The following is a 105,444-nucleotide window of genomic DNA, read 5'->3' on the forward strand; positions in this document are numbered from 1 at the left end:
TGAAAGAGCTGCAAAACCTGGACCCGTATAAATCAGCTGGGCTTGACAATCTGGACCCTCTATTTCTGAAACTACCCGCCGCCATTGTCGCAACCCCTATTACCAGCCTGTTCAACCTCTCTTTCATATCATCTGAGATCCCCAAGGATTGGAAAGCTGCCGCAGTCATCCCCCTCTTCAAAGGGGGAGACACCCTGGACCCAAACTGTTACAGACCTATATCCATTCTGCCCTGCCTATCTAAGGTCTTCGAAAGCCAAGTCAACAAACAGGTCACTGACCATCTCGAATCCCACCGTACCTTCTCCGCTATGCAATCTGGTTTCCGAGCCGGTCACGGGTGCACCTCAGCCACACTCAAGGTACTAAACGACATCATAACCGCCATCGATAAAAGACAGTACTGTGCAGCCGTCTTCATCGACCTTGCCAAGGCTTTCGACTCTGTCAATCACCAGATTCTTATCGGTAGACTCAGTAGCCTCGGTTTTTCGGATGACTGCCTTGCCTGGTTCACCAATTACTTTGCAGACAGAGTTCAGTGTGTCAAATCGGAGGGCATGCTGTCCGGTCCTCTGGCAGTCTCTATGGGGGTGCCACAGGGTTCAATTCTCGGGCCGACTCTTTTCTCTGTATATATCAATGATGTTGGTCTTGCTGCGGGCGATTCCCTGATCCACCTCTACGCAGACGACACCATTCTATATACTTTCGGCCCGTCATCGGACACTGTGCTATCTGACCTCCAAACGAGCTTCAATGCCATACAACACTCCTTCCGTGGCCTCCAACTGCTCTTAAACGCTAGTAAAACCAAATGCATGCTTTTCAACCGATCGCTGCCTGCACCCGCATGCCCGACTAGCATCACCATACTGGATGGTTCCGACCTTGAATATGTGGACATCTATAAGTACCTAGGTGTCTGGCTAGACTGCAAACTCTCCTTCCAGACCCATATCAAACATCTCCAATCGAAAATCAAATCAAGAGTCGGCTTTCTATTCCGCAACAAAGCCTCCTTCACTCACGCTGCCAAGCTTACCCTAGTAAAACTGACTATCCTACCGATCCCCGACTTCGGCGATGTCATCTACAAAATCGCTTCCAACACTCTACTCAGCAAACTGGATGCAGTTTATCACAGTGCCATCCGTTTTGTCACTAAAGCACCTTATGCTACTCACCACTGCGACTTGTATGCTCTAGTCGGCTGGCCCTCGCTACATATTAGTCGCCAGACCCACTGGCTCCAGGTCATCTACAAGGCCATGCTAGGTAAAGCTCCGCCTTATCTCAGTTCACTGGTCACGATGGCAACACCCATCCGTAGCACATGCTCCAGCAGGTGTATCTCACTGATCATCCTAAAGCCAACACCTCATTCGGCCGCCTTTCGTTCCAGTACTCTGCTGCCTGTGACTGGAACGAATTGCAAAAATTGCTGAAGTTGGAGACTTTTATCTCCCTCACCAACTTCAAACATCAGCTATCTGAGCAGCTAACCGATCGCTGCAGCTGTACATAATCTATTGGTAAATAGCCCACCCATTTTCACCTACCTCATCCCCACAGTTTTTATTTATTTACTTTTCTGCTCTTTCCAATATCTCTACTTGTACATGATCATCTGATCATTTATCACTCCAGTGTTAATCTGCAATATTGTAATTATTCGCCTACCTCCTCATGCCTTTTGCACACATTGTATATAGACTCCCCTTTTTTTCTACTGTGTTATTGACTTGTTAATTGTTTACTCCATGTGTAACTCTGTGTTGTCTGTTCACACTGCTATGCTTTATCTTGGCCAGGTCGCAGTTGCAAATGAGAACTTGTTCTCAACTAGCCTAACTGGTTAAATAAAGGTGAAATAAAAATTTTTTTAAAACTTTGTAACTACTAAGCATGTTAGCTAATCAAATCAAAATCAAATCAAATGTATTTATATAGCCCTTCGTACATCAGCTGATATCTCAAAGTGCTGTACAGAAACCCAGCTTAAAACCCCAAACAGCAAGCAATGCTGGTGTAGATGCACGGTGGCTAGGAAAAACCCCCTAGAAAGGCCAAAACTTAGGAAGAAACCTAGAGAGGAACCAGGCTATGTGGGGTGGCCAGTCCTCTTCTGGCTGTGCCGGGTGGAGATTATAACAGAACATGGCCAAGATGTTCAAATGTTCATAAATCACCAGCATGGTCGAATAATAATAAGGTAGAACAGTTGAAACTGGAGCAGCAGCACAGTCAGGTGGACTGGGGACAGCAAGGAGTCATCATGTCAGGTAGTCCTGGGGCACGGTCCTAGGGCTCAAGTCCTCCGAGAGAGAGAAAGAAAGAGAGAATTAGAGAGAGCATATGTGGGGTGGCCAGTCCTCTTCTGGCTGTGCCGGGTGGAGATTATAACAGAACATGGCCAATATGTTCAAATGTTCATAAATGACCAGCATGGTCGAATAATAATAAGGCAGAACAGTTGAAACTGGAGCAGCAGCATGGCCAGGTGGACTGGGGACAGCAAGGAGTCATCATGTCAGGTAGTCCTGGGGCATGGTCCTAGGGCTCAGGTCAGTTGAAACTGGAGCAGCAGCATGGCCAGGTGGACTGGGGACAGCAAGGAGTCATCATGTCAGGTAGTCCTGGGGCATGGTCCTAGGGCTCAGGTCCTCCGAGAGAGAGAAAGAAAGAAGGAGAGAATTAGAGAATGCACACTTAGATTCACACAGGACACCGAATAGGACAGGAGAAGTACTCCAGATATAACAAACTGACCCTAGCCACCCGACACAAACCTCTGCAGCATAAATACTGGAGGCTGAGACGGGAGGGGTCAGGAGACACTGTGGCCCCATCCGAGGACACCCCCGGACAGGGCCAAACAGGAAGGATATAACCCCACCCACTTTGCCAAAGCACAGCCCCCACACCACTAGAGGGCTATCTTCAACCACCAACTTACCATCCTGAGCTAGCTAACCCTTCCCCTAACTCCTAAACTTAACCATAACTTTAACCCCTAACCCTAACCAACGTTAGCCAGCTAGCTAAAATTCGTAACATATATGTTTTCCAAATTCGTAACATATAGTACATTTTGCACATTCATATCATATGAAATGAGTGATGAACATCCGCAAATGAATACATACCAGACGAAAAACAACATACAAAATGGAGTGTCACGGATTTACATACAGAATAATTCGAAATGCTCTGAGACCATTGTACATTTTGTTCATTCAAAACATATAATACGAATTGTAATTTGTAACATATTATTTTAAAAATGGTTGATGGACAACCACAAATTAATACATACCAATAAGAAACGCAACATATAAATTATGGATCTCTGATTTATGTACAGAATGATAGGAAATGCTCTGAGACCAGTGTTGTGCAGAGATAACGTTCGCTAAATGCGTAGTTGAGGGATGATGTGTCGATACTGATAGGATCGAAAGAAAGGAAACTGTGGACTCAGCTTTCTCCTTTCAAAATGTACTTAACATTAGAATTATTCCACAATACTGACGGCGAATCAGCGCCTACCTAGAGAGATATTATCACCTATGGCTGCAAATATTGTGACAGCTTATTCTATTGCTTATTCTATAATAATACACTAAATCGAGGTTTAGCACATCATTGCGCCGACTTTTTCCACTCTATACAAGCTTGGCTCTGTCAAACCCAAGACGACCCCACACAATTAATCTTCTCCTTTCCCCCTTCCTGAGACCAGGTTCGCATCTCTGCATCTGGCAGACATATCAGTGTGGATGAGGATCACCACCCTCAAGTCTCTCGGCAAGACGGAGCTGCTCTTCCTCCCGGGGAAGGACTGCCCGTTCCATCCATCACGGTCGACAACTCCATTGTGTCCTCCTCCCAGAGCGCCAAGAACCTTGGCGTGATCCTGGACAACACCCTGTCGTTCTCAACTAACATCAAGCAATATCGTTTTTTGGTGGCTACAGCAAAGATGCAGATGTCATTTGGTTAGCTAGCAAGAAATGTAAATCATTTTGATAGCTAGCTATGCTGAACTTCGATCGACTATCCACAGTTAGCGTATTTCTTAGTTGTCAATCAAATGCATTTGGCATCGATTAAATGGCTGTTCAGGCAGGCAAGTTCCTACTCCGTTGTCAAAACCTGGGTTGGGAAAAACATGCATTGACATGCAAGCTGCAGAAGAGTGAACAGGCTACTAATTCCCCATCGTCTATCTGTGCAATTTTGACAGCTGACTTCAAACTGAAAAAGTTTGAGAGGGTTTATCTACTGTTCCCTCGTTAGATTACTGTGGTCAAGCCACCCACTATGACGTTTACTTATGAATTTTATTTATTTTCTTTCTTTCTTTTTCTTTTCTGAATTTAGTGAGCGAATACACAACACCTTATTGTATCGCGTGTTTTCTGGTAGGGAAACTGAGTCAGATGCACGCAGAAATAGAGTAGAGAAGACAGCTACAAATAATTCGAAGCAAACAGTTTGAATCACACTTATTCAATAATCCATAATAAAAAGTATACCAAAACGTTTATTTCAGCCTAACGGGTGTGCCTTTCAGCAAATGTTAAATTGTTAAAGCAAGATGTAAATGCAGTCATGACCTACAAACAGCACACAAAGTAGATTTGTTTAATACTACGAAAAAACACTGTGTGATCCTGATTTAGCCCACTGCAGTAAAAAGGTAATGGATTTAATTGTCATTGTTTGTCAACACTCTACACTTCAAAAATCTTCAAACTCTGTCAAATTGAGGAGGGATGTCTTGGGGGATGTCTTTCGGATGTGAAGTTAAATGGGTTTCCTGACTCTGTGGTCGCTAAAGATCCCATGTCACTTATTGTAAGAATAGAGATGTTAACCTTGGTGTCCTGGCTAAATTCCTAATCTGTCCCTCATACCATCATGGCCACCTAATCATCCCCAGCTTCCAATTGGCTCATTCATCATTGTAACTATTCCACAGGTCATTGCTATGAATTAGATTGTGCTCTCAGTCAATTTACCTGGTAAAACAAATGGTTGTTGTTCATGGCTAGACAACCATTTTCAAGTCTTGCATAGATTTTCAAGCAAATTTAAGTCAAAACTGTAACTCGGCCACCACTATGCTTGAAAATTTGTTGTATTTGATTTGCCCCAAACATAACACTTGTATCAGGACAAAAGTGAATTGCTTTGCCACAGTTATTTGCAGTATTATTATCAATCACATTTATTTACATCAGCCGATGTCACAAAGTGCTGTATAGAAACCCAGCATAAAACCCCAAACAACAAGCAATGCAGAAGTAGAAACACAGTGGATAAGAAAAACTCCCAAGAAAGGCTGAAACCTAGGAAGAAACCTAGAGAAGAACCAGGCTCTGAGGGGTGGCCAGTCCTCTCTGGCTGTGCCAGGTTGATATTATAACAGTACATGGCCAGGATGTTCAAACGTTCATCGATAACCAGCAGGGTCACATAATAATAATGATCCCAGTGGTTGTAGAGGGTGCAACAGGTCAGTACCTCAGGAGTAAATGTCCATTGGTTTTTCATAGCCAAGCATTCAGAGTTAGAGACAGCAGGTGCGGTAGAGAGAGAGTTTGCCTTGTTGCAAACAGGATGCATGTTTTGTCATATTTTTATTCTGTACAGGCTTCCTTCTTTTCACTCTGTCAATTAGGTTAGTATTGTGGAGTAACTACAATGTTGTTGATCCATCCTCAGTTTTCTTCTATCACAGACATCAATCTCTGTAACTGTTTTAAAGTCACCATTGGTCTCATGGTGAAATCCCTGAGCAGTTTCCTTCCTCTCCAGCAACTGAGTTAGGAAGGATGCCTGTATCTTTGTTGTGACTGGGTGTATTTGTACACCATCCAACGTGAAATTAATAACTTCACCATGCTCAAAGGGATATTCATTGTCTGCTTTTTTATTTTTACCCATCTACCAATATGTTCCCTTCTTTGCATGGCATTGGAAAACCACACTGGTCTTTGTAGTCGAATCTGTGTTTGAAATTCACTGTTCAACTGAGGGACCTTACAGATAATTGTATGTGTTGGGTACAGAGACGAGGTAGTCATTAAAAAATCATGTTAATAAACGCTATTATTGCACAGAGTGTGAGTTCCTGCAACTTATGTGACTTGTTAAGCACATTTTTACTCCTGAACTTACATTTACATTTAAGTCATTTAGCAGACGCTCTTAACTTACCATAAGGGGTTGAATACTTATTGACTCAAGACGTTTCAGCTTTTTTTTTTTTTTTATAATAAAAAATTATAATAAAACATAATTCCACTTTTATATTATGGGATATTGTGTGTATAGGCCAGTGACAAAAAATATAAATGTAATGGATTTTAATACAGATTTAACACAGTAAAATAGGATGGTAAACACTCCCACTAGTACATCACAGTGAACTTTGAGTGATTTTAATTAAGGTATTCATTCATGTAGACGTGATGTTAACCATCCAATTTTACTGTGTTAAAATTAAAATGATAGTCCATCAAATAGCACTGTAATATAAAGTAAACTAGTGTTTTTCCTATTTTGTAGCTGGCATGTGGATTAGTGACAATGGATTAGTGATCTACTAGTGGCAAACGTGTGACCAATTGTTTAACATCCATTTTTACTGTTTTAAAATTAAATTATGTTCCCTCAAAGTTCACTGTAATATACTGTAAACAAGTGTTTGTCCAATGTTGAAGCTGTCCTAGTATGGGAATGTTATACTGAATCAATAAGGCAGGAGGAGGTGTGATATATGGCCAATATACCAAGGCCAAGGGCTGTTCTTATTCACGACGCAATTCGGAGTGCCTGAACGCAGCACTTAGCCGTGGCATATTGACCACATATCACAAACCCCCAAGGTGCCTTATTGCTATTCTAAATTGTTGTAATTAGATCAGTAAAAACAAATGTTTTTTCACACCCATGGTATACGGTCAGAAATACCATGACTGTCAGCCAATCAGCATTCAGGGCTCGAACCATCCAGTTTATAAATTGCAATGTTAAGGACAATGGATTAGAGATGATCTAGTGGCAGACGTGACAAAATGTTTACCATCCATTTGTACTGTTTTCGAATGTAATTGAAATCACTGAAAGTTCATTATAATATACAGTAAACTAGTGTTTTTCCAATGTTTTAGCTGGCACAATATGGGCATGTTATGCTTTGCATATAAAATGACAATGGAATAGTGATCTACTGTGGCAGACACAGGGATTTGGAACCAAAATTATTTTCCAATCGTTTAGTTCTAAACAGAACCATTATTGTTTTTGTTCCATTCCACTCTTCCAGCAAAATAATGTTCTGAACCGGTTCGAAACCCCCCAAAAGTATCAGTTTCTATTGTTCCTTTCTGTTCCTTTTTAAACCTCTGAAATATATTCTTTGACATTTAGCTCAATATTAAATTACTTCACCAATCAGTGCAGATAGAGTAGCTTGCTGTGGAGTGGGTAACCAATTTAATCTGTATAGGAAAGTCATTAAGAACAAATTGTATTTTGCAGTAACTGCAACAATTTTGAGGGTGAGGAGAGAGCGAGTGAGAATGGGGGAAGCTTGAGTTGAAGTACTGGACATCTTGTTATGACATGCATTATTTGAATTAGGCCCCAAAAATTATACCTACGGAGGAGCAGCTTCTATGGAGGAACATTTAACGTCTATGAACTTCCGAGTTGGTTTAACGTTGGACTAGAGAAAACGTTAGCTAGCTAGCGAGCTAACAAGCTTGTGTGTTCAGAGTAGCGCTAGAAAAAAAAGCTGTCTTACTAATAAATCCAATGTGAACCGTGATAACTATAGGATCCTTAACTTGCATTGAAAAAGTAAATCCATTCTTCTGTAATCTCTTCCTTTTATCTTAGTGGGAAAGGGCAATGTGGAGTGCAATTGAGATTGTGTCATCTATGGATCTGTTGGGTTGGTGTGCTAACTGGGGGGGGGGGTCCAGTATGTCTGGGAAGATTGTGCTGTGAGCCATGACCAGCCTTTCAAAGCTTTTCATGGCTACAAATGTGAGTGCAAGGGGGCGATAGTCATTTAGACAGGTTATCATGGCGTTCTCGGGCACAGGGGCTATGGTGGCCTGCTTGAAACATGTAGGTATTACAGACTGGGTCAGAGAGATGTTGAAAATGTCAGTGAAGACACTTGACAGCTGATCACCCCATGCTCTGAGTACGCTTCCTGGTAATCAGTTTTACACTGCAGCCTTTTGAATGTTACTTGTTTAAAGGTCTTACGTCGGCTATGGAGAGTGTGATCACACAGTCATCCGGAACAGCTGGTGAACTCATGCATAGTTCACCAGCTGAACTATGAAGGTATTCAATCAATCAAATGTATTTGTAAAGCCCTTTTTACATCAGCAGATGTCAAAGTGTTATACAGAAGCCCAGCCTAAAACACCAAACAATGCAGATGTAGAAGCACGGTGGCTAGGAAAATGTCCCCAGGAAGGTAGGAACCTAGGAAAAAACCTAGAGAGGAACCAGTCTTATTCTGTCTGTGCCAGATGGAGATTATAAGAGTACATGGCCATTTAAGGCCAAATTGTTCTTTAAGATGTTCAATTGTTCTTAGCTGACCAGCAGGGTCAAATAACAATCAGTTGTTGTAGAGGGTGCAACAGATCAGTACCTCAGGAGTAAATGTCAGTTGGCTTTCCATGGCCAAGCATTCAGAGGTCGAGACAACAGGTGCGGGAGAGAGAAAGAGTCAAAAACAGCAGGTCCGGAACAAGATAGCACATCCGGTGAAGAGGTGAGGATTCCATAGCCACAGGCAGAACAGTTAAACTGGAGCAGCAGCACGACCAGGTGGACTGGGGACAGCCAGGAGTCATCAGTCCAGGTAGTCCTGAGGCATGATCCTAGGGCCCAGGTCCTCCGGGAAGGAGGGAGAGCGGGAGAGCGAGAGAATTAGAGGGAGCATACTTAAATTTACACAGGACACCAGATAAGACAGGACAATTACACCAGTTAACAGATTTTTAGCTCATCTGGTAGGCTCCCGTCATTGGACAGATCACAGCTGGTTTTCCCTTTGAAATCCGTAATAGTTTGCAAGCCCTGCCACATCCGACGAGCATCAGAGCCGGTGTAGTAGGATTTGATCTTTGTCCTGTATTGACCAGGTCTAACCTTTAGCTCAGTGTGGATGTTACCTGTAATCCATGGCTTCTGGTTGGGATATGTACATATGGTCATTGTAGGGACAATGTCATCGATGCACTTATTAATGAAGCCGATGACTGATGTGATAAACTCCTCAATGCCATCGGATGTATTCTGGAACATATTCCAGTCTGTGCTAGCAAAACGGTCCAGTAGCTTAGCATCTGATTCTTGAGCACGTCACTGGTACTTCCTGATAGAGTTTTTGCTTGGAAGCAGGAATCAAGAGGATAACGTTATGGTCAGATTTGCCAAATGGAGGGCGAGGGCGTGATTTTTATGCGTCTCTGTGTGTGGAGTAAAAGTGATCTAGAGTTTTTTTGGCCTCTAGTTCACAGGTGTCATGCTGGTAGAAATGAGGTTAAACATTTCAGTTTTCCTGCATTAAAGTCACCGGCCAAAAGTCACCTGTTGGTTATCATTTTCTTGTTTACTAATGGCCCTATCACAGCTATGTGAGTGCAGTCTTAGTGCCAGCATCGGTTTGTGGTGGTAAATGGACAGCTACAAAAAATATAAACTCTCTTGGTAAAGAGTGTGGTTTCAACTTATGAGGTATTCTAACTCAGGCGAGAAAACCTCAAGACTTCGTAATATTAGAGATTGCGCACCAGTTGTTGTTAACAAAGAGACACACACCACCTCTGAGCTTCTCCGATGCAGCCGTTCTGTCCTGTTGATATATAGGAAAACCATCTAAATGTACATTTACCATGTCCTTGTTCAGCCACGACTCTGAGAAACATAGGATATTACAGTTCATCACATCGATAGGATAGTCTCAAACCGAGCTCATGCAGTTTATTCTCCAGTGGTTGCACAGGTGACATGCCAATAGATCGAAGCGTAGAGGCAATTTATCCACTCTTCAACATGGTCTTTTCAGGTATCCCGCACACCAGCCTCTATAGGCCCGTCTCATCCATCCTTCATCGAGTGTCGGGATTTGGGCCTGGTCTACAATAATCAATATGTCTCCGACTCATTGAATTAGAACTCTTTGTCCAAATTGAGGTCAGTGATAGCTGTTCTGATGTCCAGAACTATTTTCAGTCATAGGAAACGATGGCAGAAACATTATGTAGAAACAGGAAAAAGTCTCTGCACACTTCCAGTCAGATGCAAATGTTTTTAATTATAGCTGAGCTTTCGGTCAGTCGACCTTCATCAGAGCATATCTCCACAAACAATAGCGGGACAGATAAGGCCACACAGTGAGCCAGAAGTAATTGCAGACACCTGTGGTAATCTAAAGTACCCAAAAGGGCCACAAGGTGTCATAATATCAGATACAGGATAAAATATAACTTGTTATAGATCTATTTCTACTAGAACAAAAACACATGTACACAGGGAATGTGGTTAGTATAATTAATCCATACTCTCAAAGATAGCAATAAAGGTGAAAAACGACATAAAAAATAAAGAAAAGGAAAACATATACAGCACTATATACATATGCAGAACCAGGTGAAATCTAGAAAACAACCAGATAAAGGTAAAGGTAACCTGTCAGGGAAGTATCGGGCCCCAAGGGCTGTCATGAATACAGGACATCCTAATAGCAGGGAGTGTGTTAAGCTAAGATGATGTAAAGATTATGTACAAAAAAGTTAAGATCAGCCCAATACAAAAACACAGAAAGCAGGCCCTGATCATGTGCAAGTTAGTAAATGTACATACACAAGCCCACCCCCTTACCAAGATGAACAGACATTGGTCTATTATAATCAAATGTTGTGGGCCAATAGTTCCATCCCAACTGAAATTCCCTGTGCACTGCCTCTTTCAGGTATTCAACTTGGGTCTCCCAGTCCACAGGCAGACTTGCGAACCAATGTGACTAGAATTACGTTTTAAGTAACATTACATTTTTCAGGACATAGACATGTCTTATATGGGCAGAAAGCCTAAATTCTGAAGTGTCCAATTTACAGTAGCTATTTCAGTGAAAAAATACCATGCTTTTGTTTGTGCATAACAACAAAAACATTTATCATGGCTGGTTTGATACATTCACCTCTGAAAGTAAATAATGTACTTACATTCAGTGATCTTGCTCTGATTTGTCACCCTGAGGGTCCCTGAGATAAAATGTAGCATAGTTTTGTTTGATAAAATCAATTTTTATATTCAAATGTAGGAACTGGATTCTACAGTTTGAACCCCTGCTGTGTAGATTTGGGTGTCATTTTAGTCGAAAATTGAAAAAATGGTCCGATCCTTATTAACCCACTTAGGGGATATGGTAAGGGTGACCCAAGGGTCTTTACAATACCAATGTGGCTCCCAGGCGTTGTGACTGTGAGATCATCTGCGCAACTCGAGCCTACTATAAAAAGATGTCCAGGAAGCGGCCAAATTAACATTTGAACTCAAAATGACTGCAGCTCCGACCACACAGGACAGACTGGAACGCGCCCATTCTCAGATTTGCGCAGTCGCAATGATGAAAGCATTCGAGAAACACCGCCATTATTGCGTAGCAAGTCTGACTATTGCATTGTGTTAGCGACCTAAACACAAATTACCTGCAATAATGAGGGCAATTGTGAAATTTTGTGGGAGTAAGCCCATATAGTGCGCGCCGTTTGCATGAGGTGCCGTTGACCAGCTCAAGATGTCTGCAGAGATGCTCAGGTAACAAACATATCGATCGTTCAGCAAGCTACTGTAGCTAGTAGGGCAAGCCGTAGATGGCTAACCGTAACTAGCTAGCTTATTTGCTGCCTGCTAGCTTCCTAAAGTACTCAGTCCTCACATGCAAGCTACTAGTCCGACTTGAACTTCTGACATTTACGTCATTAGTACATACATCAAGATAAACCTAGATATGTTTGCCCAACGTTATTGTATGATATTTATCTAGCTAGGGAACAAACTTTACTGCTAGCTAACTAGCTATACATTAGTTGAATGACGTACATTAACGTTAGCTAACGAGCTAGATAGCTAATTGGTTTGTCAATGATCTGAGCGCGGTTTCCCAAAAGCATCTTAGGGCTAAGTTCAACGTTAGGAAAATATGGTGAATTTAGTCTTAAGATACCTTTGGGAAAACAGGCCCTGTTTTTTTAGGGTATCTCTCGGAAAGAACCTTTAGGGTTTAAATGCAATTTCAAATATAAGTTACAGTTCATATAAGGAAATCCGAATGGTGAGTTAAATTTATTAGGCCCTGAATTTCACAGGGCAGGGATGGAAGTCATGGGCTGGCGTGGTTGCACGTTGTCTGAGGTTGAGTCTGGGTGGATGTACTGCCACATTCTCTAAAATTAAGTTGGAGGTGGCATATGGTAGAGAACTTATATATTCACTTTGTATGTTGTCTACCTCACTTGCTTTGGCAATGTTAACACATGTTTCCCATGCCAATAAAGCCCTTGAATTGAATTGAACCTAACATTCAAATCTCTAGCAACAGTTCTGTTGGACATTCCTGCAGTCAGCATGCCAATTGCACGCTCCCTCAAAGCATGGGGCGTATGTGGCGTTGTGACAACTGCACATTTTAGTGTCCTTTTAGTCCCCAGCACAAGGTGCACCAGTGTATTGATTATGTTTAATCAGCTATTTGATACACCTGTTAGATGGATGGATTATCTTGGCAGAGGAGAAATGCAACCTAGCAGGAATGTAAACTAATTTGTGCACAAAATCTGAAAGAAATAAGCTGTGTATTGAACATTTCTGGGATCTTTTATTTCAGCAGATAAAACATGGGACCAACACTTTACATGTTTTATTTTTGTTCAGTATACAGTTCTGACACTGTTTTAACGTTTAGAGAAGCCAATCATCGCTTGCAAAACGATTTTTGAAAATGCACAATAGCCCTTTCATATCAGCCAGAAAGAAACTTTCAAATAAAAATATACACTTACCGTTGCAGATTTGTACAGATCATATGCTGTGTGCCTCCAGTTGTAAAACTACACTTCCTCCCCAGTAACTTACACACAGGTGTTCGAGCAGATAGCTAATTGGCACAGGTGATCGCCTCTGTGTACCTTCTGTAATCAAGGGCTGTAACATGGACATTAGTCTGGTTAATCAGGCTGTAATACACAATTAATTGGTATATCGCCTGAAGCTAATGCTTGCAACATCATGTAACTGTTCCTTACCAGCCAGAATGATTAATAAAATGAAATTCAAACTTAACCTGTTGTGCATGCTCAGACATGTCACCCACTGAGCATGTTTGGGATGCTCTGGATCTAATAGTACGGCAGCGTGTTCAATATCCAGCAACTTTGCACAACCATTGAAGAGGAGTGGGACAACATTACACAATCAACAGCCTGATCAACTCTATGCGAAGGAGATGTCGCTCTGAGGCAAATGGTGGTCATACCAGATACTGACTGGTTTTCTGATCCACTCCCCTACCTTTGATTTTAAGGTATCTATTCCCAGTCATGTGAAATCTGTAGATTAGGGCCTAAAGAATTCATTTAAATTGACTAGTTTCCTTATAGGAACTGTAAACAGTAACAGTAAAATCACAGAAATTTTTGCATGTTGTGTTGATATTTTTGCTCAGCGTAATTAAAATGATATAAATATCAAAGCAAAAATTCAACCAATGCTAAGGCACCAGGCTCTGCCACATTGATACATTGTCGGTTAAATAGCCTAAATGAGCGCATGGAACTCTGAGATGGCCAATGCAGCTGTTGGCCTATGACTTCCATTGTCAACTAATTAAAATGGATAAAGCCAACAAATAAAACAGAAAATATATGGATGAAAATTCCAGTTCTTTCATTCACCTCTACTCAGCATGTTGGCCTTCCTTTCACTAATAAAGTGCAACATTTGTATCGACTGGGTCTTGCATGAAGTTGTCTCTGAACTTGCAACATTGTCTCAACTAGCCTATTCCAGGCACTCAGCTTCCTACACCAGCGAGCTTGGGTCAGAAAGCTGTTTTTGTGCAAGGGAAAGGTATTTTCTGACGTTTCAACTGGATATATCCAGTCATTGGCTGATATTTTGCTCTTTCACACCAGGCTTGGTGATTATGGAGGGGGAGAGATTATTGGAAAGATTCTTTCAGATAGGCCTACTGTGAGGAACTATAATTTGCAATGGAGCTTAAATAAAAGACCCCCCCCCAAAAAAAATGTTTCTCCAAATGCACAAAAAGCTTATTTCTCTAAAAATGTTGTTCACATATTTGTTTACATCCCTGTTAGTGAGCATTTCTCCTTTGCCAAAATAATACATCCACCTTACAAGTGTGGTATATCAAAAGCTGATTAAACAGTATGATCATTACACAGGTACACCTTGTGCTGGGGACAATAAAAGGCCACTCGAATGTGGACTTCTGTCACACAACGCCACGGATGTCTCGTGTTTTGAGGGAGCATGCAATTGGGATGCTGACTGTAGGAATGTCCATCAGAGCTGTTGCCAGATAATTGAATGTTAATTTCTATACCATAAGCCTCCGTTGTTTTAGAGAATTTTACAGTACTTCCAACCGGCCTCAAAACTGAAGACTGTGTAACCATGCCAGCTCAGGACCTCCACATCCGACTTCTTCACCTGCAGGATTGTCTGAGACCAGCCACCCGGACATTTGATGAAACTGAGGAGTAATTTCGGTCTTTTAATAAAGCCCTTTCGTGGGGAATAACTCATTCTGATCGGCTGGTCCTGGCTACCCAGTGGGTGGGCCCATGTCCTCCCAAGCCCACCCATGGCTGCGTCCTGCCCAGTCATGTGAAATCCATAGATCAGTGCCCAATTTATTTATTTAAATTGACTGATTTCCTTATGAACTGTAACTCAGTAAAATCGTTAATTATTTGTTAATTATAAATGTGATTTCTGTCATTCTGATCACCGTGGGTGGACACCCTAATGGGTTACACACCCAATGCGTAAATGTATGGTAAATTTCTCAAATGACCGGTAAATTTAAATCTTCCTGGTCACGTTTTCCGCTGCCACGTTTTCCTACCAGAAATCCTGGTAAATGGAGATAAACAGTTGAAGTTGGAAGTTTACATACACTCAGGTTGGAGTAATTAAAACTAGTTTTTTTTAACCACTCCACAAATTTCTTGTTAACAAACTATAGTTTTGGCAAGTCCGTTAGTACATCTACTTTGCATGACACAAGTAAATTTTCCAACAATTGTTTACAGGCAGATTATTTCACTTATAATTCACTGTATCACAATTCCAGTGGGTCAGAAGTTTACATAAACTAAGTTGACTGTGCCTTTAAACAGCTTGGAACATTCCAGAAAATAATGTCATGGCTTTAGAAGCTTCTGATAGGCTAATTGACATAATTTGAGTCAATTTGGAGGTGTACCTGTGGATGTATTTCAAGACATACCTTCAAACTCAGTGCCTCTTGCTTGACGTCATGGGAAAATCAAAAGAAATCAACCAAGACCTCAGAAAAAAAATTGTAGACCTCCACAAGTCTGGTTCATCCTTGGGAGCAATTTCCAAACGCCTGAAGGTACCACATTCATCTGGACAAACAATAGTACGCAAATATAAACACCATGGGACCACGTAGCCGGCATACTGCTCAAGAAAGAAATGCGTTCCTTCTGAATTTGTGGTGATTTGTGTACAGCACTGCTGCCCTTTTGACGTGGACTTAAGTTTGAAGAACAGGTGAAGTTTTCTTCTTTCAAAGTGAAATCCAAAGTGCAACTTAAAATGCCTGGACCAGCATCAAGTGCAATTAATGTCGATGCAGGGAGCCGATTCCCCCAGCAAGACAGCAGCCCCCCGCGCAGCAGGATCCACAGTCCGACAGAGGAAAGCAACGAGCAGTGGCACACGCTGTGGTCCTGCCTGCACTGCGTCAGCGGGCGGCACAGGGGGCATGTGGCGCTTCTACACTGAGGACACACCAGGACTCAAAGTAGGTCCAGTACCAGTGCTGGTGATGAGTTTGCTGTTCATCGCGTCGGTCTTCATGCTGCACATCTGGGGGAAGTACACCCGCTCCTAAACCCCGCCCCATGACCCTTCACCCTCAATCCCTGATCCTGCGGCGCAGCTTCTTAACACATCAGACCTGGCCCAAACAACCAACCAACCTAAATCCCCAACAACACTACTCGCCTGTCCCGGCGGGTGGTACAGCCCCAATCTGTCTGGTGTTCTTAGAGCAGGGCAACAGTCTAGTGTCCAACTCAAACTGAAATGCAGATCACCAGTGTGTTGACATTGAGCACAGATCATCTAGGACTGAATCCTGACATGAGACTCATCTCCTACTGGCTGCTGTAGGTCCTGTTAATGACAATGGGTGATTCCTCTCCAGTAAGGATCAGGCACCTAGTCCCCTCATCAGGACGTCAGTAAGCATCTATATATTTCAGCCTGAATTGGAACCTGTAGATGTTTTGTTAACATCATTTGGACATTTTTATTGTGATATTGTACAGTAAATGGACTCTAAACATGGACTCAAAACATGTCTCCTAGAGATTAACGTACTTTGTTGTGAAAAGGGTAAATCAATCCCAGAACAACAGCAAAGGACCTTGTACCTAATTCCTCCAGCATCTTCACAAAAGTATCTATATCCACAGTAAAACGAGTCCTATATTGACAACCTGAAAGGCCACTCAGCAAGGAAGAAGCCACTGCTCCAAAACCGCCATAAAAAAGCCAGACTACGGTTTGCAACTGCACATGGGGACAAAGATTGTACTTTTTAGAGAAATTTCCTCTGGTCTGATGAAGCAAAAATAGAACTGGTTGGCCATCGTTATGTTTGGAGGCAAAAGGGGGAGGCTTGCAAGCCAAGAACACCATCCCAACCGTGAAACACAGGGGTGGAAGCATCATGTTGTGGGGGTGCTTTGCTGCAGGAGGGACTGGCGCACATCACAAAATAGATGGCATCATGAGGGAGGGAAATTATGTGGATATATTTAAGCAGCATCTCAGACATCAGTCAGGAAGTTAAAGCTTGGTCCAAATGGATCTTCCAAATGGACAATGACCCCAAGCATGCTTCTAAAGTTGTGTCAAAATGGCTTAAAGACAACAAAATCAAGGTATTGGAGTGGCCATCACAAAGCCCTGACCTCAATCCTATAGAAAATGTGTGGTCAGAACTGAAAGTGTGTGCGAGCAAGTAGGCCTACAAACCTGGCTCGGTTACAGCAGTTCTGTCAGGAGGAATGGGCCAAAATTCACCCAACTTATTGTGGGGAAGCTTGTGGAAGGCTACACAAAGTTTGACCCAAGTTAAACATTTTAAAGGCAATGCTACCAAATACTAATTAAGTGTATGTAAACTTCTGACCCACTGGGAATGTGATGAAAGCAATAAAAGCTGAAATAAATCACTCTACTATTATTCTGACATTTTAAATTCTTAAAATGAAGTGGTGATCCTAAAACAGGGATTTTTTTTTTACTAGGATTAAATGTCAGGAATTGTGAAACTGAGTTTAAATGTATTTGGCTAAGGTGTATGTAAACTTCCGACTTCAACTGTATGGCTTTGTGGAAATGCTAACCCTATAAAGGTGCTACACACAGGATGTATTTTAATGTTTGCATTTTTATTTCAGAATTTACATAATATATCTGGCTGATAATAGTGGAATGATAGTGTTTCACCCACAATATTTGTGATATTCGCCTATTGATTTCTCCCGCCGGAGCGGCATCTGTTGTCAAACTGGGAAAGCAGTTTTGACTTTGGCTGTGTTTTCTAGTGAAAATCTAAATTTTCTGGTTTCTAAAATTCTTCGCTGTTAGTTCAATTTCAGTTAGAGAACAAGCACTGGGTAATATAGGGAATCCTTATCTAAATTGTTGTGAAATACACTACATGACCAAAAGTATGTGGACACCTGCTCGTCAAACATCTCACTCTAAAATCATGGGCATCAAGTTCATATTTATATAAGAAAAATCTCAGTATACATTGGCGCGTTACGTTCACTTGTTCCAAAAACATTCAGTGATATTGCAGAGAGCCACATCATTTTACAGAATATTATAAATGTTGATAAATACAATTGTTAGACATGGAAATGTAGATATACCTTTCCTTAATGCAACCACTGTGTCAGATTTCCAAAACTATACAGAAAAAGCAAACCATGCAATAATCTGGGACGGCACTCAGAAAAAAGAAATAAATTATCCGCCATGTTGGAGTCAACAGAAATCACATTATCAAAAGTAAGGGACTATTTATCATCTTCATCAGAATACACTCCCAGGAATCCTAGTTCCACAATAAAAGCGTGATTTTGTTCGATAATGTCCATTATTTATGTCCAAGTAGCTACTTTTGTTAGCGCGTTTAGTACACAAATCCAAACGCTCGTGCAGGTCCATCCGAACGTCGGGCGAAAACTTCAAAAAGTTATATTACAGATCGAAGAAACTTGTCAAACTAAGTATAGAATTAATCTTTATGATGTCATAAATCTTCAATAACGTTCCAACCGGAGAATTCCTACGTCTGTAGCATTCCTATGTCCAAGTGAAATGCGCATGACCAGGACCTGGCGCTCTGCCAGACCACTGATTCAAACGGCTCCCATCCGGCTCCACAACGCAGTAGAAGCCTCAGTCAAGTTTCTACAGAAGGTTGACATATCCCACTGTGTATTCAATAGGGGCTGGGTTGAAAATCGACCAACCTCAGATTTCCCACATCCTGTTTGGATTTCTTCTTTGGTTTTTGCCTGCCACATGAGTTCTGTTATACTCAGACATCATTCAAACAGTTTTAGAAAGTGTTTTCTACTCCATACTAATAATATGCATATATTAGCAACTGGGACTGAGGAGCAGGCTGTTTATTCTGGGCACCTTTCATCCAAGCTACTCAATACTGCCCCTGCAGCCATAAGAAGATAGCCTTCCCAGAAGACTTGAGGCTGTTTTCTACTAGATGTTGGAAAATTGCTGTGGGGACTTGCTTCCATTCAGCCACGGGCGTTAGTGAGGTCTGGCAATGATGTTGGGCAATTAGGTGTGGCTTGTCAGTGTTCCAATTCATCCCAAAGGTTTTTGAAGGGGTTGAGGTCAGGGCTCTGTGCAGGCCAATCAAGTTCTTCCACCGATTTTCGTCAAACCATTTCTGTATGGACCTATCTTTGTGCACGGGGGCATTGTCATGCTGAAACAGGAAAGGGCCTTCCCCAAACTGTAGCCCGTGCAAGCACATGCTTCTAGAATGTCATTGTATGATGTAGCATTTCCCTTCACTGGAACTACGGGGCTTAGCCCGAACCATGAAACAGCCCCAGTCCATTATTCCTCCTCCACTTTACATTTGGCACTATGCATTGGTGCAGGTAGCGTTCTCCTTGCGTCCGCAAAACCCAGATTTTTTCCGTGCAAGATAAAGACGCCAGATGGTGAAGCTTGTTTTTGTCACACCAGGGAACACGTTTCTACTGCTCCAGAGTCCAATGGCGGCAAGCTTTACACCACTCCAGCCGACGCTTGGCATTGCACAAGGTGATCTTAGGCTTGTGTGCAGCTGCTCGGCCATGTTCTTGTGCTGACGTTGCTTCCAGAGGTAGTTTGGAACTCCGTAGTGAGGGTTGCAACTGAGGACAGGCGATTTTTTTTTTACGTGCTGTGCGTTTCAGCACTCGGTGGTCCCATTCTGTAAGGGACCTACCACTTTGCAGCTGAACCGTTGTTGCTCCTTGACATTTACACTTCACAATAACATCACAGCCTTGTATGGCATCTGACCGTAAGGCGCTACAGAGGGTAGTGTGAACGGCCCAGTACATCACTAGGGCCAAGCTTCCTGCCATCCAGGACAAATATAATAGGCGGTGTCAGAAGAAAGCCCATAAAATTGTCAGACTCCAGTCACCCAAGTTAGACTTTTCTCTGCTACCGCACGGCATGCAAGACCGGAGCGCCGAGTCTAGGACAAATGCTCCTCAACAGCGTCTACCCCCAATCCATTAGACTGCTGAACAATTAATACAAATCACAACAGGGCAATTTACATGGACCCCCCCTCCCTTTTGTACACTGCTGCTACTTGCTGTTTGTTTGTTTTACCTATGAATAGTCACTTTGCCCCAACCAACATGTACAGATTACCTCAACTAGCCTGGACACTGACTCTGTACTGGTCCCCCTGTATATAGCCTCGTTATTCTTATTGTGTTACTTTATTACTTTTTTTATCCTACTTGGTAAATATTTTCTTCTTGAACTGCACTGTTGTTTAAGGGTTTGTAAGTAAGAATTTCACGGTAAAGTCTACACTTGTTGTATTCGGCACGTGACAGTATGATTTGACAAACTGACTTGTTGGAAAGGTGGCATACTATGGCGGCGCTAAGCTCATCAGTGAGGCCAATCTACTGCGAATGTATGTCTATGGAATTTGCATGGCTATGTGCTCAGCAGCGGGCTTGGCTGAAATGGCCAACTCCACTTATTTGAAGGGGTGTCCAGATGCTTTTGTATATACAGTTTATTCGGAAAGTGTTCATACCCTTCGACGTTTTCCACATTTTGTTATGTATGTTACTGCATTTACATTTACATTTAAGTCATTTAGCAGATGCTCTTATCCAGAGCGACTTACAAATTGGTGCATTCACCTTATGACATCCAGTGGAACAGCCACTTTACAATAGTGCATCTAAATATTTTAAGGGGGAGGGGGGGGGTGAGAAGGATTACTTTATCCTATCCTAGGTATTCCTTAAAGAGGTGGGGTTTCAGGTGTCTCTAGAAGGTGGTGATTGACTCCGCTGTCCTGGCGTCGTGAGGGAGTTTGTTCCACCATTGGGGAGCCAGAGCAGCGAACAGTTTTGACTGGGCTGAGCGGGAACTGTACTTCCTCAGTGGTAGGGAGGCGAGCAGGCCAGAGGTGGATGAACGCAGTGCCCTTATTTGGGTGTAGGGCCTGATCAGAGCCTGGAGGTACTGAGGTGCCGTTCCCCTCACAGCTCCGTAGGCAAGCACCATGGTCTTGTAGCGGATGCGAGCTTCAACTGGAAGCCAGTGGAGAGAGCGGAGGAGCGGGGTGACGTGAGAGAACTTGGGAAGGTTGAACACTAGACGGGCTGCGGCGTTCTGGATGAGTTGTAGGGGTTTAATGGCACAGGCAGGGAGCCCAGCCAACAGCGAGTTGCAGTAATCAAATCAAATCAAATTTATTTATATAGCCCTTCGTACATCAGCTGATATCTCAAAGTGCTGTACAGAAACCCAGCCTAAAACCCCAAACAGCAAACAATGCAGATGTAAAAGCACGGTGGCTAGGAAAAACTCCCTAGAAAGGCCAAAACCTAGGAAGAAACCTAGAGAGGAACCGGGCTATGTGGGGTGGCCAGTCCTCTTCTGGCTGTGCCGGGTAGAGATTATAACAGAACATGACCAAGATGTTCAAATGTTCATAAATGACCAGCATGGTCAAATAATAAGGCAGAACAGTTGAAACTGGAGCAGCAGCACAGTCAGGTGGACTGGGGACAGCAAGGAGCCATCATGTCAGGTAGTCCTGGGGCACGGTCCTAGGGCTCAGGTCCTCTGAGAGAGAGAAAGAAAGAGAGAATTAGAGAGAGCATATGTGGGGTGGCCAGTCCTCTTCTGGCTGTGCCGGGTGGAGATTATAACAGAACGTGGCCAAGATGTTCAAATGTTCATAAATGACCAGCATGGTTGAATAATAGTAAGGCAGAACAGTTGAAACTGGAGCAGGAGCATGGCCAGGTGGACTGGGGACAGCAAGGAGTCCTCATGTCAGGTAGTCCTGGGACATGGTCCTAGGGCCCAGGCCAGTTGAAACTGGAGCAGCAGCATGGCCAGGTGGACTGGGGACAGCAAGGAGTCATCATGTCAGGTAGTCCTGGGGCATGGTCCTAGGGCTCAGGTCCTCCGAGAGAGCGAAAGAAAGAGAGAAGGAGAGAATTAGAGAACGCACACTTAGATTCACACAGGACACCGAATAGGACAGAAGTACTCCAGATAAACAAACTGACCCTAGCCCCCCCGACACAAACTACTGCAGCATAAATACTGGAGGCTGAGACAGGAGGGGTCAGGAGACACCGTGGCCCCATCCGAGGACACCCCCGGACAGGGCCAAACAGGAAGGATATAACCCCACCCACTTTGCCAAAGCACAGCCCCCACACCACTAGAGGGAAATCTTCAACCACCAACTTACCATCCTGAGACAAGGCCGAGTATAGCCCACAAAGATCTCCGACACGGTACAACCCAAAGGGGGGGGGGGGGGGGGACCCAGACAGGCCGACCACAACAGTGAATCAACCCACCCAGGTGACGCACCCCCCCACAGGGATGGCACGAGAGAGCCTCAGCAAGCCAGTGACTCAGCCCCCGTAACAGGGTTAGAGGCAGAGAATCCCAGTGGAAAGAGGGGAACCGGCCAGGCAGAGACAACAGCAAGGGCGGATAGTTGCTCCAGAGCCTTTCCGTTCACCTTCCCACTCCTGGGCCAGACTACACTCAATCATATGACCCACTGAAGAGATGAGTCTTCAGTAAAGACTTAAAGGTTGAGACCGAGTTTGCGTCTCTGACATGGGTAGGCAGACCGTTCCATAAAAATGGAGCTCTATAGGAGAAAGACCTGCCTCCAGCTGTTTGCTTAGAAATTCTAGGGACAATTAGGAGGCCTGCGTCTTGTGACCGTAGCGTACGTGTAGGTATGTACGGCAGGACCAAATCAGAGAGGTAGGTAGGAGCAAGCCCATGTAATGCTTTGTAGGTTAGCAGTAAAACCTTGAAATCAGCCCTTGCTTTGACAGGAAGCCAGTGTAGAGAGGCTAGCACTGGAGTAATATGATCAAATTTTTTGGTTCTAGTCAGGATTCTAGCAGCCGTATTTAGCACTAACTGAAGTTTATTTGGTGCTTTATCCGGGTAGCCGGAAAATAGAGCATTGCAGTAGTCTAACCTAGAAGTGACAAAAGCATGGATTAATTTTTCTGCATGTTATCCAGACGGGAGATGACAAGTGCCTGGATTAGGACCTGCACCGCTTCCTGTGTGAGGCAGGGTCGTACTCTGCGGATGTTGTAGAGCATGAACCTACAGGAACGGGCCACCGCCTTGATGTTAGTTGAGAACGACAGGGTGTTGTCCAGGATCACGCCAAGGTTCTTAGCGCTCTGGGAGGAGGACACAATGGAGTTGTCAACCGTGATGGCGATCATGGAACGGGCAGTCCTTCCCCGGGAGGAAGAGCAGCTCCGTCTTGCCGAAGTTCAGCTTGAGGTGGTGATCCGTCATCCACACTGATATGTCTGCCAGACATGCAGAGATGCGATTCGCCACCTGGTCATCAGAAGGGGGAAAGGAGAAGATTAATTGTGTCGTCGTCTGCATAGCAATGATAGGAGAGACCATGTGAGGTTATGACAGAGCCAAGTGAGTTGGTGTATAGCGAGAATAGGAGAGGGCCTAGAACAGAGCCCTGGGGGACACCAGTGGTGAGTATTACTGTATGGTGCATCTTATCAATAACAAACTATCGTTTTTACAGCTGGTGGAAACCGGAAAGCAACCAGCATCAAACAGCTGTAAAACTTTTTGTTTTGTTGTTTGTTAGATATTTCACAGCGCTTTATTGGTACAATGATTCACTACACTATTCAGTGCTTGTTTACGCACAAACTGAAATTTAGTAGACTATGTAGAATTTTACCAACCAAGAAATGACAGAGCGATTTCCACTAGATAACGAGGCCACAAAGTCAAAACAGCTTTCCATTTTGACAATAGTTGCTGTTCCGGCGGGAGAAATCATTCGACGAATATCACAACACGTGATTGAAGTAATCCTTTGAAACACTAGCGCAAGATATATTTAGACATATTCTGAAATTACAATGCCTAAAGGCAAACTAATCCTACTGTATGTGTTGCATCTTCTAAAAAATATATTTCTCGCTGATATAAAATGTTTTCCTTATGTTTCCAAAACAAAACATGTATTGCTTGCGGTTCGGTTAATGTTTGGAGAAAGCGTTGGATCGGTTAACAAAATTCTTCCAGCAAGAAGATGCCTTCATCAATAGGCGCTTAAAGTAGTCAACATCTATGAATGGGCTAGCATTAGGGTAAAATAGCTAGCTAGCCTATTGAATCGTGATAACTGTTTCTGAAGTAAAGGGACAGAGAAGGACAAGGACGGAAATGTTCACATCATACTATGGCATATCCACATACTTCGGAATTTAAACAAAGTTGTATAGCTTTCTAGAAAGAAACTTGTGAGGTTTGCTGGATTTTTATTAATTTGGCTGTCATTCCTCTTAGCATTCCTCTTGGCACGAGCAAGCTCAATGTGTTGGTGACCAAACTGCATGGGTTCTTGGCTCATGCTCCAGAGGAAGATGACGACACACTGGTGACTGAAAGTCCTGAGGGTGAGAACTGTAATAAGTGCACCTTTAACTCAGTAGGTATAGCGGTGTTGTCTGGCCATTATTGTCTGCTGATTTTAATTCACAGGTATAATGACCAAGGACTGTGTGGAGCCACACTCAACAGACCGAACCTCCCTTGAGGTATTGACATGAAAAATATCCGTATTGGCTGTTCTAGACCAAAGAGTATTTAGTATTGTTGCAGATCTAGAAGATGTAGTTATTACATATTTCTTGTTGAATACAGAGCTCAACAGATGCCTTGAAGCAGTCCAGATGTGGTTCCAGGAGGTGGGCTTTCTTCTGATATTTTGAAATATGTGATAGTTTATGTACATGTTGTTTATGGACAAGAAACGCATAAAAACATTATCCTCTAATGCAGAGGTTTTCAAACTTTTCGACTGGGACCCCAAGCCATTCCATATATTTGAACTATTCCTGAGTTAGCATGCCCAATTCAACTTGTCAAGTAATTACACACCCTTAATGAGGTCAATCAGGTGAGCTAGTTTAGGGCTCCAACGAAGTTGTGAGATGTCTGGGGGGTCACTGAGGTTTGAAAAACCACTGCTCTAATCGATGTCACTTGTTGTATTACAGAAAACCTTCCGTTGTGATTAAACACAGTGGACTGGATGAATCTGGTGCTTCAAATGAAAGTGATGATGACTGCTTGATCGTCAATTCAAACGGTTATCCTGATGTAACAAGATTGCCTAAAGGTTTGTTTTTCTGCTACTTTCAATACTGTAAGGAGATATTAACACTGGAAATACATAATGTATGAATGACTGGATTATAAACAGAAAATTCCTTTGTTTCCATGCGTTTGTTTTTACATGTCTTATGCACAAAGGTACTGCACTGGTGAGGCCTGAGCCGGTGGAACATGTCAGAGATGACTTCCGAGGTACAGAATTCCATTGTGGAAAATCTGGTCATCTGAGGAGAGTTTTTCCCAGGAGACGTGGAGGTGAGCTTTCATGAATTTATATGGATATGCATATCCATTACCCTAAAAGTGTGCCGCAGAATGACAATGAATTCATGTTTGTAATCAATCAAATCAAATTTGTACATGAGCAAATGTCACAAAGTGCTATACAGAGACCCAGCCTAAAACGGCAAGCAATGCAGATGTAGAAGCACGGTGGCTAGGAAAACTCCCTATGAAGGCAGGAACCTGGGAAGGCAGGAAACTAGGGGAAAACCTAGAGGAACCAGGCTCTGAGGGGTGGTTATCTTCTGGCTGTTCCAGGTGGAGATTATAAGAGTACATGGCCATTAAGGCCAGATTGTTCATCGGTGACCAGCAGGGTCAAATAATAATCAGTGGTTGTAGAGGGTGCAACAGGTCGGTACCTCAGGAGTAAATGTCAGTTTGCTTTTCATAGCCAAGCATTCAGAGGGTGAGACAGCAGGTGCAGTAAAGAGGGCAAGAAAGTTGGGGGGTTGGGGTGGGTGGGGAACAGCAGGTCTGTGACAAGGTAGCACGTCCTGTGAATAGGTCAGGGTTCCATAGCCTCAGGCAGAACAGTTGGAACTGAAGCTGCAGTACAACCAGGTGGACTGGGGACAGCTAGGAGTCATCAGTCCAGGTAGGCCTGAGGCATGGTCCTAGGGCTCAGGTCCTCTGGGAGTGGGGGAGAGAATTAGAGGGCACATACTTATATTCACACAGGACACTAGATGATAAGACAGGAGAATTACACCAGATATAACCCTAGCCCCCCACCACCACCACCACCACCACATCGACTATTGCAGCATAGATACTGGAGGCTGAGACTGCGGAAGTCGTCCGACGAGACCCCGGACAGGGCCAACCAGGCAGGATATAACCCCACCCACTTAGCCAAAGCACAGCCCCACACCACTAGAGGGATATCAACAGACCACCAACCTACTACCCTGAGACGAGGCTGAGTATAGCCCACAAAGATCTCCTCCACCACACAAGCCTGAGGGGGTGCAAAACCCAGACAGGAAGATCACATCAGTGACTCAACCCACTCAAGTGATGCACCTCTCCTAGGGACTGCATGGAAGAGCACTAGTAAGCTAGTGACTCAGCCCCCGTAATAGGGTCAGAGAATCCCAGTGGAGAGAAGGGCACCGGCCAGGCAGAGACAGCAAGGGTGGTTTGATGTTCCAGTACCTTGCCGTTCACCTTCGGATCCCTGGGCCAGGTTAGCTTTGTAGGTTAGCAGTAAAACCTTTAAAATCAGCCCTTGCCTTAACAGGAAGTCAGTGTAGAGCGGAAGTTCTAGTCAAGATACTAGCAGTCGTGTTTAGCACTAACTGAAGTTTATTTAGTGCTTTAGCCAGGTAACCCGAGAGTAGAGCTTTGCAGTCCTCTAATCTAGAAGTGACAAAAGCATGGATTAGTTTTTCTGTGAATTTTTTTTTATAAAATGTTATATTTTTGCATTATTACGAAGGTCGAAAAAAGATGTCCTATTAATATTCTTGATATGTTTGTCAAAAGCGAGATCAGGGTCGAGAGGAACGCTGAGGTCCTTCAGTTTTAATTGAGACGACTGCACAACCAAGATTAATTGTCAGATCCAACAGCAAATCTCTTTGTTCCTTGGGACCTAGAACAAGCATCTCTGTTTTGTCAGACTTTCAAAGTAAAACATTTGCTGCCATCCACTTTCTTATGTCTAAAACACAGGCTTCCAGGGTAGGCAATTTTGGGGCTTCACCATGTTTCCTCGAAATGTACAGCTGTGTGTTGTCTGCATAGCAGTGAATGTTGACATTGTGTGCATCTCCAAGAGGTGTGTGTGTGTGTACAGTTGAACCCGGAGGTTTACATACACCTTAGCCAAGTACATTTACACTCAGTTTTTCACAATTCCTGACATTTAATCCTAGTAAGAATACCTATTTTAGGTCTGTTAGGATCACCACTTTATTTTAAGAATGTGAAATGTCAGAATAATAGTAGAGTGATTTATTTCAGCTTTTATTTCTTTCATCACATTCCCAGTGGGGCAGAAGTTTACATACACTCAATTAGTATTTGGTAGCATTGCCTTTAAATTGTTTAAGTTAGGTCAAATGTTTTGGGTAGCCTTCCACAAGCTTCCCACAATAACTTGGGTGAATTTTGGCCCATTCCTCCTGACAGAGCTGGTGTAACTGAGTCAGGTTTGTAGACCTCCTGAAATAATCTCTGTAAACAATTGTTGGAAAAATTACTTGTCATGCACCGACTTGCCAAAGCTATAGATTGTTTACAAGAAATTTCTGGAGTGGTTGAAAAACAAATGATAATGACTCCAACCTAAGCATATGTAAACATCCGACTTCAACTGTATGTTTGTGTGTGTGTATGTCCTAAAACAGAACCTTGAGGAACACCGACACGTACAATTGATTTGTCAGAGGACAAACCATTAATAGAGACTGATATCTTTCCGATAAATAAGACCTAAACCAGGCAAGAACTTGTCCGTGTAGACCAATTAGGGTTTTCAATCTCTCAAAAAGAATGTGGTGATCGCTGGTGTCAAAAGCAGCACTAAGGTCTAGGAGCACGTGGACAGATGCAGTCTGACGCTATTAAAAGGTAATTTACCACCTTCACGAGTGCAGACTCAGTGCTATGATGGTGTCGAAAACCAGAGTGAAGCGTTTTCAAGATGGCGTCTTTTATCTTGTTGTGTCCTGTGTATATCTTTTATCTTCGTGCATATTTTTCTTAACCCCAACTTCAACATACTCTCCTGCAGACTGCCTCACCCATTTTCTTTACTTCAGAACCGGAACCCCCAACAGAAGCTAGACAGCTAACTAGCTAGTAGTCAGCTAGCCACTGCTAGCTGTCATCAGCTAAACTTTAGCCCGGACAACTCCTGCCATTCTGCACAACGCGATTCAACCCAGAGCGTATCGGACTACTTACTCTCCATATCCCTGGATTCCTACTGCAAGCTCTGAACCACTTCACCTGGATCATCGGAGCTAGCGATTGGCTTCTCCTTCCTAACGTCTCTGTCACAAAGAAAGCGCCAATTAGCCTGGAGCTAGCCTATGCTAGGCCCATCTCCTGGCTAGCTGAAGAGGTCCATCAGCCACTCCTTGGGCTACAATACCTATTTTGCCCCTTTTATTGCCTATCCGGAGCCCCGCCAATCCATCATGACTGGCCTACCGACGTATTCTGCCCGAGGGTTTTTTTCAACTGGCTCCCCCATCGTGATGTCCCCTGAATGCCCATCTGCTAGCCTGCTAGCCGGGGCCCACTTGCTCTCTAGAACACACTGGACTGTTAGTTGAAGAGGTCCAAAAGCCTATTTTCTTGGGCTACAATACCTATTTTGCCTATTGGCCAGGGCCCTTTTTCTACACAGAGCCCTCCAGATCCATCACGACTGATCTGCTGACGTAACCGTGTGGGGCTACAAGGGGCTACAACTGACTTCTTCCGTTCCGATGTCTAAGGCCCTTCTGCTAGCCTGCTTGCCCCAGCCTGCTAGCTGTCTGAATCGCTGTTTCTCCAGCTCGCCCAGTTACTCACTGGACCCAATGATCACTCCGCTATGCATGCCTCTCCCTGATGTCAATATGCCTCGTTCATTGCTGTTTTGGTTAGTTATTATTGCCTTATTTCACTGTAGAGCCTCTATCCCTGCTCAATACGCCTTAGCTAACCCTTTAGTTCGACCTCCCACACTTTGTTGACCTCACCTGGTTTAAATTGTTTCTAGAGGCAGTATCCCTCTCAACGTCACTCAATGCCTAGGTTTACCTCCACTGTATTCCCATCCTACCATACCCTTGTCTGTACATTATGCCTTGAATCTATTCTACCGTGCCCAGAAACCTGCTCCTTTTACTCTCTGTTCCGAAAGTACTAGACAACCAGTTCTTATAGCCTTTAGCTGTACCATTATCCTACTCCTCTGTTTCTCTGGTGATGTAGAGGTTAATCCAGGCCCTCCAGTGCCTAGCTCCACTCATTTCCCAGGTGCTCTCATTTGTTGACTTCTGTAACCGTAAAAGCCGTGGTTTCATGCATGTTAACATTAGAAGCCTCCTCCTTAAGTTTGTTTTATTCACTGCTTTAGCACACTCTGCCAACCCGGATGTCCTAGCCGTGTCTGAATCCTGGCTTAGGAAGGCCACCAAAAAATCTGGAATTTCCATCCCTAACTATAACATTTGCCGACAAGATAAAACTGCCAGAGTTCTTTCTTACTATCCAGTTTTGTGCCCAAACAATTTGGTCTCTACTTTTAAAAATCCACCTTTCCAGAAACAAGTCTCTCACCGTTGCCGCTTGCTATAGACCCCCTTCTGCCCCCAGCTGTTCCCTGGACACCATATGTGAATTGTTTGCCCCGCATCTATCGTCAGAGCTTGTACTGTTAGGTGACCTAAACTGGAACATGCTTAAAATCCGGACATCCTACAATCTAAGCTTGATGCCCTCAATCTCACACAAATTATCAATGAACCTACCAGGTACAACCCCAAATCCGTAAACATGGGCACCCTCATATATATCATCTGAACCAACCTGTGCTCCAAATATACCTCTGCTGTCTTCAACCAGGACCTCTGCGATCAATGCCTCATTACCTGTGTCCATAATGGGTCTGCGGTCAAACTATCACCCCTGATCACTGTCAAACGCTCCCTAAAACACTTCAGCGAGCATGCCTTTCTAATCGACCTGGTCCGGGTATCCTGGAAGGATATTGACCTCATTCCGTCAGTAGACGATGCCTGGTTACTTTTTAAAGGTGCTTTCCTCACCATCTTAAATAAGCACGCCCCATTTCGAAAATCGTATGTCCTGTTGTCCAAACCTCTGGCAGTCTCTATGGGGGTGCCACAGGGTTCAATTCTCGGGTCGACTCTTTTTCTATGTATACATCAATGTCGCTCTTGCTGCTGGTGATTCTATGATCCACTTCTACACAGACGACACCATTGTGTGTACTTCTTGCCCTTCTTTAGACACTGTGTTAACTAACCTCCAGACGAGCTTCAATGCCATACAACACTCCTTCTGTGGCCTCCAACTGCTATTAAATGCAAGAAAACTAAATGCATGCTCTTCAACCGATCGCTGCCCGCACCTGCCCGCCCGACTAGCATCACTACTCTGGACGGTTCTGACTTAGAATACGTGGACAACTACAAATACCTAGGTGTTTGGTTAGCCTGTAAACTCTCTGTCCAGATTCACATTAAGCATCTCCAATCTTAAATTAAATCTAGAATTGGCTTCCTATTTCGCAACACAGTACCCTTACTCACGCTGCCAAACACCCTCATAAAGCTGACTATCCTACCGATCCTTGACTTCGGCGACGTAATTTACAAGATAGCCTCAAACTCTACTCAGCAAACTGGATGTAGTTTATCACAGTGCCATCCGTTTTGTCACCAAAGCCCCATATACTACCCACCACTGCGACCTGTATGCTGTCGTTGGCTGGCCCTCGCTTCATATTCGTCACCAAACCCACTGGCTCCAAGTCATCTACAAGTCTTTGCTAGGTAAAGCCCCGCCTTATCTCAGCTCACTGGTCACCATAGCAACACCCATCCATAGCATGTACTCCAGCAGGTATAGCAACTCCTCCTTTGGCAGCCTTTCCTTCCAGTTCTCTGCTGCCAATGACTGGAACAAACTGCAAAAATCACTGAAGCTGGAAATCCATATCTCCCTCACTAACTTTAAGCACCAGCTTCAGAGCAGCTCACAGATCACGGCATCTGTAAATAGCCCATCCAACTACCTCATCCCCCATACTGTTATTTATCTCTACTTGCACACTCATCTTCTGCACATCCATCACATCGCCACTATGGCCTATTTATAGCCTTCCTCCCTTATCCTACCTCATTTGCACAAACACTATATATACTTTGTCTATTGTATTATTGACTGCATGTTTGTTTATTCCATTACTGCCACTTTAAGTGAGTTTGGTACACATCCGGAGGATAGGGTGCAATTTACTATGTTCCACATAGGAGGGCCAAGCACAGGAAGTAGCTCTTTTAGTATTTTAGTTGGAATAGGGTCCAGTATGCATCTTGATGGTTTAGAGGCTGTTACTATTTTCATGAATGTGCCAAGAGATATAGGATTAAAAAACTTGAGTGTCTCCTTGATCCTAGATCCTGGCAGTTCTGTGCAAACAACTGAGCATTGGAGAAATATGCCGACTCAAAGAGGAGTCCATCATTTAATTTCTAATGATCATGATCTTTTCATGAATTCATCACTGCTGAAGTTGAAAGCCATCCTCTCTTGGGGAATGATGCTTTTTCTTAGCCAGCCTAAAACTCCAAAGAGCAAGCAATGCAGACTTGGAAGCATTGGTTGATCGATTGTGTGTTTTGTAGGAGGTGAACACTTGGAGATTGTTAGCTGTACAGCCTGTGGCCAGCAAGTTAACCACTTCCAGAGGGACTCCTTCAATCAGCATCCGGTACTCAAAGTACTTATTTGCAAGGTGAGGTGAACCTGGGTCTGTCAAAGATTGGGACAATTATAGTGAACACAAATATAAACGCAACATGCAACAATGGCAAAGATTTTACTGCAATGCGGTTTATATAAGGAAATTAGTCCATTTAAATGAATAAATTAAGCACTAATCTATGGATTTCACATGACTGGGAGTCAGAGATAACCACTCAGTATCTGGTGTGGCCACCATTTGCGTCATGCAGCGTGACACATCTCCTTCACGTAGAGTTTATCTGGCGGTTGATTTTGGCCTGTGGAATGTTGTCCCACTCCTCTTTAATAGCTGTGTGAAGTTCCTGGATATTGGCATGAATTGGAACACGCTGTCAATCCAGAGCATCCCAAACACGCCCAATGTCTGGTGATTATGCAGGCCATGGAAGAACTGGGTCATTTTCAGCTTCCAGGAATCAGGAACAGATCCTTACGACATGGGGCTGTGCATTATCATGCACCACAATGGGCCTCAGGATCTTCCCATGGTATCTCTGTACATTTAAATTGCTCTCTATAAAATGCTATTGTTTGCTGTCTGTAGCTTATGCTGCACTCTGTTCACAACGTTGACATCAGCAAACCGCTCACCCACACATCGCCATACACGTGTTCTGTGGTTGTGAGCCAGTTGGATGTTCTGCCAAATTCTCTAAAATAACATTAGAGTAGGCTTATGGTAGCAAAATTAACATTAAATTCTCTGGCAACATCTGTTGGACATTCCTGCAGTCAGGATGCCAATTGCACACTCCGTCAACTTGAGACATCTGTGGCATTGTGTTGTGACAAAACTGCACATTTTTAGTGGCTTTTTATTTTCCCCAGCACAAGATGTACCTGTGTAATGATTAGGGCTGTCCCCGACAAAATCAAAAATCTTGATCGTCCGAAAGTCGTCTGTTCAATTGCTCAACATTTTTAAACATGTATTTTCTGTATATAGACACACCCTAATATGTTTTAATAAAATAAACTATATGCATTGAGTTTGTCTGATGCTTTAAGCTTACAGTTGGATTCCCCTAGGGCGCCAGAGGTCTCGATAACCAGAAGAAAAAAAACTTAACCTGACCCAACTGTTTTCCTCCTCCTCCTGCTGGCTTTCGCACAAGTTGCCGGTAATGGGCTACATGAGGAGTTGGCAATCTTTCTCATGTGGAATGCCAATTTATCTTACCATTTCTACTGATCTGCGTGCCAGTTATGGTTTTCATATGCACATTTTAGTGAAACAGTTTAATTTATAATAATGTCTTCATATCTTAATCATTGTCATGTGGTTAATCAACATTCAATCTAAATGAAAATGATACAAACATAAAAAGTTACTTCTATTGCCATTGCCAACTACTTTTAAAAAGCCTACATAAAGCCAACAAATAAAAACATTGTGCCTGCAGGTAGAATTTTTTTCTTCTTCTTAGAACTCAGATTGTCTACACACTGCCTGTTTGCAACAAACTTGAAACATTGTATCCATTATTAACTTGGGTCCAGCCAAAACTTGCTCTCACAAACTTGCAACATTGTATAAAATATTCTGGGTCCTCAATTTCCTGTGCCAGTGAGCTTGACACACATTTGTAGGTTATTTGCGCAAAGGATAAGAAGCTGTGCTTGACTTGGGCAGGAGTTCACCTGAGCTGAGTACCAGCACCTCAAATGTTCTACTGCTTGAACTCCTGTTCCTCTTATAGAATATTAGCTCTAAAGTATTGTGGAGCTAAAATGAGTACCAGAACCTATTTCAGTCCAAGTGCAGCACTGACATTTCCACTGGATCAGAGCAAAGCATGACATTTTTCCCTTTCATGCTGAGTGGTTATCGAAAGGGAGAGCACTGGAAATATTTTCAAATACATTGAGGAACTATTGTCATTCTCAATGTATAGAAAACATTGAGTTGAAGAAAACATTACTTTGAGGAGCTCCACAGGTCATTAGTGGTGGCGCGTTAAGCCAATCATAAATGTGCTGTTTTGGGATCCGATTAGTATTTCTGCCTGCATTTGTGCGCAGGCCACTTCTGTGTATGCGTCCTTACTCAACATTGACAGGGGTGTTCCAAACAAAAGACGATGACTAAATTGACAGAACTCGTAAATGGAATTAATTAAACCGAAAGTTGTTTCTCACAAGTATAGCATAGGTTATGGACTTTGTAAATAATATGTCCACTCCGACAAAAGACTGGAATAATATTGAATGCATTAAAAGAAATGACCGTAACCAAAGTAACAAACGTTAGATTAGGAATTAACGGTTAATTTACGGGTGTTTGATATACACTAATAATCAAATGCAAAAAATTCACACAATGAAGATATGAAACAGTGAATGCACAAATTGGTGGGAGAGTGCATTGTTCATCTGGGTGCATGGTCAATCACACGTCTGCATTGGCTATGCAGGATTTATGGTGATATGGCTTCCACAGACGTCGGGGCATTCATACTTCTTGCATTTTGCGGAGCAGGATGTGCTGCCCCCACCTACAATCAACCCATCATGTCAATGGGGAGCTATACAGAGCCCTCCGCATTAAAACATTTGGGAGGCGCATGGCGATGTGGTACAGAGCTCGATTTGGCCTCTGCATGCCTCTGGAGGCTCCGCAACTGTCACATCTGCAATATGGAGCCGCCTACCACATTTTCGAATCGAGTATAACTGGGCTTTTAGTCCAAGACTCCAATGGATTAGTTCACTGAGATGTGCGCATATACACTTGTTACAGCTCAACTAAAACAATCTCTGTCGACCAACAGCCTAACAATCAAACAATCGACCGTCAACTAATTGGGGTCAACCCTAGTAATGATCATGCTGTTTAATCAGCTTCTTCATATTCTACACCTGTCAGGTGGATGGATTATCTTGGCAAAGGAGAAATGGTCACTAAATGTAAACAAATTTGTGCACAACATTTTAGGGAAATAAGCTTTTTGTGCATATGGAACATTTCTGGGATATTTTATTTCAGCTCATGAAACATGGGACCAACACTACATGTTGCATTTATATTTTTGTTCAGTGTGTCATTCTCCAAAAATATTTTGTTGAGGTCAGCTACATTTTTGGAGGCTTTGTCCTTATTGTCTTATTTTCTCAGTCTTGTTTCAAGTATTACTCAAGTGATGACATCAGCAAGGATTGTGATGGCATGGATGAACAGTGCAGGTACGATGGGGTGGTTCTCCTAAACAAAAAGATGCTGCAAGCAAATCCTGAGACATTAAAAAACATACAGGTTGTTACGTTAATCATTACTTCAAACTACTATATTTGCTTCTTACAGATGGTGTGCAGAGGGGGGAAACCTGATCTGCTGCGACTTTTGCCCCAACGCCTTCTGTAAGAAATGCATTTTGCGTAATCTGGGGCGAAAGGAGCTGTCTGGCATCCTAGATGAGGAGAGTAAGTGGTACTGCTACGTATGCAGCCCAGCGCCTCTTCTAGACCTGGTCGTCGCCTGTGACAACGTTCTTGACAACCTGGGGAGTTTGTGGCAAGACCACCGCAAGAGGGGCAGAGGTGATGGCAAATCTGGACATTGTGACTCTCATCCCAGGCATTCTCAAAACATTCCCACGGGTCATTGGAACCATAGTGGCATGGATGGTCATGAGGTGTTCAACTACAACACCCTTCAAATTCCAGAGGAGATGGCCAAAAAGGCAAAAAACCTTGTGGACTCTACAAACACTGTAAACACAACTTTTGTGAAATTCATTCAAGGTGGAATGGATTTTAAGCGACAATACTTGAAGACTTTTCAGTCAGTACTAAAGGGTCTAAAGAAGTCCCACACAGCTCTGGAGGAAGCCCTTTGGGAGGAGTTCAAAGAGATTGGTCTGCCAAAAGATGGGGGAAACTCCACTTTTGGTACTGATGCACCTCAACAAGCACAAGAGGGTTGTGTGGAAATGGACATTGTTGATAAAAATTGCCTGCATTACTTAAAGAAAATTGCATCTGAACATTTGGAAGAGAATGATTCAGACTCTAAAGGCTTTACGGATGATGAAAGGCCTTCGTCCTCAAGTGAAATGAAAGGTATCCTTGGCACAGAGATAATACCCCGTCGAGGTAGAGGCAGGCCACGGAAAAACTCCAAACCCGGAGAAGAACCTTCCGACATGACAAATCAACTGGTGGTGCAACTTACACCTGTCCCTGTTGAAAAACAGCCACCCTCTGGCCCCCCAGAGTTGGAGGCGGAGGAAAAAAAGGAGTTGGAGGAAGAAATAAAAGAAAAAGTGGATGAACGTAAGGGGGTCTGTGAATCTATTGAACCTGCAACAGAAGGGGAGTATGAATCTGCTGAGGAGGGAAATGAATCTCTGGTGCTGGATCTGGAAGATGAACCAGAGAATAGACGCTCACCTCGGGTAAAGACCACGCCCTTACGCAGGCCAGGTGAGGGCAAGACCAAGTCTACCCCCTCAGGCGCTGACAGTGAGGGTGACTCCGACCCTGATACCAGCCCCAATGTTGAAGTGCCTCAAGGAGCTGATGAGGGAGGGCTTGGGAGAGGAATTGAAGACTCTGACTCCGATGAGGTCCCTGCTGTCCTTCAGCGGGCAGCCATGGCTCGCAGTTCAGACGAAGCCGGAAGTGACGATGGAGACCATCGGAGCGTGACCAAGAAATGCCTCTTCGGCCTGAAGAAGAACACTGCCCTTTCTCCAGAAAGAGTGGTCCGCAAACGCAAGGCCCAAGACCGCTCCTCTGACTCGGACTCCTCCAGTGACAATCCAGACCTGCAGAAGGAGATTAAGACTATGAGCAGGCCCAGGGGGAGGCCTCGGAAGGTTAAGAGAGAGGATGAACCTACCCCCAGCAAGAATAGTCCACAACATAGGCCCCCGGGCAGACCTCGGAAGGTCAAGAAAGAGAATGAATCTGCATTCGGCAAGGAGGGTAATACCCAGGTAACCAAGCCTAAAAGCACACCTCGGTCCCAGCAGAAAACAAAGCAGTCGCCATCCTCTTCCAGTCAAGAAGAGGGAGACCAGGATTCTGAGTCTAGCGACGACAGTGGTGACCAGAAGATTAAGCCTATCACTGAGGAGGTGGCCTTACTGGGGTCAGCAGCTTTCCACCAGTCATCTGGTGAGTTGGTCTCTCACTTTCTCTACACTTTTGAGGTAAACCACCGCATTCATGAGCTGTATTTCAACCCTTTTCATGTAGCCATGTAGATTTCATCATTGGCAAATGTTGAACTGACCCTTTTTTTTGTGCTCTTAACCTGTAGGCGATGAAGAGCAGACCCGGTCTGGGCCTTCTTGGGAAGCAGAAGATGATGACGATCCAGAAAATAGGTATGGTTCCGAACAAACGGACTTAGCGTTTGTAATACACCCTAGGCGCGGGAGAAAGGCCACGCCACGGAACTCTAAGTTGGGTGCTAATAATGGTGACTCCTCCGTTGTCAAGACCCCTTCCCAATCAATCCTGTCTCGTCCAACCCGCAGCTGCAGTAAACCAGCAGCTATCCCATACAATTTCTAGTGTAGAGCAAAGGTACCATGTCAAGCACAGGGAGAAACCCCTCCTTACACCTTGCTAAGGCTGTGTTATGAATGATAGGCTACTTATGCCACTGTTTTCATTTACCTTAATTTTTTTTTTGAAAATGTAATTTAAAGTTAAATGTGAGTTGTCAATTAGCAGAATGTGGCATCATTTGTCCATGTCTGTGCATTTCAAGGTGATTAAGAGGGGAAAATGCTGGTTATCGTATTAGTTTGCACAAAAGCCTGATGCACTTATTAAAACAGATTAAACAAATTATTTTATACCTCATAGTTTCTCATTGGTCAACAATACTGCAAGTCATCCTTATTTCTTCCACATATAGTATTCTAGTTTTTACCAAAAAGAACAATATACTGTATATTAAGTATTTTAAGCCATGTTAAAGGTATCGATTGCATTATTTGTTAGTGTGATTATACTTTCTTTTTTTAATAAAAGCTAATGAACCACACCAGGTTACTGAATACACACCTGAACGTACACTTAGACTTAATTTACAGGTCTGGCTATATTTATCTTTGACTATACTAGGGGTGAATTACATTCCTGTCACTGGGAATTGGTCATCATGGAATTTGATGTCATTTCCTAAGTGACTGGAATTTGGACCCCAACCCTCATATTATACATCCCCTAATGGTCAGTTCATGATCAGATATTCTTTAGGGGGACCGTATTGTACATGACTGCACCCTTCTGGCTGCTGGATGTTGCCCATTTCTCCAAGGCAGTGTAAAATCATACACATTACTGCTAGTATTAGGTGTTGGTGTATGGTTACTGTATGGAAGATTTTTTTTTTTTTTTGATATATTTGAAGTGCATGTGCAATATGCCAGTGGTGAAGTGGCTGTATTTAGCACTGCTATTCTGACACAGTTGAGTACTAATACGATGGGTTGACTATCCAATGATTCTCTGAACAGACTGGAAAACTATCTATTCTGCTTGATTGAATCTTTAACATTATATGATTTATTGCTTCTGGCCAGGTTGAGGGCTTAGCCGAGAAAGAGGACTTGTGATGCGAAACAGCAGTATACCAAAGACACTGATTAAAAGACTGTACTGTATTTGACTTTCTTTGTGCCTTTTTTCACCACAGGCACCTAGCTGAATTTCTTGTATGCTTTGTTTGTGATACTAATTGCATAATCATATTTAGAGTATTTTCATGTTTGTTTTGCATGCAAGGCTGTATTTATTGGCCATTTACCTACATTTTAAATGATTTAAAAACCTCTAATGCAATTGTTTTTTACTTTGGAGGAGCTTGATTCCTAATAGCAACCGCTCTTCAAGCTGGTCCTGTAGAATGGTTGTAATGCATTTTATTCAACCACAACTTTGTCCTCTTCTCTTGTGACCTCTGAGGTCAGCCTTACAACATTGCTGTGAGACGAGGAGACATGTTGTCTTACATAGTGAAGTGTCTTTTTATTCTTCCATTTTCCCAGTTTAAACACTTGAGGTAAAGGCCTCAGGCCCAGGCTGTTGTCGGCCGCTGCTGTTTGATACTGCCTCATATGAGGGGCCCTCATGTAAACTTACTTCTCGCTGAGGCTTCATCTGAGGTTTCATTCAACTATTATTCTGCCAAAAGGATTGTTTCTTAAAAACATATTCATGTGTAAGTAGATACATGTATTTCACCGAATATTGAACTTTGTAAAAAAGCCCAAACAAAACCTTTTTAATATTTTTTTTTTTTTTTTACCCCACAAACTGTTTCCTGCATACCACCTAAAATAAAAGTGGTTGTAAGAACTTATTTTCAAATTGAACTAATAATTATGCTGTCATTAGCTCTGAGGTGCTGTAGTGTTAGCCTTGTTAAAGGCATGTTGTAGAGCATGCGTTAAACCAAGGATATGTTCTTACTTTTGTCATTGACTGAACTCTGTAAGAGAAACTATACGTTGTAATAAATGAATACCCTTTATAATGTCTCGTATGTCTTCATTATTCTATATAGGACCAGCTTTGTTAATCTTGTGAGTGATACGTTTTGGAGGGGAAGGGTTGATTCAAATGTGCTAACAAAGTTGTTAGGTTATCTGGCCTTTGACTCCTCAATGTGTTGCGTTTTTAACATTAAATTAAGTGAAATGGTCTTTGACAGAGCATTTCAGCTGTCTATTTGGTCACATAACAGATATTTACATCAGTAAAGAAAGAAACATTCAACCACTTAAAGCAATGGCCTGTTCCCACTCAGAATTATTTTAAAAATGTATTGTCGGTTGTTTACAGGTCAGGGAATGCAAAGAGCTATTAGAATAGCTAGCATTGTTATTTTCATTAATTCTAGAAGAAATGTATCTCCTGGTGATATTGCTAAGTTTAAGATGAAATCCTGCGTCTTGATTGTAAATTCCTATATAAGACCAGTTCCTTTAGAGAATCAACCTATTAAGCAGGGTATGTTGGATTTGATGTGATGATCATTAAAATGATCCTCCGGTCCCTTTTCCCTCTCTTCCTTGCTTCTGAAAGAATCGCTAAGAAAATGCTCTTGGCCCAAATCAAAGCCAACTACTCATCGGGGGAGGATTTCTCTTCAGACGAGGAGTCATCACAGGATGATGAATCTGACAGGGAAGAGAAGGCGCAGGAAGAGGGGAAAGATCAAAGCTCAGATGAGAATGGTAAGTGATCCCTCTTTTCCTCCACTGACATTTCCATTTTTTAAACATTTTTTTTTTGTCATTAAGCTGAAATACTGTCCTGACATGACCTGTTTCTTATTAACTGGGCATTTTAAAGTAGGCCCATATTGTAATTGTGGTGATCTAAGACATCGCCATGTGTCACTGCTTATTAGTGTACAGGTTGAATTAACATTTGATATAGGAATATTATGTCCTCCTGACATTATTCATGTTTCTGCTGCAGGGGGAGACCTCCAGTTTGACCTCTGACTCTGAGTCCAGTAAAACTCGTCACAGACACTGTCTGCTACGCCACAAGCTCAGCCTTGATGATGGAAATCCAAGTGATCAGAAAACAGTTGAAGAAAATGGGAAGGAGCAGAAAGTCAAGAAGTCTAGAAGAACCGAAGGTGTGTGTGTGATGGGTTCTGTGGAACGACTTTATGATTGGATACCATCAGTGCCCTAGACTAGTTTTGGAGTTGGTCCAATTACTTTGAAGTTATTTTCTGCTTTCTTCCATCGCCTCAGGTGAGACATTGGAGAGCCAGAGTAGTGATGATAGCCAATCAGAGCAGGAAGAGTCTGGTATGAGTGAAGAGTTGAGCCAATCTGAGAACGAGGGCAATGAACAGAAGCCCAAAAGGTAAGACTAATTTGTTTTGTCAATGCTGCTAACCTGGAGGGAAACCATGTTTTCTTTCATTGTTACATGTAATTGCGGTTGCATTATTTTTATTAGTGAAATATCTTTGCTCTTTTGTCTCCTTAGCTCATCTACCTCTAGAGTCGAGAGGGAATCAGTCCGTAGTTATCTACAGAAGAAGCAGCAACCCTCGTATATTGTGCTGTCTGACTCCAGTGTCGATAAGGTAATAACGAGTGGATGTCACCATCTCATCTTACTTTTGCATGGTCAGTCAACCTTTTAAATTCTTCTTAATAACTTCATGATGTGCAACTATTTGATTTCTGAGAGGTATGATCATCATTCTGCTATTCTTGTTTACTGTTTGTGTATCAGGTGCTAAATGTTAAATTGTACTGGTAAAAGCGTTGTTGTGCTGGTGACCTCCGGATCTGTCTATCTAAACAGAGTGACGATGACGAGAAGGACGGAGACAACAAAGGTACACCTAAGGGCCGCAAGAAGATCCGCAGAATCATCATCGATGAGCACCTCCGCTCAGAGACCCAGAGAGCCCTGAAGGAGGAGGAGGATAGATGCAGACGCCTGGCAGGCAGAGAGCAGAGGGAGGACTTCAGAGAGGTACACTACACACAGCTAACCCTCTCATTCACACTCACTGTTGAAACCATGCTCTCTCAGAAATGTCATACTGTTAGTCTATTTTATTTAAATACGTTATATATTATATCTATATATGGTTTATATGATCAGTTTTGGTCTAATGGTGGTTTCCTCACAGGTGATTGTTATTGACGATGAGGTTTCTCAAGTGGCCTGTCCAATCACCACTAAGCTGGTCTTGGATCAGGATGAGGGGACCAGGGAGCCACTCATTCAGGTGCACAGGAACCTGGTGACCAGGCTCAAGCCTCACCAGGTGGATGGTAAGTCTTGGTTTTTATTTCAGTTGTACAAGTCCAATACATACAATAATTAACATAGTAGCAAATACAGCAGTGTCCCCTTCGATTTGCTGTACTTCTTCCTTTTGATAGGTGTGCAGTTTATCTGGGACTGTTGTTGTGAGTCAGTGAAGAAGGCCAATTCAACCCCTGGATCAGGTTGCTTACTGGCCCACTGCATGGGCCTAGGGAAGACACTGCAGGTAAGAGGAAGGGAAGAGAGAACAAAATGAGTGTTTAGCATTTTATATGGATCCCCATTAGCTGTTGCAAAAGCAGCAGCTATTCTTCCTGGGGTCCAAAAATAATAATAAAACATGACATAATACAAAATAATAATAGACATGAACAGCTCAAGATCAGCGCAACGTACCAGTTGTTTGGACACATCTACTCATTTATGGGTTTTTCATTATTTTTACCATTTTTTACATTGTAGAATAATAGGGAAGACATCAACTATGAAATAACACATGTGTGTTAATAAGTGTTAAACCATTGCTTGTGTTTCTTGGCTCAAGTAAGTCTCTTCTTATTGGTGTCCTTTAGTCGTGGTTTCTTTGCAGCAATTCGACCATGAAGGCCTGATTCATGCAGTCTCCTCTGAACAGTTGATGTGTCTGTTACTTGAGCTCTGAAGCATTTATTTGGGCTGTAATTTCTGAGGCTAGTAACTCGAATGAACTTATCCTCTGCAGCAGAGGTAACTCTGGGTCTTACGTTCCTGTGGCGGTCTTCATGAGAGCCAGTTTCATCATAGCGCTTGATGGTTTTTGCGACTGCACTTGAAGAAACTTTCAAAGTTCTTGATATTCCGGATTGACTGACCTTCATGTCTTAACGTAATGGACTCTCGTTTCTCTTTGCTTATTTGCGCTGTTCTTGCCATAATATGGACTTGGTCTTTTACCAAATAGGGCTATCTTCTGTATACCACCCCTACCTCGTCACAACACAACTGATTGGCTCAAACACATTAGGAAGGAAAGAAATTCCACAAATTAACTTTTAACAAGGCACACATGTTAATTGATATGCATTCCAGGTGACTACCTCATGAAGCTGGATGAGAGAAGGCCAAGAGTGTGCAATGCTGTCATCAAGGAAAAAATGGTTGCTACTTTGAAGAATCTCAATATAAAATATATTTTGATTTAACACTTTTTTTGGTCGCTACATGATTCCATGTGTTATTTCATAGTTTTGATGTCTTCACTATTATTCTATTTAAAACAATGAAAAAACCTTGAATGAGGTTGTCCAAACATTTGATATACAAGTTATTTTGGGTATGGGCGTTGTGTTGTGAGATGTTTTATTTGTTTAAAATATATATTTAGCTGTTTGCTTTGGTATTTTGAAATGGAAGGGCGTTCCATGTAACCGTGGCTCTGTACAATACTATGCATTGCCTTAAATTTGTTTTGGACTTGGGGTTTGTGAAGAGACCCTTGGTGGCAAGTCTGGCAGGGTATCTATGTCTGTCAGAGTTGTGACAGACGTGTTGTCGTATGCATGTGTCAATAACAAAACAGTATATTTTGTTAATGATACTAGTCTCTTGATGAAATATTTTTCTCATTTAGGTGGTGACATTCCTCCACACAATGCTGCAGTCAAGGTGCCTGAACTTCAGGACTGCCTTGGTGGTGTGTCCACTAAACACTATCCTTAACTGGGTCAACGAGTTTGACAAGTGGCAAGTTAACATGGGAGCTGACAAAGTCAAGGTAGTTGTAGATTCGATTTTTTTTCTTTGAAGGTAAATAAATGCAGAGGTTATTCATATACAATGTAGTATCAAAAAATAGCAATGGCGTCATTTTGTAGGCACTAACTCCGCCATGGTTAAGCCTCTGTGGAAATAAATTGTGCTTTTGGATAAACACCGAAAATAAGACTTCAGAGATTTTATACGTTTTGTTCTATGAGATCAGCTAATATCACTTTTTGTGAATTTTGAGCACATAGAAAAAGCACCTAAATGCATCATAATTCATGAAGGCCATGTTGACTGACTGACATCCCATAGAACAAAACGTATAAGATCTCCTAAGCTTGTGTTGACCTCAGACCTTGTTTTCGGTGTTTATCCCAAAACCCTGTTCTTTCCTCGTTAATTGTCGCCATAGGAATGGCTGAATGAACCAGAGGTAACTCATTTCAGGGTTTTTTGACTACAAGCTGGCGAGCTCTATATTCAAAGTATTTAATGTTTCTTTCATTTCCTGTCTCGACCTCTTCATTTCTCTCACCATTTTTCTTTGTCTCTATACACTAACATACACCTCGTAGGTGACAGAGTTGGCAACACTGAAGCGACCTCAGGAGCGTTATATTGCCCTGCAGAAATGGCAGAAGGATGGTGGTGTTATGATCATGGGCTATGAGATGTACCGCAACCTCACACTAGGCCTCAAAGTCACCCACAGACAATTCAAAAAGACCTTTAACAGCACACTGGTCGATCCAGGTACATCCTCTACTAAATCTATGCATGTAGTGTTGAGAGGTATGCACCATTAATTCATTTGTTTATTGTGTTGAAACTCTAATACACTACATTTGTTGTACTCCAGGTCCAGACTTTGTGATCTGCGATGAGGGGCACATTCTTAAGAACGAGGCGTCCAACATCTCCAAAGCTATGAGTGCCATTAAGACCAAACGGAGAGTGGTGCTGACAGGCACCCCACTGCAGAACAACCTCAATGAGTGTAAGGAGCTTCAGTCTATGACAACCTTTCCATTTAAAACTGTACTCTGACCAGTATCCCAACATTTGGCCAAGTTAATTCATATTTCAGTTTTAATATATCTCAAAATTGATTTTAGGAGAACATAATTTGCACGATCATTTCCTTGTTAATGTTCAAGTCTAGTCATATATATTTTGGTTCTTTCAGACCACTGCATGGTGAACTTCATCAAGGAGAACCTTCTAGGCTCAATCAAGGAGTTCCGGAATCGGTTTATCAACCCCATTCAGAATGGCCAGTGCGCAGACTCCACCCCCAGAGATGTCCGCATCATGAAGAATCGTGCCCATGTCCTTCATGCAATGTTGGCAGGATGTGTACAGGTGAGATGGCTCAATTACTAGGAGTGTATGGCACTTTCATTAGTAGTTTATCAGAACCACTGACAATTTTTTGCAAGTATTTGTTTGTTATTCTTTGTCAGTCTCCAGTGGATACACTTAGTGTGTTTTTCTTTTCTCAGAGGAGAGACTACTCAGCCTTGACCAAGTTCCTGCCCCCTAAACATGAGTATGTTATGGCAGTGAGGGTGACCCCCCTCCAGTACAGACTGTATCGCTACTACCTGGACAACTTCACTGGTAAGAACCTCCATCTTTAGCCAGTTAACTCAGAAAGCTCTGTAATGAAATGTGTATGCTATTTAGAGACATTTTGGCTTTAAATGAGAGTATAGGGGGAAAAAAGCTATGCGTGTCTGTAGGAGCACGATCCGTAGTTGAGGGAGCCAGGGGCAAGACTGGAACCAGCCTCTTTAAGGACTTCCAGATACTCAGCCGAATCTGGACGCATCCCTGGTGTCTGCAGCTCAACTATATCAGTAAAGAAAATAAGGTAAAGACTCATCAGATGCAGATTTGACCAAAGATACTATTTTCTCATCACCAGACAGATCCTGAAGCATCAGTCAACCTGTCACCAACTGAGATTCTCTTTGTTTTCAGGGCCATTTTGATGGAAAGCACCAGGGGAAAGCTGAGAGGTGTGTAAGCATGAATATTCAGGCTACCCCTTGTCACAGATCTCTAAAGTATGCTTGCACGGTATCCATATTGTCATACCTTCATACCTAACTTTGCCCATACCGGTATATTCCGTAATACCAGCACGGAACACAAGGGGTGCTATTTTCAAATCCGACTGGGCCTCAGTAATCCGGAGGTTAGCAATGCTAACAAGTAAATGTGAAGTCCCATAGAGAATGCTAACTAAACGCTAATGAGTGCATTGCTAACATTTTATACAGTCTCTGACCTGAACTACTTGTAGGACAGACATCCCTGCTCATAAAGATATACAGGTAACTCAAAAATACTACTTAGTTTGCTGCAAGCACAAAATAAATATTAGACAGCGATGCTCTTGATCCAGGAGGGGATTCTCTGCTGTTAGCAAGTGAAGCTTGATTTTGGAAAAAGCTAACCACTTAGCTATAGCTAGTTAGCTATTTAAATAGCTAAATTAGCAAATCAAATGCATAATAGCAGAGCATTAGAACATTTGACAGTTAACTCATTTGTTATAAGATATCTAGCTGGAAAACATTTAGTTATGAATTCCATACTGTAACTAGATCACATGCTTCACAACAGTAAGTGACTCAAGGCTATGGTCTCTTGACTGGGAACTACTATGTGACTGGTAACTACTGGTAGGCTTGATAATGAAAAATGATGTGATAGGTGAAATGAACACTGTTTCTTTATCTCCTAATGTATTGTGCAAGTTGACTGCAGGTAAAACTTAAACCGTTTCGATGGTATCGACGGTATTGGAAAAAACATCCCGTGGCTATTTCCAAATAGCTCTGTATACGGTATATATGGTATACTGCTAAAGCCTACTCTTAAGCGGTCCACAAAGTTCATGCGTGTCTATGTACGCTTGGGTGGAGTCCGATTTTTATTTAACTTTTTTTTGTTTATTTCACTTATTTCTTTTAGTAATGCACACCTTTTGGTAACATAATACCTCGCCTGTCCATTTGTTTCTAGACTCCCAAAAAGCAAACTTCACAAGAAGGCGATAGCAGAGGTTTTCTTTCTGTCTGCCCGTTTGTGGTAAAGGAAAAGAAGAATCACATTGAAAACATCACCACTGCAAGCTAATTTGAATGAAAACCAACTGCATATTTAAATAATACCTACATGTAATGAAAGTTTAGTTTTAAATTTTAATGAACCTTTATTTAACTAGGTAAGTCAGTTAAGAACAAATTCTTCTGCCTTGTTCAGGGTCAGAATGACAGATTTTTACTTTGCCAGCTCGGGCATTCGATCTAGCAACCTTTCGGCCCAACGCTCTAACCACTAGGCTACCTGCTGTTTTACATTTACTTAGTTTTGTGCCTTCCAGTAGACTACATCTTGCTAGCTACACTACCAATAGTATGTGGGCATCTGCTCATCAAATCGCATTCCAAAATCATGGGCATTAATATGATGCTGGTCCCCCTTTGCTGCTATAACAGCTTCCACTCTTCTGTGAAGGCTTTCCACAAGATGTTGAAACATTGCTGCAGGGACTTGTTTCCATTCAGCCACAAGAGCATTAGTTAGGTCGGGCACTGATGTTGGCCATTAGGTCTGGCTCGCAGTCTCTGTTCCATTTCACCCCAAAGGTGTTCGATGGGGTTGAGGTCCGGGCTCTGTGCAGGCCAGTTCAGTTCTTCCACACCGATCTTGACAAACCAATTCTGTATGGACCTCACTTTGTGCACTGGGGCATTGTCATGCTGAAATAGGAAAGGATCTTCCCCAAACTGTTGCCACAAAGTTGGAGGCACAGAATCGTCTATAATGTCATTGTGTGCTGTAGTGTTAGGATTTTCCTTCACTGGAACGAAGGAGCTAGAACCATGAAAAACAGCCCCAGACTATTATTCCTCCTCCACCAAACTTTACAGTTGGCATTACGCATTCTGTCAGGTAGCGTTCTCCTGGCATCTGTCAAACCCAGATTCATCCGTCGGACTGCCAGATTGTGAAGCGTGATTCATCACTCCAGAGAATGCATTTTCACTGCTCTAGAGTCGATTCGCGGGGACCTTTACACCACTCCAGCTGACGCTTGGCATTGCCTATGGTGATCTTAGGCTTGTGTGTGGCTGCTTGCCCATGGAAACTCATTTCATTAAGCTCCCAATGAACAGTTATTGTGCTGACATTCTTTCAGAGACAGTTTAGAACTCTGCAGTGAGTGTTGCAACCGAGGACAGATGATTTTTATACGCAGTCCAGTTCTGTGCGCTTGTGTGGCCTATACTCTTGCGGTGAGCCGTTATTGCTCCTAGACGTTTCCACTTCACAATAACAGCACTTAGCGCTGCCCCGGTCAAATTTGACTAACTGACTTGTTGGAAAGGTGGCATCCTGAGACGGTGCCACGTTGAAAGTCCCTGAGCTCTTCAGTAAGGCTGTTCTACTGCCTATGTTTGTCTATCGAGATTGTATGGCTGTGTGCTCGATTTTATACACCTGTCATCAACGGGTGTGGCTGTAATAGCCAAATACACTAATTTGAAGGTGTGTTTATATATATATATATATATATTTAAAAATGTATATATATATATTATTCTCTCACATATACACGCGTATCTAGCTAAAAACAGCAAGCAAGCTAGCCTTTTAGCTTCCCACATCTCCATCATGTGAAATAATCTGATTTATAAATAATATGCCCTGACATATACTTGCCAGTGTAATTTATACCAGTTTGATATGATGCTTGAATGTATTCGCTCCCTTATCAGATAAGCATAGAATGTGCCTATTTACTCCATGAGGATAAAATAGCATGGCTACAACTGTTTTCACTCTTTCAAAATGGCCTACAATCACATAGGTATTACTTCTAAACAAAATACATTTTGCAGGTGTTTCTAATAAGGCTACATCGTTTGAACTGTCGCTGACATGATACACTGCTCAAAACAATAAAGGGAACACTAAAATAACACATCCTAGATCTGAATGAATGAAATATTCTTATTAAATACTTTTTTCTTTACATAGTTGAATGTGCTGACAACAAAATCACACACAAATGATCAATGAAAATGAAATGTATCAACCCATGGCGGTCTGGATTTGGAGTCACACAAAATTAAAGTGGAAAACCACACTACAGGCTGATCCAACTTTGATGTAATGTCCTTAAAACAAGTCAAAATGAGGCTCAGTAGTGTGTGTGGCCTCCACGTGCCTGTATGACCTCCCTACAACGCCTGGGCATGCTCCTGATGAGGTGGCGGATGGTCTCATGAGGGATCTCCTCCCAGACCTGGACTAAAGCATCCGCCAACTCCTGGACAGTCTGTGGTGCAACGTGGCGTTGGTGGATGGAGCGAGACATGAGGTCCCAGATGTGCTCAATTGGATTGAGGTCTGGGGAACGGGCGGGCCAGTCCATAGCAACAATGCCTTCCTCTTGCAGGAACTGCTGACACACTCCAGCCACATGAGGTCTAGCATGGTATTGCATTAGGAGAAACCCAGCGCCAACTGCACCAGCATATTGTCTCACAAGGGGTCTGAGGATCTCATCTCGGTACCTAATGGCAGTCAGGCTACCTCTGGCAAGCACATGGAGGGTTGTGCGGCCCCCCAAAGAAATGCCACCCCACACCATGACTGACCCACCGCCAAACCGGTCATGCTGGAGGATGTTGCAGGCAGCAGGACGTTCTCCACTGCGTCTCCAGACTGTCACGTCTGTCACATGTGCTCAGTGTGAACCTGCTTTCATCTGTGAAGAACACAGGGCGCCAGTGGGGAATTTGCCAATCTTGGTGTTCTCTGGCAAATGCCAAACGTCCTGCACGGTGTTGGGCTTGTAAGCACAATCCCCACCTGTGGACGTCGGGCCCTCATACCACCCTCATGGAGTCTGTTTCTGACCGTTTGAGCAGACACATGCACATTTGTGGCCTGCTGGAGGTCATTTTGCAGGGCTCTGGCAGTGCTCCTCCTTGCACAAAGGCGGAAGCATAGGAACTGCGAAGTGCAGAACCACTCCTTTATTGGGGGTGTCTTGCTAATAGCCTATAATTTCCACCTGTTGTCTATTCCATTTGCACAACAGCATGCGAAATGTATTGTCAATCAGTGTTGCTTCCTAAGTGGACAGTTTGATTTCACAGAAGTGTGATTGACTTGGAGTTACATTGTGTTGTTTAAGTGTTCCCTTTATTTTTTTGAGCAGTGTATATTTGTTGCAAAATATACTGCTTATTTATTTTTGATGCATAGCCTATAGATCAACTCAGGAACTAAGCAAGTTGTTTCAGCCTCATCTACACGACACTGCCACCATCTCAACGTAAGGAATAATACATTGCGTTTCAAAATTTGCGTTGCACAAATGTGCGTAGCAAGCAACATAGGTGCCAGGACTTCATACTGCAAGGAGCTGTTCATTTTGTGACAAAAAACAGCATTCACGTACAGCGTTGCTTAGCGTTTGCGTTAACTGCGTAATGTCTGCCGAGCTCTTTAATTACTACGACAGTGTGATGCTTGAAGTGGGTTATATATCACCATCAAAAGGTAATCTCATGCAAATAATAGATTGTTGCCCTTCATCCTTTCCTTTGTCTCACTCAGTAAAGAGAAGGAGAACAAGGGAAAATTGCGTAATGCTGATGAAAAAAGCAATGATGTGGAAGTGATCATGGTTTGGAACAGTTCATCAAAGGGTGTCAATGTGGAAGGAGACCAGCGAGCAGGGCCACTGGTTCCAGTGGTAGATGGTAGGAGTCTCTTAAATTAAGGAAATTACTTTACCATCTATTTTACATTAGCTTCTTGTGTTACAATTGAACATTTTAAATGATTTACAATTAAGTCATTAATATAAGGTGAACATATTCATGTGAGGTCAGTGGTGATATTGTATGCTCTGTGTTCAGCGGTGAGAGCATCCACCAGTTTCAGGCCTGACAGTCCGGCTGCAGACTGGTACAAGTCGATGCTGAGTGATTCTGACGCCACCATCCTGGGACACTCAGGGAAGATGGTGCTGCTGTTTGAGATTCTCCGAATGGCAGAGGAACTGGACGACAAACTGTAAGTGTGCTTGAGAAATGCATTCAGGCACCGGGGGGCGGGTATTTACAAAAATAAGTATCGAGTTAGCCAGAGGCTTATAGAGCAGATTTGTTGAATCAACCTTCATCAATTTTTGTTTGTATATTCACAGGTTGGTGTTTAGTCAATCCTTGATCTCATTAGATATGATTGAAGATTTCTTGGATCTCGCTAACAAAGCCAAAGACAACGGACAATCATCCCTATACAAAGGTACGGTTTCCATTGGCTGTTCACATATTCAAACATATGTTATAGTGATACAAAACAATTGTTTTCTTCAGAGAGTCTATAATTGTGTCATTTGTTTCCTTTTCCAAACTGTAGGTGATGGCAGCTGGATCAGAAACATTGACTATTACCGTATTGATGGGTCCACTAGTGCCACATCCAGGAAGAAATGGGCTGAAGCGTTCAATGATGCCACCAATGAGCGGTACGTCTCAGACTGCTGTACTATTCTACATCTCAAATTTCACTGTGCCAAACCTCAACACAGTATGTAGCATAACACTAGTATTGTATTATTATTCATGACAAAGCATCAGTAATTGTAGACATTGTGAGTTCTTTAGATGGTCTGTTTAAGATTATACTCACACTCACTCCTTTGATTTCATTTCTTACCAATTTACTTTCAGAGGTCGTCTGTTTCTCATCTCAACAAGAGCTGGGTCCCTTGGGATCAACCTGGTAGCAGCTAACAGGGTCATAATTTTTGACGCTTCGTGGAACCCCTCCTATGACATCCAGAGCATCTTCAGGGTGTACCGTTTTGGCCAGCTGAAGGCTGTGTTTGTCTACCGCTTCTTGGCACAGGTAATGACATCTCATATGCACCCCATCTTCTGTAATATGATTGTGGGACAAATTTGGTGTTTTTTACATAGTCACATCCAAAATTGTTGATAAGATTCGCAATAAATAAATGTAAACGAATACAAATACGAGCTATATTGTATGCAAAAAAAAATAAAAAATGTCTGAGATTCTGTTAATAAAAAAATCAAATAAAAGGTACATTATTGGCACCCCTAATGATTCTTATAAATATAATCAAACAATGTGATATCTGCATTAACATTCTACTATTTAAAGTTAAAGGCCAGGCACCACGCCCTAATAGGGGATTTTTTTCTCTCAATCATATCAGTCAACTTTTACCAGTTCAATGTAGATACGCATAATAGTTTAAAAAGTTATATGCAAATTAGGTGATATTTCATTAAATATGCACATTTTGCATATCCCACAAAAAAAAATTGGTTCACTGGATTAAGTCAGCATTACTATTTAGGTAAAATGGTCCTGAAACTTTCATACACGTGAAGGGGAACCAATTGTATCGATTCAAGTTATTTAAAAAACATTTTTAAATGAAAATCACCACTTTTTGAGTTACGAGGTTTGCATCCGACATTGACTATTTGCATATCCCACAAATCAATTTTTCAGGACACTGGATTAAGTCTGCGTAAATATTTTTGTTTAATTTTGTTAGGACACTCTAGTACGTAAAATGCATTTTTGGCAAATTTTTCAAAACAAAATGTTACTTGACAACATATCAACAATAACCTCTGGGAAAGTCTCGAATATATCCAAGGATAACCACACAATCTGGTGGATGTTGATTCTTCTGACACTGAGGAAAATTAGTTGGCATGTGGGAAGAGTCTGACTTTCGGTAAATGGCAGTTAAAGACAAGTACACTGAATTTAGACGACCAAACATCCATTTTGACCCAATCACCATCTCTTCAAAGTAAGTTACTACATATAGTCCAGTTTGTTACATTCTCTAAAATAAAATGTACATGTTCATGAAGATTTTGACATTTTTATGTTCACTTTCTGAATATATGTATACCACCAAATATAAAAATTGATAGGTACTGTAGATGTAAAAATGTCATATCAGTCTGTGGTGCCTTGCGTCAAAGAACTGTATTGTGGCCTTTCATGGCTTCCTGTTTCACTGGGTATAAAAATGTGGTAACATGCATGTTAGGTTCTGAACAAACAGAGTAAAAACTCAAACTGACGACTAGATAAAGCTCAAACCAAGTTTATTCACCCACTGGTTCATGCAGCTGCAAGCATGATTACACAAGCACATTTATTTATAACTTCCTCCTTGGCGGGGGTCAACTTCTACACTTCTAGACAGCCAATACATATCTGTTAGGCAGGAACTTAATTGGTTCCTCTCACTTGTGTAGTCATGGACCTGTCTTATGCTAGAACCTTTTGGGGGTTGACGTGTACAGTGCATTCGAAAAGTATTCAGACCCCTTGACTTTTTCCAAATTTTGTTACGTTAGTCTCAAATGTTAATGAAATTTCACATAAGTATTCAGACCCTTTACTCAGTACTTTGTTGAAGTACCTTTGGCAGCGATTACATCCTCGAGTCTTATTGGGTATGACGCTACAAGCTTGGCACACCAGTATTTGGGGAGTTTCTCCCACTCAACTGCAATCCTCTCAAGCTCTGTCGGGTTAGATGGGGAGCGTCGCTGCGCAAGCTATTTTCAGGTCTCTACAGAGAATTTTGATCAGGTTCATGACCCGGCTCTGGCTGGGTCACTAAGGACATTCAGAAAAGAGATGCGGAGAGATCACTTTGAAGTTTAAAACCACTGGTACAGTGGTAAACTTTCCTGGTAGAGGACCCAAGTGTATCTTGTTCCCCACGCACAGTGAGGAAGATGGTTCCGGAGGCACAGAAAAGTCCAAGGGCCACAGTTGGAGAGCTGAGAACTTGGTTGCATCTTGGGCTCACCATGTCTCCAAATCTACAATGACATGCCACCTCCATGTCAATAGGCAATTTGGAAGTGTTGTCATAAAAAAGCCCTTTATTGAGGGCAACCAACAAATGTGAACGCTCAGTTAGCTGAACGGCCTTGTTGTATTGGAACCATGTGCTATGGTCAGATGAGATATTACAGCTCATACATACTGTAAAACATGGTGGTGGATCTTATGGGGCTGTTTTATTCCCACTGGTCCTGAGGCACTTGTTGTGGCGCCCGTATGCTTCCCAGACGGAACAGCTAGTGCATATATTATGACATTTTGTGACGTTTTTGTTAGTTTTGGACTTCGGCAAGTGTTCTTTCGGCTGTTCGAGTACACCATTGTTTTTCTCTAGGTAGCTGAAGTCTACACCCCCTCGTCGGCGTTGATCAACAGTAGGTATTCCTTAATGAAGTGCCTTTTGTCATTTTTCCACTTGAGAAATATTGCACCAAACATCCTAATCGGATGCAAAATTGTGCGGCTAAAATCTCGTGCTCAAACATCAAAATTAATGACAGATTTCTTGAGAGATTAATTCTGATTGATTTGTGGAAATGTATACCTGCTACGGCATCTCAAGATGGACAAACAGTACTATTGCCTGCTGCTTTTTTCTTGTTTTTCATGCAAAGGTTTTTTAAGGGAATATGTGACCACGCTTGTTTGGTTCGGCTAGCTGAGGTTGGCTGGCTCAGGTTGGCTAGGCGCCAGCCAAATTGATGCATGCTGATGCCTTTAAGGTCCATGGATGGCATCATAAAATGAACTCTACCAAGTATCAGGACATTTTAGCCAAAAACCTGGTTGCCTCTGCCAGGAGGTTGACACTGGGCCGGAAGTGGATCATCCAGCAAGACGATGACCCTAAGCACACACATAAATCTACAAAGTAATGGTTAATTGACCACAAAATCCACATTTTGCATTGGCCATCTCAAACCTGTGGTTCGAGTTGAAGAGGACAGACCGAAGGTTATCAATAATCTGGAAGGATTCTGTATGGAATGGTCTAAGATCCCTCCCAATGTGTTCTTCAATCTCATAAAACTTTATAGAAACAGGTTAAGTGCTGTTATCCTCACAATGGGAGGGTGCACAAAGTATTGAAAATAGGGGTGGCAATCATTTTGACACTTTGGCAGGTAAAGAAATGGTTTTCTCAGAAATATATATATATTACTATTTTTTATTTTATTTTAATCTCATCTTTATCAAGGGTGACCATTTTGGATGTGACTGTAATTCTGTAATCACTGATATTAAATTGCTGATTCTTTCCAGGGCACCATGGAGGAGAAGATCTATGACCGGCAGGTGGCCAAGCAATCTCTATCGTTCCGGGTGGTGGACCAGCAGCAGATACAGAGACACTTCACTCTGTTTGAACTGACAGAGCTTTACATGTTTGAGCCAGACCTGCTGGATGACCCCAACTCTGAGAAGAAGAGCAAGCGGATCACACCCCTGCTGCCCAAGGTGACCAAAGCTACAAATTAAACACACAAGACCATTAAATTCTCAATTGACCCTTTGCTAATCCCCACCTACCTTGGTGTATGATCACCACTTTATTTTAAGAATGTGAAATGTCAGAATAATAGTAGAGAATGATTTATTTCAGCTTTTATTTCTTTTATCACATTCCCAGTGGGTCAGAAGTTTACATACACTCAATTAGTATTTGGTAGCATTGCCTTTAAATTGTTTAACTTTTTAATTTAATTTAATTTGACCTTTTATTTAACCAGGCAAGTCAGTTAAGAACACATTCTTATTTTCATTGACGGCCTGGGAACAGTGGGTTTAACTGCCTGTTCAGGGGCAGAAGGACAGATTTGTACCTTGTCAGCTCGGGGGTTTGAACTCTCAACCTTCCGGTTACTAGTCCAACGCTCTAACCACTAGGCTACGCTGCCACCCCAACTTGAGGTCAAACGTTTCGGGTAGCCGTCCACAAGCTTCCCACAATAAGTTGGGTGAATTTTGGCCCATTCCTCCTGACAGAGCTGGTGTAACTGAGTCAGGTTTGAAGGCCTCCTTGCTCGCATATGCTTTTTCAGTTCTGCCCACAAATTTTCTATAGGATTGAGGTCAGGGCTTTGTGATGGCCACTCCAATACTTTGACTTTGTTGTCCTTACGCCATTTGTGATCAAGCTTTAACTTCCTGACTGATGTGTTGATGTTGCTTCAATATATCCACATAATTTTCCTGCCTCGTGATTTTTTATGGTGGTTTTGGAGCAGTGGCTTCTTCCTTGCTGAGCGGCCTTTCAGGTTATGTTGATATAGGACTCGTTTTACTGTGGATATAAGATACCTTTGTACCCATTTCCACCAGCATCTTCTCAAGGTCCTTTGCTGTTGTTCTGGGATTGATTTGCACTTTTTGCACCAAAATACGTTCATCTCTAGGAGACAGAAGGCCTCTCCTTCCTGAGCGGTGTGATGGCTGCGTGGCCCCATGGTGTTTATACTTGGGTACTATTGTTTGTACAGATGAACGTGGTACTTTTCTTTTGATTTTCCCATGATGTCAAGCAGAGGCACTGAGTTTGAAGGTAGGCCTTGAAATACATCCACAGGTACACCTCCAATTGACTCAAATGATGTCAATTAGCCTATCAGAAGCTTCTAAAGCCATGACATAATTTTCTGGAATGTTCCAAGCTGTTTAAAGGCACAGTCAACTTAGTGTATGTAAACTTCTGACCCACTGGAATTGTGTTACAGTGAAATAATCTGCCTGTAGATGTCCTAACCGACTTGCCAAACTATAGTTTGTTAACCAGAAATGTGTGGAGTGGTTGAAAAACGAGTTTTATTGACCCCAACCGAAGTATGTAAACTTCATCTGTATATACACTTTTGGAGCTAACTAGTGCTCTCAAATCGTATCCTGATGTCAATAGCAATGTTATGAATACCACTCATAACTTAGCTTGCTAACAAGGTGTATTAATTGGCTAGCTAGTGTTAGAAACATTTGGTAGTCAATGAGACTGAGAGCTAGCTAACCTGCTGAGCTATCAAACAATGTAACACAAGTATAATTTTGGATTTGAAAAATACTCCAAAAGGCTCTGCATCTCAGAAATCACAGTAGCAAGTACTCCTGGTAAATTGTTCAATTATTTAGCCATAAAAAGTAAATAAATAACTGTTTTTGCCATAGCCCTCATTGGCTTTCATACGATTTAAATGTAAGCTTGTCTGAGGTGTTGGACACGACGACAGTTTCTGTCCATTTGGAGCGCTGTGATTGGTTGACCAAAATTCTAGGGCTTGGCGAAGGGTGAATTAGTATTTTTATCAACAGTTTAGTAGGGATTGACATTGTGTGTCTGTTTCCCAGGACATCGTCCTGGCAGAGCTGCTGCAGATCTGTAAGGAGCAGATTGTCCGATACCATGAACACGAGTCCCTGCTGGACCACAAAGAGGAGGAGGAGCTCAGTGAGGCCGACCGCAAAGCTGCCTGGGCTGAGTACGAGGCAGAGGTAAAGAGGAACTCTACACATTCTCTGACAAAACAGCTAAATATGTTTTCATAGACCGTGGTGAGCAGCCTCTAATCCCACTCTGTCCTGCTCTCGCCTATGAACACTGAGAAATTATGGTTTTGAATCAATTCAACATCCTTACTTGAATTCTAGTCTATCAAGAAGTATATATGCACGGTGTGTAAAAACAGGTATATGTTTATCTCTCTACGAAGGGTGCATTCTTCTTGAATAAGGCAGCACTCAGCAGCACCAACGTTCCCAGCCCCTCCACCTCTCGTATGGCCAACAGTCTGTCATCCCTGTACAAGAAGACCAATGAGCAGCTGAAGGTATTAGCCAAGTCTCTCCACCAGACCTGTGTGGAAATGAGTTGCTTTTCTCTAAAGTTTGTTTGAGATTATCTCTCAATAGATAGATGCCTCTCACATCAACATTTGAATGCGTCTCTCTCCTGAATGACAGAACATGATTAATGCCAGCCGTGACAAGGTCAGCGAGGCCATCAAGTCCCTGCATTCCTTAAAAAACCTCTCCATGGATGACTATGTGTTGCGCTTGGTTAGTCCCTCGTATTATATTACGTTAATATGATAATTGTCTCCCTGAAGTAATGTGTGGAAAAAATGTCATGTGCATTACGATGACATGTGACTTGTTTTTACAGTGGCACGATAACCCAAGTCTAGATGAGAAGCAGGTGAAAGTCCTGGCCCAGACCTGGAAAACCAGCAATGACAAGGAGCGGGAGCGAAGACTAGCCTTATATCATGACCTTCTCTCAAAACAACAATCAGTAAGCTTCAAATGTCAACAACAACATTGTTCTAATTTTCTTTCTGCTTTGATATTCCTTTGTAACTACTTAACCCTGCATCTTTCCCTTACTCTCCTCGACAGCTTACAATATGCATCCAGACCATTTTGACCAGTAGAAAAACTGAAGTGACACAGACTGCCACGGTCACCAATCAGACACCAGCCTTGACAGACTCCATTAAGAAACCCATGCAGTGAGGCAGGAGAGACGTCTCTAGCCTCAGTCCCATTCCACTAGAGGACACTCTAGTCTAACCACAGTAACTATAGAGGTACTTAATCCCCCCCAAAGGGGTGATAGATGAAACATTTCCATTAAGGATTTCCTTTATTTTACATTGAAAATGAATGTATGTGGCGGCAGGTAGCCTAGTGGTTAAAGCATTGGGCCAATAACTGAAAGGTTGCTGGTTCGAATCCCTGTCATTAATGGCTGATCCCTAGCTGTGAAGCCACATTCCGAGGGTGTCTTATGAGGAGTAGGAGATGCAAAAAATTCACTATGTACATGTGTGAAATAGGACAAATGTAAGTACCCACCCTATTATTATTAAACTCTTACCCTACAAAGTCCAGAGCCTGCCGGTTTTCTGTTCTACCTAATAATAAATTGAATGCACCTGGTGCGCCAGGTTCTAAATCAGTCCCTGATTAGAGGAAACAATAAAACAAGCAGTGGAACTGGCTTTGAGGTCCAGAGTTGAGTTTGAGGATTCTATAGTAAAATATATTATGTTAAAGGGGCAGTGCAGTGAAACATTTGATTTTCCAGTTATGTGTTTCCACACTGGGGTTGGAATAACACTCTGAAATTGTGAAAATTATGATAAACTAAAAGGGCATTAAGAGCTTTTTGAAAGAAAATGCCTGGAATTTCAGTCTATTCAGGTGGGATTGAGTTTTTTGGTCCATATCATGACATCACAATCTGATCTGATTATTCTGCCAACAACCAATCATCTTTGCATATGTATCCTCCTACTTTAGAAGGGTAAGTGGGGTAGGCTCCAGAGTGTAGACGATCCTATCTGTCAATAAGGGCTGTGTATGTAAATCTATTTATATTTGTATCAACACACCCACATGATCAGACTGAACATTTCAATGGCAAAATGAGGCTCAGGGAAATAAATTATACAAAATATATTTTTGAGTTATTTTCATGATAAACACAGTGATGATTTATTAAATTTAAAGACTGCATGGGGGGCTTTAAATAAATATTCTGCCTTGGAAAAGGTTTTCCTATGTGATTAATGGTGTAATTGTCTTTCTCTGATCCTATAATAAAAATCTGTTCATTCGTTTTGTTAAATGTGTGGTGTTTGTTCTGGTGATTTGTTTTGCCTTGGTTATTACTTTATTTTATGGTTACAGTCAGAAGTTAAGGTTTAATCAAACGGAATAAAAACAAATGCATGTGCCAGTGCCACAATGGAGCAATTTGGCAGTTTACAACAACTAAAACTGAATTGCAGTGCATCTTACATAAGAACATTTAAAAGATAAACTCAATAAAAAGTACCCCATCTAGTGTCTGTTTAAAATCCTAAATAAGGATGGTTTTGATTTTTAACATTCAGTACATCTGATCCCCAGTAGTTGCTCGTCCTGTGTTTTCCTTACTCCTGGTTGCTTATCCCTTGTAGGTGGCAGTCAGCTGGAGAATTATTTTGAACCCTGCAGCTTGAGAGAACATTTCAGACAAAGCTCATCTGTAGGGTTTGGCAGGCCACTGAGTATGTTGAATAGTCAGAATTTAGGATGAACTTGAGGGCCCTCTGGACTCAAGGTCTGGCAGCACACACACACACACACTTACATGCACCAACTTATTAATGGACTGATGAATTGTTTTTCTTCTCGCTTTGTTTGCTCTTTCTACATGTTTATCTCTAAGCTACCCAGGAAAGGGCTAAAAATAGCCCATATTAATATGTTGCCTTAGAAATAAGGTTAATAAAATCAATAACTTGCTAACATCAGACATATATTAGCCATTTCTGAGACTCAGGTATATAATTACTTTGATACAGCAGTAGCAATACGAAGATGTATAACATGTTTTTGGCCAGGAAGGCCTGATTCACGCAGTCTTCTTTGAACTGTTGATGTGTCTGTTACTTAAACTCTGTAAAGCATTTATTTGGGCTTCTGAGGTGCAGTTACCTCTAATGAACGTATCCTCTGCAGCAGAGGTAACTGGGTCTTCCTTTCCTTTGACGGTCCTCATGAGAGCCAGGTTCATCATAGCGCTTGATGGTTTTTAAGGTTTTTCTGGATTGACTGACCTTCATGTCGTAAGGTAATGATGTACTGTTCCGCTTTGCTTATTTGAGCTGTTTTTGCCATAATATGGAATTGGTCTTTTAGCAAATAAGGCTATCTTCTGTATACCACCCCTACCTTGTCACAACACAAACGCATTAAGAAGGATGAAGCAAAGGGTGACTAATTTTAAGAATTTAAAATCTAAAATATATTTTGATTTGTTTAACACTCTTTTGGTTACTACATGATTCCATGTGTTATTTAATAGTTTTGAAGTCTTCACTATTATTCGACAATGTAGAAAATATTATAAAGATTAACCCTTGAATGAATATGTGTGTCCAAACTTTAGACATTTACTGTAGACGAATCAGACGAGTCCCAAGACCCTTGTGGGGGTTGTAGCAAAAACGGAGAACACCATCGTGTTCATGAGCGTCTCCTCTTTCCATAGAGAGGTCATAATCGTTTTTTAGGCCAAACCGCTTAGACGATACAGACAGTCTTATGGTATGATAAACACCACTCTAGCTCTGTCACCTTTCACCGCAGATGCAGAAGTGCGACATCGGCGGATGTGGTGGTTTGAGACGTGTCCAGTGCAAAAACATCTAGCTTAAACTGACAGATATTTATGGAGCTATTTTATTATGCTAATTCTATTTTTACAGGGGGGGGGCGGCATCGACTCTGGAAATTCCAAATGGTTTGCATAGTCAACTTACACACAGCACTGACACACACACTTAACCCACCAGACATGCCCCCAGGGGTCTTTTCAGAGTCCCCGGGTCCAGAACAAATTCCAAGAAACTTAGAGTATTTTACAGAGCCATGAGTGCATGGAACTCCCATCTCATACAGCGCGAGTGAACAGCAAACCTGGTTTCAAAAAACAAATAAAGCAACACCTCACGGCACCACGCCTCTCCCCCATGGGACCTACTTGATGTATGTACTGACATGTATGTGTAACTGATAGATGCGCACACACACGCACGCTACATGTTTTTAAATGTATGTAAAGTATTTTGTCTGTAGTGTATTTTTCATTATATATCGGACCCCAGTCAGAATAGCTGTTGCCATTGGCGTCGTCTAATGGGGATCCAAATAAATCAAATCACTGGGTAAAAACTGGTTGAATCAACCCACTGTGCATACACTGGTTAAATCAATGTTTCCACATCCTTTCAGCAAAATTACATTGAAGCAACGTGGAATAGACATGGAATTGACGTATGTGCCCAGTTGGAACGTCATTTGAACCCAAACAATCAATGTGATGACGTTAAATCAACCTGGGAAACTAATTGGATTTGCAAAAAGTCATCAACTTAAATGACCTTTGTTGTTGTTGAATTCACGTTGTTACCCTACCACTGGTTGGCTATTGAATGAGCGACGGAAAAATGGTAGCCTAATATTTGTTGCGTAGCAGGAATAAATCAGTCATGTCAGAAGACTGGCCACTTAAGTTTTAGAGTATTTTTTTGTCCCTCACGCACCTTGGATAAATGAGGCCCCAGGACATTTTAGCCAAAAACCTGGTAGCCTCTGCCAGGAGGATGAAACTTGGCCAAAAATAGATATTCCAGCAAGACAATAACCCCAAGCACACATCAAAATCCACAAAGAAATGGTGAATTGACCACAAAATCAACATTTTCCAATGGCCACCTCAGTTTCCGGAGGGCAGTCCATAAGCACAGACAAAGGATATCAAGGATCTGGAAAGATTCTGTACGGAGGAATGGTCTAAGATCCCTCCCAATGTGTTCTCCAACCTCATAAAACATTTTAGAAAAATGCTCTGTGTCATTATCCTCGCAGGGGGGAGGGTGCTTGAGTAGGGGATCAAATCATTTAGAACAACTTTTAAAAAATGTTTTTATTTTTATTACTTGTTAAACTAAATCTCTTTCTCTGAGCAATTGTATAAGTACTTTTATTTGTTGTTACATACAATATACAGTTGAAGTCAGAAGTTCACATACACTTAGGTTGGAGTCAATAAAAGTTGTTTTTCAACCACTCCACAAATTTCTTGTTAACAAACTATAGTTTTGGCAAGTCGGTTAGGACATCTACTTTGTGCATGACACAAGTAATGTTTCCAACAAATGTTTACAGACAGATTATTTCACTTATAATTCACTGTATCACAATTCCAGTGGGTCAGAAGTTTACATAAACTAATTTGACTGTGCCTTTAAACAGCTTGGAACATTCCAGAAAATTATGTCATGGCTTTAGAAGCTTCTGATAGGCTAATTGACATAATTTGAGTCAATTTGGTGGTGTACCTGTGGATGTATTTCAAGACATACCTTCAAACTCAGTGCCTCTTTGCTTGACATCATGGGAAAATTATAAGAAATCAGTCAAGACCTCAGAAAAAAACTGTAGACCTCCACAAGTCTGGTTCATCCTTGGGAGTAATTTCCAAACGCCTGAAGGTACCACGTTCATCTGTACAAACAATAGTATGCAAGTATAAACACTATGGGACCACGCAGCTGTCACACCACTCAGGAAGGAGATGTTTTTTTATTTTTTATTTCACCTTTATTTAACCAGGTAGGATAGTTGAGAACAAGTTCTCATTTTCAACTGCGACCTGTCCAAGTATGGGGATGAGGTAGGTAAATTGGGTGGGCTATTTACCGATAGACTATGTACAGCTGCAGCAATCGGTTAGCTGCTCAGATAGCAGATGTTTGAAGTTGGTGAGGGAGATGAGTCTCCAACTTAAGCGGTTTTTGCAATTCGTTCCAGTCACAGGCAGCAGAGAACTGGAACGAAAGGCGGCCAAATGAGGTGTTGGCTTTAGGGATGAACAGTGAGATACACCTTCTGGAGCGTGTGCTACGGGTGGGTGTTGCCATCGTGACCAGTGAACTGAGATAAGGCGGAGCTTTACCTAGCATGGACTTGTAGATGACTTGGAGCCAGTGGGTCTGGCGATGAGTATGTAGCGAGGGCCAGCCGACTAGAGCATACAGGTCGCAGTGGTGGGTGGTATAAGGTGCTTTAGTAACAAAACGGATGGCACTGTGATAAACTGCATCTAGTTTGCTGAGTAGAGTATTGGAAGCTATTTTGTAGATGACATCGCCGAAGTCGAGGATCGGTAGGATAGTCAGTTTTACTAGGGTAAGTATGGCCACGTGAGTGAAGGAGGCTTTGTTGCGGAATAGAAAGCCGACTCCAGATTTGATTTTAGATTGGAGATGTTTGATATGAGTCTGGAAGGAGAGTTTACAGTCTAGCCAGACACCTAGGTACTTATAGATGTCCACATATTCTAGGTCGGAACCATCCAGGTTGGTGATGCTAGTCGGGCGTGCGGGTGCAGGCAGAGAATGGTTGAAAAGCATGCATTTGGTTTTACTAGCGTTTAAGAGCAGTTGGAGGCCACGGAAGGAGTGTTGTATGGCATTGAAGCTCGTTTGGAGGTTAGATAGCGCAGTGTCCAAGGAAGGGCCTGAAGTATACAGAATGGTGTCGTCTGCGTAGAGGTGGATTAGGGAATCGCCCGCAGCAAGAGCAACATCATTGATATATACAGAGAAAAGAGTCGGCCCGAGAATTGAACCCTGTGGCACCCCCATAGAGACTGCCAGAGGACCGGACAACATGCCCTCCGATTTGACACACTGAAGTCTGTCTGCAAAGTAGTTGGTGAACCAGTCAAGGCAGTCATTAGAAAAACCGAGGCTACTGAGTCTGCCGACAAGAATATGGTGATTGACAGAGTCGAAAGCCTTGGCCAGGTCGATGGCGTTTATGATATCATTTAGTACCTTGAGCGTGGCTCAGGTGCTCCCGTGACCGGCTCGGAAACCAGATTGCACAGCGGAGAAAGTACGGTGGGATTCGAGATGGTCAGTGACCTGTTTGTTGACTTGGCTTTCGAAAACCTTAGATAGGCAGGGCAGGATAGATATAGGTCTGTAACAGTTTGGGTCCAGGGTGTCTCCCCCCTTTGAAGAGGGGGATGACTGCGGCAGCTTTCCAATCCTTGGGGATCTCAGAAGATATGAAAGAGAGGTTGAGCAGGCTGGTAATAGGGGTTGCGACAATGGCGGCGGATAGTTTCAGAAATAGAGGGTCCAGATTGTCAAGCCCAGCTGATTTGTACGGGTCCAGGTTTTGCAGCTCTTTCAGAACATCTGCTATCTGGATTTGGGTAAAGGAGAACTTGGAGAGGCTTGGGCGAGTAGCTGCGGGGGGGGGGGGGGCGGAGCTGTTGGCCGAGGTTGGAGTAGCCAGGAGGAAGGCATTGCCTGCCGTTGAGAAATGCTTGTTGAAGTTTTCGATAATCATGGATTTATCGGTGGTGACCGTGTTACCTAGCCTCAGTGCAGTGGGCTGCTGGGAGGAGGTGCTCTTGTTTTCCATGGACTTCACAGTGTCCCAGAACTTTTTTGGAGTAAGAGCTACAGGATGCAAATTTCTGCCTGAAGAAGCTGGCCTTTGCTTTCCTGACTGATTGCGTGTATTGGTTCCTGACTTCCCTGAACAGTTGCATATCGCGGGGACTATTCGATGCTATTGCAGTCCACCACAGGATGTTTTTGTGCTGGTCGAGGGCAGTCAGGTCTGGAGTGAACCAAGGGCTATATCTGTTCTTAGTTCTGCATTTTTTGAACGGAGCATGCTTATCTAAAATGGTGAGGAAGTTACTTTTAAAGAATGACCAGGCATCCTCAACTGACAGGATGAGGTCAATGTCCTTCCAGGATACCCGGCCCAAGTCGATTAGAAAGGCCTGCTCGCAGAAGTGTTTTAGGGAGCGTTTGACAGTGATGAGGGGTGGTCGTTTGACTGCGGATCCGTAGCGGATACAGGCAATGAGGCAGTGATCGCTGAGATCCTGGTTGAAGACAGCGGAGATGCGTTCTGTCTCTTAGAGATGAACATTCTTTGGTGCAAATCAATCCCAGAACAACAGCAAAGGACCTTGTGAAGATGCTGGAGGAAAGGGGTACAAAATAATCTATATCCACAGTAAAAATGTAACCTATATCGATATAACCTGAAAGGCCGCTCAGCAAGGAAGAAGCCACTGCTCCAAAACCACCATAAAAAAGCCAGACTATGGTTTGCTACTGCACATGGGGACAAAGCACATACTTTCAAGGTTGTTGCAAAATGGCTTGAGGACAACAAAGTCTCGGTATTGGAGTGGCCATCACAAAGCCCTGACCTCAATCCTATAGAACACTTGTGAGCAGAACTGAAAAAGCATGTGCGAGCAAGGAGGCCTACAAACTTGACTCCGTTACACCAGCTCTGTCAAGAGGAATGGGCCAAAATGCACCCAACTTATTGTGGGAAGCTTGTGGAAGGCTACACGAAAAGTTTGACCCAAGTTAAACAATTTAAAGGCAATGCTACCAAATACTAATTGAGTGTATGTAAACTTCTGACCCACTGGGAATGTGATGAAAGAAATAAAAGCTGAAATAAATCACTCTCTCTACTATTATTCTGACATTTCACATTCTTAAAATGAAGTGTTGATCCTAACTGACCTAAGACAGGGAATTTTTTTACTAGGATTAAATGTCAGGAATTGTGAAACTGAGTTTAAATGTATTTGGCTAAGGTGTATGTAAACTTCCGACTTCAACTGTATGGCTTTGTGGAAATGCTAACCCTATAAAGGGGCTACACACAAGATGGTAAAAAAGGTAAAAGGTCAACTTCTGACCCACTGGGAATGTGATGAAAGAAATAAAAGCGTAAATAAATCATTCTCTCTGCTATTATTCTGACATTTCACATTCATTTCACAATAAAGTGGTGATACTAACTGACCTAAAACAGGGAATTTTTACTGGAGTTTAAATGTATTTGGCTAAGGTGTAAGTAAACTTCCAACTTCAACTGTATCTCAATATTTGTATTATTTATTTTATACAGTCTATTTTGTTTTATTTTTTGCACCTTACATGGATTAAATTATGTATATTATTTTTGCATCTCTGCCTCTTCGGGCTATTACTTTTCATTATCCCTTTTCATTATCCCTTTTTATTATTCCTTTTCATTATTCCTTTTTATTATTCCTTTTCCTGGTTTGACTGCAAGTACCTTTTGAACTCTAATTTTCTCCTACACAACGCCCACCTTTTCTTTTTAGCCTGAGCGCAAACCATCAGACTGGCTTTTATCAGTGGTGTAAAGTACTTAAGTAAAAATACTAGTACTACTTAAGTAGTTTTTAGGGTACAGTATCTGTACTCTACTTTACTATTTATATTTTTGGAAACTTTTACTTCACTACATTCTTAAAGAATATTATGTACTTTTTACTCCATACATTTTCCCTGACACCCAAAAGTATTTGTTACATTTTAAATGCTTAGCAGGACAGGAAAAGGTCTAATTTACAAACTTATCAAGAGAGTATCCCTGGTCATCCCTACTGACTCTGATATGGCGGACTCACTAAACACATGCGTGGTTTGTAAATGACGTCTGAGTGTTGGAGCGTGCTCCTGGCTATCTGTAAATGAAAAAAAAACTAGAAAATGTGGCTGTCTGCTTTGCCTAATATAAGGATTTTTTTATTATATATAATCTTACTTTTGATACTTAAGTATATTTTAGCATTTACATTTACTTTTGATACTTAAGTATATTTAAAACCAAATATTTTTAGACTTTTAATCAAGTAGTATTTTACTGGGTGACTTTCACTTTTACTTGAGTTCTTTTCTATGAAGGTATTTTTACTTTATGTACTGTATGACAATTGGGTACTTATTCCACCACTGCTTCTTAGTCCTTTTTTCTCATCTTTATCAAGGGCTCCATTAATTGTGGACCTCATTGCAGCTCAGAATTTGTATTTATTTATTTTATACAGTCTTTTTTTGGTCATCTTTATCAAGGGGTCCAATAAATCTGGACCCACTGTATTTAAAGGTCAAGTGAGAAAAAGGGTAAACAATAAATGTGCACGAATTGGCGGGAGTCAGTTCGTAGTGGAGAGAGACCTTCCTCCAGCATGTCTTCCCCACACAATGACAACTGTATATTGATTCCATTTATAAACAGTCTCAACCATATATCAAATGTTATCTTAAGTTCTCCAAAGCCACAGCCTTGTCATAAAAACATAATTGAACAAAAAGTTGCATAGCAGTTGAATAGCCTCAGTGAACTGTTTACAATAGGAAATTAGGTACATTTGGACTTGGAGAGCAGCAGTGGTAGAATTGTGAGACAGCAGAGGAAGTCACGCCCTGCGTGAACACTGAAGGCATATTGTAGAGGTGAAGTGATTGCACTCATTTCTCTTTGGCTTCCTCTAAACAGACACACGTCTCTCAGTGGACACGGCCATCAGAAGACTGATTCAACAGGGTTCACTGGACTGATGACAAGGATGCAACAGTATTGGACCACGGAGAGAGGTACTGTCAACTTTCTCATGTTTAATTTTGTTCTACTAGAAATTGGCAGCATCGGAAGAGGAGAGGACCGTAATTAAATGCCTCAACATAATGTAGTGTTAGTTTCACTTTTCAGTCTCTCTATGCTGTCTTTTAACCTTCCAACACACGCAGTACATTTTCCATACCTTTGTCTCCCTCCCTTTATTCAAAGGTCTAACTGGAGGCACAGACAATATAAGTCTGGAGTCAGGGATGAGTAATCTGACATGTGATTGTCCCATCGACAGCTTCAAGCACAGTGTGTTTCCTGCTACGTACCTGCTCATCTTCTTCCTGGGCCTAATAGCCAACAGTGCCTCCCTCTGGGTCTTTCTGAGCATGTACAGGAGGAGGAGGAGCATCACCATGGTCAACCTGTACATGTTGAACCTGCTGTTGTCTGACCTCATGCTGGTGTGCTCTCTGCCCCTGAGATCAGCATACTACCTGCTGGACTCCCATTGGCCGTTTGGGGACCTCACCTGCCGCCTGGTCTCCTACGTATTCTATATCAACATGTATGGCTCTGTCTACTTCCTGCTGGCCCTGAGTGTCCTCCGTTACCTAGCTGTATCATACCCCTACACCTTCATGAGTCTGGAGGGTGGATCCTGTGGTTGGGGAGGGTGTCTACTCATCTGGATATTTGTGTCCCTGGCCTCTACACCCCTACTGAGTATTGGGACTATCCAGGAGGGGGAAGAGCAGACCCGCTGTCTGGAGCTGGGTAGCAGCTTGGGCACCATCATTCTTCTGAACCGTGCTGCCCTGGTGGTGGGCTTTGCCCTGCCCTTCACTGTCATCTCTGTCTGCTACATATGTGTGCTGCTCAGCCTGAGGCAGTGTAGGGCTGGGGTGGAGGGGATGAGGAAGCCCTCAACAAGAAAGTCTTGTGCCCTTGTCATCCTCGGTCTCTGCATCTTCCTGATCTGCTTCCTGCCCTATCATGTGGTGCGAACCCTCTTCCTGGCAGCAGAGCGGAATGCTCAACTAAATGGCTGTGAGGATTCTTGCAGCTACCTCCAGGGGATTCGGAAGGCTGCCGTGGTAACGCTCTGTCTTGCAGCGGGTAACAGCTGCCTGGACCCATTCCTTTTCTTCTTTGTGGGAGAAAACTTCAGAGATTTCTGCACAAAAAAATGTGGGAGGCAGAGGAGAGTTATTAACAACACAGAGAGACCAAGGATTCAAGAGCTGCAGCCCATAGAATTAACAGTCAATTTATAATAAACTTGGCACTTTAAGCTTATCAAAAATGTTGCATTCACTTTCACATTCAAATAAAATGTACACCTCCTCTATGGATGGATGATTTGTAGTTATAAAATCCCTGTAGAGCCAAATTGTTTGTGGATTTATAATTATGGGACCATTGAAAATAGGTTTATGTTGAGACTAGGCCTGGGTTTTCTTCAAAAATGGTAGCTTTTTGACCAGCCAACTTTTTTAAATGCTTGAAATTATTTTTTTAGTTAAAACCCCTTAACATTATAAATCAAGATATATTACAGCTTAATGTATTTTGATATTTTTACCACATTTAATCAATAAATTCCTGCCTGCTGAAAACCTTTGCCAGTGCGTGTGTAGGCAACCTGCCCCTCCGAAGCATGGTCTAGTACAGTGGTTCCCAGCCTTTTTCATTTACTGTACCACCAACGGAATTTTGCTCTGCCTGGAGTACCCACTGTGGATAGGCCAAGTACCCCCAGAGGTCCTCGTACCCCTGGTTGGGAACCACTGGTCAAGTAGTGTGATTCAGAAATTAGGGAGGTTTTTTATTAGAGAAGAATGGATTAACCTTTTCAATGCTAATTAAGGAAACAATAGTTATCACGTTTCACATTGGATTTATTAACTACAAAAAGGTAAGACGTGTTTTTATTTTAATTCTGGTGCTGCTCTGCACACACATGCTTGTTAGCTTGCTGGTCCAACATTAAGCTAACTCTCTAGGAAGTTCAAAGACATTCAGTTATTTCATAGAAGCCTCTCCTCTGTAGGTATAGTTCTGTGAGCCTAATAATATAATCCATGTCATAACAACAAGATGCCCAACGCTTCAAGCCAAGCCTCCTCTACCCTCTCTCTGTCTCTCGCAACCCGCAAAACGTCACTCGCATCTCGCACCCTACACTCGTCTGTCTAATTCATGTTAATAGCTTGCCCGCTCCACAGCAAGCTCTTCTATCTGCACTGATTGGTGAAGTAATTTAATGTTGAGCTAAATGTCTTTTTTTAATCATTGATTTCAGAGATTTAAAAAGGAAGAGTTAGCAACGATATAAACCGTTACTTTTTTGAGGTTCAAACCGGTTCAGAACTTTATTTTGCTGGTCGGATTAGTGGAACAGAATAAAAAAGATATATTTTCACAACGAAATGATTGGAAAACAACAGGTTTTACAACCCATGAACGCCAGTGACACATCTTAAGGCCTCACATGAAATTATCAAATTAATCATCAAATTGCTAACGTTTGAAGAGAAAGTGCAGACTCTCCACGTGGTTTTCAAAACAGCCCCACCAACCTGGACTAACATAGTAAATGTAAATCCGTTGACACTCCAATTAGTCTGGTATGTTCGTTTCGTCAGTGGTGGAAAAATTACTCCATTGTAATGCTTGAGTAGTCATGCTTTTAAAGATACCTTAATAGAAAATATATCCTGCATAGTGGTACGTAACGTTGAGTTTTGGTAAATGAGAAGAAAAGAAGCGACTTTTTAGCTTCAGTTAACCATCCTAAAATCTCATTAGAAATTAGGTGTACACAAGCACCATTGTGAGAAGTGATAATCTTCTATTTGTAATAATAACATAATATGTGATGAGTTTGCGTCACGTTCTGACCATAGTTATTTTGTGTTTTCCTTGTTTTAGTGTTGGTCAGGATGTGAGCTGGGTGGGCATCTATGTTGTGTGTCTAGTTTGTCTATTTCTATGTTTGGCCTGATATGGTTCTCAGAGGCAGGTGTTAGTCATTGTCTCTGATTGGGAACCATATTTGGTAGCCTGTTTTGTTGGGTTTTGTGGGTGGTTGTTCCCAGTCTTTGTGTTTTCTACACCAGATATGGCTATTTCAGTTTTGCCACGTTTATTGTTTTGTAGTTTCTTCATGTTAAGTGTCTCTTATTAAAGAACCATGAAATTCAACCACGCTGCGTTTTGGTCCTCCTCTCCTTCCCAGGAAGAAAGACGTTACAGTGTGACTATTAGGCGTAGGCAACAGATCTTGATGAGATGTCATTTAAAGCGATTGGAGTGCCCTTCGTGGTGCTGAAAGGACAGCTCCAGGATTGTGCAATGATGTTAGAGAAGTTCAATGGAACCGTAGGCTGTCCCAGTAGTCATAGGCTTGCATCTGTTTGCATTTGATTCATTGGATAATTATGTGGAGAGTTTAACACATTTCTGTCTTTAATACTGAACAAAAATATAAACGCAATAAGTAAAGTGTTGGTCCCATGTTTCAATAGCTGAAATAAAAGATCCCAGAAATGTTCCATAAGCACAAAAAGCAAATTAGTCCTAAAATGTGTTTACATCCCTGTTAGTGAGCACATATCCTTTGCCAAGATAATCCATCCACCTGACAGGTGTGGCATATCAATATGCTAATTAAACAGCATGTTCATTACACAGGTGCACCTATGGTACTGTGCTGGGGACAATAAAAGGACACTCCAAAATGTGTAGTTATGCCATCTCTCTATTGAAGAACATATCAAGACCGTTTCAAGGACAGCTTTTTCTCATCTACGTAACATTGCTAAAACAATTCATCCATGCTTTTGTCACTTCTAGGTTAGACTATTGCAATGCTCTACTTTCCGGCTACCCAGATAAAGCACTAAATAAACTTCAGTTAGTGCTAAATACGGCTGCTAGAATCCTGACTAGAACCCCCAAAAAATATTTGATCATATTACTCCAGTGCTGGCCTCCCTACACTGGCTTCCTGTCAAGGCAAGGGCTGATTTCAAGGTTTTACTGCTAACCTACAAAGCATTACATGGGCTTACTCCTACCTATCTCTCTGATTTGGTCCTGCCGTAAATACCTACACATACGCTATGGGCACAAGACGCAGGCCTCCTAATTGTCCCTAGAATTTCTAAGCAAACAGCTGGAGGCAGGGCTTTCTCCTATAGAGCTCAATTTTTATGGAATGGTCTGCCTACCCATGTGAGAGACGCAAACTCAGTCTCAACCTTTAAGTCTCTACTGAAGACTCATCTCTTCAGTGGGTCATATGATTGAGTGTAGTCTGGCCCAGGAGTGTGAAGGTGAACGGAAAGGCTCTGGAGCAACGAACCGCCCTTGCTGTCTCTGCCTGGCCGGTTCCCCTCTTTTCACTGGGATTCTCTGCCTCTAACCCTATTACAGGGGCTGAGTCACTGGCTTACTAGGGCTCTTTCATACCATCCCTAGGAGGGGTGCGTCACTCGTCTGGGTTGAGTCACTGATGTGATCTTCCTGTCTGGGTTGGCACCCCCCCCCCCCCCCCCCCTTGGGTTGTGCCGTGGCGGAGATCTTTGTGGGCCATACTCGGCCTTGTCTCAGGATGTTAAGTTGGTGGTTGAAGATATCCGACCGACTAGCATCACTACTCTTGACGGTTCTGACTTGACGGTTCTGGACAACTACAAATACTTAGGTGTCTGGTTTGACTGTAAACTCTCCTGCCAGACTCACATTAAGCATCTCCAATCATAAATTAAATCTAGAATTGGCTTCCTATTTGACAACAAAGCCTCCTTCACTCATGCTGCCGAACATTCTGTTGTAAAACTGGCTATCCTACCGATCCTTGACTTCGGCGATGTAATTTACAAAATAGCCTCCAACACTCTACTCAGCAAACTGGATGTAGTCTATCACAGTGCCATCCGTATTGTCACCAAAGCCTCATCTACTACCCACCACTGCAACCTGTATGCTCTTGTTGGCTGGCCCTCGCTACATATTCGTCGCAAAACCCACTGGCTCCAAGTCATCTATATGTCTTTGCCAGGTAAAGCCCCACCTTATCTCAGCTCACTAGTCACCATAGCAACACCCACCGGTAACACTTTAAGCATCAACTGTCAGAGCAGCTTACCGATCACAGTACCTGTACACAGCCAATCTGTAAATAGCACACCCAACTACCTCATCCCCATATTGTTATTTATCTTCTTGCTCTTTTGCACCCCAGTATCTCTACTTGCACATCAAATCAAATGTATTTACATAGCCCTTCTTACATCAGCTGATATCTCAAAGTGCTGTACAGAAACCCAGCCTAAAACCCCAAACAGCAAGCAATGCATGTGTAGAAACACAGTGGCTAGGAAAAACTCCCTAGAAAGGCCAAAACCTAGGAAGAAACCTAGAGATGAACCAGGCTATGAGGGGTGGCCAGTCCTCTTCTGGCTGTGCCGGGTGGAGATTATAACAGAACATGGCCAAGATGTTCAAATGTTCATAAATGAAAAGCATGGTCAAATAATAATAATCACAGTAGTTGTCGAGGGTGCAACAGGTCAGCACCTCAGGAGTAAATGTCATAGCCGATCATTGAGAGTATCTTTACCGCTCCTGCTGTCTCTAGAGAGTTGAAAACAGCAGGTCTGGGACAGGTAGCACTCTCCCCGAGAGAGAGAGAGAGAGAGAGAGAGAGAGAGAGAGAGAGAGAGAGAGAGAGAGAGAGAGAGAGAGAGAGAGAGAGAGAGAGAGAGAGAGAGAGAGAGAGAGAGAGAGAGAGAGAGAGAGAGAGAGAGCATACTTAAATGTACACAGGACACTGGAGAAATACTCCAGATATAACAGACTGACCCTAGCCCTCCGACACATAAACTACTGCAGCATAAATACTGGAGGCTGAGACAGGAGGGGTCAGGAGACACTGTGGACCCATCCGATGATACCCCCGGACAGGGCCAAACAGGCAGGATATAACCCCACCCACTTTGCCAAAGCACAGCCCCACACCACTAGAGGGATATCTTCAACCACCAACTTTCCATCCTGAGACAAGGCCGAGTATAGCCACATCATCATCTGCACATCTATCACCTCAGTGTTAATGCTAAATTGTAATTATTTCGCCTCTATGGCCTATTTATTGCCTTACCTCCCTAAACTTCTACATTTGCACACACTATAAATAGATTTTTCTATCGTGTTATTGACTGTACGTTTGTTTATGTGTAACTCTATGTTGTTGTTTTTGTCACACAACTTTATCTTGACCAGGTCGCAGTTGTAAATGAGAACTTGTTCTCAACTGGCCTACCTGGTGAAATAAAGGTGAAAAAAATAAATATATTTATTTTTAATTTTTATTATTGACCTGTAATTTCTGTCACTTGTGTGGTATTAAAAAAGATTCTGCTAATATGTAAAATTACGTGTAATAGCTAGAAAAAAATGTAAAGGCAATTTTTTTCTCAGACTTGCAAAAACAATGATAGATTATTGCAGTGCTTTTACTGTAATAGAGATGTTTCCACCCCTACTGTACTCCTGTCCACACAACCCACATTCTTCTGGCCCGCAGCCTTGTGCGCTTTTAAAATGAATGCATTCCCATTTAATTCTTACAGGGGAAAAAACAGTTTCTAAAACTGCAGAACTAAGGCTTTCGTCTCTCCAATAAGTGAGGGTAAGTGGTAAACATGCTCTCTGCCATCCACTTTATGTTTTAGTTATTATTTTTGGTATGGGGTGGGTCACTTGTTTTGTCTTTCAAGCATACAGTTAGGTAAAATATATTTTTGCTCAAGGGAGTGTCATCCATTTTCATTTCAGAGAGCCATGTAACCCATATTATAAATCAAATTTACTTCCTTAGCATGCTGATGATTTCAAGTTGTATTGGATTTATTTTTTATCTGTTGACATTCAATTGTTTAGTATATTTAGTACATTTAGTATTTTCTGTTTTCTCTGTGAGAAGCAAGTTCATTAAAGTTTTAAGTGATATGGTTTATGTAGATACAATGTTAACACACAGTAACCAAAAAAACTGATCTAAGTTGCATATTCATACTGAGTTTGCAGCAAACAGTAGAATGTTCTCCACTAGTTTCCCAGAATTGTTTGCCAGAAGTTCACAAGTCGCTGCAAATCTGCCGCAACAGGTGGCAACAAAACTAATTTGCATGTGATAATATGAACTCGCAGCAAATTGGCCAAAGGTTTGACACAACTGTTTGCCAGTCTCTGCTCTAGGCCTACTTTAGTTCAAGGACAGCCTGCCTGGTGATCCAGATACACTCACTTTGGAGGACTGACTCATAAAAAAAAATAAAAAAAATAACCTTTATTTAACCAGGTAAGCTAGTTGAGAACAAGTTCTCATTTACAACTGCGACCTGGCCAAGATAAAGCATAGCAGTGTGAACAGACAACAACACATCCTAGTTCTGTGCTTGTATCACAGTATTAAACACACACAAAGACAATAACAACTAAGACACTCGTGAATTATTAACATGTTTATTAATTCACTCTTCATTTCCCTGACATGGGCTGCAGGTATTACAGGGTTATAATAAGTTGCGTGCGTGTTGCAATGAAATAATTCCTACTGGCCAAAAGTGCCCCAACCGCTAACTGCATATTTTCTTGTTGAACATACTACTACAGTTTAGCTCTTTGAGGATTTAATTTACATTTACAAAGCCGTGTCGTTACCATGGGGCTCAGCATCACATCCACTGAAGGGCCTCGGAGCTGATGTTGAGCACCAGGGGCACCGTCACAGCTTTTACATATTGACGGTAGCTCCACCCAATCAGACTTGCTTGTATCTTATTTTCGACCAATACATTCAGTTGACATTGTGTAGGGGGCGGTACTTATACGTTCTCGGTTATTGAACCGCTACATTCAACAGTGGCGGCGGCTTCCAATCTGGTCAGGTATCGAAGAGAGGTGTACTCGTTCATACCAGAGACGCGATTTCACCTCATTGGATATATTTTATTTTACGAATTATAATGCACTCCAAGGTGTAGGAAATTGGGTTCCTTTTTCGAGCACATCACCACAGGTATGTCTCTAACCTTAGAAGAGTACTGTAAGCTAACCTTAACACGTTACTTAGCTAGCTACAAGATATAGAAGCTAGCTAGCTAACAAGCATTTACCAACATAGAATAGCCAACGTGCCAGTTGTAGTGGAATTATACTATCATACGGTATGATAGTTAGCATTGCAGAAAACATCATTTTGTTTACTAGCCATATCGCTAGCTAGTGTGTAGGTAAACAGATGTTGTTGGCTAGCTAAGTTCTGTCCGGCTAAACTAGCTAACGTTAATGCAAAGAGACACTCTTATCTTCATCTGTGGTTTCAGTACCTGAAGCGCACTGATTATTGCTCAAGTTAGTTACTCAGTACTTACTAGTACGACATTTAGTTTTGTCGACATTGATGGCTGTGGTGTGCATGTGCAAGATGTTGTGATTGATGGACTGTCTCTTTCTTGTAACTTAGGTCTGTGGACATTGCGACCAAAGCAGAGAGATGGAGGCGGGCTCAGTGGTGCAGGAGGACATTACTTTCCGAGGAGTGGAGTTTGCTGTGAAGATAGAACTAAAAGAAGGATTGCTAATAGTTGAGATTTCTGATGCAATGACAGCTGACCAGTGGAGGGGAGGGTTTGACCCAGCATGTAAGTGAAGCATTGTGAAATGACATAGTTAATTTACATGGATATTATAGACATCACTATTTATTATTATAATGTTTTCATTGTGTCCCAGACATCGAAGACCTATCCCGCAAAACAGGCAACTTCAAGCAGTTTCCCATCTTCTGCAGCATGTTGGAATCTGCTGTTAGTAAGGTTAGTCTGCGAGGCAGTAAAGGAAGCTAAAACATGTTTAAAAGTGTTCTGATTAGAGGTCGACCGATTAATCGGAATGGCCCATTAATTAGGGCCGATTTCAAGTTTTCATAACAATCGGAAATCAATATTTTTGGGCGCCGATTTCCGATGATTATTGAAATATTTAAAATGTTTTAATTAATATATATATATATATATATATTATTTAACTAGGCAAGTCAGTTAAGAACACATTCTTATTTTCAATGACTGCCTAGGAACTGTGGGTTAACTGCCTTGTTCAGGGGCAGAACGACAGATTTCCGCCTTGTCAGCTCAGGGGTTTCAATCTTGCAACCGCACAGTTAACTAGTCCAACACTCTAACCATTGCACTCCACGAGTAGCCTGCCTTTTAAGCAAATGCAGTAGAGGCCAAGGTAAATTGCTAGCTGGCATTAAACTTATCTTATAAAAAACAATCAGTCATAATCACTAGTTATAACTACTAATCCAGTTTAGCAGGCAATATTAACCAGGTGAAATTGTGTAATTTCTTAGGGTATATGCAACAGTTTGGGCTGCCGGGCTCATTGCAAACTAATTTGCCAGAATTTTACGTAATTATGACAAACATTGGAGGTTGTACAATGTAATAAGAATATTTAGACTTAGGGATGCCACCCGTTAGATAAAATACTGAACGGTTCTGTATTTACATTACATTACATTTAAGTCATTTAGCAGACGCTCTTATCCAGAGCGACTTACAAATTGGTGCATTCACCTTATGACATCCAGTGGAACAGCCACTTTACAATAGTGCATCTAAATATTTTAAGGGGGGGTGAGAAGGATTACTTTATCCTATCCTAGGTATTCCTTAAAGAGGTGGGGTTTCAGGTGTCTCCGGAAGGTGGTGATTGACTCCGCTGTCCTGGCGTCGTGAGGGAGTTTGTTCCACCATTGGGGAGCCAGAGCAGCGAACAGTTTTGACTGGGCTGAGCGGGAACTGTACTTCCTCAGTGGCAGGGAGGCGAGCAGGCCAGAGGTGGATGAACGCAGTGCCCTTATTTGGGTGTAGGGCCTGATCAGAGCCTGGAGGTACTGAGGTGCCGTTCCCCTCACAGCTCCGTAGGCAAGCACCATGGTCTTGTAGCGGATGCGAGCTTCAACTGGAAGCCAGTGGAGAGAGCGGAGGAGCGGGGTGACGTGAGAGAACTTGGGAAGGTTGAACACTAGACGGGCTGCGGCGTTCTGGATGAGTTGTAGGGGTTTAATGGCACAGGCAGGGAGCCCAGCCAACAGCGAGTTGCAGTAATCCAGACGGGAGATGACAAGTGCCTGGATTAGGACCTGCGCCGCTTCCTGTGTGAGGCAGGGTCGTACTCTGCGGATGTTGTAGAGCATGAACCTACAGGAACGGGCCACCGCCTTGATGTTAGTTGAGAACGACAGGGTGTTGTCCAGGATCACGCCAAGGTTCTTAGCGCTCTGGGAGGAGGACACAATGGAGTTGTCAACCGTGATGGCGAGATCATGGAGGAAGAGCGGGCAGTCCTTCCCCAGGGAGGAAGAGCAGCTCCGTCTTGCAGCTCCCGCTCAGCCCAGTCAAAACTGTTCGCTGCCCTGGCCCCCAATGTTCAGCTTGAGGTGGTGATCCGTCATCCACACTGATATGTCTGCCAGACATGCAGAGATGCGATTCGCCACCTGGTCATCAGAAGGGGGAAAGGAGAAGATTAATTGTGTGTCGTCTGCATAGCAATGATAGGAGAGACCATGTGAGGTTATGACAGAGCCAAGTGACTTGGTGTATAGCGAGAATAGGAGAGGGCCTAGAACAGAGCCCTGGGGGACACCAGTGGTGAGAGCGCGTGGTGAGGAGACAGATTCTCGCCACGCCACCTGGTAGGAGCGACCTGTCAGGTAGGACGCAATCCAAGCGTGGGCCGCGCCGGAGATGCCCAACTTGGAGAGGGTGGAGAGGAGGATCTGATGGTTCACAGTATCGAAGGCAGCCGATAGGTCTAGAAGGATGAGAGCAGAGGAGAGAGAGTTAGCTTTAGCGGTGCGGAGCGCCTCCGTGATACAGAGAAGAGCAGTCTCAGTTGAATGACTAGTCTTGAAACCTGACTGATTTGGATCAAGAAGGTCATTCTGATATTTCACTGAAATAATAAACGTTTTGTTTTCGAAATGATAGTTTCCGGATTCGATCATATTAATGACCAAAGGCTCGTATTTCTGGGTGTTATTATGTTATAATTAAGTCTGATTTGATAGAGCAGTCTGACTGAGCAGCAGCAGGCCCGTAATCATTCATTCAAACAGTACTTTCATGCGTTTTGCCAGCAGCTCTTCGCAAGCACAGTGCTGTTTATGACTTCAAGCCTATCAGCCTAATGGCTGGTGTAACCAATATGAAATGGCTAGCTAGTTAGCTGTGTGTGTGCTAATACCGTTTCAAACGTCACTCGCTTTTAGATTTGGAGTAGTTATTCCCCTTGCACTGCAAGGGCCGCGGCTTTTGTGGAGCGATGGGTAACGATGCTTCGAGTGTGGCTGTTGTCGATGTGTTCCTGGTTCGAGCCCAGGTAGGGGCGAGGAGGGGGACGGAAGCTATACTGTTACACTGGCAATACTATAGTGCCTATAAGAACATCCAATAGTCAAAGGTATATGAAATACAAATGATATAGAGAGAAATAGTCCTATAAATACTATATTAACTACAACCTAAATCCTCTTACCTTGGAATATTGAAGTCTCATGTTAAAAGAAACCAACAACTTTCATATGTTCTCATGTTCTGAGCAAGGAACTTAAACGTTAGCTTTTTTACATGGCACATATTACTTTCTTCTCCAACACTTTGTTTTTGCATTATTTAAACCAAATTGGACATGTTTCATTATTTATTTGAGGCTGAATAGATTTTATTGATGTTTTATATTAAGTTAAAATAAGTATTAATTCAGTATTGTTGTAATTGTCATTATATATATATATTTTTCGGCCGATTAATCGGTAGCGGCTTTTTTTTTGGTCCTCCAATAATCGGTATCAGCGTTGAAAAATCATATTCGGTCGACCTCTAGTTCTGATTAGGGTGAGTATAATTTGTGGAACGTTCCAACAGGAATCGGTTCCAAAAACTTTGTAAAGTACAAGGTTGCCAACAAAATTCACCTAGGTAACTAGCTGCCAAATAGGCATCAACTCACCACGTAGCTTAATCTTGATGTTTGTCCATCGGCTACCAGAGTAAGGACAGACATTTTTTGGGATAAACATTGGGAGTGAAGAAAGTTATTAAATAGCCCACGCCCTACCCGGTATCTTATTCTGCCCCTATACAACTTTGTATGCGTGTTTGTTGGGAGCCTTGTTATTTACAATGTTTTTGCAACAGATTCCTTTTGGATCGTTCCACAAATTATACCCACCCTTCTGATTATGGTGCATGCTTTTTCTTCAGACTAGTGAGTCTGTTACCCTTGACCTCTTGACCTATGCTGACCTGGAGCTCTTGCGGAACCGGAAGGCTGGAGTCGTTGGTCGTCCCCGAGCCCAACAGCAATCTCCTAACCTCAGTGCCAAAAGATACCTAATTCTTATCTACACTGTGGAATTTGACAGGTTTGTCTATCTTTTAGTGATATCACTACCATAAGCTTGACTCAAACTCTGCTTGAAATGTACACAACTGCGAAATTGCCATGTTAACCTTTCCCTATAGAATCCACTACCCCCTGCCCCTGCCCTACCATGGCAAGCCTGACCCTGCCGCCCTGCAGAAGGAGATCAGAGCCCTGAAGACTGAGCTAAACGCCCTGGCCAACCATGTCGGTCACAAACCAGCAGAGCCAGAGATACGCCGGCTACGGGCAGAGTAAGTTATGACTTGTTACACTGTATTAATCAGGACAGTGTGTTGTTTTCTTCAGGTCAGAGGTTAAGGGCCCTGACTGTTCCCTGTTGTTAGACTCACATTGGTGAGAGAGGAGAAGGAGGCCCTGGCCAAGGCTTTGGAGCGTCTGCAGTTAGTGGGGTCTGCTTCCACCCCTGGAGGCGGGGCTCGGGGGCTGAGAGAGGTGGTCAGGAGTTTAGAGGACCAGCTCCTCAGAGAGAGGGCCAAGAGTCAGCACTCAGCCAGCAAGAGGGGCCAGGAGCAGCGCCTCCAACTGGAGCAGGTTGGTCCTTGTTTGCATCATATTTCAAATAAGCATGTACTCTGTAACTTTTATAACTTTGAATAATTTAGAATGCCTGGCCATCAGTTGATGCAAATAATGTAGTAACATAGATTCCTGCATATCAAAAAAATGTATTGTGTGCATGTCAACACTTGGAGTAGTCATTTTTGCGCCATTATAAGTAGGATTGCTTGGAGCTGATTCCATTGTTCAGCTGGAAGGCTAATTCTGACGTTTCCTGTCTCTCCTAGTTGGAGGAGCTAAGGGCATCAGAGCGAGCTCTACGGATTCGCGTTAAGAGTTTGACCAATGAACTGGCGTTGCTAAGACGAGGGTTAGTCAATCTAAGCATGTATGTCTTTCCTTTTTCTTTCTCTCTTTTACTTTCACTCACTCCCACCTACTTACTCACTCACTCCTTACGATACTCTCCCTGTGGCTAATGTTGTATACTATGTGTGTCTGTTTTTAGTAGGATGACCAGTGGGGTGACCCCTGCCCTCTCTGGGTGCAGTGCCTCGCGGGGTGATGGGGAGATCAGGCGTTCACTGTCTCGGGAACGTAGTTTGGGACGTGTTGTAGTTCGGGCTCGCTCAGGGTCCAGAGAGAGGACAGAAGAGAGGGGTCGGAGGTCAGAAGGCCAGAGGGCAGACTCCTCAGGGCCCCGCTCGTATGTCTCCAGACCCTCACCTTCTCCCACAGGTATCTTGTTTTTTCTGTCTCCCATATGAGTTTGGAGTTGACTGGTAATTCAGCTTCAGGATACAATACAATTAAAGTTGACACCACCAAGTCTGAGTAAAGCTATCAGGGCTTGATTAACTGCTTGATCTGCTATCTTCAAGGAAAAATCCACTCAAAATATTTTTGTAACAAAATATAGTTTGAATGGATTTTCCCTTTAAGTATGAGCTCCCAGCCAATCCTGTCGTTCCTGTTTTCAGGTTCGCGGACGCCACGCTTTGACCCCACTGCATATATCCAAGACAGACAGCGCCGACTGAGAGAGGCGGAACTCAAAAAGTCAGTCTCATCTCCTTCTATCCATTTCACTGTCATAACTGTATCTGCAGTGCAAGCTTCTGCCAATTATAACAGTGTATTTTGCATGTGAGACACTGGTATAGTGATTTTCATGTGTTGAAATGCTCAAGGATTTCAAATGGCAACCCATTTTTATCTTGTGCTAATAGGAAAACCAATACTGAGTGAAACGTTCCCTGTAATCATGACTTAACTTGGCCTCCTGTGTTCTCTCTCTCCGTCAGCCAGAGAAAGGTCAGAAGAGAAATGTTAGCGTCACCTGTTCTGGAGAGGGGCCTAGAGAGGGGGCGGTCTCGGTCCAGGGAGGCTTATCCCCAGCTGACCAGGGCAGGCAGTGGGAGCAGAGGGAGGAGCTTATCAATTGAGAGTAGGAGAAGCAGACAGTCCTCTGATAATTCATTGGTGGAGTTGGATGAGTTGACAATCAGGTAATTTATGCTTTACCATGCTATATCACATGGTATTACAGTCCAAACTGGGTTTGTTTAAGTAAGTGAGAGATATTCTATTGCTTTACTGCATGTCTCAGACAGTTCCTCATTTTGTTCTGTGTTTCAGAGGAAGGAAGCAGACCTACAATGGTCCAACCATGGTGAGTGTGGTGTGTTATTTTTTACAGCTTGTGATAGACCTTGATTTAACATATTTGTGTTGAGTGACAGTTATTTATTTTTGTAGCCCAGAGGAAGACATTTGACCAGGAAGCCCCATTGTAGCACTCCCACACACAGGGTACGATCAGACAAAGGTAACCGATCAATGCCTACTCTTCAATCTAAAGTTTAATCCGAGTCAGTTAGCTCGAAAAATGAATGTACTTTTAATATGAGCCCTGGTGACACATTCTGTGTGAGAACCTTGCTGAAACCAATGATTTACAATTGTCTGTGCATTGCTTGTCCTTTACCCAGAAGGCTCCATAGATGGGGCTGACCTGTCAGAGATCGATGCCCGGCTGCAGGCCCTACAGGACTACATGAGGGACCTGGACACGGGACACTAAACCCTAGGCAGGAAAAATGTGTTCAAAGACTTTCCTGTGCTGCAAACTTAGACCAAGGTCGACTACTAATCGACATTACTAGTTGAACACTGTGACTAAACAAGACCACTGCACTACACTGTGATATTTTAGCACACATTATCAGCTGACAGGCTTATGCAAGTGCAAACACAGATGGATGCACACACTGCTTATTTTGTCACCCTCTGGGAGACGGTGCCTGATCTGTGGATAAAGATACCACTGTCAAGGCTGTTAAGCCACTGTTAGTGTATTGAACTAAAACTGAGGAGTGACTGGTTTTATACTACGGTTTTATAACTTATGCATTGTGTCTGTTGACGTGACCGTAATACCCCATTTCCCCCACCCTTTTTATCGAGTGATTGATGAATGTGATTTGAGATGTTTTAGTCTGTAAATATAACTTTATTTGAAACATTCTGGGGGGGTGGTTGCTTTTGGTGAGAAGTGTGTTTTTTTTTATATAGATAAATGAAATGTAGTTTCTCATTTAATTTTATTGAAGAAATGTCATCCCATGCTCTATTATCATTACTTCCGGTCTAGCTGTGTTTGCTGAGTGTCTGTTCAAGTGTTTTGTCCCATTGGATCAGAGATGGATTTTCACCAAGTGCTGCATGAGGATTTATTGCTTTGTTTTTGTGCCATTACTTTTCTAATAGGTATTTAGCCAACATCTTTTTTTTCTACTTTTACTAGACATATCTTCTCTATTAATAATCACTGCAGCAGCTTTGTCGCTCAGTAATGTGGTGTGAGTGAGTGCACTGTGTCCTCCCCCTCTGCAGTAGTTAGTTGGTTGGGTGGGCTGAAGGTTCTTCCCTAGGGCTTTACTTAAAGGGCTGCAGCTCCACTACAGCTGACCGAGTCACATTAATTAATAGCTAACCTACCCGGCCTGGACCCTTCCTCTAAGGGGTGAGCAACTGGGCCGCATGAACAGCTGCTTCCATCTGCACTACTGTAGGAGGATGAGAATAGTGGAGGGAGCTGAGAGGCTTTTTGTGCGGTTTTTAGATTTGACCTCAGCTGCTAATAAAATGTAAGATGCTTTCCACTTAACCAAAACACCATCTATCAGAATTAAAACCAGGCACCAGAGGCTGAAATTAAATGTACCTATCAGTTTTGGGATCTGTTGGTATTTTGTTACATTAATATTAGTATTTCCAAAATGTAAAAAATGTAATGTATATTTTCTTTAGATTATCATACTACTGTCAACAGTTTTATGAATTATAACCACTTTAAAATGGACATGCATCAATACTTTCAAAGCTCACTATGTTGAATTACACAATTTCAAAGTCCATTTCATAGAGAATTTACAAACTGGACCACATTTAGTAACTTATTTTGAATAAATTAGGATGTGTTTACATATGCTTTTGCTGTTTGGAAGTCATAATTCAGTGTACTTGTCTTTAACTGCCATTTCCCAAAAGTCAGACTTCCCACACGCCAACTAATTTTTCTCAGCTTCAGAAGCATGACTTCACCCAGCGTCCAGAACAATGCAGTTGTGTACAAATATGCACACATTTAATGAGATTGCCTCATTTGCGTATTTTAATAAACATTTTCTGAAATAGTATTATACAATAAAGTATTGTACTTGTCTATATTCAATTGGGACACGTTTGTGATATGATTGAGAAAAAAGTCCCTATCAGGGTTTCGTGCCTGGCCTTAAAAGGATCAAATCACAACTTGACACATTCAATCTCTTTCAATGGGTCATAGTGATGAAGGCAAAATTGTGTGGTTGTGTAGCACTTGCTAAATACTTTATATTGTAACCAAAGATATGCTGATCTGTGTCGTTTCGAGCAAATTAAGCATGGTGGGCAAAGCCAAGCACGAGTTAGCGAGATCCTATTGGCGCGTTGTAGCATTATGATCATATTTCCGTTTTAAAAACTTTGGAAAAGCGTCATGTATATAAAACTTAGCTGTGTTCGTAACAGATTTTAGTTTTGGGAACAGAACATTTGAGATCCGATGTTTCATCGATGACAAAATTAGCAGAATCTCGGCCCAGTTTCGTCCTCAACTACCCGCGACTGGACTTCCTCTCACTACCATATTTGGTGGTAAGAAAACGTTCTAAACGGATGTTTCAGTTTATAGCCCCTGTCTCTGGGTTTCCCTTTATGTCTGCGCTAAAATTGCTTCTTCAATAGAAATCCCCGATCACACTTGTCATGGCGAGGTGGGTTCGTTTAGCGCATGCGCAAAACATGTGTTGCGGTCTTCATCTCGCGCCGAACTGCGCATGCGTAAACCAGAGGCACTTTCGATATCTTTTTGACGAAAACCCCGAAATCGTTTTTAATTTAACAAATTAATGAGAGAAGTGAAACATTCTTCCTTAGTTGTTAATTTTCTCGAAATCTTAAGGCACAACCTAGATTCGAGCAAATGTCTTAGTCGTTGAACTATTACTACTCCAACCTCATGAAAGTGACAAATTGACACGTTAATTTTCGTCAAAAACAACTATCGAAGCCTTTGATTTGACGGCGTGCACACGCGCAGTTCGGCGCAAGACGATCGTTATACCCCATGACCTTCTTTCTGCCCATGAGTTTTAGCTAGCCAACGTTGCCATGGCGTGATCAGGGATTTCTATTGGAAAAGCAGTTTCTGCCCATCTTCATACTGTACTGTCTTTGCTACGGCTACTCCTCGACGATTGACATATACATATTGATTAACGGACAACAAATCATTGTCGTTTATGGGTGGGGTTAACAATAGCTAATGCAATTCTAGCCCCCCCATGTGGTGACGAAGTATTATTTCAAGCACCTGGTTGAAAATATTTGGTCGTGGTTTGGTGAATGGCGTTAGAAATTATAATTTCTCGGAGACTGGTATATCTGCATTATCGCACGTGCAAAAGGTAATGTAACTAGCTATTGGTTACGTTGGTGGTTAAACTGGTTTGAACGGTTAAAAAGGTGCATCAAATTGCGGAGATCAACCAGTGTATTGTCCGTTCAATTATTGCTTCAATCCGAGATTAAAATGTACAGTGGGCGTGGCTCCCTATTTTCGTTTGGACTAGCTAACTAACATCGGCAGCAGCTAAATCAGGTGAGGCTGCACTCATTCACCACAACAAATCTGATGAGGATGACTAAAACTCCAGTGACCACAGCTCGAGCCCGAGGAGCAAGGGGGATATGAACCACAGTTGCTCAAACGCTTCGGAGGAGCCAGTGTGGTCGGCGAACGGGAAGACAGACTCCACAAAACATGCTGATTTCCCCTCACATTGCGAAACCGTACACGAAAATGTTCCACAACTGGTGGTCACGTGTGACTCGAGCCGAATTGAATTGGAGGCCATGAGGATTAGCGGGCTCTCCGTTGGATCTCATCCCGACGAGGAGTCGTTTTGCTCGGACAGTGGGTTCGGGGGCTCCCCCGCGTCTCTTCTCCTCAGAAAACTGTCAAACGCCTCATCGTCTGTGTTGTCACCAGCCTCGTCTTTTGAAGAAAATGAGGACGACCGCGGCTGTCCTGATGAGGTCCCTCGGGTGAGTGTTGGTGGTCATGATAATGATTATAATGCTCTATCAGCTGCCATATGATTGGACCAATCGGCATGAGTCTATGTAACATTCTGCTCAGGAAGATGCATGTATCATTAGAATGTATCATACCAAAACATCTTTGATTGTATGATGGTTTTGGTTCAACAGTTCTGCATAGTTTAATCTGAACTGATGGAAATGAGGGCAAAGTGTGACTTCTGCAGTCCCAGTAAATTTCCATCTGTCATGATGCCTGTAAATCTTATGCGTTAAAAACATTTGTTAAACTGCTGTGGAAGCACTAGTGCTGGGTGGATCTGTAAACATTGACACAGAAACTGTAAACACTTGTATCCTAGGTGCCCACTCTCCCTACCCCTCTCCTCATCCCTCTATACACAGACAGAGGCTCAAAGCCTGAGACTGTATAGGCTGAGCTGGGATAGGATAGGTTTATCACAGAACAAGGAGCCATGGGCCTCCCGAGTGGAGCAGCGTTCTAAGGCATTGCTAGAGCGTTCTATGGCATTGCTAGAGGTGTCACTACAGACCCGGGTTCGACCCCAGGCTGTGTCGCAGCCTGCCGCGACCAGAGACCCATGAGGCGGCGCACAATTGACCCAGCATCATCTAGGTTAGGGTAGGGTTTGGCCGGCTGAGATGTCCTTGTCCCATCTAGCGACTCCTTGTGGTGGGCCGGGCACATGCATGCTGACTTTGGTCGCCAGTTGTACAGCGTTTCCTCCGACACATTGGTGCGGCTGGCTTCCGGGTTAAGCGAGCAGTGTCAAGAAGCAGTGCAGCGTTTTAGGGGACGCATGGCTCTTGGACCTTTGCCTCTCCCGAGGCTGTGCAGGAGTTGCAGCGATGGGACAAGACTGTAACTACCAATTTGGTATCACAAATTGCGTGAGAAAAAGTGTTTAAAAAAAAGAACAATGAGTCAGATATTTCACTGGATGTATAAGTGTGAAGCATCCGATTGGCGTTTCCACTCACTACTAAATATAGTGATGAGAGGAAGCCCAGTGGGGGAAGATGGCGTGAGATGGATTTTGGCTGACATTATTCTTTTTATCTCATTGATGAAACATTTGATCTCAGTTTTCTGTTCCCCAAGCTATGATCTACAAACAGAGTAAGTTTGTAGATTTTACCCATTGCCCCAAAAATGTAAAATGGCTTTGTTTAGAAGAAGCGCAAGGGCGAATTGAGTTCCTGTTCACTTCAGAGTAGGCACCAATAGGCTCTTGCTAGCTCGTGCTCGGCTCAGCCTTCCAACTTGCTTGTTCTGCCCACTGACTAATTTTTCCTATTGGTAATGACAGGCTGTGGTCTGTCTTGTTATAACACATCTTTGGTTTTGTCATGCTAGTAGGCCTTATAGGGCATTAGAGTATTAGACTATATGGATAATATTAGAGACTGGACAAAGATGGGACAGGCATTCTTTGAAATCTCATTGTATTTATATGGTAAACATGTAGTCTAGGCAACTAAGGTTTGAAGTACAATAAGGTTTGTTCAACTCAACTTGACGTGTGGCCTCTCCTTGCCAGGGGGTTGTGTAATGTTTAGTTTCAGGTGTAGCTGCAGGCCACTGCATACATAGAGAACAGGTTGGGCAAGTATTTCCACAGATCCCCATCTGTACATATTTCCAGGGGACACGTTTAGAGTATTGTCAAACTACAGAGACTTAGAGCAGAAGAATAGAAACTCAATAAAAGAGAGACATGTTAGCACCTTTTTTTTTTAAAAAAAAATGTAATAAAAAAATGAAAACGTTGATGTAAACCATGCCAGAGTGCTGCTAACAATTCCCTATGAAGTGACCTGCTGTAAAGAAGCAAAAAAAACAGCAAATTTAACAGATGGGTTTTATTGATTAGCGTTTAGGATAATGTTAATCCAAGTCTGTTGTGTCAACAGACTTGGATTCTCATGAAAACCACGAGAACTAAACAGCACAACGCGGAAGCGTCAATTATCACTTAGCAATGGCCATGGAGGAAAAAGTGACGCTCTCAGAACATTCAGACAGAAACAGCGTTGGCCGGTCTGTCCTGTTTGTCTATCTGTGAATGACTCTGCACATACTCACTGGGTTACTTTAACCTGTGTTGTGGTCCAGAATTTTCTCAAGTTCAACACAGCTTTCAACAAAACAAGTCTAGCAGCCTGTAAATGATTGAATGTGTGCAGATGTTACACAAGATCCCAGCCCAACCCCTCTTACATGTCTTGGCTCAGTCTGGTGGCCAATGGTTGTTTCCATAGAGACACTCGGCCATAGGTCAAAGTTGTGTGATGGAGTTTGAGGTTGTCGCTCTCATGACAGTGTCTCTCAGTAAAGTCACAGGGGAGCAGGACAGACAGGAGTGAATGTAAGCTGGAGGTGTTGTACTGTACACTAAGGAATGAGGTGTAATTGCACGATTGATTGCTCTCCCCATGCAGAGTGTCACATGGAAGAAACCCAGAAGCACAGGGACCTCGTCTCCCCTCTCAGTGCCCCCCAAGAAGCCACAGCCCTGGGTGCAAGTAGTCGGACATGCAGGTTGGTTCTTTCTGTCTGACTTTTTCTTTAATTGATCAACTTTTTAAAACCATTATTTAACTAGGCAAGTCAGTTAAGAACAAATTCTTATTTAACAATGACGGCCTACCCCGGCCAAACCCTCCCCTAACCCGGATGACGCTGGGCCAGTTGTGCGCCGCTCTATGGGACTCTGGATCATGGCAGGTTGTGATACAGTCCGGGATCGAACTAGGCTCTTTAGAGACGCCTCTAGCACTGAGATGCAATGCCTTAGATTGCTGCGCCACTCGGGAGCTGACTTCTGCCTTTCTGTATAGTTAAGTTAGTCTTTCTTGCTGGCTTACTGCTAATAAGAGATGGCTGTGTAGTACCAATGTGTTTTGAGTATAACATGCCTCCCCACCCCCCCTTGCCCCCTCTCGTGGCTGGTGGTCCAGGGAGTTTCCATGCAGGGGACTATGGGATGCTGCTGAAGCGCTACACTGAGGGAGAGCAAAAGTGCCTGCAGAGGCTAATGGAGGACTCTCTGAGACCCTTTGTGCCAGGCTACCATGGAGTGGTGCAGCGTGCCGAGCAGGACTACAACATGATGGACGACCTGCTCACACACTTCAACTCCCCTGCCATCATGGATTGCAAGATGGGCACCCGGTGAGTGAGTGTGATTTAGAGACACTGGGGGCTGGAAATATTTATTTATGTAAGTTTTCAGACCCGTTGCTTTGAGACTCGAAATTGAGCTCCGGTTCATTCCTGTTTCCGTTGATCATCCTTGAGATGTTTCTTCAACTTGATTGGAGTCCACCTGTGGTAAATTCAGTTGATTGGACATGATTAGGAAAGACACACACACAGGTCCCACAGTTGATAGTGCATGTCAGAGCAAAAACTGAGCCATGAGGTTGAAGGAATTGTCCGTAGAGCTCCGAGACAGGATTGTGTCTGCACAAATCTGGAGGAAAGTACAAAAAAATGTCTGCAGCATTTAAGGTCCCAAGGAACACAGTGGCCTCCGTTCTTAAATTAAGGAAGTTTGGAACAGAGAAGGTCCTTGATCAGCCAGGTGACCAAGTACCCGATGGCCACTCTGACAGAGCTCCTCTGTGGAGATGGAGAACCTTCCAGAAGGACAACCATCTCTGCAACACTCCACCAATCAGGCCTTATGGTAGAGTGGCCAGACAAGCCACTTTTCAGTAAAAGGCACAGGATTGCCCACTTGGAGTTTGCCTGAAGGACTGAGAAACCAGATTATCTGTTTTGATTAAATAAAAATTGAGCTCTTTGGCCTGAATGGGAAAAATGAATGTACAGAGTGATCCTTAATGAAAACCTGTTCCAGAGGGCTCATGACCTCAGACTGGGGTGAAGGTTCACCTTCCAACAGGACAACGACCCTAAGCACACAGCAAAGACAATGCAGAAGTGGCTTCGGGACAAGTCTCTGAATGTACTTAAGTGGCCCAGCCAGAGCCTGGAATAGAACCCAATCGAACATCTCTGGAGAGACATGAAAATAGCTTTACAGCGACACTCCCCATCCAACCTGTCAGCGCTTGAGAGGATCTGCAGAGAAGAATGGGAGAAACTCCCCAAATACAGGTGTGCCAAGATTGTAGCGTCATACCCTAGAAGACTCGAGGCTGTAATCACTGCCGAAGATGCTTCAACAAAGTACTGAGTAAAGGGTCTGAATACTTATGTAAATGTGATATATATGTTTAATTTGTCTAAACCAGTTTTTGCTTTGTTGTTATTTGGTATTGTGTGTAGATTGACTGAAGGGGGGGGGACAATTTAATAAATTTTATAATAAGGCTGTAATGTAACAAAATGTGGAAAAAGTCAAGGTGCCTAAATACTTTCCGAATGCACTGTATAAACCAAAACATATGATATTTTTAGAACTATTGTTTGATTGCATTTTCATGCAGGTCTATAGGGAAGGCCTAATGTAATTTTTGATAGTTAAAAATTACACAAAATGCACATCAGGTCACACTCTCAAATTAGTTAATTTCAACTGGACACTAGAAATGGCCAGAAACATTGGATTTGGAGATGTTTTCATTAAATTCATTTTCTTAGTGTCTCATGTGAGCTGCACTGCAACTCAGTTTCCTGTATTGTAAAGTGCACCAGTGTATAGGCCCTTAGTTAACTATAAAATGTAGACCACTAAACCCATTTGAAGAGAAACAAGGTATTAATGTGTTTGATAACATTACAGAGTCTCTCAGGGGACCCACATGGGTCCCTGACCCCAAGTCTGGGAACCACTGCAAACCTCTCTCTGCTTGCTTCCTCTCTGTGTATCTCCTTTGCCTCCTGCAGCGCAGCCTGCCATTGGCTTTCTCACTACTCTGTAAAGAAAAGTTATTTTGTGAGAATTTATAGTAGCCTTTTTTTTAAAGATTATAGCTAGCTTAATTTCTGTCAACTGTTCCTGCTGAGGTCAGGCTCCGTTTAACGTTAACTTGTAACTTCATCCTTCTAGCCAGCTAGTTGTACAGTGAGCTATCTGGCTAACAGTAGCCAGGGCACCGTTAGCTAGCCGTCTGACTGAAATATCAGCAACTATTTACCAATTGTACACCCATTCCCTGAAGTCAGGTTTTTTGTTTGTTTGGGGGATGTCTGTTGACACGGCAGGAGTCAAGGGACGTTAAAAGAATCACCTTAGATCACTGCGCTACTCGGGAGGCTTAACGTGCTTGAGGCGTCACTACAGACCCGGATTCGCAACCAGGAGATGGCACACAATTGGCCCAGCGCTGTCCGGGTTAGGGGAGGGTTTGTCCGTTTTGGGATGTCCTTGTCACATCGCTTTCTGGCGACTCCTGTGGCGGGTCGGGCGCATGCACGCTGACCCAGTCGCAAGGTGTACAGTGCTTCCTCCAACACATTGGTGCGGCTGGCTTCCAGGTTTAGCGAGCAGTGTGTCAAGAAGCAGTGCGACGTGGCAGCGTCGTGTTTCTGGGGACGCATGGCTCTCGACCTTCGCCTCTCCCGAGTCCGTACAGAAGTTGCAGCGATGGGACAAGACTGTAACTACCAATTGGGGAGGAAAAAATCAAATGTATTTAAAAAAAATCCTTATGTGTGGCATTTCGCAAGACCATTGTCAGCAGCGTCTCTCTCTGCCACTTGCCAGCATTGGTCTGGCCATAGGTAGTCTTTCACATCTCGGCTTGTACCTTGGGCATTGTTTGCCGTTGGGCAGAGTGGTAAATGAAATGCGCTGCTGACGAGGCACATGCCGGGGGAGCAGGCGACCATAATGAGCATACCGGAGTGATGATTTCATTCGTTCGCAGAGGCAGGCGTGTCTAGAATATTAGCGTTCTGAGATTTGATCAATGCTGGGAATGCAATAAGTAGGTAAACTATAATTAACAGAATAATACGGTTAGTGAACAATTTCACAAATAATAAAACAAAGGTGAGAAAATGGTGATTACATGCGTTGACCCTTTAGTACATCCCTGCTTGTGTTGAGTATGTATGTGATATTAAGCTGTCTGCTCTGTTAGGACATACTTGGAAGAGGAGCTGGCGAAGGCTCGGGAGCGGCCCCAGCCTCGTCAGGACATGTATGAGAAGATGGTGGACGTGGACCCAGAAGCCCCCACTACAGAGGAGCGAGCACTACAGGCAGTACTCAAGACCAGATACATGCAGTGGAGAGAGACCCTAAGCTCCACCACCACTCTGGGCTTCCGCATCGAGGGACTCAAGGCACAGACACGCACGCACAGACACACAAACACAGACACACAAACACAGGCAGTCTGGGGAAAGTGAACTGAGCAAGTTGAGCCTGCTCTGAGCTTGCCCAGGTGTAAAAATCCCCATTGTTTAAGTCACATGTGTCAAACACAAGGACACATTTCTATCAGGCAGCAAGCACTGCCAACTGTCTGTGTGCCAAATGGCAGCTTGTTGCCACACATGCCCCTCCTCCCAGACCCACACACATGAACCAGCCAGTGTGCCATTCATATCATTACTAATGAGACTGACCGAATCTTCTACCAGCTAAATGTCATTGCTAAGTTTAATTTCCATGTGAATAAAGCATTTGCACGCTAGTATAAATGACTACTAAAGGACACACGCTAGTATAAATGACTACTAAAGGACACACGCTAGTATAAATGACTACTAAAGGACACACGCTAGTATAAATGACTACTAAAGGACACACGCTAGTATAAATGACTACTAAAGGACACACGCTAGTATAAATGACTACTAAAGGACACACGCTAGTATAAATGACTACTAAAGGACACACGCTAGTATAAATGACTACTAAAGGACACACGCTAGTATAAATGACTACTAAAGGACACACGCTAGTATAAATGACTACTAAAGGACACACGCTAGTATAAATGACTACTAAAGGACACACGCTAGTACAAATGACTAAAGGACACACGCTAGTATAAATGACTACTAAAGGACACACGCTAGTATAAATGACTACTAAAGGACACTAGGGCACACGCGAGTATTTAAGGAGTCATAAATTGTCATCTACTTTATGTAATTACAGCCTGAATTCAATGTGGCTTTCACTCGCCGTGGAGTGAAAGTGCACAGACATGCCACAGTCCTAGGTTTCTAAAGCCTAAAGAACAAACCTACAACAAAACACCATTACGAAGGAGAAACATGTAGGCCTATTACAGCAACATTTGAGCAGTAGCCTCGGCTGACTACTCAACTGCAACAAGTTGAGCAGTACACAGTACACTGTCCGGAACCTTATTCGCTGTTACTAGCCAGCTACCTCCCGGTACTCAACCCTGCTCCTTAGACTGCTTTGCCCTATTTATATAGTCATTGAACACTGGTCACTTTTAATAATGTTTACATTTTTACCCACTTCATATGTATATACTGTATTCTAGTCATGGCTCATCCTATAGAACTCCTCCTGTACACACCTTTACTATTCATATACTATCTCTACAGTGCCGTCAAAGTATAAATACCCCTTGACTTATAGCACATTTTGTTGTTACAGCCTGAATTCAAAATTGATTAAAATAAAATAGCACCGATCTACACACAATACTCAATAAAGACAAAAGTGAAAATATGTTATTTAAAATTTGATAAACCAAATACAGAAATATTTAATTTACATAAGTATTCACACTGCCTGAGTCAATGCATGTAAGAATCACCTTTGGCAGCGGTTACAGCTATCAGTCTTTCTGGGCAAATCTCTTAAGTGCTTTGCACACCTGGACTGTACAATATTAGCCCATTTATCCTTTAAAAAAATTCTTCCAGCTCTATGAAGTTGCTTGTTGATCATTGCTAGACAGCCATTTTCAAGTTTTGCCATAGATTTTCAAGCAGATTTAAGTAAACTGTATCTAGGCCACGCAAACATTCAATGTTGTCTTGGTAAGCAACTTCAGTGTACATTTGGCCTTGTGTTTTAGGTTATTGTCCTGCTGAAAGGTGAAAATATCTTCAGACTGAACCAGGCTTTCCTCTAGGACTTTTCCTGTGCTTAGCTCGAATCCATTTATTTTTATCCTAAAAAAACACCCTAGTCCTTGCCGATGACGATCATACCCATAACACGATGCAGCCACCAACCATGTATGAAAATATGAAGTGGTACTCGGTGGTGTTGGATATTCCTCAAACATAATGGTTTGTATTCAGGACATAATGTTTATTTCAGTGCCTTTATTGCAAACAGGATGCATGTTTTGGAATGTTTTATTCTGTACAAGCTTCTTTTTAACTCTGTCGTTTAGGTTAGTATTGTGGAGTATTCTGTTGATCTTTCCTGTTTTCTCCTATCGCAGCCTTTAAACTCTTAACTGTTTTAAATTCACCATTGGATTTGTGGTGAAATCCCTGAGTGGTTTCCTTTCTCTCGGGCAACTGACTTAGGAAGGACGCCTGTATCTTTGTAATGACTAGGTGTATTTATACACTATACAAAGTGTAATTAATAACTTCACCATGCTCAAAGGGATATTTAGTTATCTGCTTTTTTATTTTTACCCTTGGGTGTCCTTTGAGAAGGATTGGATTGGAAAACCTTCTTTGTGGTTGAATCTGTGTTAGAATTTCACTGCTAGATTGTGGGGTATTGTATGGTTGAAGGGGGAAACAATTATGTAATCAAATTTAGAAAAGGGCTGTAACATATCAAAATGTGGAAAAACAGAAGGGGTCTGATACTTTCCACATTTTGTTGTCACTGGCCAACACGCAATACCCCATGTTGTCAAAGTGGACTTGTGTTTTTAGAAAGAAACAAAAATTAAAAGCTGGAATATTAAGTATTCAACCCCTTTGTTATGACAAGTCTAAATATGTTATGGAGAACAAATGTGCTTAACAAATCTCACAAGTTGCGTGGACTCACTCTGTGCAATATTACTGTTTAACATGATTTTAAAAAAATAACTCCCTCATCTCTGTACCCCAAACATATCTGTAAGTTCCCTCAGTTGAGCAGTGAATTTCAAACACTGTTTCAACCACAAAGACCAGTAAGATTTTCCAATGCCTCGCAAAGAAGGGAACCTATTGGTAGATGGGTAAAATAAAAAAAGCAGACATTTGAATATACTTTTGAGCATTGTGAAGTTATTAATTACACTTTGGATGGTGCATCAATATACCCAGTCACTACAAATATACAGGCGTCCTTCCTAACACGGTTCCCGGACAGAAAGGAAACTGCTCAGGGATTTCACCAGGAGGCCAATGGTGACAGATTTTGAGTGTATGAGCAATACTCCATCACCTATTCTGTCTTCCTCTTGTGATGATTTAGTTGAACTTTAATAGCAAATTAAGGGCAACCATTGATGCCATATCCCAACGGAGAGGCCCTTGGATGAGTGAGGAAACTAATACATTGAAGAGCAATTGCAGAAAGGCAGAGATGAAGTGGAGAAAGGCAGAGATGAAGTGGAGAAAGGCAAAAGTTGTAGGTCCGTTATGATATTCTGAGACAGCAACTTGGCATATATAACAGGAAAATTAGAAATGCCAGACGGGCTCATTTTCCTCACTTGATCACTAAATAATTAGAATAATATGAAAGTGCTTTTCTCGACCATTGGTCTGATAAATCCTACCCCTGCAAACCTATGGGAACTTTCCTCCACATCTGAATGTGATGAGTTTGCGGCATATTTCAGAGATAAGAAACATTAGGCTGGGTATCAGTCAAACAAGACCTGATGAGGAGTTTGACCTGTGCCCTAGCCTACCACGCAAAGGCACTATGGATTTATTTTCCCTGGTTGACACACATGCTCAGGAAAAACATCACAATTTAAACCTTTTACCTGCCTTCTCAATCTTATCCCCACCACCTTCAAAAGTGTTTAATTGCATATCTGAAGAAATGCAAGCTATTATTAATCACTCCCTGTTCACAAGCACTTTCCCCACTGCACTAAAACAGCTATGGTGAAACCCCTTCTGAAGAAAATCTAGATTCTCCAGCCTTAATGTGGTAAATGATCTTCGAGCCAACACAGATGCCAAACAGCTCTCTGTCCTTGTACTCTTGAATTTAAGTTCTGCATTCGATACTGTTGACCACAATGTCCTTCTGAACACACTGGAGAGGTGGGTTGGCCTCACCGGTCAAGTTCTAAATTGGTTTAGGACCTATTTAACTGGTCAAGAGTTTTGTTTGTCACCAACATAACTCAGAAAATACATATCACGTGGCATTCCAAAAGGTTTGATTTTTGGTCCGGTACTGTTCAGTTTATAAATGTTACTTCTTGACAGCGTTATCGGACAGCACAGCATTGATTTTCACTGCTACGCTGATACACAGCTTTACAGTTCTGTGTCACCAGAGGATTTTAGCTCCACAGATAAATGATTAGACTGTATTATTAGTGATTTAAATACTTGGATGGTTCAAAACTTCCTACAGCTAAATCAAGACCAGGCCGAGGTATATATTGTTGGAGCCAAAGCACAGCGAGATAATCTGTCCGCACATTTTAATTCACGGGCAATAAAGATAAAACCCCATGTAAAAATAAAAATTAAACCTAGGTGTGATAGAATTTACACGTTAGGAAAGTGACCAAAATAGCTTTTTACCACCTGAGGAATGTTGCCAAGGTGTGTCTGTTTCTCTCTCAGGCTGATACAGAGAGACTCATCCATGCTTTTATTACAAGAAGGCTTGACTACTGTAATGCTCTCCTGTCTGGTCTACCCAAGAAAGCCATTGGTCATCTCCAAAACATACAGAATGCTGCAGCACGGGTACTGAGCAAGACCAGACGGAGAGCACAAATCACACTGGTTTTAAGGTCTCTGTACTGACTGCCTGTGAGTTTTAGAATTAATTTTAAGATTCTTCTATTGGTTTTTAAATCAATCCACGATTGGGCACCCCGATATGTCAGACAGGCTTTTAAGATATGTACCCAGTAGGTCCCTCGTCCTCCGGTACTGGCCTTTTAACTGTCCCAAAGCCTAGGACCAAGAGGCATGGAGAGGCAGCCTTTAGTTACCATGCCCCCAGCCTCTGGAATAGCCTGTCAGAGAACCTGAGGGGAGCCGAAACTGTGGACCTAGTTAAATGAGATCTTAAAACACACCTTTTCTGCTTTGTTTTTCCTTTGGGTGCTTTTAGTTCAGTTTGTATTATTCTTGCTTACTTATCATGTTTGTTGAAGAGTCAATATTTCAGTGTATTTTCATTGTTTTGTATTTTTTTTCCTGTGACGCACCTTGTTGCATTCCATGTCTGAAATGTGCTGTGTAAATAAAGCTTGATTTTATTTGACTTTAAAACAGTTTAATAGCTGTGATGGGAGAATTTAGTTACTCCACAGTACTAACCTAAATGACTGACAAGAAGGACGCCTGTACAGAATACAAATATACCAAAATCTTGTTTGCAGTAAGACACTAAAGTAAAAACTGCAAAAAATGTGGTAAGGAAATTATCTTTTTAGGATAAAAATAAACTGAATAGAGCAAAGCACAGGAAAAATCCTAGAGGAAAACTTGGTTCAGTCTGCTTTCCACCAGCCACTGCGAGATGAATTTACCTTTCAGCAGGACAATAACCTAAAACACAAGGCCACGTGTTGCTTACCAAGATGACATTGAATGTTCCTGAGTGGCCTAGTTACAGTTGACTTAAATCATCTTGGAAAATCTGTCAAGACATGAAAATGGCTGTCTAGCAATGATCAACAAACAACATGACAGAGCTTGGAGAATTTTAAAAGAATAGTGTGCAAATATTGCATTATCTAGGTGAGCAAAGCTCTTAGAGACTTCCCCAGAAAGAGCCACGGCTGTAAACCCTGCCAAAGGTGATTCTAACATGTATTGACTCAGGGGTGTGAATACTAATGTAAAGGATATATTTCTGCATTTGATCATTAAATTTGCAAAAATGTCTAAACATGTTTTCACTTTGTCATTATGGGGTGTTATGCGTAGATGGGTGAGAAAGAAATCTATATGAATCTGTTTTGAATTCTGTCAAACACAGCAAAATATGGATTAAGTCTAGGGGAAGGAATACTTTCTGAAGGCACTATAGAGATAATATGGACAGTATATTTATATAAAAGGTGTGCAGTAGTTTTTAGTGAGCCATGACTAGAATACAGTATATACATATAAAGTGGGTAAAATGGTATGTAAACATTTATTGAAGTGACCAGTGTTCAATGACTATAGGGCATAGCCGTCTCTAAGGTGCAGGGTAAAGTACAGGGTGGTAGCAGGCTAGTAACAGTGACTAAGGTTCAGGGTACTGTACTGGGCGTAGGCCTGGCTTGTGGTCAATGTTTAACAGTTTAATCGCCTGGAGATAGAAGCTGTTTATCATTCTCTTGATCCCAACTTTGATGCACATGTAGTCTCCTTCCTAGATGATAGTGGGGTGAACAGGCCGTGGCTCTGGTGGCTGAGGTCTTTTGATGATCTTCTTGGCCTTCATGTGACACTGGGTGTTTTAGATGTCCCGGAGGGCAGGCAGTGTGCTTTGATGATGCTTTTGGGCTGACTGCACCATCCTCTGGAGAGCCCTGCGGTTGAAGACGGTGCCATTTGTATTTTTTATTTAACTTGGCAAGACAGTTAGGAACAAATTCTTATTTACAATGACGGCCTACGCTGAGCCAATGTTGCGCCGCCCTATGGGACTCCCAATCATGGCCGGTAGTGATACAGCCTGGAATCGAACCAGGATGTCTGTAGTGACGCCTCAAGCACTGAGATGCAGTGCCTTAGACCGCTGCGCCACTCGGGAGCTCCAATTGCTGTACCAGGCTGTGATACAGCCCGACATTATGCTCTCACGGGTGCCTACCTTCACCACTTGGGGTCAGCTCCTCAGGAAGTCCCGGGCCCAGATTCACAAAACCTTCTTAAGAAGAAATGTCGTCTTAACTGCAAATTTTTCCTAAGCTATAGTTTTATGAAAGAAGTTAAGCAAAGTTTCTATTCTTTAAAAAGGTTATTGGAAATGTTCTTGAACTTCTTTCTTATGTTTATCCTTAAGCAAGACGTTATGAAATTAGGATCTTGAAAATAACGTTATTGGAATTGTTATTTATTCCAATATAGCTAAACCCTTAAACTCAGGGCAGTGAGAGAATAAGATCATGAAAGCAAATGAATTGTTTAATTCACCCACAAACTTTGTCTGAATGTTTCAGTATTGATTATTATAAACCCAAGAACATGTTTTAGAACAGTAATCTCAGTACAAATATGCTAAAATGATTGCCATTGCTAGCTAAGAAGATGGTTAAGAAAATATTTGAGAAGTTCATAAGAAAATCATTAAATCTTAGTTTAAGTGCAATTCATCAACAACATCCTATCTTTTTCTTAAGAAGCTTCTTAATTTTTTTTTGCGTAAAAAGTGTTTTCTGTGAGTCTAGACCCAGGACCCAGTTCCACAGGGATGGGTTCAGACCCAGGCCCCTGAGCTTAGTGATGAGCTTGGAGGGAACTATGGTGATGAAGGTTCAGCTGTAGTCAATGAACAGCATGATTACATAGGTATTTATATTGTCCAGGTGGGATAGGGCAGTGTGCCATGCAGCGGCGATTGTGTCGTCCGTGGATCTGTTGAGGTGGTATCCTTAACTAGCCTCTTGAAGCACTTCGTGATGATAGAAGTGAGTGCTATGGGGCGATAGTCATTTAGTTCAGTTACCTTCACCTTCTTTGGTACAAGAACAATGGTGGACATCTTGAAGCAAGTGGGTACTACAGAATGGGATATGGAGATTTTGAATATGTCTGTAAACACTCCAGCCAGCTGGACTGCACATGCTCTGAGGATGAGATGCCGTCTGGGCTGGCAGTCTTGCGAGGGTTAAAATGCTTAAATGACTTACGTCGGGCAAGGAGAACGAGAGCACACCATCCTCGTTAGTGGAGGGGGCCCGCGTTGGTGGCTCCATGTTTTCCTCGAAGCAGGCAAAGGTGTTTAGCTTATCCGGGAGCGCGGCGTCGGTGTCCGAGGTGGCTGGCTTTCCTTTTATAATACATGATTGTCTGGAGTTCCTGCCACATTTCTCGTGTCGTTTTGCCTCTAGATGGAATGCTGCCGTCTGTCCAGGGTTGTGGGTTTGGATAAGTTGTAATCGTCACAGTGGCAACAACATCCTCTATGCACTTCCTGATGAACCCAGTGTATACGTCGATACTATTCTCAGAGGCGACCCGGGAAAATGTTTTGATCACGCGGACCGGAACAATCTTGAAGCATAGATTCCAATTGGTCAGACCAATGTTAAACAGTCCTTACCACGGGTGCTTCCTGATGGACGTTTCTGCCTATAGGTGTGAAATGATTTTCCGAAGAGAGGGCGGGGGAGGGCTTTGTAGCTGTAGCAATGATCATGAGTTTGTGAGTATAGCCCAGGAGATGTTGACAGAATTTCGGTTGCGTTTTCCTCAGATTTCCTTTGTTAAAGTCCCCATCTGCAATACATGCAGCCTCGGGATATGCGGTTTCTAGACCTAAATGTCATTCCCTGAGGATGTGTAGCCTAAAGACTGGTGTATATAAAGTTACCTGTTCGGGCTCGAATGTCTAATCCAGTTGGCACATAGTCCAGTGCAGTACCTTGAGAGCCGTCGTGGTGTCTGCTTGGGGGGAATATACACGACAGAGATGATGACCAAAGAAAATGATCTCTGGAGGTAATGCGGTCGGCATTTGATGGTGAGATATTACAGATTGGGAGAACAAAAGGACTTGAGTCCCTGTACATTACCACAATGCTATTGGTCTTTCTCACTCATGATTCATGATTCATTCATGATTATCCATAATCATGGTAGCATCCACATTAGTGTTGGTGTTCAGAAACATATTATATTCTTATTTACAATAAAATTAACTCCAAAATGTCACAATACATTATTTACCATTCATTTCTAGAGTCACAATCTTGATATAGTCATTGTGTGCTAGGAATATGTGGCCAAAATATTAAACATTTGACTACTATAATATACGTTTAAGTGAATTTGTCCAAATACTTATGACAAATTCAAAATGCATTCATTTCTAAATGGTAAAACGGATATGAAAATACCCTCAAATAAAAAGTGACAATCTGTAATATCGCCTCATATGAAACATTTGAAACAGCATCCAAAATGCTGTAGTATAGAGCTAAATTAAGCGTTTTAGCTGCACTTTTCAAATAAATATGTAGGGGAGTGTATCACAGAAGTTTGACCTGCTGTACTAGAAGTGTAACTTTTGTTCAACGTGAGCCACTGTCTTATTGCTCTCCAGTGTGAGTCACTGTCTTATTGCTCTCCAGTGTGAGCCACTGTCTTATTGCTCTCCAGTGTGAGTCACTGTCTTATTGCTCTCCAGCGTGAGTCACTGTCTTATTGCTCTCCAGTGTGAGTCACTGTCTTATTGCTCTCCAGCGTGAGTCACTGTCTTATTGCTCTCCAGCGTGAGTCACTGTCTTATTGCTCTCCAGCGTGAGCCACTGTCTTATTGCTCTCCAGCGTGAGTCACTGTCTTATTGCTCTCCAGCGTGAGTCACTGTCTTATTGCTCTCCAGCGTGAGTCACTGTCTTAATGCTCTCCAGCGTGAGTCACTGTCTTATTGCTCTCCAGCGTGAGTCACTGTCTTAATGCTCTCCAGCGTGAGTCACTGTCTTAATGCTCTCCAGCATGAGTCACTGTCTTAATGCTCTCCAGCGTGAGTCACTGTCTTATTGCTCTCCAGCGTGAGTCACTGTCTTATTGCTCTTCAGCGTGAGTCACTGTCTTAATGCTCTCCAGCGTGAGTCACTGTCTTATTGCTCTTCAGCGTGAGTCACTGTCTTAATCCTCTCCAGCGTGAGTCACTGTCTTATTGCTCTTCAGCGTGAGTCACTGTCTTAATGCTCTCCAGCGTGAGTCACTGTCTTATTGCTCTTCAGCGTGAGTCACTGTCTTAATGCTCTCCAGCGTGAGTCACTGTCTTAATGCTCTCCAGCGTGAGTCACTGTCTTATTGCTCTCCAGCGTGAGTCACTGTCTTATTGCTCTTCAGCGTGAGTCACTGTCTTAATGCTCTCCAGCGTGAGTCACTGTCTTATTGCTCTTCAGCGTGAGTCACTGTCTTAATGCTCTCCAGCGTGAGTCACTGTCTTATTGCTCTTCAGCGTGAGTCACTGTCTTAATGCTCTCCAGCGTGAGCTGCGCATCCGTCTTGAAAATGGAACCCGAGTTTAGTTATATGTTCGGGTAGCGCAGGTATTTTAGGATTTTATGGTGCTGACCTGCTCACTTCCAGGTTTCGTTGAAATGAATAAAAGCATCTCATGCGCTGCAAAAGTTGCAGGTCCAATGTTAGCAAGCCAGTAAAACTGTTTGCATGTAAACAACTATTTTCACATCTTGTGACTATAATCTTCGGCATCCCAAAAATACTCCGGACTTGCCCGTTGGGCAAGTGCCTTTCAGATGTAAATGTCCCTGAGGATGTGTAGCCAAAAGACTTGTGTGTATAAAGTTACCCGTTTGTGCTCGCATGTCTAAACCATTGTTAAATCCTTGTGTAGAAGGCTGATGGTCTGTGCAACACAGACTTTAAAAGGACCAAGAGCAGAGAAGAGGTGATGCAGGCACTGCAGGACTTTGTGGGTTGCAACACCCTCATTCTGGTGAGTGTTTCTCTTTCTCTTAAAGCTGAAATTTGCTTAAGGTGAAACAGAGCCACTGTTAATTAAACAGAAGAGCAGAGCATCCAGCATTGTGATCAAAAATATTTCCAGTACCTTCTCTGTTCTATTGCGCATATAATGATGTGCAATGACGTCAACGGGGGGGGGTGTTTGTTGTTTGGAGTAACTTCTTTTTTTGTAATATCGCAAATGGAACGTGGCAGTTTTACCAAGTATATATTCCAGCTTTAATCTTACCCCCTTTTACCTTTGTCTTCCTCTCTCAGGATTATAGATCTCTTTCTCTTCTCTTTCAGAAGGGATATCTGAGACGAATGAAGGATCTTCGACTTGTGTTGGAGACATCCATCTTCTTCAGAACACACGAGGTAAGCTATTTTCCACTGCTTTCATGGTATAATGCATGCTTTGCATGTCTTGATGCTGGTCTCTGAATGGCGAGGTGCACATAACATCTGTTTCTCTCTACAGGTGGTGGGCAGCTCCCTACTATTTGTGCATGACAGTACAGGGAAGACAGGAGTATGGATGATTGATTTTGGGAGGACTGTCTCCCTGCCGCCGCCTCTCACCCTGGACCACCGCACCCCCTGGATAGAGGGCAACCGAGAGGATGGGTACCTGTGGGGGCTGGATAACCTCATTGATGTCCTGACCGATATGCTGCATCTCACCTGAACCTCACTCTTGAATGATTGACACAGGACCTCATCCAAACCAAAACACCCTTTCCCACCTGAACCAAATCCGAATGGCCATTTCAACTTTTACCTGAGAGGGTTGACAAACGAGAGACTGTTCACATATTGGACTCGGATTCAGTGTTGGGCTTTAGGGGGTACTGGACTACCGTCTGTGGCTATAATGAAGGCAATGGGAGAGGAACAGAGGTGTATGTGGTGGACAAAGGAACATAGTAGCACTAGTTCCTTAGAAGAATTATACTACAGCAATGCAAAATGAAACACTGCCCTTTTATCATCTTCCACATAATCCCCCCCCCCAAACAAATTCTTCCATTTTGTTCTATTACAATTGTACTTAATACTCATTAGCTCTAAGTGTTTCTTACTCCAGGTTTGAGGGCTGTAAGGACCTAAACAATTAATGTTGATACTATACTATTATACATAATGGAGTGGCCCTTAATAGAGGACTCGTAAAACCTCTGAGAACTGTGTTAATGAACACTGCCTTCAAGTTTGTTTATTAGTCATATACTCATGATATACAGTGCATTCGGGAAGTATGCAGGCCCCTTGACCTTTTTCCACATTCTGTTACATTCCAGCCTTATTCTAAAATCGATTCAATATTTTTTTCCCTCAAATCTACACACAATACCCCGTAATGACAAAGCAAAAGCAGGTTTTTAGAATTATTTGCAAATGTATAAAAAATAAAACTTATATCACATTTACATGAGTATTCAGACCCTTTACTCAGTACTTTGAAGTACCTTTGGCAGCGATTACAGCCTCGAGTCTTCTTGGGTATGACTCTACAAGCTTGGCACACCTGTATTTGGGGAGTTTCTCCCATCCTCTGCAGATCATCTCAAGCGCTGTCAGGTTGGATGGAGAGCATCGCTGCACAGCTATTTTCAGGTCTCTCCAGAGATCGATTGGGTTCAAGTCCGGGCTCTGGCTGGTCCACTCAAGGACATTCAGAGACTTTTCCCGAAGCCACTCCTGTGTTGTCTTGGCTGTGTGTTTCGGGTCGTTGTCCTGAACCTTCGCTCCCAGTCTGTGGTCCTGAGCGCTCTAGAGCAGGTTTTCATCAAGGATCTCTGTACTTTGCTCTGTTAATCTTTCCCTCAATCCTGCCTCGTCTCCCAGTCTCTGCCGCTGAAAAACATCCCCACAGCATGATGCAGCCACCACCATGCTTCCCCTTCGGTATGGTGCCAGGTTTCCTCCAGACGTGACACTTGGCATTCAGCCAGTGAGTTCAATCTTGGTTTCATCAGACCGGAGAATCTTGTTTCTCATGGTCTGAGAGTCCTTTAGGTGCCTTTTGGCAAACTCTAAGTGGGCTATCGTGTGCCTTTTACTGAGGAGTGGCTTCGGTCAGGCCACTACCATAAAGACCTGATTGGTTGAGTGCTGCGGAGATGGTTGTCCTTCCGGAAGGTTCTCCCATCTCCACAGAGGAACTCTTGGACTCTGTCAGAGTGACCATCGGGTTCTTGGGCACTTCCCTGACAATTCCTTCGACCTCATGGCTTGGCTTTTGCTCCGACATGCACTGTCAACTGCGGGACCTTATAAAAACAGGTGTGTGCCTTTCCAAATAATTTCCAATCACTTGAATTTACCACAGGTGGACTTCAATCAAGTTGTAGAAACATCTCAAGGATGATCAATGGAAACAGGATGTACCTGAGCTCTATTTCGAGTCTCCTAGCAAAAGGTCAGAATACTTATGTAAATAAGGTATTTATTTTTTTATAATTTA

At 42.6% G+C, this 105,444-nt stretch overlaps 4 protein-coding genes and 1 pseudogene across 7 annotated transcripts; all 5 read left to right on the forward strand.

Moving 5' to 3' along the window:
- Positions 1-11,607: 11,607 nt before the first annotated feature.
- Positions 11,608-59,193, forward strand: LOC124009107 (transcriptional regulator ATRX-like). Its single transcript, XM_046320606.1, has 35 exons — positions 11,608-11,865; positions 24,517-24,626; positions 24,712-24,767; positions 24,874-24,917; positions 25,230-25,351; positions 25,486-25,602; positions 32,004-32,113; positions 35,240-35,307; positions 35,426-37,242; positions 37,388-37,454; positions 40,168-40,319; positions 40,568-40,732; positions 40,854-40,968; positions 41,095-41,194; positions 41,419-41,592; positions 41,753-41,897; positions 42,009-42,118; positions 43,502-43,645; positions 44,211-44,388; positions 44,495-44,632; positions 44,822-44,997; positions 45,138-45,255; positions 45,378-45,508; positions 45,619-45,656; positions 50,281-50,426; positions 50,586-50,742; positions 50,876-50,976; positions 51,091-51,199; positions 51,405-51,582; positions 54,850-55,044; positions 56,923-57,066; positions 57,285-57,401; positions 57,535-57,630; positions 57,737-57,865; positions 57,970-59,193. Exons 1-35 carry the CDS (start codon positions 11,846-11,848, stop codon positions 58,084-58,086), a joined length of 5,904 nt encoding a protein of 1,967 aa, XP_046176562.1. The 5' UTR covers positions 11,608-11,845; the 3' UTR covers positions 58,087-59,193.
- LOC124009116 lies at positions 15,919-16,340 on the forward strand (annotated as a pseudogene).
- An 8,289-nt stretch (positions 59,194-67,482) lies between the features above and the next one.
- On the forward strand, positions 67,483-69,144 carry LOC123994360 (cysteinyl leukotriene receptor 2-like). The gene is made up of 2 exons (XM_046296871.1): positions 67,483-67,589; positions 67,783-69,144. The coding sequence occupies exons 1-2, from the start codon at positions 67,553-67,555 to the stop codon at positions 68,835-68,837; spliced, it is 1,092 nt and encodes a 363-aa protein (XP_046152827.1). The 5' UTR covers positions 67,483-67,552; the 3' UTR covers positions 68,838-69,144.
- Positions 69,145-75,492: 6,348 nt separating this feature from the next.
- LOC123994369 (centrosomal protein CCDC61-like) lies at positions 75,493-84,087 on the forward strand. 3 transcript variants are annotated; one of them, XM_046296883.1, is made up of 13 exons: positions 75,493-75,652; positions 76,100-76,277; positions 76,369-76,451; positions 79,914-80,074; positions 80,175-80,327; positions 80,421-80,628; positions 80,883-80,983; positions 81,104-81,333; positions 81,576-81,654; positions 81,900-82,103; positions 82,234-82,267; positions 82,354-82,423; positions 82,587-84,087. In XM_046296883.1, exons 2-13 carry the CDS (start codon positions 76,130-76,132, stop codon positions 82,676-82,678), a joined length of 1,563 nt encoding a protein of 520 aa, XP_046152839.1. In that variant the 5' UTR covers positions 75,493-75,652; positions 76,100-76,129; the 3' UTR covers positions 82,679-84,087. The 3 variants fall into 3 exon arrangements, with proteins under 3 accessions (XP_046152839.1, XP_046152857.1, XP_046152849.1); XM_046296901.1 differs by having other exon boundaries at positions 81,900-81,909; XM_046296893.1 differs by having other exon boundaries at positions 80,883-80,965.
- A 1,167-nt stretch (positions 84,088-85,254) lies between these two features.
- Positions 85,255-104,104, forward strand: LOC124009125 (inositol-trisphosphate 3-kinase C-like). 2 transcript variants are annotated; one of them, XM_046320622.1, is made up of 7 exons: positions 85,255-86,247; positions 88,705-88,804; positions 89,224-89,437; positions 92,320-92,524; positions 102,865-102,966; positions 103,254-103,355; positions 103,459-104,104. In XM_046320622.1, the coding sequence occupies exons 1-7, from the start codon at positions 85,891-85,893 to the stop codon at positions 103,663-103,665; spliced, it is 1,287 nt and encodes a 428-aa protein (XP_046176578.1). In that variant the 5' UTR covers positions 85,255-85,890; the 3' UTR covers positions 103,666-104,104. The 2 variants fall into 2 exon arrangements, with proteins under 2 accessions (XP_046176578.1, XP_046176588.1); XM_046320632.1 differs by having other exon boundaries at positions 85,259-86,247; positions 103,284-103,355.
- Positions 104,105-105,444: the final 1,340 nt, after the last annotated feature.

This window comes from Oncorhynchus gorbuscha, linkage group LG02, assembly GCF_021184085.1.
Source record: "Oncorhynchus gorbuscha isolate QuinsamMale2020 ecotype Even-year linkage group LG02, OgorEven_v1.0, whole genome shotgun sequence".
Lineage (NCBI taxonomy): Eukaryota > Metazoa > Chordata > Actinopteri > Salmoniformes > Salmonidae > Oncorhynchus > Oncorhynchus gorbuscha.

Bases quoted from the DNA above. Each gene is read 5' to 3' on its own strand.
- LOC124009107 (XM_046320606.1), top strand. From the start codon at position 11,846: ATGTCTGCAGAGATGCTCAG. The intron at 24,768-24,873 runs GTATTGACATGA...TGTTGAATACAG, and splicing joins CAGACCGAACCTCCCTTGAG to AGCTCAACAGATGCCTTGAA. The intron at 45,657-50,280 runs GTGTGTAAGCAT...TGTCTCACTCAG, and splicing joins CACCAGGGGAAAGCTGAGAG to TAAAGAGAAGGAGAACAAGG.
- LOC123994360 (XM_046296871.1), top strand. From the start codon at position 67,553: ATGACAAGGATGCAACAGTATTGGACCACGGAGAGAG. The intron at 67,590-67,782 runs GTACTGTCAACT...CTTTATTCAAAG, and splicing joins GTATTGGACCACGGAGAGAG to GTCTAACTGGAGGCACAGAC.
- LOC123994369 (XM_046296883.1), top strand. From the start codon at position 76,130: ATGGAGGCGGGCTCAGTGGTGCAGGAGGACATTACTTTCCGAGGAGTG. The intron at 80,075-80,174 runs GTTTGTCTATCT...CTTTCCCTATAG, and splicing joins TACACTGTGGAATTTGACAG to AATCCACTACCCCCTGCCCC. The intron at 82,268-82,353 runs GTGAGTGTGGTG...TTATTTTTGTAG, and splicing joins CCTACAATGGTCCAACCATG to CCCAGAGGAAGACATTTGAC.
- LOC124009125 (XM_046320622.1), top strand. From the start codon at position 85,891: ATGAACCACAGTTGCTCAAACGCTTCGGAGGAGCCAGTGTGGTCGGCG. The intron at 102,967-103,253 runs GTGAGTGTTTCT...TTCCTCTCTCAG, and splicing joins GTTGCAACACCCTCATTCTG to GATTATAGATCTCTTTCTCT. The intron at 103,356-103,458 runs GTAAGCTATTTT...TTCTCTCTACAG, and splicing joins TCTTCTTCAGAACACACGAG to GTGGTGGGCAGCTCCCTACT.